Genomic DNA, 126,561 nt, shown 5'->3' with positions numbered 1-126,561 from the left:
TCCCAGTATCAAAATAAGCACTCAGTGTCCCCATAGAGAAGAGACATTTTTCACATGAATATCAGACTGTATGTCAGACTTATCCCGCCAGCAAGGATGATCTAGAAATGAAACGCCAGGAAAATCTCCTTAGCACTAGAAGCACTCCTACAGATCTTTGTTTCAGCCTCTTATGTGTCTCATCAGCAAATTACAGATGTCACTCTCGGTAGTCCATACCTCCCAACATTTCAAATGGACAAAGAGGGACACTTAAATTTCATGGCCTGGGGCAGCCTGTTATGAAAAAATGTTGGTGACTTATGCAACTAAAATGTAAATTAGACGAAGAACAAAGCATTTTATTTACGCAGACTGATTTCTAAACACATTTTTTTTACACAATAATACTGTGGAGCTGTGGTATAAAATCAGAAACATCAAGACTATTGTGCTCCTGCATAATTGGGGCACTGGGATATAAATCAATGAACAGGTATTTGGGCCCAAAATAGGGAATTTGCCTCCTAAATAGGGAGACTTGGGAGGCATATAGTAGTGATCGACCGCTTATCAACTTGGCCGATTACTAGAGATGTTATTCTGCATTTTTCACTAAGGCTGCTAAATAACTTTCTGAAGTGCTTTATGTGTGAAGAGTGTGTTGTCTTTATTTATTATACAAAAAGTGCAGATTTCAATACAAATTGATACTTTCATAAATTAACCTTCACACACACACCCTTGCTTTCAATCAGATAACAAGTCCTGTTACTTTCTAGTGTGTATAGTTCAGGGAAGCTAATCTCAAGAGGCAGTAATTGCTCAGAGCATCTGCCATGCAAAGGCTTCTCATTGAGCTTCATTGGGAAGGCTGTGATTGGACCGTCACAGAAAGTGGGTGGGGCTAGAAGAGGAGGGCTTGCAAACGATGCAGTTATGAGAGCTGCAGATTTTGCAGGCTGCTTAAGTTCCCAAATGAAATGTATTTAAATACATGCATGTTTTTATTGGGGGTATATCTACTTAACAGTTATTTGTATTAATTTTTTTACTTGGGCAGTAGAGTGTCCCTTTAAATATGAACAGACACATCTTCAAAGGTTGCTGTATAGAAAGGTATCACTCAGTAGCAACTGATTTTTGTCACATTTCATCTGTTCAGACATGGAATTCACTAACCAGGGTGCACAGCGGGAATCTGCAATAGATATCCTAACCTCCAGAAAAAGTTGTCAATCTCTAACACACTATAAGTGTGGAAATGCCAAATGCAATGGCAGATTGTATCAAAATATAGAATTACTTTGTAAGATTATTTGTTTCTGCATACAAAATATATTTAACGATGAGATACACAAACATCTAGGTAGTTTTTTTTTTTTTTAAATAACAGCTACGGAATGTTTGGCAGGAATAATATATATCATGGAGAGAATTTTTCAGGAAAAACATTACATTCCAGAAAATACAGAAAAATGCGTTGTTGACCACTTAAAATATAAACACAGTAACATCGACTGTGATGGCAGATAAGAACTAGTTCACCCATGTAATTGGTCTGTTAGTAAATCTCTGATTTTGTTTATTTTTTCATCAGTTTAATGCACATCCCATGCATACATTAATTATTTTTAGGCTCAGCCTTTACTAATGTTATGAGAGTTCATTGAAAATGAATTTCAAATGTATGGTCTCAAAAGCCAAACTGGAAGCATAGTTAATTTAGAAAGTCTTTCAATTTTGACTACTTTTCCCTTAAATTTGAAATTCAGTTTGAATTCTCACTTTAGTGAAACACCTCTTTAGTATCAACTACCCCTTCATTCCATTCACAATCACCCTCCATCCTCATATAAACTTTATAAAACAGCAAGATAATAAAACAGTGAGATACCTCAGTGGCCCTTGGGGGTCGGACGTTCATATCCTGGCAGGGTTGATTCAGCCTTTCATCTTTCCGAGGTAGATACAATGAGTACCATTAAATTGGGTAATAGTAACAAGCCCATTAATGTTGGGCTAAGATAACATACTTAAAAACCAGAGTAATCTTAATGTACCTTTCCTGGTTAAATATTTTGTTATTATTATATTTGCCTCTCCGTGAATGTCCTTAACCTCCATGAAATCAGCAGGCGGTGTTTTCATACATAGCCCTAATGTGTTATCGATATATAAATAAGTAATAATATATATTTAGATTTGTGAATTTCGTGTTGTGTACCATTAAGGTTGCCTACAAAGCTTCTGCAGATTCTATCTATCTACAAAACTAATTGATGCCCTATGGCAACCATGGATAACACACATTGGGACGAAAGATACGTAGGTCGAGACCAACCCCATCAGATAGATATTAGATTTGAAATATACATCTTACCTGTTTATCTTACTTTTTAATATTTTATTTATCAACTCCTTAACCTAGTCAAAGTTAATATTCAACATGGAAGATGTTAAAGATCACTCACTTACAGTTCCACCCTTACCATAAAGTTATCCTTGAAACGTATCTTTAAAAGAGGGGTGAATGGACAACCAACATAGATGCCAAACATATCTCTCCCATAGAGGGGCTTATACACACACTCAAGCCATCTACTCACAACCGACTGACACCATAGCCTGACAATACTACGTACATTGGCACCCTGATCTCCTACACAATTCAGGAAACCTCATTCTTAGCCTAACTTCATATCACACCCCTGTCTTGCTGGAACACCTAGACTAGCCAGATACCATCCAGCCTGGAGTATCCCGGAACATAGCGAACAGGGTTAATACCCTTTCACGCAGCCCAACCCTAACTCATCCTGGGTCTGTAACCACACTTGTACTCTATAAAGTAGAAATGTGCTTTACTGTTACTTGCTTGGACCTACAATACTATTTCCTATGTATGAACAAACTTGAAGCATTGTCTAAGTTTCTGTTATGCCTGATGCTTTTTCCACTCACTACAAGCACGAAAAAAAAAGAATTAAAAAAAAAAAAGAGGGGTGAATGAAAAAAAGCAGAATAAAGGGAACACAGAGGAGCAATTTAAAATAGAAAAATATATTACAACGTGAATATACATACATCAAATACATAAATATTGGATTACTTAAGTAAACTTGTTTAACAGGATTTCACCTACCTATATAACATAGGCTCTTACCTAAAATTACTTTAAAGTTTATTTTAATGTACTTACTATACCTTATTTTTTATTTAATGAATTTTATACTTAGATAATTAATTGGCATACCATTCTCACTTTAAAAAGAAGCATTATACATAGTAAACCTACTATTGCTATGACTATATATATTTATAAATTGTAACCAATGTTTCTTTGCAAAGAACACTATTATAATATAATGCATCCTTAATGTGTCATATTAATGAAAATTATCTTGTATCACCTTTCTTATCAATAAAAACAAAATAATATATATTTAAAAAACTACCACCATAGCCAGCAGAACCCAAAGGCTTAATATTTCTAAAAAGGTGAAATTTGTAAAAATGTCATGCAAAACATCAATGGGTAGGGTGAGTGAAACGTTACAGATAAAAACAGCTTTGTTAGTACGTTTAACCAAAATATTTCGGTCATCCAGAGATTCCGGACCCCTAGTGTGTATGCAGACATGGGGGAAAGATAACTTTCCTGATTTAGAATTCCGAATGGTGATCTACAAATTCAATAGTAAAAACAATGAAGTGTTTCCCCAAAGTGGTTAAAGGAACACTTCAAAGATCATAATCACTAGACCTGGCCACCAGCACTAATCTGGTGATATATCCCTAGTAGAGCCTCAAACCACAGCAAGTCCCCACTCAAGATAAGGACCAAAATTAATATTCCTAAATCTTACACTGGCATGCTTCTTTTTCTTGGCTAGAATTTTTAGTATGTAAGAATGAGAATGTTTCGGGGAGCCCAGTCCAAAACTCATTGTTGCCCGGCTTAAAGGAGGCGACACAGGAACCTCGAGGACAGACATGGTTTGGAACACTTTGGGGTTAAATTGTTTGAGATTGCATTTTTATTGTACCCAGAGTGTCCCTTTAAAAAACAATGATTTTTAATACTTTCATCTCTATCTGGACCCAGCACCATGTGGCACAATGGGATATGTTGCTTAACATTACCAGCTATATACAGATCTGCTACCTTTAAAAGATGGGAGGAGGCGTCCTAATTTAATAACAGATCTTACAAGGACAGAATTATATTGTCAGAATTATATTGTCATTGGTCCATAAGGGATTAAAATAAAACGTGAGTGTATAGTCCCAGTCTAACTGGTCGTATTCTATTTAGGACAAACCCAACACCCCACCCGTTGCTCCTTTTATCATATTTACAAAATTTTCAATTCCGTACCATAAATACTTCCTTTCCTGCCTGAAAAAAGTCCCAACCTTACTGCTAGTTATTTATTATTCATGTTTAAACCCTTGCTAAAAAAATAGAACGAATTGCACGGTTAATTTCTTATAAATAGACCAGGCTTTTTTGCAAGAAAAAACGTTACACTTTAGTTGGCAGTAGAATGATTACACATGTTTACCATTATTTTTAGTCTGGTGCATTCGGTTTCAAACTAATTGTGATTTGTCTAAATTTTGAAAATCTGCTATTCCTCCGAAATCCCTAACTCTGAAATGCTATATGTGCGAATCATGAATCAAATGAAAAAGACAATGAACAAAACCATTACTTTATTTTATGAATTTTAGTTCTGTCTGTGGCATAAAAAAAAAGAAAAAAAAGATGATTGATGGAAAATGGATTTTCTTCACAGATCAAGTGAGAAGTCACCAACAGAGGGGGAAAAATGAGGATCAGTGACAAAAATTGCCCTTAGGCCCCCCTCTCATACATCTACTCCTTACCCCATATGTCCCCGCCCCCCATTCATCTACCCCCCACACGTCCTTGCCCCCCCACACATGCAGATAAACAGATACACATGCAGACACACACACATATACACACATACAAACACACACATACATACAGACACAGATACGCACAGATACATACATACAAACACACACACACATACACACAGAGACCCATACATACAGACACACACACACACACACAGAGACACATACATACAGACACACACATACACACAGAGACATAGACAGACACACATACACACAGAGACACACATACAGACACACACACACAGACAGACATACAGACACACAAAGATATACTGATACATACATACTCTAACACACACACACACACAAACTGTCAAAAATGTAGTGACTTACCTGGGGTCCAGTGGCTGCCTCATGCTGATGGGAGTCAGAGCTCCCACTCTGACTCCCTCCTCTCCTCCTGCGCGGCGCTCTGTTGGCTGGGAGGAAGTGACGGCTTCCTACCAGCTCTGACATCATCACTGGGCCCTGGCCACGCTCTTAAAGCGCCGCAGCGCTAACTGGGCCCCAGGAAATCCATTGCCATTGGGTGGCCCCAAGAGCATGGGCCACCCGATGGGTTCCTTCAATGTGGCCCTGACGGTTTTTCCACTCGGTCGGGGCCGCAACAAAATCCTGGCGGGCACCCCGGTCGCAGGGTCAACAGGGCCCCCTGGAATGATGTGCTCGGTCGCCGCTGCGACCTCTGCGACTGCAGTAGTTCCGCCAGTGGTCAGTGAAATATATTATATATTTAAGAAGTATAAGGAGGATCAATGAATATATATACACCCTGTTCCAAATTATTATGCAAATTCTATTTAAGTGTCACAAAGATTAAATATTTAGTTTTTCAGTTTAACTCATGGATGGCATTGTGTCTCAGGGCTCTTTTGATCACTGAAAACAATCTTGGACACAGGGCCGGTGCAAGGATTTTTGGGTACAGAGGCTAAGATGCATTTTTCCACCCCCCCACCCTCTAAAATGAACATCTTCAGTTCACCTATGTGCCTCCTAACCAGCCCCTCCCTCTTCCACGTCCCTTAGTGTTCTTCTCCCCTCCCCCTCCTTTCCCTGTCCCTTGGTTTTTCTCTCCCCTCCCCTCTCTGTCCCTTTGTGCACACCCCACCCACTTAGCGGTCACACTCCCCTTCCTGGCGTGCCTCCTACCTGTCTTGTAGCGTTGCGGAGCAGACCCTCTACAGGAGCTTCAGTTTTCTGTACCTGGCTGGATTGACAGGAAGTGCTCTCTCAGTGAGCACCTCCTCTCAGTCTGGCCAGGTACAGGAAACAGAAGCTCCTGTACTGCGCTCCGCTCCGCCATGCTACACTCAGTGTTGTATACACACTAACAGCCACACACACTCAATGACAAACACACAGACGTCACTGACAGACACAGACTCACTGATCTGACACACACTCATTCATTGACAGACACACACTCAATCACAAACATACTCTCACTGATTTGACAGGCACTCACAAACACACACTCATACACTGACAGACACACACATTCATACCATCATTCACAGACACACACAGACACATACACACAGACACACACACACACACACACACACACATACACAGACACACACATACACAAACACACACTCACAGACAAACACACACACAGACAAACACATACACAGACACACACACAGAAACACTCACAGACAAACACATACACAGACACACACTCACAGACAAACACATACACACACTCACACATACACAGACACATACACACACACACTCACAGACAAACACATACACACACACTGACAAACACATACACACACACTGACAGACACATACACACACACACTCACAGACACATACACACACACACACATACACAGACACACACACTCACAGACAAACACATACACAGAAACACTCACAGACAAAAACATACACACACACTCACAGACAAACACATACACACAGACACATACACACACTCACACATACACAGACACACACACACACACACACAGACAAACACATACAGCCACACACACAAAGACAAACACACACACACAAAGACAAACACATACACACACAAAGACAAACACACACACACACACTCACAGACACATACACACACACACAGACAAACACACACTCACACATACACTTTCAGACACACACTCACAGACACACACACTTTCAGACACACACACACTCACACATACACTTTCAGACACACACACACTCACACATACACTTTCAGACACACACAAATTAATAATAAATATCCACCCAGCCTCCCTACCTGGAGAGCTGGTGTGGATCTGTCCCTGGGATCCAGTGGGGCTTCAGTGCGGCGGGCGGCAGCGTTCTAATGAGAGGCGGCGAGGGAGCTCTAACCTGTCTGCTCTGCTCCCTCGCGGGCTGTCTGCTGTTGCCGGGAGCCGGAATATGACGTCATATTCCGGCTCCCGCAGAATCAGCACACGGCGCGCGAGGGAGCTCTAACCTGTCTGCTCTGCTCCCTCGCGGGCTGTCTGCTGTTGCCGGGAGCCGGAATATGACGTCATATTCCGGCTCCCGCAGAATCAGCACACGGCGCGCGAGGGAGCAGAGCAGACAGGTTAGAGCTCCCTCGCCGCCTCTCATTAGAACGCTGCCGCCCGCCGGGGTCCAGAAGGTGACCTGGCAGGAGGGAGCGCTTCCCTCCTGCCGGTCACCGAAATCTTGCGCCCCCAGAGCCGGTGCGCGCTAAGGCGGCCGCCTGTGCCGCCTTATGGATGCGCCGGCCCTGCTTGGACACCTGTGATAATTAGATTGCCAGGTGAGCCCAATTTAAGGAAAAACTACTAAAGGAGGGTGTTCCATATTATTAAGCAGAGCAGCATTTTCATGCAATATGGGGAAGAAAAAGGATCTCTCTGCTGCTGTAAAGAGTGAAATAGTTCAATGCCTTGGACGAGGTATGAAAACATTAGATATTTCACAAAAACTTAAATGTGATCATCACACTATTAAGAGATTTGTGGCTGATTCAGAGCACAGACGGGTTCGTGCAGATAAAGGCACATTGAGGAAGATTTCTGCCAGAAATTTGCATAATAATTTGGAACAGGGTGTATATTATATATTTAATAAGTATAAGGAGGATCAGTGAACATACATATATTATATATGTAATAAATATATAATATTTGTATATAAATCAATTTTTTACTGCTTCTCTTTTTTCCCCTGTTTGTGTCACTTGCTCTCACTAGGTCTGTGAATCTGATGGCGAGAAAATGCAGTACACCGAATGGGCAATTTTAGCACAATTTTACTATGTCCAAATCAGGGTTGGATGAACCAAATATTTTCATTGTATGTTACCCAAATAACTGAAGTTTTATTGCCGAATGCCTTAATTTTTTTTTTTTGTCAATCTTTGTTTATTAGAATATTTTTCAAAGTAATAGATGGTACAGAAAGTAGAAATGGAATAGCATTTAAACATCACATTAAGGTAAGTACATACATCCTTCAGGCTGCTACCCCCCACGGAGCGTACACATCAGGGGTTATGTGGCTGGGTATTTACGTGCGTTGGTGGTTGGACTTCAGTATGCGTGACCTCTAGTTGTCTAATTCGCTAAGGTTTACTGCGCCTCCTTTGGAGGGTCTAGGGGGGTATAGAGGTATTACAGTTCTATATTTCACCTACTGTGTCTCTGTCCTACATCCCAGGGCTCCCCCTGCCTTTTCCCTGTGTCTGTTTGTAGCGTGCGTCAGGTGTCCCGGTGTAGTCCGGGTCATGTGGGTGGCCCATCCTCTTCTGTATTAACTCGTCTGTTCTCTCTACCTATTGTCTGTCCCATGTCACATGCCCCTAGGGGGTGTTATGAGACTTTCCAACCCGTTCGTGCCTGGTATGTTTGCCTCCAGTTTACGCACCTTGAGATAGAGTCCCCACTATGTGTCCGAGGCGTACCTTGCCCCCTGTGCTTTAGGCGCCTGAAGGAGGAGTGAGATGCTGTGCTGGTACCGTTGGTCGGATTATCACTATCAGAGTGTCAGCCATGAATTGAGTTATCGAAATGACAGATGTACCCTAATAGGTAGGGTCGATAGGTAAGTTCCGCTGTACGTACGTGAAGGAAGAGATAGAGGGTAGAGGGAGAGGCACAGTGAAATTAGTAATAGAGGGAAAGGAAGGGGGTGAGGAACAGGTTGGGATGGAACGCCCGGTCCCACGGGCCGCCCCCGCCCATCACGCCGCGAGCAAGCCCAGGTCCTCCACTCCTGCTCTTACCCGCGGGTTGGTTTCCAGACTCATCCCGGTTGCACAGGTAGTACGACCACGTCCTCCAGATCTCTTCGTGTTTCTCTAGTCTTCCACTTACCGCCGCTATTTCGACTTCCACTTGTCTGATCTCTTCCACTCTCTGGAGCCAGGCTTGGAATGTCGGTGGCTGTTTCTGTCGCCACAATGCTGGGATCAGCGATTTTGCTGCCGTTAGGAGGTGTCGGGACACCGTTTTCTTATACCTCGATATGGGTAGGTCTGTTCTGTTGAGTAGGATATCTGCCGGGTCAAAGGCAACTCCCTCCTCCGCCACCTTCTGCATTGCCTCGTGAATTTGTTCCCAGTACGGTTTTATGAGTGGGCATGCCCAGAAAATGTGAAGGAGAGTGCCCACCTCCGTCTCGCATCTCCAGCAGTGTTCAGGGGTCTCCGGTTGATTGTTATGGATCTTCTGTGGTGTGTCGTACCACTGAGTAAGCATTTTGTAGTTGATTTCCTGGTATTTGGCGCATCGTGAGCTGAGGGCCGTGCACAAGGCCATCTTGTCCCATTCGGGTGGAGTATATGGGGTGTGTAGTGCCTCCTCCCACTGAGCCTGGTACTTCATAGGAGGGGCCGCATCCACCTGCTGCAGGAGTGTGTAGAGGACTGATATACTGCGAGCAAATGTCCTCGAAAGAGAGCAGAGGTCTTGTAAGCTGTAGTTGGTGGGCAACCGACTCTCGAAAGTGGTTCAGCTGGTGGTACCGGAATTGCTCTATCATAGTTGGTTCGCGGTCTTGTAAGAACTCCCGCAGGGTATCAGAGTTTGGCGAATGCCTTAATTTTTATGCCTTTTCCGAATGCCTTCATTTTTATGCCTTTTAGCCAAAATGTGCACATAATTATTGAAAGTATGTTCTCTATGATTATAGCTCGGCTTTAGTGCTTAAATATGGTATACATTTATTTTTTAAAGATATGTTTTAAGAGTTTGCAGTTGTCTTTTTCATTCAAGGCAGACATATATTTTAATCAGATAGTGACAGGTGCTAATTTTTTACCATTTATCATGGAAATCAGGCGCTTTTAAGAACTCTTATTTATCTCTATGAATGATGTATAACCATTCACCAGCTGCATAGCCATTTGCTAAATGTTAAATTGTGTAACATTGAAACTGCTCTCAATCACGAATGATAGCGCCTAACATTTTTTGTAATTTACCAATTTGTTGCTAAAATTATTATGACAAACATGAAAATGTGCTCCATTGTTTTGCACGCCATATTAGCTAACAATAGGATACATTTTAAGCCATATTTAAAGGGTTACTCCATGCACCATGACCACATTAGTAATTTGAAGTAGCCATGGTGAGTGGAGTCTGTATGTGCAGTGTTTTGCTATGACATATACAGAGTTTAACCCCTCTGCTGTTGGAGTTGTAACTTTACCAATGGCAGAGTCATTGGGGTGTCGTTAGCCAGCCTGGAAAAGCATCATGGTGTTTGATATCCTGTCCCTTTGTGCAGCCCATGCACACCCCTCAGCACTTCTCCCGCTACAGCCATCCCTCAAAGTGATATCTGCAAAAGATGATGGAACTTAGAGGAGGACATGGCCTTACTACAGGAAAAGAGGTACGTTTGAGCTGTATTTTTTTTTTCTTAAACTGGGGGCAGCACGGGGGCAGGGCCTGATACTGAACGCACGTTTCTATAACACCGGCTCTACCACCTGAAACTGTGACTAAATCACCCAAAAGCAACACAGAAATCATCTTGGTTCCGCTGCAGACCGACACCCTAGCTACTTGAAACGTTCTATGCCCGGAGTGTAAAGCTCTGACAAGCACTTACCTTCTTTGCGATCTGCGGCCTAGTGTGCCCAGTAATTGGGGGAAGTGGCCGATCGCCCGACCCGAGGATCACCTGGCTAAAGCCTTTCTGCAGCCCCATAATCCCCCATCTGGACCGGTGAGGGTTATCCCAGTCCTCACTGGAGTGCGGACTCTCTCCCGACTGTTGCTGCACCTAAACTCAATTGCACCGAGTTGCACACGGTCAAGATGGCGGACGACTCCATTCCTCGTGACACGCAAAGCACTCACACTGAGTAGACACAGCACGAGTATGCTGCACTACCCATGTGGTGACTGAATTAAATATTCACCCGCTCTTGGGCCTCTCTGGAGGCAAAGCAAGAGGCCTCACTGCCTCCAGCTAGAAGGGAGGATCACGGGTGCGAAATGGGCTCCCTCTGGGCACTTAACTACTTCCAGTGCATGAACCCAATGCTACAAGCCCACCTGGGCTGAGGACCAATAGGGTTAAGATCCCACAGCATCGTCCACATGGACAGGAGACCAGCCACTACCAGCGACAAGATACCATCAGGGCCTCCTGCCTCTCCAAATTGGAGATGGACTTCCAGATGCAGGCTTCTACACCGACCTGGGGCTGGAGGGAGATCCCCCTCTGCACTCATCTTACTGCAATCTCTCAACCCAGCAGCAGATATTCCCCCAGCCTTCCGAGCTCAGGCATCGGCTGACAAGATGCAGCACACCAGCCGATTCTGGTACTTTCTAACGACCAGCCAAAGCCATTATGGTACCTACAGTAACTTCAGCCGACCCAAGTTTGATCTATATGCTCTTTACGTTTTGAATAATATATTGTTTATACATTACAGTCATTAATTCTTGAGTCACATACTTTACCTGAAGGAGCAGTGTTGGTTGATGTGCTTCCAGTAGTCCTTTCCTCACTTAATTTCTTGCTTATTTTTTTTATCTTGTTATTTTCTTATTTCCTTACGCTCTTAATAACATACTACTAGTCATGGGCAAAGTGACCCTACTCTCACTCTGTTTATACAACCAGTGCCTACGTCTCAACTCTAGCCTGTTAACCGTCTATGAGCCAGCACTAGCACTGGGTTTCTCTAGCTTGAATAATTAATATAAAATGTGCAGAACAAGCTCTACTGTTTTGGGTTCACGCTATATGTTTACAAATGTTTATGTTGCTTAACAGTATGAAATGCTGTCATGTCCCATCCATGCACAACCAAAAAAAAACTGGGGTCAGCACAATCACAGCAAGGGTTACTCTAACCAAAACCAGTGTTTTCTTAAAAAAAATGTTTTTTGGTTTGAATTACCCTTTAACTATTGTCTGTTTACTGCATAATGAACAATTGTCTTATATGTCATACTGCTGTCTTATATGTCATACAATTGTTTTATATGTCATACTGCTATGTGCATTCTGATATTGAATTCAATTGAAAAAGTAAAGATGAATGATTGAGTGGATTATTTTACAATCTAAGCTACACATTTAAATGTTCAGACTTTAAAAAAACAAACAAACAAAAAAAATGTTCTGTTTAATTTAAAATGCCCTATTGGCACAGTTTTTAGCCACACCCCTCCTCCCCCAAATTTAGCAATAAAATCGGAAATGGAATCAAGCCCTGGGTGGAGCTCCCAAACCTTTCACGCCTCTTCCAATGTTACCAAGGAATTTGCATGGTCCAATCAAAGGCTTCTCATAGAGATTGATCGGACCTTTTTGCGGGCTCAGAGCACACACGTGCAATCGGATCTGGCGAGGGGAGGGAAGAAAGGAGTGGAGAGGAGATTAAGCAAAAAAGAATGATATCTGTTATGGAGGAAGGGGTGAAGCCTACTAGGCAGACGCTGATAACATCTTTTGTCAGCATGCTGTGTTTGCTGATGACAGGTGTATTTTATGCACAGAATTGATTTTTGGCAACCTAGAACAGAGTTCCAAGCTGCCTACTTCATGCGTGCCTCAGAGGTATAACTAGTCCCCGGCACAAAAGTGATCAAGCCTTTGGATGTGCAACGTTTCAAACAGAAATAATGCAAATACAGACTCTTGCCACCATGACCACTTCAAATCACTGAAGGGACCATGGTGGTTGGAGTAACCCTTTAAATGATTTTGCATGCAACATTGTTAGCATTAAAACAAAAAACTCTGCAAAGTAAAGTAAGCAGAGACAAAGATAAACACTACATGCAGAGTGTTTAAAAAGTCTCATTACATGCCTCAATGTGCTAAACAGGTGACAGAACTGTAGGCACTGACTGTGCAATGTTGCTGAGGCATGCAAATTCTCACAATTCTAAACTTGGAAAAGTAAAAACACAGGCGAGACAGAATATGCAATACAAAAGAAAAGAGAAACATGCAGAACAATAATGTAAATATGCATGACAGTAACACACTCACAAGGAATGGCGAATAAGCAAGTTCATAGCTTATGGCAATTCGCGGTAAGATTAGAAGGCATACATTTTCTGATCCTCATTCCTGGAACATGCTGGCATGATCTGAAAGAGAGAGGCACCACAACTGTGTGTAATAATGTTTATGAATGAGTAAGCAAGTAAAATAAACTATATGGGTTTAGTTTGAACAACTGCATAAATACTTGTGCGGGTTTCAACCTGCCAAGAGTATCCATGGCAACAACGTAACACATTATACATTTAATTACTTGCTTGTTATATTATGATATTTGCAATTACCTTGTTAATTTTCTCACAGTTTAGTAAATGAGCTCAAATTTTCCTTAAATTTTATTAGCTCTTATAAACTGACCAGAGTTCCCACACCCTCTAAAATAAAGAGAATTGAAAGAAATGCTACTGACAAAATTTGTTTGTATCAAAGACAAAGATAACCTTTATTGTTCTGTCTTGTATTATTGAATTGAATTACACCATTATTTCACAGGGATAAGCATTAGATTATGATAATGGTGTAATTCAATTCAATAATACAAGACAGAACAATAAAGGTTATTTACAAAAAAATATGTTTGGAATTCACAAAGAAATTGCAAATAATTTTAGGCCTGAATTTTGGGAGGAAAAAAATCACCATGTCAGCCATGTTGACAGAACAACTATTTCGGCGGCAAAGTGAAATTCCCTGGATGAGTTAGGATTAAGTGCTCCAAAGTCTTAGTTTTGAAAAACTGTTCCTGGTAGAATTTGTGATTGTGGTTGCTACTATTGTTGTCTTTTTGTATTTATTTTTTACTTTATACACATGCATATTATTTATATGATATGAGAAATATTATATAGACATTTAGAGAGATAATACATAACAATTAAACATGTTTTATGAGAAAATAATGCCACGGAGGGTTTCTGAAGACACAATGAACAATGACTGAAATCTTCTCCCACCACTCTTCATCATATGCCTTACCAATAACTTACAGGGACACTATAGTCACCAGAACAACTACAGCTTTTCATAGAAAAGGCAGTGTTTACATTGCCCTCTAGGGACACCTCTAGTGGCCACTCCTCAGATGGACACTCAATGTGCTTCCATGGGCAGTGCCATTCAGTGTCTCCACCCTCTGCATGGAGACACTGAACTTTCCTAATAGAAATGCATTGAATCAATGCATCTCTATAAGGAGATGCTGATTGGTCATGCTGGAATTTGCCCCCGCCCTCGTCCCACCTCCTTGCCGATTTCAGCCAATCCAATGCTTACACCATGGGAAAGCATTGGATCGTCTAAAATCATAAATTCGGATTATGTCAGCCGGGACCGCTGACCCGCACAAAATAAGGTCTGTTTTATTACCTTTTAAGGGCGGAAAGGGGGGGCAGACAGACAGACCCACACAGATACACACTCACACAAAAAATCATATACATACTGCCACACAAACACTCTACAAGAAACACACACACACACTGAGCTACAGATATACACATTTACACATATTTATATAGTGACAATATATTCCACGGTGCTGTACAATAGGTCAACAAGACAAGCCCCTGATTCTCTTCTTGCTGACATCATCAGAAATTATGATTTTTAGCAATTCAATGCTTTCCCATACTGATATATTGTTTTCTCACTACTCAATATAACCCTACAGGACCAGTCATGAAGGGAGTCACTCTTTCCATAGTGTGGTGTGCTCTTCTAGACACGTTGCTTGGTATTAAAATGGAACTGTTGCTTCCAGAGAAGTGACAGCGCCTGGTTTCTTCACCTCAGTAAACATTATTACAGCATTTACTAGGGAGAATAAAGCAGCGGAGGGAAGAAATAAATTTAGTCACCTGTGCTGCACTTCGCTGTCCCATGATGCTATAGATGTGCTCTTGCACACGCAGTCATCAATGTGGATAATCCGTAAAAGGCTGGCACACATGCAGTTTTCTCCAACAGTGAAATAGTGCATGTGACGAACTGGACCTCGTCACGGGTTCTTGGAAGGGCATACTTGCCAGCCTCTTGCCCTGTGACTATGACCCCTGGATTAAACCATGATTGAAAACACCAATCGTGCCTTTTTGTACTTGTATGGCCACAATTCGAACTTTCGAGGCAGCACTTCGAACTCCCGAACCCATTTGAAGTGCCATTCGACCACAAGGTGGCGCCCATCTTGTTCGCATGGACCATAAACCGCAAATAGACTTCAGGGTGACTTAGCCGCTAATGCCCTGGATTTAGCCACGATTCTATGGAACTATTTTCGGCTATGGGACCATGCCTGCGGTCGGTAAAAAACATGACTTCCATAAAATTTCTAAACCCCTGAACTGATCTGGGTGATTTTTGGATATGTTGGTCACCCAGATCAGGGCTATCAGAGGATGTAGGGGATATTGTGTTTTTTGGGGTACGTTTGGGGTTTTGTAAAACATATGATCTTTAATTGTATGTTAATACAGTAATTAACTCAATTATCTCACAAGCAGAGGGGAGGGATTGTAAGCCATGTGTGGGAGTGCCTTAGATTGTAACTCTATTGTTATTGGTTTGTGTCACTGTCCCCAACAAGGTCCATGTGGGCGTACACCTTGCATGGGGATTGTCATAAAAGGCCAGTGAGGCACCATTAAAATTGAGTTCCTGCTTAACCCTCAACACGCAGCCTGGTCTGATGATTGTAGGGAATCTCCCTACCACTAGCTCTTATAAGAGCTTCACAGCTATACTCTCTTGGAGGAGAGGCCTTCCCACTGAGTCCCTGGATCCAGGAGTTTGGTCCAGGGCGTGAAGGGACGGCGAGACCCCAACCAAGCTGCGGCGGTTCGTGGGTCTACGGTGCTTATGGTCCTCAGCGTCAGCTAGGAAGCATTGATTAGCAGAGGTACCCAGTCGGGGTGCCAGATGATCCGTCACGGTGCGTATGTGCATGAGTTAAGTAATTTGCATGCTTTGCCTGTAAATTACTTAAACCCTGGTGGTGCCTTACAAAGCACATCAATTAAAGTAAAAACATCTGTAAAGAATAATAAAAAAAGGACAAAAATAGCAATGGATGCAGTGTGTGTTTAGTGAATGCAGTGTATGTGTAATGGATGAAGTGTATGTAATGGATGCAGAGTGTGTGTTCGTGTAGTGTGTAGTGAATACAGAGTATGTTTTTGTGTAGTGGGTGTAGTGTGTAGTGAATACAGAGTGTGTTTTTGTGTAGTGGAGGCAATGTGTGTATAGTCAATGCAGAGAGTGTTTGTGTAATGGTGGATACAGCTGTAGTTTGTGTAAATTTGTTGGGTAGGGTAGGGGCTGCATTCTGTAAGGAAAAAAGCTTATTTAAAAAAATATATATATATTTTAATAAATCACATTTTATTCCCTCCTCCCTGCCTCTTACCTGTGGCCAGGGAGAGGGGGGATTATACTCCCTGGTGGTCTGGTGGCATTGTGCAGGCTGCCAGGCACAGTCTAGTGAGGAGGGGGCCCAGAAAATGCCATCTATAGTTTACAGCAGCTCCTCTCTCCAACTCTGGCGAGCCTGGCATGGGTGCCACGCGGAGCATTAAACATGGTAACCCGCGGCAACTCAATGGTAATCGTCATCACGCCCTGATGGCGGCCTATAATCCATCTCTGATCCTACGCATAATCCAACCCGGATCCTCTCCATAACCCTACTCACAATCCTACATATAATCCAACCCGAATCCTCTCCATAACCCTACGCACAATCCTACATATAATCCAACCCGAATCCTCTCCATAACCCTACGCACAATCCTACATATAATCCAACCCGAATCCTCTCCATAACCCTACGCACAATCCTACATATAATCCAACCCGAATCCTCTCCATAACCCTACGCACAATCCTACATATAATCCAACCCGAATCCTCTCCATAACCCTACGCACAATCCTACATATAATCCAACCCGAATCCTCTCCATAACCCTACTCACAATCCTACATACAGGGAGTGCAGAATTATTAGGCAAATGAGTATTTTGGCCACATCATCCTCTTTATGCATGTTGTCTTACTCCAAGCTGTATAGGCTCGAAAGCCTACTACCAATTAAGCATATTAGGTGATGTGCATCTCTGTAATGAGAAGGGGTGTGGTCTAATGACATCAACACCCTATATCAGGTGTGCATAATTATTAGGCAACTTCCTTTCCTTTGGCAAAATGGGTCAAAAGAAGGACTTGACAGGCTCAGAAAAGTCAAAAATAGTGAGATATCTTGCAGAGGGATGCAGCACTCTTAAAATTGCAAAGCTTCTGAAGCGTGATCATCGAACAATCAAGCGTTTCATTCAAAATAGTCAACAGGGTCGCAAGAAGCGTGTGGAGAAACCAAGGCGCAAAATAACTGCCCATGAACTGAGAAAAGTCAAGCGTGCAGCTGCCAAGATGCCACTTGCCACCAGTTTGGCCATATTTCAGAGCTGCAACATCACTGGAGTGCCCAAAAGCACAAGGTGTGCAATACTCAGAGACATGGCCAAGGTAAGAAAGGCTGAAAGACGACCACCACTGAACAAGACACACAAGCTGAAACGTCAAGACTGGGCCAAGAAATATCTCAAGACTGATTTTTCTAAGGTTTTATGGACTGATGAAATGAGAGTGAGTCTTGATGGGCCAGATGGATGGATTGGTAAAGGGCAGAGAGCTCCAGTCCGACTCAGACGCCAGCAAGGTGGAGGTGGAGTACTGGTATCATCAAAGATGAGCTTGTGGGGCCTTTTCGGGTTGAGGATGGAGTCAAGCTCAACTCCCAGTCCAACTGCCAGTTTCTGGAAGACACCTTCTTCAAGCAGTGGTACAGGAAGAAGTCTGCATCCTTCAAGAAAAACATGATTTTCATGCAGGACAATGCTCCATCACATGCGTCCAAGTACTCCACAGCGTGGCTGGAAAGAAAGGGTATAGGGGTCTTGTTCACCTGATCTGAACCCCATTGAGAACCTGTGGTCCATCATCAAATGTGAGATTTACAAGGAGGGAAAACAGTACACCTCTCTGAACAGTGTCTGGGAGGCTGTGGTTGCTGCTGCACGCAATGTTGATGGTGAACAGATCAAAACACTGACAGAATCCATGGATGGCAGGCTTTTGAGTGTCCTTGCAAAGAAAGGTGGCTATATTGGTCACTGATTTATTTTTGTTATGTTTTTGAATGTCAGAAATGTATATTTGTGAATGTTGAGATGTTATATTGGATTCACTGGTAAAAATAAATAATTGAAATGGGTATATATTTGTTTTTTGTTAAGTTGCCTAATAATTATGCACAGTAATAGTCACCTGCACACACAGATATCCCCCTAAAATAGCTATAACTAAAAACAAACTAAAAACTACTTCCAAAAATATTCAGCTTTGATATTAATTAGTTTTTTGGGTTCATTGAGAACATGGTTGTTGTTCAATAATAAAATTAATCATCAAAAATACAACTTGCCTAATAATTCTGCACTCCCTGTATAATCCAACCCGAATCCTCTCCATAACCCTACTCACAATCCTACATATAATCCAACCCGAATCCTCTCCATAACCCTACTCACAATCCTACATATAATCCAACCCGAATCCTCTCCATAACCCTACTCACAATCCTACATATAATCCAACCCGAATCCTCTCCATAACCCTACGCACAATCCTACATATAATCCAACCCGAATCCTCTCCATAACCCTACTCACAATCCTACATATAATCCAACCCGAATCCTCTCCATAACCCTACTCACAATCCTACGCATAATCCAACCCGAATCCTCTCCATAACCCTACTCACAATCCTACATATAATCCAACCAGAATCCTCTCCATAACCCTACGCACAATCCTACATATAATCCAACCCGAATTCTCTCCATAACCCTACTCACAATCCTACATATAATCCAACCCGAATCCTCTCCATAACCCTACTCACAATCCTACGCATAATCCAACCCTAATCCTCTCCATAACCCTACTCACAATCCTACGCATAATCCAACCCGAATCCTCTCCATAACCCTACTCACAATCCTACGCATAATCCAACCCGAATCCTCTCCATAGCCCTACTCACAATCCTACATATAATCCAACCCGAATCCTCTCCATAACCCTACTCACAATCCTACGCATAATCCAACCCGAATCCTCTCCATAACCCTACTCACAATCCTACGCATAATCCAACCCGAATCCTCTCCATAGCCCTACTCACAATCCTACATATAATCCAACCCGAATCCTCTCCATAACCCTACTCACAATCCTACGCATAATCCAACCCAAATCCTCTCCATAACCCTACTCACAATCCTACATATAATCCAACCCGAATCCTCTACATAACCCTACGCACAATCCTACATATAATCCAACCCGAATCCTCTCCATAACCCTACGCACAATCCTACATATAATCCAACCCGAATCCTCTCCATAACCCTACGCACAATCCTACATATAATCCAACCCGAATCCTCTCCATAACCCTACGCACAATCCTACATATAATCCAACCCGAATCCTCTCCATAACCCTACGCACAATCCTACATATAATCCAACCCGAATCCTCTCCATAACCCTACTCACAATCCTACATATAATGCAACCAGAATCCTCTCCATAACCCTACTCACAATCCTACATATAATCCAACCCGAATCCTCTCCATAACCCTACGCACAATCCTACATATAATCCAACCCGAATCCTCTCCATAACCCTACTCACAATCCTACATATAATCCAACCCGAATCCTCTCCATAACCCTACTCACAATCCTACGCATAATCCAACCCGAATCCTCTCCATAACCCTACTCACAATCCAACCCAAATCCTCTCCATAACCCTACTCACAATCCTACGCATAATCCAACCCGAATCCTCTCCATAACCCTACTCACAATCCTACATATAATCCAACCCGAATCCTCTCCATAACCCTACTCACAATCCTACATATAATCCAACCCGAATCCTCTCCATAACCCTAGCACAATCCTACATATAATCCAACCCGAATCCTCTCCATAACCCTAGCACAATCCTACATATAATCCAACCCGAATCCTCTCCATAACCCTACTCACAATCCTACATATAATCCAACCCGAATCCTCTCCATAACCCTACTCACAATCCTACATATAATCCAACCCGAATCCTCTCCATAACCCTACTCACAATCCTACGCATAATCCAACCCAAATCCTCTCCATAACCCTACTCACAATCCTACGCATAATCCAACCCGAATCCTCTCCATAACCCTACTCACAATCCTACATATAATCCAACCCGAATCCTCTCCATAACCCTACTCACAATCCTACATATAATCCAACCCGAATCCTCTCCATAACCCTACTCACAATCCTACATATAATCCAACCCGAATCCTCTCCATAACCCTGCTCACAATCCTACATATTATCCAACCCGAATCCTCTCCATAACCCTACGCACAATCCTACATATAATCCAACCCGAATCCTCTCCATAACCCTACGCACAATCCTACATATAATCCAACCCGAATCCTCTCCATAACCCTACTCACAATCCTACGCATAATCCAACCCGAATCCTCTCCATAACCCTACTCACAATCCTACGCATAATCCAACCCGAATCCTCTCCATAACCCTACGCACAATCCTACATATAATCCAACCAGAATCCTCTCCATAACCCTACTCACAATCCTACATATAATCCAACCCGAATCCTCTCCATAACCCTACTCACAATCCTACGCATAATCCAACCCGAATCCTCTCCATAACCCTACTCACAATCCTACGCATAATCCAACCCGAATCCTCTCCATAACCCTACTCACAATCCTACGCATAATCCAACCCGAATCCTCTCCATAACCCTACTCACAATCCTACGCATAATCCAACCCGAATCCTCTCCATAACCCTACTCACAATCCTACGCATAATCCAACCCGAATCCTCTCCATAGCCGTACTCACAATCCTACATATAATCCAACCCGAATCCTCTCCATAACCCTACTCACAATCCTACGCATAATCCAACCCGAATCCTCTCCATAACCCTACTCACAATCCTACGCATAATCCAACCCGAATCCTCTCCATAACCCTACGCACAATCCTACATATAATCCAACCCGAATCCTCTCCATAACCCTACGTACAATCCTACATATAATCCAACCCGAATCCTCTCCATAACCCTACGCACAATCCTACATATAATCCAACCCGAATCCTCTCCATAACCCTACGCACAATCCTACATATAATCCAACCCGAATCCTCTCCATAACCCTACGCACAATCCTACATATAATCCAACCCGAATCCTCTCCATAACCCTACTCACAATCCTACATATAATGCAACCAGAATCCTCTCCATAACCCTACTCACAATCCTACATATAATCCAACCCGAATCCTCTCCATAACCCTACGCACAATCCTACATATAATCTAACCCGAATCCTCTCCATAACCCTACTCACAATCCTACATATAATCCAACCCGAATCCTCTCCATAACCCTACTCACAATCCTACGCATAATCCAACCCGAATCCTCTCCATAACCCTACACACAATCCTACGCATAATCCAACCCGAATCCTCTCCATAACCCTACTCACAATCCTACGCATAATCCAACCCGAATCCTCTCCATAACCCTACTCACAATCCTACGCATAGTCCAACCCGAATCCTCTCCATAACCCTACTCACAATCCTACATATAATCCAACCCGAATCCTCTCCATAACCCTACTCACAATCCTACATATAATCCAACCCGAATCCTCTCCATAACCCTACGCACAATCCTACATCTAATCCAACCCGAATCCTCTCCATAACCCTACGCACAATCCTACATATAATCCAACCCGAATCCTCTCCATAACCCTACTCACAATCCTACATATAATCCAACCCGAATCCTCTCCATAACCCTACTCACAATCCTACATATAATCCAACCCGAATCCTCTCCATAACCCTACTCACAATCCTACATATAATCCAACCCGAATCCTCTCCATAACCCTACTCACAATCCTACATATAATCCAACCCGAATCCTCTCCATAACCCTACGCACAATCCTACATATAATCCAACCCGAATCCTCTCCATAACCCTACGCACAATCCTACATATAATCCAACCCGAATCCTCTCCATAACCCTACGCACAATCCTACATATAATCCAACCCGAATCCTCTCCATAACCCTACTCACAATCCTACGCATAATCCAACCCGAATCCTCTCCATAACCCTACTCACAATCCTACGCATAATCCAACCCGAATCCTCTCCATAACCCTACTCACAATCCTACATATAATCCAACCCAAATCCTCTCCATAACCCTACTCACAATCCTACATATAATCCAACCCGAATCCTCTCCATAACCCTACGCACAATCCTACATATAATCCAACCCGAATCCTCTCCATAACCCTACGCACAATCCTACATATAATCCAACCCGAATCCTCTCCATAACCCTACGCACAATCCTACATATAATCCAACCCGAATCCTCTCCATAACCCTACGCACAATCCTACATATAATCCAACCCGAATCCTCTCCATAACCCTACTCACAATCCTACGCATAATCCAACCCGAATCCTCTCCATAACCCTACTCACAATCCTACGCATAATCCAACCCGAATCCTCTCCATAACCCTACTCACAATCCTACATATAATCCAACCCGAATCCTCTCCATAACCCTACTCACAATCCTACATATAATCCAACCCGAATCCTCTCCATAACCCTACTCACAATCCTACATATAATCCAACCAGAATCCTCTCCATAACCCTACTCACAATCCTACATATAATCTAACCAGAATCCTCTCCATAACCCTACTCACAATCCTACATATAATCCAACCCGAATCCTCTCCATAACCCTACGCACAATCCTACATATAATCCAACCCGAATCCTCTCCATAACCCTACGCACAATCCTACATATAATCCAACCCGAATCCTCTCCATAACCCTACTCACAATCCTACGCATAATCCAACCCGAATCCTCTCCATAACCCTACTCACAATCCTACGCATAATCCAACCCGAATCCTCTCCATAACCCTACTCACAATCCTACATATAATCCAACCCGAATCCTCTCCATAACCCTACTCACAATCCTACATATAATCCAACCAGAATCCTCTCCATAACCCTACTCACAATCCTACATATAATCCAACCAGAATCCTCTCCATAACCCTACTCACAATCCTACATATAATCCAACCCGAATCCTCTCCATAACCCTACGCACAATCCTACATATAATCCAACCCGAATCCTCTCCATAACCCTACTCACAATCCTACGCATAATCCAACCCGAATCCTCTCCATAACCCTACTCACAATCCTACATATAATCCAAGTCTTAAACCCACCTCTCAAGGGATTCCCTTTGCTGATGTCAGTACTAGGGAGACCTCCCCAGGATCAGAAAACACCCTGGGGTTCTCCCTTACACAGGGTGGGCAATGCCAGGCTGGATGGGGGACATTATATTTATTAAACGCATTGATGGTAAATCCATTTTAATCCCAGAGGTCCTTGGTATCAGCTGGGACTTAACCCCTGCTGGTACCATTACTGCATGACGGTCTATGCCGTCAGTGGCCATGGAAACCCTGCACTGCATGACGGCACAGACCGGCATGTGGTCCTTGCGTGGCAGCAGTGACAATCAGCTGAGCACAGCAGTCAGTGTCCCAGTCACAGTATCCCCGCCCTGTGTGTGCATACGGTACTCAGTGCTCTGCCCGGAACCTTGCTGCTCCTGTCTATGTTTCCGATAGGACTGTTTTGAATCGTGCACAGCGGCGGGCGGAGCGCTTTCCCGGTGACCCTGCTGCGGCTGTCAAGGGCCGAGCTCCGGTTCATCATCATGGCGGCGGCGGAGGAGAGCGGATGGACGTACTGATGACCGTCCGGAAGATCGCCTCGATCTGTACGATGGTGAGAGGACATGATCAGGGTGCACCAGGGGGAGGGGGGTGGATGGAGATAGGATATCAGGGGGGCTGAAAGCATCCCATACAGAAAATACAGGGGGGGATTCGGTTTAATAGGAGAGAAGGAGGATACTATGTGTTACCTTTCAAAAATAAACCCAAGGCTTGTGTATAGGGTTTGGGGAGGCAGAGGAAAGGGTGTGGACCAAAATAACTGCCAAAGGATTATGGGAGTTGTAGTTCTACATTAATTGGGACTCTACCATAGGCTTGCAGAGCAGGATGGGGTTTGTCGTTCTACCTTTTGGCCATCCCTGACTGGTGACTATTATAGAACAGTGGGTCAGGTGGTAATGTCTTACTATACATTATTACCCTGTTGTGGCTTATAGTGATAGGAGTGTCTTACTATACATTATTACCCTGTTCTGGCTTAGTGTCTTACTATACCTTATTAGCCTGTTCTGGTTTAGTGTCTTACTATACCTTATTACCCTCTCGTGGCTTGTAGTGATAGAAGTTTTTTACCCCACATTAGTTATAGATCTACAGGCACCCCATCAATCTATAACTAATTTATATTTGTCACTCCATCTTTCTACTAGTTTCCTCAAAAATAGGACTTACCCAGCTCCTAAACCGTGGCTTTTCTGTTGCATCACTGCTAACGCAGAAGTGAATACCTGCATCAACTGTCCAACACTGGATGGCAACAATAGGCTAAGAGTGCTGGGGCCATTATTCAGATGTCAGGAGAGCCACGCGTTTTGTCAAACTGCTCAAAATTGTCACAAACCTCGGCGACAGCACCCAAAGACTCTACATCATAACCACTTCAATCAGCTATAGCTTTGGGTGTTCTGAGTGGAGTTTTAAAGGAGCATTATAGGCACCCAGGCCACTTCATCTCATTGAAATGGTCTGGGTGCACAGACCCCATCCCATTAACTCTGCAATCTCTAATATTGCAGTTTCAGAGAATGTTTATATTGCAGTGTTAAAGGGACACTCTAGGCACCCAGACCACTTCTGCTCATTGGAGTGGTCTGGGTGCCAACTCCCACTACCCTTAACCCTGCAGCTGTAATTATTGCAGTTTTTTTATAAACTGCAATAATTACATTGCAGGGTTAACTCCACCTCTAGTGGCTGTCTACTAGACAGCCACTAGAGGTCACTTCCTAGTTTCTAGCACAGGTTTCTGTGTGAGGACCTCCAGCGTCGCTCAAAACCCCATAGGAAAGCATTGAAATTATTTTTCAATGCTTTCCTATGGGGAGACGTAATGCGCATGCGCGGCATTTCCGCGCATGCGCATTACGTCTCCTCGGCCGGTGGGCGAGATCAGTCTCGCCCACCGGCCGACGCAATCACTGGGAGGAGGGTCGCGGAGGCGGAGACAGCGGCGAGGGACATCGCCGCTGTCCCAGGTAAGTGACTGAAGGGGTTTTCACCCCTTCAGTAACCGGGGATTGGGGGGTGGGAGGGAGAGGGACCCTCCAGTGCCAGAAAAACGGATCGTTTTTCTGGCACTGGAGTTTCCCTTTAAGACTGCCTCTCATAGCTGTCTACTAGACATGTACACTGAGCTTAACTCCATGAAACTACGCTGGATGTCCTAACGCTGTGCTTGTGGACATCCAGTTTTTTCAAATTCCCCATAGGATGTTGGAGATGGAGCAAGTGTCGAAGGTCCTCGGCACTGGAATAAGGTAGGTGTTTAAAGGGTTTTGAACCCTTTAACTGCCTTGGTATGTTGAGGGGAGTCAGAGGGACTCTATAGTGTTGTAGTGTTTTTAAAGAATCAAGATCAACCTTGAAACCCATTCTTTTATGCTGTTGATCCAAAAGAATTATCATACTTTGCAAAACTCTGTCACGATGCCAATGCACCCCATTTTTGGCAGGTCCTATACTAGCAACCTAATGCCTGCTTTAGAGATTAATGGGATACTATAGTGCTAGGAATACAAAGTTGTATTCTTAGCACTATTACTCCTGCTCCCCCCCCCCCCCCTTGTATTTATTCAATTCCAGCATCAAGGATTGGTGCTCTGTCCTCTCTGACATCAGCTGATGGGGGAGGGGCATTAATGTGCCTTTGTGACAAACACCGCAAGTGCATTAGGCCCTCCCCTTAGGAAAGCATTGAACCACTGCTTTCCTATGGGGAATTGACTGACGCTGAATGTCCTCATGCAGGTCGTGAGGACGTGCAGTGTCAGTTAGGTGACCAAAAGTGGCCTAACCACCAGGAAGTGCCTCTATTGTCTGTCTGGGTGCCTATAGAGTGATTCCCTTTTACTCACTTACGTGGGAAATCCTTTCTCCTTGGGCTCTCTGCAGTGCAAGGTTAAAGGGACACTACAGGCACCATTGGCGTGGTCTGGGTGCCAACTCCCACTACCCTTAGCCCTGCAACTGTAAATATTGCAGTTTCCTAAACTGCAATATTTACCTTGCAGGGTTAACTTCTCCTCTAGTGGCTGTCTACTAGACAGCCACTAGAGGGCACTTCCTGGTCTATAGCACAGGTTGTGCTATAGCGTCGCTGGACGTCCTCACGCTATGTGAGTACCTCCAGCATCGCTAAAATCCCCATAGGAAAGCATTGAAAGCATTTTCAATGCTTTCCATGGGGAGGTGTAATGCCGCGCATGCGCATTAGGTCTCATCCCACTGGCAGCCACGCATGCGCAATCGTGCTTCCCCACGGCTGACGTCGGCAGGGGAGGAGCGGGGGCAGACCCTAAACCTCCGCCGAGGGACATCGGCAGTGGTCTCAGGTAAGTCACTGAAGGAGTTTTCACCCAGTCAGCAACATGGGATGGGGGGTGGGAGGGAGAGGGGATCTGCATTGCCAGGAAAACTATTTGTTTTCCTGGCACTGGAGTGTCCCTTTAAATAGAGCCCTGGAATGAGGCACCTGTGACAGGAAGCAGTGCAAAAACAGGGGAGTTGGCCTTGACTTCCAAATATATTTACATATGAAACAATGATAAATAGGGATATTCTCTTGAAATATGTGCTTTTATAAAATAAGGGAGATGGGACATGCAGTTAATATCTTCTGGGGACTGGAGTGTCCCTTTATTTTGGAATGTTTTTTTTTTTTTTAAATTCTTTATTTTATTGTGCATTTATTAGACAAGGAACATTGTATACCAGCAATGCCACGACAGCAAATGCCAGAGTTTTCATAAGCATAGATATACAATCACATGGCATGGATAGACTGTGCACATTTTTATATTATAGAAGGGTAGACAACAGTATGATGCTGAACTTAACGTGTATATGAAAGATTAGGAAGGCTTATCTACACGTTGTGCTATATAAGAGTGTCGTAGATGCTTGTCTAAGAGTGTTAAGGTAGATGCTTGTTTCCGAGGGGACCAATATTTTGCACAGTGTAGTTATTAGGTAGCTTAATAAGAAGACAGTATACATAGTGCGATTTCACCGTGCTCTGTGGCGATTAAGGACAGGTAAACATTGCCTGACTAGTGAAGATTTGTATAACAGACATGTTAGCATGATTGTACACATTTTGCTATGTCGTCAAGAGTGGCGCTTTCAAGGCGGGTAATAAAATGCCGCTTGGTCATGTTACCCTGAAATCGCTTCATAACACTGAACTGCCCAATTTCCTAGCATTTAAACAGAAAGGCTAGGAGATATGTGGGTGTGTCCTCAAGATTGTCTATGTGTAGCAGTATTAAGTATACAAGATAATGCAGACATTTGTGATTCATAATATGCAAGATGTGTGGTTGTAGTTAGCCTGATCCAACAGTTACATACAAACAGCCCTTGCTGACTCTAAACAGTAGAAAAAGCAAACTTAATTAAACTGATAACAGGTGGAACATATATGCAATATGTGTGAATAAGAGTCGCTCTGGGGGTAGCTAGTAACGTACAGAGTCACTGGTAACGTGCTGTCTCAACAGCAGTACCTAGAGAAAAATGTTGTGGTCCCTTGATACGATTAGACCGCATAGCGATGGCTGTAAGTGTGGTTCTTGTCTTCAAGGGCGCCCCTGGGCTGGGACTCCTTTCCAGCAGCATGCAGTGGATTGTGTAGCCGTGCGTCTCCCCGGTTTGCGGTTGTAGTTTGGGGGGACAGGGTCAAGCTTCGTCGAGCGCCGGCTCTCGGGTCGCGGGAGTAGCTGGTGTGGGAGGTTGGTTTTGCAATCTTTGTTGCCTTGATGTGGGGGCCTGCTTGGTCGCTCGTGTAACATGGTGTGGCTTCCTGCCCGTGAGGGCGGTGGTGTGTGCGTAGCCTGGCCTTCCCGGATGCCTGCGGTGGGTGCCTGTAATGGCGCCGGCGGGTCACTGGACGAATCCATGTAGCCACTAGTTTTGCCGCCTGGCGGTAAGGCAGTCCTCGTTCACGCAGTATGTTCCAGAGGCTCTGGCAAAGCCGGTCAAATTCCCCCAGAGAGTGTGTGTATGGTTGGGCGTGTGCGCTCCGCTTTTGTGGTTCTCGCTGGGCGGCCATCTTAGCTGCGGTCCAGTTGCCTGGTGTTTGCTGGAGCTGTGCCAGCCGTGTGGAACGGTCCCCGCTTTAGTTTAGCCGTTGCAGGCTTAGAGTACCGGGATATCCCTCACCGGTGGGGGGGGGGGGGGGAGGAAGTGTACCTGGGAGACCTCCGAGCGATTAGCTACGGACGACGTGGATGTCGGACGCCTCTCTTGCTTCGTCTGAGTAGGCCTCAGGTCTATCCCCGGTCAGATGCCACCGATTTCGGTCAGGAAAGTTGCCGTTTGGCTTCTGCATGTAAGTGCTTACTTCTCCAGGTCGTCTAATCGTCGATTCGGTAGGTTTTTGCCCACTTGTGGGCCAAATACAAGCGTTTTGGCACGGAGCTTGTCTCATGTGCGACCTCTCTGTATGGCAGCTTGGCTCCGCCCCCCCTTTTTTAGAATGTTTATCCCCAATTGTTTATTGTTGTCAGGCAGATACAGCAACCTCTTGAAATCTATAACTCTATCTATATATATTAGTTATTTTCTATAACATTGCAAGACATAGAAGATATGGAAGGCAGAACAAATATATTATCAAAATCCTTTTAAAACCTAAGATACTGAATGACTCATGGCAAATTTACATGACACACCACCAATTTTCTGCTTACAATCTCTTGAAATCACATATTGGGCATTTGAACATGCTGGCGTAACTTGTAAGCGTCTCAGGGATACATATGTTGTCTTGTTGGGTTTTGGTTAGAACTCTCACTGGCTCACCAGGTATCTTAGTAAGCATGATACCAGCTATTGTTTTGATAACCGAGCAGCCGTTGATGCCACTGATGTGACTCTTGTCAGATGCAGCTCTCTGCTGAAGGGTCTGCCAATCTCTGAGGTCCCATTGACTTCCAGATACTGCCTAGAGGGAACGTTCCACTGAACTTGCAATTCCCGTCACTGACACTGCTGTCACACTAGCATTGGATACCAGTGGGGGGGAAAAATAATTATATGTGCAGTATTTTGAAGTGGTTATGGCACCGTATCAGTCTATCCTATCTGTTCTATCCATCAAACATAGAAACATAGTTTACAAGTATTGTATGCCAGAAGTTCCCTGTCCCTATGTGGATGTAATTGGCATTGAAATGACAGCAAGTTAGAAAGCTTTGCTTCTGTGATCTGTATCTGCTTGTTCTCTATTCTTGTTTTGCTGATCATGCTTTGTTTGGCACTAAACAAAACTACAGCAGTGAAATTAAACAGATCAATAATGCTAAGGCTGGTACAGTGTTAATATGCAGCATAGTGCCAGGGCAGTCGGTCAGCATAAAGAGCAATGGATAATTGGAGTTTTAAATGCTGCATATCTATTATTGTAAACTATGTTAAGTGAAAATATTTGCAATATGTAAAGGATATTTTATTTACCTCTTGTAAAGATGTGGTGTGTTGGTCACAATACTTTTTACCTGTGCAATTGCCATCTTCTAAAATATTTCAATAAAAGGTAATCAGCCTGGCAGGAGCAAGCTTATATTTTTACACATTTATCACATGATCAGAAGTGGTTTTAGTGCCTGCAGTTTTGTTTTGAATTACTGCACACAGCGTTTAACTCATTTACTGCTGGAGCAGCCTCATTAGCTGTATGGCTATTGTCAGTTCTGTGTATAATTCTATTCACTGAATGTCATTCATTTGCTAATGGCGGTCACCTGATGCTCTTAGACAATTAATGGACGGCACCAGCCATAGAGGAATCTCAGGTCCCAAGTAGGTGGGGAAACCTTTGCAAAATGGTACCGGGAAACGGGCCAGGGGTGATAGTGTTTGTAATGCTTGGAGTAACACTTCAAGTTTACCTATTGATCATTATTCTTAAAGGGACACTATAGTCACCAGAACAACTGCAGCTTAATGCAGTTGTTCTGGTGTTTATGGTATGTCCCTGCAGGCTTTTTAATGCAAACACAAAAAAGGGTGTTTGCTTTGCTCCCTAGGGGCACCTCCAGTGGCAGTCACTCAGATGGCCACATGAGTTGCTTCCTGGGTGCAGCACTGACACTCTGCATGTAGACGCTGAAAATTCTTCATAGACATGCATTGATTCAATTTATAGCTGTGAGGAGATGCTGATTGGCCAGCGTGGTGTCTGGCCTCCGCCTCCTTGGCTGAGGTCATCAGAATTGACGTCAGCCAATCTAATGCTTTCCCATAGATGGGGGGCAGCCACCTAAATAATGTTTTTAATACTATAAGGTCAGGAATATATGTGTGTATTCCTGACCCTATAGTGTTCTTTCAAATTTGTGATTTGCAATTTTAAATATACTTGGCTTGCATTCGCTACACTCTAAAGGCAATTCTTGGTGTAAAACAGAATATAAATATAAGATATTTCAATAGGGTACATCTCATTACCAACATTATTTGATAATTACCGCTATTTTTTGTATTTGAATTGGTACTTTCCCACTCCAGAGTAAAAAAAAAAAAAAAAAGAAGCACTTTAACTTTAAAAACTATTTTAAATTATTTTATTTTAGATTTAACCTCACACTTTCTTTCTTTTGTTTTTTAAATTTTAAAAACCCTGTGCTCTACAGCCTGGAGCGACTACAGTTTCTCTCCAATCCAGGGATTCTTATAGAGAGGCATTGCGGACGTAGTGTATGCATGCTAATTACAACGATCACCAGTACAATGCTTCTCATAGAAAATAGGCCAAAATAACCCATGTTAGGCAATTTAATGAACACTCCAAGCACCATAACCACTACTTGTGCTGTAGTGTTAATGGTTCCAGGAGTACACTGACACCTTTTCACCATTTGCTAGCAGTTTGACAACTTACCTGGGGTTTGCCTGCTGCCTGTCACCTCCTCCATTAAATGACCACTATAGGCACCCAGACCACTTCAGCTTAATGAAGTGGTCTGGGTGCCAGGTCCATGTAAGATTAACCCTTTCTGCTGTAAACATAGCAGTTTCAGAGAAACTGCTATGTTTACAAATGGGTTAATCCAGCCTTTAGTGGCTGTCTCATTGACAGCCACTAGAGGCGCTTCTCACTGGGATTTTTCACAGTGAGAAGACGCCAGCGTCCATGGGAAAGCATTGAGAATGCTGGCTTGTGCCGCGCATGCGCATTCAGCCGATAACTCAGGAAAGCTAATTGAAACGCTGCGTCGAAGATTCCAGCTTTCAATGGAGGAGATGACTGTTGCTTGGCAGAGCCCCAGATAAGTTGTCAAATCTTTCAGTTTGTCTTTTTACAATTGTTTGGCACCAGTACACTTCTGGCACCATAACAACTACAGCACATGTTAGTGGTTATGATGTTTGGGGAGTTTCTATAACTCCTAAATCACTTGTTGAAGTGATTTAGGGGACTGAAGAGTTACTTTAAAAGCACCCCATGTGGAACCTGTGCCACAGCTTCATCAACTGTGTTTTAAACCATCTGATACAGCTTTTGTCTGAATGCTCACTGTCCACATTTTTCTTTTTCTGTTATCATTTGTAAAATGTAAAAAGAAAATAGAAAGAAAATCTTCATTGTTTGCTTATTTAATGTAGATCAGCCAGTCTTTACCTGACTTGAACTATCGGTGGCATTTGCTTTTGTTTAGAGACATTATAGTTGCCTTCAACTCATACTTTGGCAGTAAAACTTTTCCTTCCCATGCAGAAAAGAAGGGACATCTGTTCCAAATTGCTGAAATACCAAAATGTAATACTTTTATCATGTTTATTTCACTTGATAGCACAACATGAGGTGTTGTGAAATGTTCATATTAATGAGGCCAAAACCTAACAAATGTATTAACGTTGTATTGGAAGCACTTGCCAAATGCACCCCCTTAATTTTTATAAATTATATGTAGCTTGGAAAACATGGTGGATATGACATCTGTACGAAAATAAACCGGTGAGGACATCTACATTTAAAAGGACATTATAGTCACCAGAACCACTTAATGTAGTGGTTCTGGTGTCTAAAACATGTTCCTGCAGTGTTGGCACTGTAAACACAGCACTTTCAGAGAAAATGAAGTGTTTTACATTGCTGCCTAGTAACACCTCTAGTGGCAGTCACTGAGGCAATCACTCAGTCCACCTTCAGCGTTTCTACACTATGCATGGAGCCGCTGAATATTTCCCATAGAGATGCGTTTTTGCCATGTATGCGCTATAGCTTCCCAATGCTTTCCTGTAGGAAAACATTGGATTAGCTGAGCTCAGCAAGATTAATGATTTCAGCAATGGAGGCGGGCCAGGCGTCGTAAGACCGTCGTGGTCTGGGAGAAAAGGCGAGTAAAATCACTTTTAATCTCAACGAGATGATAGCCAGGGACCTAAGATTTATCCCAGCACTATAGTTTCAGAAATACATGTTTATATTCCTTGGCACTATAGTGTCCCTTTAAATAAAGTATAATTATGACCAATACTTTAGTTGAGTATTTTGTTCACCTAAAACTCAAAACCCAAGTTAGAATTGCATGTCCTCCCCCCCCCCCCCCCTTTTGCCAAACAACAAGCACGTGTACTACTATAAAAATTCAAGGGATAACATTTCAAGTCCGATGTCACTTGTCAGAGTTTAAAAGTTGCTAGCCACTGCAAGCCTGGAGGATCCATGGCACACTCACCAGGGCCATATTTTTGCTTGCTAGTGGCGAATAATAATTTTGAGCTCTGCTGTTCTATATTCTTTTCCTCCGAGTGTGTAAAATGCTACCTTGGTTTCCCTACTAACTGCACAGATAGCCATTTATAATTCATTATTGAAAGCTCACAAGCCGTCTAGCTGATAACTTTGTGTAAAAGGGCTGTAAATTCTAGATCTCAGCTCACGGGCCGGGTCCTCTATCAATTTTGTTTTGGTTTGTTTATACTGTACTGTCTATTTTCCCTTTGTGCAGTATTGTATATGTTTGCTCTTCATAAATACCAGTAATACTAATTATACTGACGCAAGCTGCCATAATGTAAAGCAGATGCAACTACAGAGATCTATGCTTCCACCCAAAGCTTTTCCTAGTCTATATACGATTAGGCTATATATTAAAATACCTCAATGCAGTAAAGAAACCAGTGGGGAGTATATGAATTAAATCTAAAGAAACAGGATCCATTTTTAGACAGTTTCCTGGGCACTGCTGGAATGTGCCGGTTAATTTAATTGCAGATGTAACTGCTTGCGTAAGAGACTGTTTTACCAGACACCACTGCAAGGAAACATACCATACTATCTAACAGAAATAAAAATGTCTATAAGCTGTAATAAATAAAGCTAAAGGTTGAAACGGCCTTTCTTAATATGCTTGGACTGTTTAACTCAAATTTGCACAAACCAGCAGGTCATAAAAGAGAGATCCTGGACTGACGTTAACCTCTTTTCTATGCAGATACGGTAATAATAAAAATGTTTGCTACTGAAATGTCAAAATTTTGTACAACGCCCTAGTGTTTGCAGCTTCCCCAGCCAATCCTAGTACTTCCTTTATCGCTGGCTCAACAGACACTGCAGAGCTTGTGAGGTTCCTCTGTCAACAGAAGGGGAAGCTCATAGCTGATGGTCTGTTTTGAAATTTATTTGGGAAAGACAAACATTGATGTACATTCAGATATGAGCAGGGTTTTTCACTAACATAATTTAAATCTAATTTCACATTTAAACGGACACTATAGGATCACAGACCACTTCATCTCATTGAAGTAGTCTGGGTGCACTGTCTTTGTCCCTGTCCCCCATACTCATGCATTGTAAAACATGGCAGTTTTAGAGAAACTGCAATGTTTACATTTCAGTACTAAGACTGCCTCTATTGGCTGTCTACCAGACAGCCACTAGAGGCGCTTCATGGAGTTTGATTCTGTGATACGACGCAGGATGCTATGCATGAGGACATCCACTGACGAGGAAACCCCTATAGCAAAGCGTTGAGGCAATGCTTTTTCCTATGGGGAAGGTCTACTGTTTGCGCAGTGCTTGCTGCACATGCAGATTATGCCAGCCCATTGGCTGATGTTGTTATGGTACTTTTTAGCAGTAAACCAAAATGTTTTAAATGTCTGTTCCTGTCCAAATTAGTAAAATTGAATTGCGTATATACGCTGAAGTAATTAAGTCTGACACACGGAGTTCAGGTTAAAATAACTTCGAGAAAATTTATTGGCAAGTGAATAAAAAGCGGGCGCGCAGGCCCTTTTAAGAGACATTTTGCGTCATCATTGATTATTAGAATATCAGCAAATAAACATCATCAATTGGATTAATTGTTAAGTGTCGGGATTAGTGTCCTCCTATCAATATTACTTATTGGTTCAAAAATGAAGTGGTTAGTCCCGTGCCCACCCACCAGAGGTGGGATTGTTCTGGACACGGGTGGGGATAAGGGGGTCTTGAGCGTCATTTTACACGGTCAGTGATATCAGGCCTCGTGGCCAGGTGCAAGGTCTCTTATGAATAGAACATTTCATTACTACTGTGTTCTCATGGCCTTCAAATTATACTATCTTGCAAGTTTAAGGAGAAGTCAGCAACTCCTGTGTTAATCATGTCTTTGCAGGAAATACAGTCTTTGTCTATTGTATTAAATGTGCTGGGAAATTCTGTCACGTAAGGTGGTTTTAAAATGGACAAGTTAGGTTATGAGGACAAAATGGAGGATTGAAGAAGTCAGGTTAGGAGGACAAAATGGAGGATTGTCACAGTATAAAGTTAAAATGGAGTTAGTACAATAATTCAATACAAGTACAATAAAGATTTTTAATAATCCCACATCAGTCCCCCCTATGAAATGTTAGATTCTAAGAGATAAAACTTTATTTGTTAGTATCAGAAGACGTGTTAACCCAAAGGCACAGAAACCCCGTGGCCCCTAGCTAGGTGTTAATGCAAAGTGCAAGACTGTCCCTAGATCTGACCCTGATAGGCTAACTCATCCGTCAGTATGGCTCTCGAACACTTCACACCCATGGGTGTCCCATGGCAGCTAACCCACCACTTCTCCACACGGGGCCTTTACCATTCACTGACAGATGCTGTCCCTAAGCTAGTCCCTTCCTAGAATTCCTGCACTTTATCAACAAAAGGGATTGTTTGCAGCGGCAGACAGGGTGAGTTGATGTCTTGGAAATCTTGGTCATCAACTTCGAGATGGGTGAAAGTGGGTGCCGCTTGGTCAACAGTCTTCACGAGGGATTTTCTCAGACATGGGAGGATACAACAAAAGAGAAGAGCAAAAATAAAAAGGAAAATTAGTATAGCCATACCAATATGCATTAAAGCCTTTTGCCATCCTGTCATCCAACCAAACCATCTTTCCCAGGGATCTTTTATCCCAGAATTCCTTTTTAACTCTTCAGACAGGTCATTTAATTTCTCTATGGCTAATGTAACTTTACCATTAGGGCCTGTGTTTTCTGGGATATAGGTACAACATGTCATGGTGTCGGGCAAAATTTTACAAACCCCTCCTTTTTCGGCTAAGATCATATCTAGGGCCATTCTATTCTGAAAAGCCATTTGGGATGTGGCCTGCAGCTGTTCGGCCAACCCCTGGAGGGCATCTCTGGTATAATTAACAAAACGCTGTTGATTATAATAAATGTAATTTATCCAATTTAAATTCTTGTTTGTGGTAACTATGGCAAAAAGTGATTCAAATCCTGCGGCAACTTCATCTCTTGCTTTAAACTCATTGGGCACCCCCCTAGGCACTCCAATGGCATCAATATACACATGAGGATCAAAACTTCCTTTTACTGGGGCGTCACGCTTAACCTTAGTGTGCCTGGACCCATGGGTGATGAGGTGTGTGTCAGAGATGATATGTATAGGCATAATGGCTTTAGCCAGAGTACACTCCCCCCACCACTCTTTGTCCATTCTGGATCTTAGCTGTAAATCCCCACACAACCAGTAAATATCCCCTAATGACCTGGTGTGAAACTGCAACAAGTCCATAGAGACATTTCTGTAGGTAGCACAATAACCTTTGGAGAAGTTACCTAAGAATCTGCCAATTCCATCATAATTAGCATAACAAGTGTAATTACCTTTATAGACTGTAATACCATCTGGGGGTTTGACATCCTGGGTTAGGAGAGGATACTCTTTTGTCCATGCAATACATGTGGACCTGTTAAAATTATAGTGATAGGCAAAAAGGCTTAAAACACATTCTTCTATATCTACTGGCAGGGTTAAAGGCACAGTACCCAGGTGAGGCCGGGCACCGCCACATACATAGCATGCGGTCTTATTATGCTTATTAGCATTATATTTCATCCATTCTAACCATAGATTTACATCATTAAAACCTGTTTCAGCGGCCATGGTATCTTCGAAGGTGGGGTTAGCAATGGCCATCATGTCTTGAAAGGTCTGGATATGAGGTTTTAATGGGTTAGGGACCATATGAGTGGCCCCTTGCCACTCAGAGGAGTTACACATATCTTTGAGGTAGAAATGCCCTAATTTACGGTAGGTACCCTTTTTCCAATACATTCCCATCACATACTGGTCTGCATCTGTTGGGCTTGGATGCTCAATGTTAAGGATTAATTTCATTGGTGTACCCCCCCCCAGGCTTTCTCAAAGTCATTCTCTGGAGAAGGGATCTACCATGATCATCTACTTTAGATAAGGCACTTTTTGGTTTGTAACCCCAGGCAGGCCCGGCATTCCATCCCGCCGCCCCCCAATGGTTACAATTGTGCCCCCGTTGCTTGTCAACTACACAAACATATGGGTCTTTTGAATGAGGGATATCTCTATAGATGCTCTGGATTTGTGGTGTGGGAAATGGGCATTCTACAATATCACAGTAGTCAAAGGTATAAGTAGCCACATGGGTGCACGATGAATTATACCAGAAGGTGTACCCACTAACATCTTTGGTAATGGCTACTTGCTGGGCCTTTATGAGGCTAATTAAGGAGAAGGTGTACCAGAGGTACATGCTTGTGCGGTATCCGCTTCCTCTGGGGCAGGAGATTTCTTGCAGTGGGAAGCGTGGATCCAATTTGGCCTACCGGCCAGTTTGACGGAGGTTGCGGTAATCAGGAGAACTTGGAATGGACCGTCAAATCTTGGTTCCAGAGTATTTTTCCGCACAAACTTATTGACCAGGACCCAATCTCCGGGAAGCAGGTTATGGGTACCTGTATCCAATTCGGGATCTGGAATTGAAGAGAAAACTTGGGCATGTATTTTGTTTAAGGCACTTGAAAGTTCAGTTACATAGTCTACTAAAACATCTGATTGGAGCTGTAACTGCTGCGGATAATAACAACCTAGTCTAGGTGCTGTCCCAAATAGAATCTCATATGGGGACAGTGAATGTTTCCCTCTAGGTGTGTGCCTAACACTAAATAAAGCTATTGACAGGCTTTCTGGCCAGGGCATTTTTGTTTCCTGTGACATTTTTAACATTCTGGCTTTTAAAGTGCCATTCATGCGCTCTACTTTACCACTACTTTGTGGGTGGTAAGGGGTGTGGAAGGCTAGAGTCACCCCTAGAGCAGTCCAAATTTCTTTAGTCACTGTTGCTGTGAAAGCTGGGCCTTGATCACTTTCAATGACTTCTGGGAGTCCGAACCTACATACTATCTCTGTAAGTAGGCGTCTTGCGGTTGTTTTTGCAGTGATATTGGCCACTGGGTAGGCCTCTGGCCATCCTGAGAACATGTCCACTATGACTAGTGCATATTCATGGGGCCCACTCTTGGGCATTTGGATGTGGTCAATTTGAATTCGCTGGAAGGGGTACATGGGCTTTGCCAGGTGTTTCGCAGGCATCCTTTTCCTGGATTGCATTTTGCACAAATGACACAGGCTTTGCAGAAGCTATTGATCAATGTTGTTACTCCAGGTGCTTCATAATACTTCTGTATGAGGGCGGCCATCAATTCTTTTGACAGGTGTGCAGGCCCATGTGCCCATTGGACAACTGCTGGATACAAATTTCTGGGAAGACCAAATTTGAAGTTGTTGTAATATATTCCGTCCTTTTGGACAGCTCCTTTCTTTTTCCATTTCTGGATTTCTTCAGGAGTGACTGCAGCTTGCTGTTCTCGTAAAATTCGTAAATCAGTAGGAAGAGTTTGCAGAGCAAAAATAGGGACTTCTTCTTCTTCTTGTCCGGACACTTCTTCATCCACTTCCTGCAGATCCCTGGCTGCTAGCTTAGCAGCCTGATCAGCCAAATGGTTGCCCTTTGCTTCATCTGTATCCAATTTCCCATGGGCCTTTACCTTCAAAACGGCCACTTCTTTAGGGAGTAGGAGGGCATCCATTAGCTCCTTGATTGCAGTACTATGCTTGACTGGTGTACCGGCGGTGGTGAGAAATCCTCTTGTCTTCCAAATTAGGCCGAAGTCATGTGCCACGCCCAGAGCATATCTTGAATCTGTATAGATGTTGGCACGTTTTCCTTCGGAAATTTTACATGCTGAAGTCAGAGCCTGTAATTCAGCTTCTTGCGCAGACATTGCTGGCGGTAAGGATGATGATTTGATGACTTCATCTGTTGTGGTTACGGCATATCCTGTATGATATCTTCCTTCTTCATCAGCATATCTTGAACTGTCCACAAACAGGGTGAAATCTGGATCTGGTAATGGATTTTCGTGCACAGTTGGTAGGTGCACTGTCTCCATTTTCATCTGTTCAAAACAGTCATGAGGTGTTTCAGGGTCATAATCATTCACTATGACCAGATCTTGAAATTCTTTTTCTAGGAAGTGGCGTGGCCATGCTTCCAGAAGGTCGGTTGTTGGGTATTTGACAATACCATTTTCCTGTAGCTGTTCTTCATCCATGGTGGCCCATAGCTTTGCCATGGGCCCAAGATCATTCCATGACCTTGTCTTCAACTTGGTAACAGGAATATGTGGGATAGCAGTATCCCAATGGCGGTAGAGGTAGTTGAGTTGTTGAGGTAGTTGGACCAAGACCATGCTATTGTCTTCAGAGTCACAATAGAAATCTTGTGCAGTGAGCTTTACATCAGTCCAGTGGTAAAGCTCATCTTCATAGCAAGGTTCAGGAGTAATGTTCGGCTTGTACCACATGGTACAGAAGGCGTAATCCGGGCCTTCACAAAGAGGTGTCTCATCTTCATAAAATGACAAATGTGGATGCATGACTTTCTTGATACATCCACAGAGCAGGTAAATGTAGGTTTCATCCGTGATAAATCCATAATAGATACCCCCCTCAGGGAGTGGGAGAAGAGTGGACGGGTTAAGAACTTGACATCTTTGGATGGAAATGTTGTCAGGCAGAAGAAGATGGCACTGTAGGCGTAGGTGTCTGGCTGGAGACACGTGCTTGAGCTGGACTTGGTTGATGATGGCAGAAATGTCATGAGGGGCCAAAACAACCAGAGGGTGGCCAAGGACCAGGTCTGAGGTTCTTTCTATGAGCTGTCTTGCAGCAAAAACAGCCCTGAGACAGGAAGGAGTCCCTCTGGCCACAACGTCCAGTTGACATGAGAAATATCCAATAGGCCTCTGGCGGCCTCTTAAGTCATTAGTTTGGGTGAGAACTCCTGTTGCATGGCCTTGTCTTTCGGAGACAAATAATTTGAAAGGTTTGGTGTAATCAGGTAGGCCCAGGGCAGGAGCAGAAGCAATGGCACGTTTTAGAGCATTGAAATTGACCAGAGCTTCATTGGTCAAACAGAACGGGTCAGACTTAAGAGCATTATAGAGAGGTTGCATAAGCAGAGAGGCTTCTGGGATCCATGCTCTGCAGTAGGAAATGAGGCCTAGGAAGGCATGAAGAGACTTTGAAGTCCTGGGAGGTGGAATGTCCAGTACGGCTCTTACCCGGTCCCGAGTAAGATGTCTGGTGCCTTGAGATAGGCAATGTCCAAGGAAAATCACTGAGGGTTGGCAGAATTGCAGCTTGATGAGTGAAGCTTTGCATCCCTGTTCTGCCAAATAGGAAAGAAGGCTAATTGAACACTTTTCAGTAGTGGGTATATCATCTCCACAGAGCAGTAAATCATCCACATACTGGAGCAAAACAACTTCTGGGTGCTCAACTTGCCATGGGTCAAGGATGGTACCCATGGCCTTTGCAAATTGACTTGGAGAATTTTGTGCCCCTTGGGGCATGACAGTCCAGGTATACTGTTGCATCTCATGAGTGAAAGCAAACAGGTATTGACAGGAAGGGTCCAGTGGGACACTGAAAAAGGCATTGGCCAGGTCAATGACTGTGAAGAATTTTGCAGATGGTGGGACTCCAGAGAGCAGAGTATGGGGATTTGGTACAAGAGGGGTGTCCAGGACGGTAGCTTCATTGACGGCACGGAGATCCTGAACCATCCTGTACTTTTCAGGCTCACCTTTTGGAGTTTTCTTTTTCACAGGAAATAATGGGGTGTTGCATTCAGATTTACATTTTACCAGGGCACCCTTCTCCAGGAGTGCCTTGATGTGGATAGAAATGGCAGCAGCCTGCGCTGGTTTTAATGGATATTGTGGCTTTCTTGGTAACTTAGCTCCTAAAATAAGCTTTACCACCACAGGGGGAACATTTAGGTGACCTATGTCCTCTGGGCCTGAGGACCATAGCTTGGCGGGCACCTGTGTTTTTAATACCTCTGGGAAATTGGACCTTAATTCTGCTGCTTCCTCACGGGGCTTTTCCAAATGCAGCATCAGAGGCAAGGAGCACAGGGCTGAAGTGTCTGATTCAGATAGAGGTGTAGACATTTCTATCTGCCCATCTGGGGTGAAGGTGATGGATGCTTGCAGGCGTGAGAGAACATCAGCACCTAACAGGTTAATTGGGCAAGTGGAGGATACCACAAAGCGAGCAAGCAGGCTAGAGCCAACTCGTAGTGGAGTTGTTAAAGGGCTGTATCTTGGCTGGCTATCCACTCCAACACAAGAGACATCAATATTGGACAGGAAAGATGGGTCTGGCAGGTCTTGTTCTCTCAGAACACTACGGGCTGCACCTGTGTCAACAAGAAATGTGGTTGGTTGGCCCTCAATGGGTAAAGTCACTGTAGCAAGTGGCCCCCCCTTATCCCCTGTAGACACTGCCATAACAGGGGTTAATGACACAGGCTTGCCAATTTCCTAATCATCTGGTTCCTCAATTATCGGAACCTCCTTCTCGGCCTTGGGGGCCGGGGCAGGCCTGGATGGCTTTCTTGGATCTCTCTTGGGTTCCGGGCAATCACTTTTGAAATGCCCTTTGGCCTTGCAATTAAAACAAACACCATCCTCTGGTTTGGTACCCTTGGGAATAGGGGTAGTGCGTGCCACCATAAGAGGAGCAGAGCTTGGCCTTCTGGGGGTCTGGGCAGACTCTAGGCCCCTAGCAACTAGGAGTAAAGTATCCAGGGGAACAACCTTATATTCAGGTCGGGCAGCAATAATTCCCTTGCGTATTGAGTCTTTAACACCTTGGACAAAAGCACCGGACAGCATTTGTGAATGAATCTTGTCAGTAAGATCGAACCCCAAATCTGTGAACATTTGGTACAGTCTTGCATGAAACCTTTCCACTGATTCTCCTTTATCTTGTATAACATCAGTAAGGCCAGCAGCCTGATCTGCAAGTTTATCCTTAGCCCATTCTCTTAATTGGTTGCAAAAAGTTACTCCGGAGGGGTAATCAACGTCACTGCTGAGTAGGTCTGTACTGAGGTGTCGGGCCATGCTTGGCCAGTATGCATCCCCTGCTTTAATGGCACAAATACTCAGTAAATCACGCCATGCGGCGGAATAAGTCTTTTGAATTTGAACTACCCCTCGATAAAAGGGCATAGGTTGTTTTTCTGGGTCAGGGAGTGATTTCATTAAAGCACTAGCTTGAGTGGGGTTAAAAGCAACATACTTAGGAGGGGCCCGTTCTCCCCGACCCTTGTGTCCGAAGGGATCATCGATAGAACGATGAGTTGGGGCTCCCGCAGCAACCTCCGAGGAGACATGGGATACCCTGTCCTCCTCATCTTCATCGAAGTCTATGATGTTGGCTCTCTTACGGGGTGCAGGGCCCGCGTCCGGTGAAAGGATCGGGGGATGGGAAGGAGCCCCAGATGCAGGGGTGGCTAGCGAGTCATAACCTGGGGATAGGTAGTCACCGGGGATTACCGGCATCAGGGCTGAACTGGGGGCCGCCATATTGGAGGCGGGAAAAGGAGTTGCATTAGGATCAAGGGAAGAAGTGGCGGCCATGTTTGATATGGGTACAGCTGGGGCAGACTGAGCCGGACTGGGCATGACCGGAACCTGGGGAGTGGCTTGGGTAAAGGGAGGGTAACCGGGATAGGGCAGGGCCATGGGATATGGGAAGGGGTAGGGCCAGGCAGGGGAGGGCAGAAGAGTAGGGTGGGTAGTTACATTTAAGGAGGTAGGGTATTGGACTGGGGTGGAGCCGGTTATGGGAGGAGACAGGACGGGATTGGTAGGGATGGGTGCAGAAGGAGGAGTCGGCGCAAGGGAGGGAGGGAGGGGTGGTTAGTTGGGCGGATGCTGATGGGAGGGGATTAGCTACGGAGAGGGATTGCAGGGAGGAAATGGCAGATGAAATGTTAGGATTAGGCATGGAAGGAAGCGTGGGGATGGATGAGGATGATGGGACAGTTAGAGACGGGGAAGGGGTAAAGAAAGATCCATCAGAATTCAGGACCGGGCAGACAGGGGAGGTGATGGGATGGGATTCGGGAGGATTGGGAGTGGGGAACATAGTCAGCTGGCTATCACCTACTGCTGACTGAACCTTGGGGATAGACATCCCCTGGGCGCCATTTTGGGGCGCTGGCTGAGGGTAAACCCCAGCAACACAATTCTTATGATACACAAACAATCTCACACCTTTGTGATTTATCTCTTCCTCAACCCAACCTTCTAACTGAATAGCCTTCGCTACTCTGTACCATGCTTCAGCAGTCTTTAATAAATCTTTATCTGTAAGCTTGCCTTTCATTTCTGTCAGTAACTTGCGCCAACTTTCTGGTTGTAATCTTCCACATGTCGGTACATCAATTTTACATACTTTTGCAATCCTTTCAACACCTTTAACCATCTCCTCACCCTCTCTGTTCCCTACTAGATCACATGCTAACCAGCCCTTACTGGGCTTACCTAAATCCTGTCCCATAGTCCCTCTACCCCTATACCAGCGTCCTAGATATAGAGAGAGAGAAGGAAAATTGAACAAGAACGTCTACAATGCTCGACTGCCACCCGAGGACCGTGAAACTTTCTCAGGTGCGTCTTCCCAAAACGTAGACTAGTCACTGAATCCGCCTACCCGGGGTGGTAGACACGGATTGGAGCGAGGTGAGAAGTGTGTGACCAATCACTTCTCTTTTAAGAGGAATGGGAGTGGATAGTATAACAATATAGGAAGTACAGAAAAGATGAAAGGCAAGGAAAATCCTTAGAGACAGACACAGGAGTTCATGAGACTCCTCATTAAACAAACAAGACAACAATACAGTTGAAATACAGTGCATGCATCACAGTTCAAATGAAATCAACAGTAATTCCTTTCCTCTACTCGTGTGCTTACTCCAAAGTCACCTCTCTCAACCCCGTAGTGTCTCCGCTCGGAGAACAACTTTCATAAGTCTCACTACCACGTGATGCGGAAAACAAGCAATGCCCACTTGAATTCCCCCAGGAAACAGAGTCCCCTGTCAAAAGACTAAGCTCCCTTCACAAATAAACAGAAAACCGGAATCCCCCCAGCCGAAGCTGTGGGTTACCAAAACCGGACTCCCCCCAGCCGGAGCTGTGGGTTACCAAAACCGGACTCCCCCCAGCCGGAGCTGTGGGTTACCAAAACCGGACTCCCCCCAGCCGGAGCTGTGGGTTACCAAAAAGCTAGCTAGGCTGTGCAACAGAAGACCCAGGCAAATCCCCTCAGGTCCACCCTCCCCTATATCCCAAAAAGGGGTAAAATACAAACAGATAGACTAACAAACTGAAGACCCAGGCAAATCCCCTCAGGTCCACCCCCCTTTATCCCAAAAAGGGGAAAACAAGCAAGACAGAGAACCCCAGGCAAATCCCCCGCAGGTCCACCCCCCTTTATCTCAAAATGGGGAAACAGGCAAACAATTCAAACACACCCAGGCAACAGATAGACTAAAATGCAGGTAAACAAGTGAGTAACGAGACACCGGGCAAGATATTACCTGTCTTTGATGTCCTCCCGGGAAGCAGTCACAGACACGTGGACGGGTCAATCAAAGGGGCCGGAACATACCGGTGGCTCTGCAGAAGTCTCTACCGTGTACCTGGAGGTGATCAATCTCCTTTCCTTCCCCCCCGATTCCTCCGTCCACCCTTGTCTTCCTTAGGACGGCTCACCGGCCGGACATAGCCCGATGCCCCACGTTGGGCGCCAAGTTGTTATGGTACTTTTTAGCAGTAAACCAAAATGTTTTAAATGTCTATCTGTTCCTGTCCAAATTAGTAAAATTGAATTGCGTATATACGCTGAAGTAATTAAGTCTGACACACGGAGTTCAGGTTAAAATAACTTTGAGAAAATTTATTGGCAAGTGAATAAAAAGCGGGCGCGCGCAGGCCCTTTTAAGAGACATTTTGCGTCATCATTGGTTCAAAAATGAAGTGGTTAGTCCCGTGCCCACCCACCAGAGGTGGGATTGTTCTGGACACGGGTGGGGATAAGGGGGTCTTGAGCGTCATTTTACACGGTCAGTGATATCAGGCCTCGTGGCCAGGTGCAAGGTCTCTTATGAATAGAAGTTTCCCTGATCCATTTCTGTTCCCTACATTTCTCCCCATTTTGTCCTTTCTTCCTTAAGTCTTCCCAGGCTCAGATACATTTTTTAAAAAAAAATTTGATTTGTCTCACTTAAAGCGGCTCAGTCACAGATAGATGTATGTGACTACCTTCTCTTGCCCACATGCGACGGTTGGGGGGGGGAGGGGGTGGCACTATGGAGATGGATGTGCATGCCCAGTAAGCTGGGAGTAATGAAAATTTAGCTGGTCTCTCAAAAATCTTGTGAGACAGTGGGCAGGATAGAGAAGTGAATATTCTTGGATAGTTATCCTAGCGAAGGAAGAGGAGCTGCACTTAAGCTCCACCATTATGTTACAATTGTCACGCATAGGAAACATACATTAGACAGTCTTCTACTTACCACCTACTTTATCTAATGCTTTAAAGAGAAATCGATAAGAAAATAAGAACAGACTCTGAAAAAGGAAGAGAAGAAGAAACAATAGGAGAAAGGTAAGTTTGATGTGACCGAGCAGCTTTAAACAATACCAGGCAAATAGACACGTTGTGAGTCCATTCATTAAAGAGTGATTTGCAAAAACATTGGAAACTTGAGTCAAAGTAGTTGATTTGAGATGGAGACTTTATCCAACTCAGCTGTTTGGGCATGGATGTTGCAAGTCATTTTTAAACTCACTGTTAGAATAGACTGGGAAGACTGAGGAAAAGGGTGCTTTATTCACTAAAGTGAATTTCAAATTTAAGTTCAAACTTAGCATCGCTAATCCAAGAAAAAGAAAGGACCACACTCATTTAAGGAACCACAGGGTGCTTAGCTGTGCCAGGACCAGCATATCAATACGTATAGTACATCCAAGAATTAATTTCAGGCACTAACTGGGTTTAAAAGTAAAGCCGTTTTCCAAGTCAGGGGTGTGACTATGAACCAGTATAGCAGATCTTATTACACTCTAAGGAACACCCCAGCGGCATATGCCCAGACTTCAAGGAGACAGTTCAAGTTTGCTGGTATCTTACACCAACTTTCTCACTCTCTTTTCCTCTCTCTCTCTCCTTTCTCTTTCCTTGCCCTTAGTATTCAGTACAAATAAAAAGATTTTAAAAGTGCAATGGTGGCATAAACAAGACTAAGCAAACATGCTAACTCATGCTCAGATACCAATGTCCTAACGAGGACAAATCATTAATCACCAATTTTGTACTATCACACCATATGTAACTATATTGTAATGATGGCACTATCCAATAGGGTATTATGTATCACAAGGCATTGCGGACGCTGTGTCGGCCACTTAATTACTTGACTGTTACTCGTGAAAAAAAGTTAAAGCTGTGTTATTGCACCATCACATACACAGCAACACTTCGAGCTCCACAGAGGTCTTTGTCAAGCTTTGACAAAGACCTAAGCGGAAACAGAAATGTTGCTGTGTACATGATGGTGCAATAAAACTTTTTTTTTTTTTTTTTTAATAGAACCATGTACCTTGCTCCATATTTACTAAAATATGTGATTATTGATGTTAAATGTTCGCAATTTAATTTGTGAAATCACAAGCTGAATACTTCCATTGGTGCCGCAAAACCCTATACTAGTTATGTTACCACCCCATAACTAGACCTTTAATAATGCATATTTTGGTAGCAGTTGAAAACAATTTAGCAAAACACTGGAGGATACAATCCATTGTTGAAGTTTTACAACCCATGCGCATGGAGATATCCCATAAGATCGTGGATTTCACTCCAAAATTTGAGTGTATGACATAGTTGGGCTCATTAGTACCTGAATCAACATCCCGCTCCCCCGTGAGCTGTTTATATTGATTTACTAGTTTCATTCTTGTATCTGCAATTTGTTTGTCATTGAATGCTAATTGATGTCACAGCCATCCTATGTGTGGTGGATTTCCATATATTGTCCATGTATTGTTTAACCTCATATTGGATGATGTAATGTGTGCAACTGGCGATACCTTTTTGTTTTTTGGACTGTCTGTCTACAGCACCTGTGTCATGTATGTACATTAAATACCTTTTAAAAGTCTGAAGAATTTACACAACAAAAACATATGTTAAAGTGCAAATGTTATTAAGTACCAAACCAACAGTTTTTAGCAATGAGGAAGCAAGAGCAAGATATATTAAACAATACTAATCTAATTTACACATTATTATCAAGGACATATACATATTTGCTTACCCTTTTGAATACCAATGTCTCTGTATTATTACAATATTGACTTATTACAGTATAAACATTACTAGCTTAACAGGGAGCTGATAAAGTCAGCAGAATTGCACATACCATGCCTTAGTTCCCAAGCGTTTTAATAGTATACTTACCTACATTTAACAAATAGATATTTGTAAAGTCTTAAACAATCTATGCACTATAATCATTTCATCTAATTGAAATGTTTTTTTGTGCATGGAGTACTCTGGCGTTTACCCTCTGAAAACATTGTTAACCCCTTAAGACCGCAGGACGTACTATGCCGTCCTTATTTTGGTGGCTCTAAAAGCCGCAGGACGGCATAGTACGTCCTGCGATCTTATGTACTTACCCGGTCGTCGGCGATCCCACGCCGGCGATCGCGGTATGGGGGACTTACCTGGGAGCCCAGGGAGTCCCCCTGCGTCCTCTTCAGCCGCCCAGGGCCATGTGATCGCGAGGTCCTTGCGAGGACCCCGCGATCACATGGACGGCATAGCCGTCCAAGGCATTGCCAGCAGGGGGAGTGCCTGTAATGACCGGTACTCCCCCTGCTGTCTGAAAAAAATAAATAAATGTTAAAACAGTGTAAAAATAAATTATATATACTTAGATCATATATATATTTATTATATATATGATCTAAGTATATATATACACACATATACACACATACACATAAATATGCATACACTGTCTACGTGTATTTTAATATTAATATATACATAATTATATATATATATTAATATCAAAATACATGTACAATGATATTGATTAAATATATATATAATTTTCATTATATATATATATTTATATATAATAAAAATAAATAAATATATAAATACGTTAAAAAAATAAATAAAAAAATAATAAAAAAAAATAGATAAAAAATATATAAACATGCGTAATTTCGTTCTAACTGTATTTTAAAATTAATATATATATATATTGATATCAAAATACATGTAGAACGAAATAATATATATATCTATATACATAAGTATATACGTATATATCACTATGTATATACCTATATATAAATAAAAATAATTAAAAAAAATTATATACATATATATACACACATATATATATACACACATATATATATAATAATTCTACGCATCTATTTATGTAATAATTTTACATAATTAGGTCATTTTATTAATTACAATTTGCAGGACCTGCCTGCCAACCCAGGCCAAAAGTTCAGGGAATTACATTGTCTAGCACTATATTTAACTCTGTAACTTTCCAAGACACCATGAAACCTGTACATGGGGGGTACTGTTTTACTCGGAAGACTTCGCTGAACACAAATATTAGTGTTTCAAAACAGTAAAATATATTACAACGACGATATCGTCAGTGACAGTGACATTTTTTGCATTTTTCACACACAAATGGCACTTACACTGACGATATAATTGTTGTGATACGTTTTACTGTTTTGAAACACTAATATTTGTGTTCAGCGAAGTCTCCTGAGTATAACAGTACCCCTCATGTACAGGTTTTATGGTGTTTTCAAAAGTTACAGAGTCAAATATAAGGTTTGCGTTTCAGTTTTTTCACATTAAAATTCGCCAGGTTGCCTTTGAGACCGTATGGTAGCCCAGGAATGAAAATTATCCCCATGATGGCATACCATTTGCAATAGTAGACAACCCAGGGTATTGCAAATAGGGTATGTTCAGTTTTTTTAGTAGCCACTTAGTCACAAACACTGGCCAAAATTTGCGTTCAAATTAGTTTTTTGCATTTTCAAATATTAACACTAACTTTGGCCAGTGTTTGTGACCAAGTGGCTACTAAAAAAGACTGGACATACTCAATTTGCAATACCTTAGGTTGTCTACTTTTGCAAATGGTATGCCATCATGGGGGTAATTCTTATTTCTGGGCTACCATATGGTCTCAAAGGCAACGTAACCAATCTGGCGAATTTCAATGTAAAAAAACTGAAATATGTAACACGCTATATTTGACCCTGTAACTTCCCAAAACACCATAAAACCTGTACATAGGGGGTACTGTTTTACACGCGAGACATCGCTGAATACAAATATGTGTATTGTATTGCAGTAAAAGCAAACAGTATTATGACATTCACAGTTAGAATGTCACGTAGAACTAAAAAAATGTAAAAAATTCTTATTTTCTCCCATTTTTTAAATATTTTTTTCATATTAAATTATGTTCCATACCTAAATATTTGATGTTAAACGAAAGCCCCGTTTCCCCTGAATAAAATGATATATAATAATGGGGGGTGCATTTAATATGAAAGAGGTGAATTATGGTTGGACAGACATAAAGCGCAAATGCCAGGTTTTGTTTACGTTTTTTTGGATCACAACTTGTACATTTGGCTGCGGTCTTAAGGGGTTAAACTGTTTTCGAACGGTTTTACACTGTACAAGGGTACAAAACCCATATAAGTAGCATTGAGGATCAAAAATAACACATTTACCTATAATCCACGTATATTTAAACATTTCACACTTATGTGCATCAAAGAAGCATAGGACCTAGCGTTAAAATGTGGAGCAAGGCCCTATACATCTTATATTTACAGTTGGCCCCCATTTAAAAAAAAAACAAAAACACTCCAGACCACAATTCCTTAATGTCCACCCTTGGTCTCCGTGCTGTAGTGAGGTTAACTCATGTCGTTCTTACATAAGATTTTACATTCTAATCCTAACATCATGTTGGCTTTACTGTCTTAAACAATAACTCAATATCACAAAGTTTTGAGATGATGTGAACACTAGGTTATATGTCTCTAGTTGAGCAAGTGATGCAGATTGAATTGACATTGAGTTAAAAACATCACTGTACCTTTTATTTTATCCCGTCACTGTCACTGCAGCCAGGAAAACATCAACACACAATTTTGGCAGGGTTTGTGGTGCAAAGGCTACACTTTATGATTCTGGACATAAACAATCTCCAGAATAAGTCAAGTACTCAATTCTTTGAGAGAAACCAGAAAACTGAGCTCAGGCACAAAACAGGAAAAAACAAACTTCACAAATTCAGAAAACAGATTTTAAGCATCTAAGAAAACAGAAATAAAATCAAGCACCAATCAAGTACTTACAATGGAACCACTGAATGAGATTTATAAAGTGTATAAAATTATTACCCACTGGAAAAAAATATTTCTACAGATGGTCATGTGCATAGATACTTACGAAGAAACAATAAATTCCGACATTTATCCATTGTTGCATAAATCAAAAACGTTTGATTCTTGTCCATGGATTATAAAGTACTCTAGCATTGTATTGCTAGGCACATACAGTGACAGGTAGTCACATGACATTATAGCTGATCCCTTAGAAAATATATATGCATTGGGGATACTCTTTTAAAATATTATCCGTTCAGTGGAAATAGGAGAATTATATTAAAAAAAAACAAAAAAAAAACTGTGGATCTGTGCTCAAAACAGTGTACAGAGAAGCAAAAAAAGTTTTACTTAGGAATCCTAGTGTTGAAACTTTTTTTTTACACTGCCTGTTCAATAAAAATGTCTGCCAAAAAATTGAATTTGACTGACATTAAATGGTTACTCCTTTAAGGTGCCATATTGTAATGTGCCATATTGGGCACTATGGAAAATGTCAACTTGCTGTAAACCAGTAAAAAGAAAAATACAAAGTTTACTCAGCTGGAAAAATGTCTTCCACACCCTCTCTGATGTCACAGGGGCCTCAAGCGGTCCACTCACAGGCTCCTCTATTAGGGATGCACCGAAATGAAAATTTTGGGCTGAAACCGAAAATTCAGGATGCCCTTGGCCGAAAACCGAAAATGACTTTTTTTTCCCCAAATGATTTTAATTTTTTTTTTTCATTATATTAGGCTTTTTAATGAATTTAATGAATCTAATATGAAAAACTTCCCTTCTCTTTTAGAGGTTCCCCCTACCCCAGTGTTCCTTTTCCTGTACCTTAGTCCCCACCTTAATGTTCCTCTCCCTTCCAGTCCCATAGTGTTCTTTCCATCCTTCTCCACAGTCCCATAGTGTTATCCTCCCCTCCCCAGTCCCATAGTGTTATCCCTGCCCCACCTGTTCCATAGTGTTCTTCCTCCCCCTCACCCCCCTGTCCCAAGTGCAGTATTATTGACTTTACATGTTATCATTTCTATCTTTCAAAAAACAAACAAAAAAAAAAAAAAACTATTTCGTACGAAATGAGAGAAGCCCATTTTCGGACGAAAACTTCAGCTGCCGAAATTTTGTTGCATCCCTATCCTCTGAGATGTCTGTGACTGGACCATTTTGTCGGCTCTGAGCGCAAGTGTGCTCTCTCTGGGCCAGCAAGGGTAGGGAGTTGGTGTGGGCAGAACGATGGAGCATTTTTGCTATTACGTCAACAGAGGGAGGTTGGTTAGCATGATTTCACCACTGTCGGCATGATGCAATGCGCGCTGATGATAGATGTTTATCACAACATTGATATTTGGCAGCCCGGATTCTGGGTTGCAATAGTCACATGTCCTGGGGGTGAAACTTGTCCCCAGCTCACAAGAGCAGTGTTTCAATTAGAAACTTGGCATATATATACTCCTACCACCTTAACCACTTCAAATTTCTGAAGTTGACACCGTAGTTGGAGTAACCATTAAGAAAGTTGGCATCAATAAATTGTAATGCATTAATACATTTTAAAAAGTTAAACTCGCTAGTATTTTAGCGCCAAGACAGTCTTCATGTGGCAGATTATCATCCTTGATGATTTCTATTCCAGTCTGATAATTCTAATAGAGAAGCATTGTGACTATCGCTGCACATTGCGATCCAGTGCTTCTCACAGAGAAGACATGAGCTGCGTTTAGTGTCCTCATGTTGCGCGTGCCAAAAGTGAACACCGATTTTTTTAAAGGTTTTAAAGATTAAGTGCCTCTAGTGGCTGTCAGTCTCAGAGGATGGAATTTAAGTCCAACATGGTAGTAGGCACAAAAATGTAGCTTTCCATTGTGTTAACCGTATCATCAAGATACAAAGTAATACAACATTTATAGAAACATTAGTATTTTTAGCTGATTCTTCTGTCTCCCATAGTGTTAATATTCATCTAGCAACGCCCCATACATTCACTGTTTTTATACCGCTTGATATAATTTTCTTACTACCACTTTTTGCCTTTCAGTGAGCTGAATGGCTCTTACAGCTTACAATTAATAACGTTCCTTCTTTCCCATGCTGATATGTTTTCTACTTTGATTACACTAAATGATAAGCTTTCTCAAATATTTCAACAATTTTTCCATTGAAAATACTTTTTGCTAACCCCAGGGAACATTTAACATTTGAAACTGTTAATTTGTGCATTGATGATGTCTGTCTGCAATTTGTCAAAGACAAGCAGATACATTCCTGCCCTGATTACGAGCTATTGGTTTCTGACGTTCGGTACTGCTCCTACACTTATAAACAACAAGCTGCAGGCAATGGAATAATGCACATCATTGCATATTTGGGAACATATCCTCCCATAAGCCTACTTGGAAAAGCACAGTTACCAAAAGAAAACAGAACGTGCAAAAATCAGCACCATTCACCTCGCTTGAAACCTCCTGTAACTGGACTTAAAATCTGTGTTTTTTTGTTTTGTTTTGTTTTTTTAAATATACTAGTAATTGCAAAATGTCTGTTGGTGCAAGACTCACTACCCTGTGACAAATGGAAGTTCATGGGCCTGCCCACTGCCTATGACGTCTGTGTATCCTGTACATGCTTTCATTATGCTGTGCATAAGCGTAAGAATTACTGTATATACTAGAGTATAAGTCGAGTTTTTCAGCACATTTTTTATGCTGAAAAACCCCAACTTGACTTATACTCGAGTCAATGTCTGTATTATGGCAATTTACATTGCCATAATACAGACAGGGGGCTGTGTAGGAGGGGGACTGGCAGGGAGCTGTTACTTACCTCTCCTGCAGCTCCCTCCTCCTCCTCCGCGCCGTCCCTGTCAGCTCCCAGTGTAAGTCTCGCGAGAGCTGCGGGGTCATAGTGCGGCCGCGAGACTTACACTGGGAGCTGACAGAGGAGCTGACCGGTCCAGCGCGGAGGAGAAGGGAGCTGACAGGAGCTGCAGGAGAGGTAAGCGCTCTCTGCCAGCCCCCCTCCACTGAACTGCCAATGCCACTGGACCACCAGGGAGTGAGAGCCTTCCTCCCTGCCATGTATCAAGCAGGGAGGGGGGACGAAAAAAATTATAATAAAATACAAATAATAATACAACAAAAAAAATATTAAAATAATTTAAAAAATAATAATAATAAAAATGCCCACCCCACACCAAGGCTCTGCAACACACACACACTGCACTCATACACACACACTGCATTCATTATATACACACACTGTAAATAAATATTCAATTAATATAATTTTTTTAGGATCTAATTTTTATTTAGCAATTTACCAGTAGCTGCTGCATTTCCCACCCTGGTCTTATACTCGAGTCAATAAGTGTTCCCAGTTTTTTGGGGTAAAATTAGGGGCCTCTGCTTATATTCGGGTCGGCTTATACTCTAGTATATACGGTACCTTCATTCCACTTGAAGAAGACCGCTGCTTCAGATGTGAATTGTAGACAAAACTAACGAAGAAACCTCTTTCAAGCTGTTGGTTTGTCAGGCTTTGCTGTTGGATCACTTGGCCACGAAACAGAATGCCTTGAGTGAGAAATCAATGAAAGATGTATATTTGACCAGAAAATCTACAATCCTATGAGTCAAGGATGCAGATCTGTGATACTACATGTATAGTACACCCTGTTAATCGTTGGCCCTTGGACCCCAAACCAGTCCCCACTTTCCTTTCACATATCGTGAGGTATAAGGAGGAAACCAATCCAAAATCCATCTTGGATATTAGTGGGTCCTGAAACCCTATCAAAGACATACTGTCTGGCTATTTATTGCATAAATATAGTCCTAATTCAAGTATAATTTGAAACTTGTTCAGTTTTGTATGATATTTAATTCCAAGTATTTATATGTTCAGTTCTAAGCAGGGCCCCATCAGTCCTTCATCCTACTTCCTTTTTTTGTTTGTTTTGTTTTTTGTTTTACAGGGCACCACATTTAACCCTTTAAGACCGGAGGGCGTACAATTACGTCCTTTTTTTAAGCGGCTCTAAACGCCGCCGGGCGTAATTGTATGCTCTCCGTTTTTTTTTTTTTTTTTTTAAACTTACCCGGTCGCCGGCGATTGCTGTTGGGGGGACTCCCAGGGAGCCCCCCGCGGCACGTCCGCCCTCCAGCAGCCCCCCCGGCCATGTGAGAGTGAGCTCCTTGCGAGGACCTCACAGTCACATGGCTGGGATAGCTGGCTCAGGCATTGCCAGCAGGGGGACTAACTCTAATGACAGTTAATCCCCCTGCTGTCTGAAATCAAATATAAAAAAAAAAAGTTAAATCAGTGCAAAAAAAACCAATTATATACTTAGATCACATATATATACACACACATACACTGTCTAGGTGTATTTTACTATTAATATATAATAATATCAAATTACACGTAGACTGATACTGATTAAATATATATATAATTATTGTTATATATATATATTTATATATAATATAAAAAAAATATGTAAATACGTAAACAAATAAAATTAAAAAAATAAGTAAAAATAAATAAAAAAATATATAGATGTGTTATTTCGTTCTAACTGTATTGTGATATTAATATATATTTATATCAAAATACACGTAGAACAAAATAATATATATCTATATACATAAATATATACGTGTGTGTGTATGTGTATATATATATATATATATATATATATATATATAAATATATATATACACATGTATTAATTCTACACATATATTTATGTAATATTTTTACATAATTAGGTATCCTAATTAATGACAATTAGCGTGACCTGCCTGACAACCCATGCCGAAAGTATAGGGAATTTAATTTGCTAGCACTGTATTTAACCGTATAACTTTCCAAGACACCATAAAACCTATACATGGGGGGGTACTGTTTTACTCGGGAGACTTCGCTGAACACAAATATTAGTGTTTCAAAACAGTAAAATGTATTACAACGATGATATCGCCAGTAGTTTTCACGCACAAACAGCACTTACACGGACGATATTATTGCTGCAATACTTTTTACTGTTTTGAAACACAGATATTTGTGTTCAGCGAAGTCTCCCAAGTACAACAGTACCCCTCATGTACATGTTTTATGGTGTTTTCAAAAGTTACAGCGTCAAATATAAGGCTTGTGTTTCATTTTTTTCACATTAAAATTCGCCAGATTGCTTACGTTGCCTTTGTGACCCTATGGTAGCCCAAGAATGAAAATTACCTTTATGATGGCATACCATTTGCAATAGTAGACAACCCAAGGTAATGCAAATGGGGTATGTCCAGTATTTTTTAGAGGTGTCTTTCTACGGCACTCAAGGCTGCTAGAGCCAAACAGGCTTTGGCCTCTCAGGAGTCTCAGTGAAACTTCAGATATCTGCTAATACGAAGAGGTACTGAAGGACAATCCTCAATTTTTGCATTGCAGAACGTAGAGGAAGTGATCTCAGATCAGTTCCTCCCAGCACTTGTGAATGGGAATCCACACTGTAGTAGAGCAGCCTGCAGCTCCTGTCCTTGACCTGTACCTGGCCAGCCTGGTCCCCACTGGAACCCAGGGAAGCCACCCACACTGCTAGACATACACAGACCTGCAGAATAAGCCTCCCCTCATACAAATAATATGAACAGCCCACACACAAACATACACACGCAACACCACTAACAATCCACATACATGCACACAATCCCACATGCAACCTCTCAAATGCAATACCCCAAACAGTCTCCACACACTACCAAACACGCAGTGACATATCCACCCACACACAATTCCACAAGCAGCCCTCATACACAGCCCACATTCATATGTATCATACACGATACCATAAACTACTAATGCACATATACAATATAATAGCTCATATAAGCACAAATACAATGATACAAAGCAATTGCAGTATAAATAACACAAGCAAAATACAGCAGCATACACACCTCAATTTAAAAAAAATAGGATCGGCACACTACGGGACATCACAATCCTATATTGGCACAGTGCTGCTAAAAGGTTGCCTACCCCTGTTCTAGGGTATACAAAGTCCAGGACACATTCAGCTCAGTTTTCCTTCTTTTATTTGATAAGAAAAACAGGTGCTTTAAATAATAATAAACAAACAAAAATTCCTTGCTCTTACTTGAGCTCTTACTAGACAGAAATCACTATCTGTAATTGGGTGGTTTTCCCAATTTTCAAAAAAAAATGTATTGGCTTTTTCTCCCTCACTCTGCTTTTTCTCCCTCACTCTGCAGCAGGCTAATCTCTTCTTTTTTTATATTTTTTATTTTTTTAAATTCTTGATTTTTCTTGTGCATATTAAAGAACATACAGTTAGCCTTGCAGCGCCACAACAGCATCTGCAGGCTTGTCATGAACATCAACTTATTATGGCATGTGGTTGGCTAGCACATTTTTAAAATGTTTTATCACGAGAAACAAACGGTTATAAACTGTTCTATAACGTATAGGTTATGCATTAGCGTATTTCGTATACGAACTGTAAGATAAAGACCATTAGTTACATGCTTAATTTAATCACACCGTAGAGTAAAGTGTTAGACAGTTGCTATTAGGGATTCGACTAATTCTCACCGAGCAAGTTCAGCTAAGAGTTTTGCTAGGTTGGCTATTCTTGTGTAGTGGTAATACAGTACGTCATATATCTATGGCTAGCCTCCGTGTAATGCATAGGTGAGTCACGCTTAACAACCCTAGGCTATAGGGAGTTAATGAGTCCCTTTAAATACTTTACTTTCAGTGCCGGTGTAATGATACAGACTTTGTATGGTTATGCCTTATCAGCAATTGCATAAAATAAATCCGTGATCGAAGCCTCCTGCCTTTGGAGCTAAGATTATCAGTGCACATTTTTCTTGTATAGGACTAGGCAGTCATAACGATGTGATCGCCCGTGCCAGTGGTGGCTGTAGGTGCCATAGCTAGTGTGGATTCAGAGGGTTGCACTGGTGGTGATATGGTGCTGGTTCCTTTTGGCCGTGCGATTTGTATAAAGTTGGATACATGAGTAAGGGCTAGGAGTTTGAGAGTCATCTATGTGTGAATTGCGTATATTTCAGAGTATGAGTGTCTGTGCCGTGTTAGGGCTGGGTTCTTTAAGACTGTGGAGGAGGTCTATGTGAATTAAAAAGGTTGGGCCATATTGACTAGAGTGTGTTCCATCGGTTGCTATGCCTCTTAACCCTGAGGCATTAGGGGGGAGGGGGCGCGGGCAGTGTGCAGCTGTACTGCCTTAAAGGCACAGGGTAATGCACAACCTGTCGGTGCAAGAGATGAGAGCCTTAATAAAGACAGGTTATACATAACTTGGTATAGTGAGTAGAACATGAAGCATTAAAAATTAATATTACAATTTAACAAGAACTGGAGGTCTTTTGTTTGGTCAGTCCAGGTTTCATGTCACGGGTCCTGGGTGTCCACCCCTATGGCATTGTTAGAGAGTCCCAGTGTGGTCAGCAAGGCCTGTCCTTCTTCCACGTTGGTGATTTTATAGTGTTGTTCGCCTTTGGTCACCCACAGCGTTCTGGGGGTCGCCCATCTGTAAACTAGACCCGCTGCCTGCAGGGTAGCGGTCACGGGCTGCATGCTCTTGCGCCATGATAATGTGTCTCTGCTTAAGTCCTGGAAGAATGTAATTTGATGTGTTTCAAAGTCATAGGGCGCTTTCCCTTTCATGGCCGTTATTAGGGCTATTTTGTCTGTCAAGGTTTGGCATCGTAGGATTATGTCGCGTGGGGCTGACTTAGGTGCCCTTAGGGGTTTTGCTATGCGATATACGCCATCAAACGTAAAGTGTTTTGCCAGCCTGTTGGGAATGAGTGAGGCCACTAAGTGGGGTAGTTCCTCCAGTGGCACCGTTTCTGATACCCCCCTGATCTTGACATTCTTCCTTCTACCCCTGTCGTCTAAGATGTTTACTTGCCTGGAGACATTATCCTGTACTGTCTGCATCTGGGCAACTGTGTCTTTTAGTGAGTTTAGGGCTTGGCTCAGGTCTTTCACCTCTTGTGCCGTGGCCTGTGTTCAGGCCGATACTGCCTGTACCTCTGCTGCTTGCCACATTAGTTGTAGGTTACCTTGGAGTCCCGCTAGCATGGTCTGGATGTCCTGTTTTGTCGCTGGGGCTAACCCATCAGTAGCCTGTGCTTTTATGTTGCCTGTGTTGGCCTCTGCTGTGCTGTGTTCTGAGTCTTCTTCTTCAGATCTTATAGGTGAGGCTGCCGTGTTAGCGCGTGCCTGTGCGGGTGGAGGATGCTGCAGCATGCTGCCAATGTCCCGGTTAGGCGTGGAGGTACTTGCTGCAGGTTTGTTGGACCTCCGTCCCATATCTTCCGTTGTGTGAAAGTCTGCCTCTATGAGTTGTGGGCTCTGCCCGAGCTACGCTGTCAGCCCCCTGTTGAGGTACTGGTCACGTGTGCGATAGGCCCCCTGACCCTTGACGCGGCGTTTCGTGCCCGACTGTTGTAAAAAAGGCATCTGCGTGTTCAGCAGGGTGTCTGGAAGCTGTGCTTGTCGTTAGTTTTAGTCGATGGGCTGCGGGTGTGCCTTTTTTTTCCGTTATTTTGCGCCGGCCGTGCAGAGCTTTTGCAAATAGCGACTGCCTCGTTGTGCCGTTAGCTCCGCCCCCCTCGCTAATCTCTTCTTTTAAAGGCCTGTCTGCTAATTGACCAGCTACAGGTGAGTGCCAATTAGTTAATTCTGAAGCTAAATTGCATGATTTTGCTATTACATGACGCAAAGTCATGATTTTATTAAAGACACGGAGGCGAGTATTGCATATCCCTTTCTTTACTGTCCACCAATAACAACAAAGAATACAAACAGAATGAAAAAATAATGAACATACATTAACAGAGGCCCCTCCCCGCTCAAGTCCCAATATAATAGGCAGCACTTCCCTTCCATTTCCCTCTTTCTGAAGATGCGACCGTAGTAACAGTGTCCAACTAAGAATGGTAATAAGTCCAAAAGTAGACAACTATAACTGAATAGGATAATCCAACAACAGCAGGGAAGCATGACCGGATGAACCGTAGGACCAGAGAGTATCAGCGGGGGGAGTCCTCTCAAGCTGGATGACGGCATGCCGTCTTATCAGATCAGGCTGTGAAAACATAAAGGAACAGGGGCCGACAGGTTAAAATCGATAATTGCAACTAGTGTCAAGTTTCAAACTGAGGAAAAATCCCACATATATACAGTCCCACACTACAGGGTGATTAGCAAAAACCAACATGAACTTACCAGTACGACACGGCCCCACTTACCGTACCAAAATATTCAATGTGAATTCGTGGTAACCTTCGACAACCGGGTGGGAAACACATCACCTTAGTAATAGAACATGGGTAGGACAATACTCGCCTCCGTGTCTTTAAAGGACCACTCTAGTGCCAGGAAAGCATACTCGTTTTCCTGGCACTAGAGTGCCCTGAGGGTGCCCCCACCCTCAGGGACCCCCTCCCGCCCGGCTCTGGAAAAGGGAAAGGGGTTAAATCTTACCTTTTTCCAGCGCTGGGCGGAGAGATCTCCTCCTGCTCTCCTCCTCTGATCCTCCTCTTCTCCTCCCCGTCGGCTGAATGCGCACGCGCGGCAAGAGCTGCGCGCGCATTCAGCCGGTCACATAGGAAAGCATTCATAATGCTTTCCTATGGACGCTGGCGTGCTCTCACTGTGAAAATCACAGTGAGAAGCACGCAAGCGCCTCTAGCGGCTGTCAATGAGACAGCCACTAGAGGACATAGGGGGAAGGCTTAACCCATTCATAAACATAGCAGTTTCTCTGAAACTGCTATGTTTATGAAAAAATGGGTTAACCCTAGAAGGACCTGGCACCCAGACCACCTCATTAAGCTGAAGTGGTCTGGGTGCCTAGAGTGGTCCTTTAATAAAATCATGACTTTTCGTGATGTAATAGCAAAATCATGCAATTTTATAACAAGACACGGAGGCTCATATTGCAAGTTTAAAGCTGTTCAACTACTGCAGTGAATGTATGTGGGGCCGGGCGAAAGTAAAATTCCCTGAAAGTAGATTCCCTAGACCAATCGGCTGTTTTCATAAGGTCCTCCAGACGTGCGCCTGCAGTCATCATCGAGGAAGCCGAGGCCCCCCGGACCGAATGGGCTCCAAAGACCGCGGTATCAATGCCCGCTTGGGCCAGTAGCCATTTCACCCAGCGTGATAGTGTAGTGCTAGAGACCGGGCGGAAAGGAGGACGAAAGGATAAGAATAGCTGTGGGGATACAGCTGAGCGGTGAAGTTTGGTTTGATTTTCGCGTAGGCAAGCCACTAGGCACAATGTTGGAGAGGTAGGGAAACTCGGATAGGACACAGATTTGATTGAGGTCTTCGTCCGTCGACTGATGTTGAACGTTACCCCGTCCGGGGTGTATGACCTGGCGTCAAAGTCCAGGGCTCTGACATCTGAAACCCTCTTGCATGAAACAAGGCGGAGCAGGCAGACCAACTTGGCAGATAGTTGTTTCAAGGAGAGTGCTGGGTTAGCGGGCCAGGATGAGATGAAGGATAACACGACGGAGACATCCCAGGTCGTGGAATAACGCGGCCTGGGTGGTCGGGAGAATCGGGAGCCCTTGAGGAGTCGGCATACTAAGGGGTGTTGTCCTGCAGGGCATCCGTCAAAGCCTTGATGAATCGCAGAGATGGCCGACCGATAGAGGTTGATAGTCCTGTAAGCCTTCCCCGCCTCAAAGAGGGAAGTCAGGAATTGCACGACCATGGTTACAGGGGCCAAATGTGATCCGCGTCCCTATCCAGTCACCAGCCAGCCCAAGCTCGCCAAGCTGACCCATATGCCCATCTACTTCCGGGAACCCATGCTTCTGCCAACAGGCGTCTAGTTGTGTCCGAAACTCCTTGGATCTCCCAAGGTCCCCGGAGATTCGCCACGCCAGAAGTGGAAGGGAGCCCTTCAGTCGAAGTGGGTGATCTCGTGCCATCGGGTCAAGTAGTAAGTTGTGGAACGACGGCAGCAGTCGGGGATAGTCCACCGCCATTTTGAGTATTTGAGGGAACCATGACTGCGTTTCCCAGAAGGGGGTCACCATCACCAACTCTTCCCGGTGTCTGCGGGTCTGCAGGAGGGAGCGCGGGATCATGGAAAACGGGGTAAAAGCATATAGGGGGCTCCCGTTCCATTCTTGCAGGAAGGCGTCTACCGCTTCTGCCATCGGGTCCGGCCTCCAGCTGAAGAAGCGAGACAGTTGGGTGTTGAGTCGGGAAGCGAAGAGGTCGATAGTGAAGGGACCCCAAAGAGATGATAAACTGGAGAACACCTCCGTGTCCAACTTCCAGTCGCTGGTGTCTGAAAGATGGCATGACCCCCAGTCCACTTGAACGTTGTGCAGACCAGGTAGGTATTCCGCGTGGACCATCAGGTTCCGTTCTAGGCAGAATTCCCAAAAGTCTTTCGCCAAGGTGGCCAACACTGCCGACTGCGTACCACCCAGGTGGTTGACATACCTGACCGCTGAGACGTTGTCCATGCGGAGACGGATGCAAGCCAAGGCACGGTCCTTCGCGAAGCTGTGGATGGCAAAGGAACCCGCTAGGAGTGTAGCCGGGATTCGGCTGCCGACCAACGTCCGCCCGTTGAAATTCCTTCGCAATGGGCCCCCCAGCCTTGGAGGCTGGCATCTGAGTCGATCGTGAACTCTGGTAGTGAGCTGAAGATTGTTTTGCCGTTCCATGCGGACAGGTTGATAATCCACCATCGCAGTTCGTCCTTTGTTTCGCTGTCCAGCGACACCAGGTCTGCGTAGGATGCACCGGCTCTCAGGTGTGCGATCTTCAGGCGTAGTGCTCGGTAGTGGAGCGGGCCCGGGAATACCGCCTGAATCGATGAGGCCAGGAGGCCGATAAGCTGTCGCAAGGTGAGCTGGGGCCGATTGAGGCCTCTGCGTAGCTCCTTGCGGATGGAACGGATCTTGGATTGTGGCAGGCTCATTCGCCTCTCACGAGTCCATGAGGAATCCTAGGAATTCCATACGAGTGGCGGGGTTTAGGCACGGCTTTTCCCAGTTGATAACGAAACCCAGGCGGGAAAGGAGGCTTATGGCCAGTCGGAGGTGGGTAAGGAGAGTGGAGCGATCTTGGGCCATGAGGAGGATGTCTTCTAGGTATACGATTAGACGAACTCCCCGACTGTGTAACCAGGCCATCACTGGACGTAGTAGCTTTGTGAAGCACCACGGAGCCGAGGAGAGGCCGAAAGGTAGCAGGTAAACCTCCAAGTCTCTTGTTGCCAATGAAAGCGTAGGAGATCTCGGGAATTTAACGCAATCGGTACCGTCAGGTATGTGTCCTTGAGATCTAGCTTCACTAGCCAGTCTCCATGAAGGAGAAGATCCCGTAACAGGTGGATACCTTCCATCTTGAAATGATGGTATCGGACTATGGCATTGAAGGGGCGCAGATTTATGACGGGTCTCAATTGACCGCCTTTCTTTTCCACCAGGAAAATGTTGCTTATGACCCCTGCGTGGTTGAGGGGTGCCCGTTCTATAGCCCCTTTGGTAAGAAGGGTGGAGAGTTCCTCGTCGATCCGTCTGCGATCCTGAAGTGAAAAGCAGATCGGTCGAGGGGGGGGGAATGTGTATAAGGTGTTCTATAAGTTCTATGTGAAAACCCTGAATAGTGGCCAGCACCCATGGGTCTGATGTGATTTGTGACCAGGCTGGGAAAAAATGTTGGAGTCTGACCCTACACAAACAGGAGAAGAAACATGTGATATGAGGTAACTCACCGTAGGGTCGTCTGGAACTGGAGTTGCCTCGGAAGCCTATGTATAGCCACGGGCGTCCGCAAGATGGGAAGAAGGAAGGACGTGTGTTAGCCTCCTGGTACTGTGTTCGCTGTTGAAAAGAGCCTCGTCCCGTGCCACGGGATTGGAAATAATTACGGCCGGACAGACGGCTCCTGGATCTGCCGGCCCTGGTGGAGACCCGTCCCTGGAAAACTTGCCTCATGGAGGCTTGTGCCTTATCCAGGGCAGTAAATGCCCCAACAAAACGCCCCAAATCTTTAATAAAGGAGTCGCCGAAGAGGAGACCTTGGGCGTCCTTACCGGCTTCTGTGAGGGCGAGATTGCCCAGTTTTGGTTCTATATTAAATAAGATGGCTTTACGCCGTTCAGTCGAGAGGGAGGTGTTAACGCTCCCAGCAATACAGATTGCTCTCTGGACCCAACCACGCAGGTCTTCAGGGTCAACCATGCGGTTCTCCGCTTTGGCGTCTTCAGCCAAATCAAATAATTTTGCCAGTGGGCCGAATATATCCAGGTGTTTATCCTGGCATGATTTTAAGGCCGATTCAAGCCCTTTATGGGGGTTCCAGCCTAGTTTGTAAGAAACTGAGTCATCTTGGGGTCTACCTCGGGAGTGTCGCAAACTTTATTAGGCACCACAGGCCTTGGACACTCCGCCCTCAATTTGTTGCGGGCCGCTTTGCTAAGTGGGTGTCGCACCCAATTCTCAAGATACGTGGCAATGTGGTCGGCCGGGAGCCACTCTGCCGATCTCGGATGGTGTAAGTCATCCGGGTCGAAGAGTGGAACGCCTGATGGATCCACGAGGGTGTATCCCGCAGTTGCGGAGTATCCAGTCCCTGGCTCGCCTCCGGTCTTCTCTGCCGGAGCAGAGGAAAGGAGGTCAAAGCCTGTATTAGCGGCATCCACCTCAGTCGCTGTGCTCTGGCACATTTCCATAGCCGCGCCCGTTCTGCCTGGCGCGGAAAGGCTCTTTTGCGTGGGTGTGACACGCTTTCTGGGGCGACCTAAGGTACGCCAGTCATGGTGTTTCTGGAGGCAGAGGGATGTTTAACTTTATGGGTAGCCTTCTTGGGTATTTCTCCCTGTGGGTCCACAGGATGATGCGAACGAGGCGTTGTGGAGCCCGAGTAGTGCTTGTCCAAAGGACATGGCAGGAGGACCTGAGAAATGGTGTGGGAGAGGGTAGATGACATGGACCCCATGGCTGCCATAATGGCGTCTGTCACCGAGCGCTGTAGCGCTAAGAACTGTGCTCCATCAGAGTGGGTAGTTCTATATGAGTGAGCGGGTGAATTACACGAGGTGACAGGGGCTTAACCCCTACAAAGTGGGGTATCAGACTCCCCAGAGGGAGGGGAACCAGAAGATAGTCTGGGTTTGGGCATGATATAATAAAATAGGAATAACAGTAAGTTAATCCCAGTAAGCTGTCAAGGAATAGTATGGGTTAGTCACCCAAACCGATAGCAATAAGCAAAAAACAATCTCACCAGGGCCCAGACCAGTGGCACACTGACAGCGGAGTGGGAAGAAGTCAGGAAGTCAGAAAATGGCCGCCAGTAATCTCGCGAGATTCGCGGCAAAAAATGTGAAGTGATAGAAGAAACCGAACGTCCGGCAGGTAAAAGAGACAAATTCGTTGATATAATAGGTAAGTATAGGGAAAAAAATGCAAAAAAATGGCGAATGGGCCGTTCGCGAAAATTAAGCGAACGCGGCAAACAGCCGAATAGCCCTATCTGCCGATTGATGAGCTGTATGTGTGCGCTACGAATTAGCCGAACGGGCTTAATTCGTATGCGCACACAGCCGAAAACCGGGAAAAAACGTGCGCAAAATGGCGCTGAGGTAATTCAAGGAAAGGAGAAACAGAAGAAACAAGAGTTAAACGGAGGAAAACAGCCACTAAACATGACAGGGGAGGTCTGGACCCGGGACACAATAAGCAATAAAAAGTATGCAATAAAGGATTCTAATTAAGATAGAATAAGCTAAGAGATAATGAGATATAAATATATATACCAGAAAGTAATAAGAATAAATTAAAGAAAAAAAAGCTATATAGTACAATAGCAACTAGAATAATAATTATTAATATTAATAAAATCTATAAGGAATGATGGTATTAAACAAATGTCAATAGGAAATAATATGACAAAAGTGACATGTACTTATCTTTGTGTCGGAGCAGCAAAGAAGAGGGAAATGGAAGGGAAGTGCTGCCTATTATACTGGGACCTGAGCGGGCAGGGGCCTCTGTTAATGTATGTTCATTATTTTTTCATTCTGTTTGTATTCTTTGCTGCTATTGGTGGACAGTAAAGAAAGGGATATGCAATATGAGCCTCCGTGTCATGTTATAAAATCAAGATTCTGGTCAGTACACAGCAACTAGTGCTGTTGGAGCATTGGCCCACCCTGCTCTCCAAATGCTTCGCCCCAGGGACCCATACCATGTTTTGTAGAGCATCAGCAATGTATATTGCAAACTTTAACCTCTCTCCCTGGGGCATTTAACTAAAGATTATCTGGCTGCTGTTTAACAAATCAGGCCTGATATATCTGCCATCAAGCACTATTCCACTTTTTCGCTCACAAGTTTAAAAGAACACTCCAGACACATAACAGAATTGAGCTTGCTGGAGTGCTTTATGTGTCGGGGGTTGTGACCGTTTATAAAAATGCTGAATTCAGTAGAAATTGTCACCTTTATAATTGGGTACTGAAACAGTTTCCTGGGCTTCAGACAGGTATGTTTTTTTTTTTTTATTATTAAATTTTTTATTATTTCCCCTTGCTCCTGTTAGCCGTACAGAGCTAATGGAAGCAGCAGGCACGCTAGGCTAGCTCATGCCACCCTTGCCTCCTACTACAGTTCATTGACAAGCATTGGAAAGTTGTGATCGCAGTTGCGCACACGAATATGGCTCCAGTACAGAGTCTTCTCAGTGAGAAGTCTCTGATGGGTGTATTCTCTGTGCCCGGGAAAATGGAGAGGCCTGCAAAGGCTGCAAAAAGCAGATTGCAAGTTGTTTTAAGAAAGCATACAGAACAAAAATACAAACTTGTTTTCTTTGGAGGTATATCTTATAAATTGTTGGTAAAAAAAAACATTTGGAGTGTTCTTTTAAGTCTTTTAAGTCATGTCCAATATGTAAAGCAGTTACTGTATTATCAGGGAGCATTTGGTCTGCACCTCTGGTGAGTGCAGACCACAGTACTCGTTGCCTCTCAGAACCGGCGCACAGTGAGTAGGTGTATGCTAAGATCACTGGTTGCTGAGCTAGCAGGAGGCACAGACCACACACTTCCCGCTTTGTACCTTTTCCCCCAGAACGCTCTGAAGCAGCCCGGACCCTTGATCATGGCAAGGCTAAATGTTCAACAAATATGCCTGCCCGGCGCCTAGAACAGCTTGTCCCAGGGCATAGGTCGATAAGAATTCCATATATATATATTTTGCTGAGGTAGTTTGATAGTCATTTTATATCCCTGGCATGTTACCTCATTAATATCTCTAAATGTGAAGGTTATTTTGAGTACAGTGAAATATTATTTATGTATTGAGGTAAGCATAGTAAATGCTTTATGTCTTTGTGACAAACTGCACAGATGAGAAGCCCCATGATTGGATTAACATTGTCTGCAACTGTGTTTAATGTATCCACTGTATCTAATTGTATTAATATACCTTTAGCTGTTTATGCTTTATATCATTTAGTTTCTTCCTAGTTTATTTCCATAAACTCTTTCACCACTTTCATGACGGCCTACGTGTGCATCTTTAAAAGTGGCCAACATCCTGCTAATCAGAGATGTTAGCAAAAACCTTCCATTTATTCCAATTGCTTTCTGAGTTATAAGTATTAATGTGGAAAAATCCCTATATAAAGCAGCCAGTGTGTGTGTGTGTGATGAGTTTGTTGAATTATATGCTGGATATCAAAGATCTCTTGCATGATATACACCACTGACAGACTTTAAAGAATCCTATGAAAGGTTTTGTATTATTTGGGCCAAGAGGCTGTGTTGTGTGTTTGAAAATGCAGAGCAAAGAGGCTCTGAGGTTGTGGATGTAGAGCAAGCATGTCAAACTTGCGGCCCACAATGGATAGATTTGCGTCCCACTTGCCCTGGGGGCTACTTTGTGTTGTGGCTGCGACCAGCCGCAAGACAGGAAAGATATTTCAGACCAGGCCGATCATGTTCTCCCGCAGGCCAACCACACCCCCTTCCCTCTTGCTCGCAGTGCCAGTGGAGCGTCTAGCCTGCTTGAGCAGAGAAGAGCAGGGCTGGAACTGGAGGACGGATGGCTCAACCTAAGGTAGAGGGGCTTGAAAGAAAGTTACATTTGGGGGAGGGCATTGTATTAAATTGGGGGAGGGAGGTGGACAGTGTATTAAATTAGAGTGCTGTGAGGAGGGGCAGTGTATTCGATTAAGGGACAGTGTATTAGATTGGGTGGAGGGGGGGCAGCGTATTAAATTTGGTGGCAATGTATTGGATTTGTGGGCAGTGTATTAGAATGGAGGGAGGGGGCAGTGTATTAGAATGGAGGGAGGGGGCAGTGTATTAGAATGGAGGGAGGGGGCAGTGTATTAGAATGGAGGGAGGGGGCAGTGTATTAGATTGGGTGGAGGGGAGGCAGCGTATTAGATTGGGTCTGCTAGCATGGAGGAATAGTGAGCAATAGTACAAAGACTGCAGCATAGACAGGGGAAATCGAAATGGGACAGGCAGCATAGAAAAGTACTTAAAGCTCCACAAATAAAATAGATAATGTATGATGAACAGTACTTGAGAAAACTATATGTCACCTATGGTCTCTACATCAGTCATGCCATTAAGTTGCTGTGCCCGCTGCTAGCTATTACCACTTAAAAAAACACTATAGCCATTAGGGATTGACCAATTTTTTTATTATTATTATTCTTTTGTAAATATCAGTATTGGCCGATAATCACCAGTAATACCGATAATGAGGTGGGCCGGTGCGTCCATAAAGTGGTACAAGCGTCTGCCTTGGGGCGCATCGGCCCTGGGGGGTGCTAGATTGGAGTGACCGGCAGGAGGTTGTCGCACAGCGCTCCCTCCTGCCAGGCACTCTGTGTAGCATGGCCGAGCGGAGCAGTGTGCACCGCGGTACAGGAACTTTGTTTCCTGTACCCGGCTGGACTGAAAGGAAGTGCTGACTGAGATGGCACTTCCTGTCAGTGCGGCCGGGTACAGGAAACTGAATCTCCTGTACCATGGGAGACAAGACAGGGCGAAGTTACACTTTTGGGAAAGGGGAGGGGGGGAGGCAAAAACACTATGGGACAGGGGAGTAGAGGAAAGAACACTATGGGGAGGGGGAGGAAAAAACACTATCGGACAAGGGAGGAGGGGGAGGAAAAAGCGCTATGGAACAGAGGCGGGGGGGAGGAAAGAACGCTATGGGACGGGGGGGAAGGAAAGGGGACGGGGAAGGGGAGAACACTGTGGGGGGTGGGAAGACAATATGGGACAGGGGAGAAGGGGAAAGAACACTGGGGGGGAGAGAGAGGAACATTAAGGGATGTCACTAAGGTACAGGGGTTGGGGGGCCACTTAAAGCTAAGGAAGAGGAACATTAAGAGGAATGGGGGGGGAGGGAGGGAGTTCCTACCCCACATATATACACACCAACACACTGCATCCACTACCCAAGCACACACACACTGCATTTACTAATTAAATACTCTCACTGCATCCACTACATACACACATATAAATATTCTGGAAAACATATAAATACAATCTGACTGGCATGTATATTTTGTTCATTTACCACTTAAAGGACCACTATAGTGCCAGGAAAACACACTCGTCAGGGTCCCCCTCCCGCCGGGCTCTGGAGAGAGGAAGGGGTTAAAATCTTACCTTTCTCCAGCGCCGGGCGGGGAGCTTTCCTCCTCCTCTCCTCCTTCCTAGCGGCAGGAGCCGCGCGCGCATTCAGCCAGTTCATAGGAAAGCATTTACAATGCTTTCCTATGGACGCTGGCGTCTTCTCACTGTGATTTTCACAGTGAGAAGCACGCAAGCGCCTCTAGCGGCTGTCAATGAGACAGCCTCTAGAGGCTGGATTAACCCTCATTGTAAACATAGCAGTTTCTCTTTTAGTTCTTTTATTCCCCCCTCACTATTTTTGGGGCGAGTGGGGATAGGTAGAGGTTTCTTAATGTTTTATGTGGGTGGGGGGTGACTTGGGCTTGGGGACCCCTAGTCACCTTGGGGGAGGACATTTTAATTTAGGGCCCTCACCTGCCGCTCAGGGGTGGGGGCTGGGGGAGGGTGGACAATAGGTGTCCCCCCCCCCCCCTCATTCTCCTTTAGGGCCCCCACCCGCCGCTCAGGGGTGGGGGCCGAGGGAGAGGACAATAAGTCCTCACTGTTTAGTAGACATGCGTGAGTAGGGGCATTTGAGAGATTTCAATCTCCCTAATGCTAATATGGGGGTCATATTGACCCCCATAGAGTGAGGGAGAACATGGGGGGGCTTAGGAAGTGGTGGGGAGCACTGCTCCCTGCCGCTTCTATTTTTAAGTCTTGCAAGGATGGAGCTGCGCGCCGGTAGCTACCTCCTTGAAATAAACTGAACGAACACCGATAGTTGGGGGGGATTAGGGGCATTTGTGGGTGACTAGGGGGTCAATTAGATGTAGTGGAGTCGGGAGGGAGGGGGGTTAAAGAAAAACGGGATTTGGCCTTGACAGTGCCACTTTAAGGCTGCCTCTAGTGGCTGTTTACCTGCAGTTTCGCAAAGTTTGCCTTTTGAGTTTGAAATACATGAGGAAGTCTAGCATGTTGAAAAATCTCACAGAAAATCATTGTGTCACTGCTTTCCTATAGGGAAGGCCTAATGTATGTACATTAGATCTTCCCCATTTGCGGGGGGTGTACTTAGGCCCTTGAATTATGTAAGTGTAGAATGGGTTATTTAACCCTTTATTTGCCACTGGGTGTTGGGGGCACGATTTATGCACACTCTCTGCGTCCACTATACACTCACTGCATCATTGTGGGCAGATTCGGGTTGGGCCCTGTTAGCAGACTAGGGGGCCGGGTCCCAGACCTTAAGCTGCATAAGGAGAAAAAACTGATTCTGAAAGATAAAGAGAAGATGAGGAAACCATAAAGGCAGGTTTGAGATGACAGAGACAGTTTAAAGGGACACTCCAGGCACCCAGACCACTTCTGCTCATTGGAGTGGTCTGGGTGCCAACTCCCACTACCCTTAACCCTGCAAGTGTAATTATTGCAGTTTTTCATAAACTGCAATAATTACATTGCAGGGTTAACTCCACCTCTAGTGGCTGTCTACTAGACAGCCACTAGAAGTCACTTCCTAGTTTCTAGCACAGGTTTCCTGTGCTAGAGCGTCGCTGGACGTCCTCACGCTGTGTGAGGACCTCCAGCGTCGCTCAAAACCCCATAGGAAAGCATTGAAATGATTTTTCAATGCTTTCCTATGGGGAGACATTTCCGCGCATGCGCAATTAGGTCTCCTCGGCCGGTGGGCGAGATTAGTCTCGCCCACCTGCTGACTTAATCACAGGGAGGAGCGTCGCGGAGACATCGGCGAGGGACATCGCCGCTGTCCCAGGTAAGTCACTGAAGGGGTTTTCACCCCTTCAGTAACCGGGGATTGGGGGGTGGGAGGGAGAGGGACCCTCCAGTGGTCGTTTTTCTGGCACTGGAGTTTCCCTTTAAGGTGGGGATTGTGACTAGGACTGGTGGTACAGACGCCATTTGTAAAATGGTGAATATATTCCTGTTAGTATGATTCTGGATGCTAAATTTAATGTAAGGATATAAGCTGTCCATAAGTCTCAAGCTGTTCAGTCTAGCCCCCCCCCCATAGAGATCTTACTTGTGCAGTAGATCATTTTATTAGACATATCAGCCATTTTGTTTCTACATGCCAGCTATTTGCCTTTGCACTTCATGGAAATAAAGCAAAGGTCACTGTAGCTGTGCTGGTGGTGAATCCTCTTCCTGTCCAATCACACAAATAGATCTATCTGACATATTAGTGCATCCATTAAAAGGTCAAAAACAGCGTAATAAGCACAAATCATCTCTGTGTCAGCGAGTCCTGGACAGTGTGTAATATAAACGTATGTTAAGTTTTATGACTATGTACTAACATAAAATTTCAGTCTTGGGTAAAAAAAGCTTGACCTACAAATGTTACCCTCTTCATGCTTAATAAATGACAATACATCAGGCCTGCACTGCTCATGTTGTACTCCGTAAAGCTGCACACAATGTTCTGTATATCCTCTTATTACCTAGCGGTGTTAACCTCCTGAATTCCATGTGCTTGTTGCATAAATAACACATTACACCTAGGGAACATGTCCGGCTATACATTGAAGTGTTAATTGTCAAATAAGCCATTTTTGAAAAAAATACTCCAAGTCAGTTATTTTTCAGTTCTTCCAATTTGGCTAAATTTACTTTGAATAACACTTTAGTGAAAAACCCGGTATTGGGATTCCCACAATATACACCGTCTTCAGTCTGCTTAAAGGAACACTATAATGTAAGGAATACAAACCTGTATTGCTGGCACTATAGTGCATGTGCATAGTGCACGAAAGGTGAATTTATTTGCCTTTTCGGCCCAGCGCCTGGCTCGACTTCTGTGGTTGAGATCATCAATATGAAACTGTAAATTCACCTTTTAGTGAATAACCCTGTTAAATATACTCAATATCCAAAGTCTAAATAAAATCATTCACATTTAGTATGGAGATGCCCAGTACCTCGTTTGAAATTTCCTTTCATTCCTAAACCCTGTAATTGAAGAGAAATAAGAATCCATCATTTTCTGATGCTAAAAATACAAATGCACTTGCTGAACTCGCACAGTAACAGATAAAATATATTCTACTGATTACTGGCAAGTCCCTGACTCGGTCTCAAGAGCATACTGATACATAAAACAGACGTAAAATACTTTTCATAATGGAAAAACTGTATTGCTGCACGTAGGCATTCTGCCTGAAAGAGGGAGAATTTCAACCAAAAAAATAGTACAGCTCTTTGTATATTGACTGATAGATTTTTTTTATATTTTAAATAGTACCAACATATTCCTCAGCGCTTTACAGTTCTAAAAACGGACCCCAGTGGTGTAGATGCTATATATAAATAATTGTAATTGTGTAAATGCTTTTGATGGCATATAAAACCGTTTTCCAAGAACCATTATTCTTTAATTTATTGTAAAGCGCTGCCGAATAATCTGGCGCCATATAAATTTCAATAATAATAACCGTTATAGATTTAAATTATGATTCTTCTTTCCTTTTATATCTTTGTTAAGCACATGTTGAGAGGTGATCATCCTGTGTGCATTTTTTTTCCTCACAAGAAATGACTTTGTTAGAATTAATGTGTTTTATTTTTTTCTTTCCACAGGGCACCAATGCCTCAACATTGGAAAAAGATATCGGCCCAGAGCAATTTCCGGTCAATGAGCATTACTTTGGTTTAGTGAATGTAAGTATCATCTTTCTTTGAGCTCATTATTCTGTGTTATCAATAAACAGGTTATCTTGAACACTCCTCTTGTGGGGGGCTAACTAAGCACACCAGATCACCTCCTGCAGCACTGCCAATATATATTGAATTATGAGCTGAATTTCTTCTCACAGATCTAGGTTGACCTCGGGACCCAAGTGTGGCCTGAAGACAGAGATTTGCTTGGCTGCAGATGTTTCCTCTGAGACCATGGTTACAGATCTTATATTTTTTTATTTTAATTGATCAATGTTTTGTAATTACCCCATGCAAAACACTTAAGGTTTTCTATGAGCATAGCTTATTGAAGGCTTGGGAAGGGCTATAAAGTCAATAACCCTTTGACCTTTCTGTACAGTACAGTCATATTCAGCCCTGTGTGTATGTGTGAATAGGAGCTTGCAGTAAAGTTAGTAAAATAGAATGTATGCAAGTATTTTACAAAGCTTACCACTAGGTAACAAAAAAATTAATCAGAAAATCTTTCCTCCCAAGACTAGGTTCAATACCTACAGTCCTACACCTTGTTTCATGAGGTGCCTAATGCTTCCACATTCTAGTAAACATGGAAACATCCAGACCTAAAGCAAAATTGCATTCTAATTCACAATTCCATTATCATATCTCATTATGTAAAAGGTTACGTTTGGATTATGTGGTTTTATGCTGACAATTATTCCATAATTGCTTTGTTTGAAGAAGGATTTTGACTTTATATTCTCTAGAAGGAAGTGACAGGTTGTAGTACAGGGCACATGCTTTTATAATGATGTGACTTGATAAATATGTGCATACTGCCGTAGCCTATCTAACACGGGCATTGCTAGGTGTGAAAAATACCTGGGACTTACCTGGGACCAGAACAAAACATTTTATTTGGGCTCCTCCCAGAAACACCACCCCTAGGCCTCCCCAAACTATGAACCTGCAAGATACGTTTCCTGATACACCTGATCAGATATACACAGTCACATATACAGACAAATACGGATACGTGTGCAAAGACACGCATTTGACACATTTAAATTTGTACATACATGCTCAGACAAACACAAAAATATACTTACATTGATAGACTTGCTTACATAGACTTAAAGGATTATTCACTAAACACCAGATTTTGTCTGTTATTGTCCTTCCCACAAGGTGGCTACAGATCCACAATCCTCTCGTAATAGTGTGGAGGGCCATTAAATTATTTCCGGTCTATTGGAAATATGCTTACCAACAGAAGTCATCATTTCTGTAAATCTTCTTTTCTTCAGCCCCCACAAAGGCTACATTAAAATCCATAATGGTGCGGCTATTGAAAATAAAAAGACAGACAAACCCCTGATTCAGAAAAAAATGCAAAAAATAAATGTAAAAATGAAATGCAAGCAAAAATATACATTTTTGCCCCGGGCGGGCTCCTTACAGAATGCGCTTCGAAGCAGAAAATGCCTTCTGTAAAGGCTTTGCCAAACTTTGAATTCTCATTAGAATCATCTGGTTGGTTGGTTGGCTGGTAAGTTAACCAATCAGAACGCTCTGACAGGCAAATCTCAGTTCTCTCAAAACCTGCCATAGAAACATACCAAGAGAAAGGAGACTTGCCTCTCAGAGCATAAAACCTAATGTCCCTCACCACGGTTGGGGAGGAACATTAGGATTTATGGCCGCGGTTAGCGCTAAAGTATCCCACCCAATGCCCAGGGGGGGTGACTATATTACCCTCTGTTATTTTTGCAGTGGGAAACCAGTTGCTAGTTTAGTAGATATGTGGCATGCAGCAGGTGAAGGCATTAGGGAGGTTTTAGTAATATGGGGGTCATATTGACCTCCATAGGCATTTTTTTTTTTTAAATCTATTTTATTTGACGGCTGGTTACTAGTTGCTGGTCAGAAGCCATATAGTAAACCATCGCTTTGCCAAGGGTCTTTTAACTGTTTACTGCTGGCTGCTCACGCTGCCAGTTATGACATTTGCATTGTTATAATCTGGGCCCGGATTTGAACTCTCTGGGTCTAGATTTTAACAACCAGAGTTTGGATTTTTCTGTGACATTCAGTCCAGCTGAAGTTTCAGGCTGATTTAGGGCCTGCAACTCAAAATCCGGACATTGTTAAATACTGTGAATAACTTCCAGATTTTAAAGCTCCATATGCAACCAGATGGCTTTCTCCCATTCAGTACAGGGCCATTCGGTCTTTAGTGAATAACCCTGTTAGATCACAGCTGTAGTTAGATACACACACACACACGCACGCACACACGCACACACGCACTCATATGTACAAGCATATATATATATATATATAGTATACAGTGAATGCCAACCTTTGTCTACACTTTAACTTTGCTACACAATGAAAAAGAAAACAGGAAGACTTTCTGGTGGTGACATAACTCTCCTTTAAACATTCCCCCTCCTCAGCTCCTGTGAGCATCACCCTTCACAAACACCCAATTTCTTCCCTTACTTGCTCCACATGCACCAGTTCCACATCTGCTGCAGGCCACTGAATCTGAGAAAGGCGAGGCTCACTCACAGCTCATGTGCTGCTGGCAGTGCGATTGCAGTCATCACTGAAGTTCTAGAGTGTGATTGCATAGTGCCTGAACTTAAGCAATGACATACTTTGCTTGAGCAGCACTGAGTGCAAGCACTATTGATGCACTCCCAGCAAGGTTCCCCTGCCCCCTGGTACTATACAGCCTTCAGTGTGTAGTATATAAAATCTCTAAAGATCTGGTACTCCACAGCTTTGTGCAAACTAAGTGATTTAATGAATGTGTATCTCATCCTCCTCCTTGTTATGTGTCAGGCACAGGGCTTTGAGGTAATATGTGTCAACTAAAGTTAAGAGCCGGGCTGCTTTTTTTTATTTTTAAAAACAGCCCCCTTGTGGCATCATCCCAATATTACAGACGCCCCTGCTATCTGATGTATATTTGTGTCACAGCAGATACATTCTTAGAATTCTGCACTGAACACTCAATGTACTAGCACTATCCTTTTAAGTGCTACGCTCTGTTATTGGCCCATTGACGCAAGTCTTGACTATCATGTCTCATAACAAAAGAAACGTTTATCACTGTAAAGGCCAGGCTTAAAGAGACACTTAAACCAAAACAACCTTATTTAAGTGGTTTTGGTGTATAGATCATATCCCTGCAGTCTCACTGTGCAATTCGCTGCCATTTGGAAGTTAAATCACGTTTGTGTCTGTTTATGCAGCCGTAGTTGCATATCTCCTGGCTGAGACTCATACAGCCTCTCTACACACTTCTGAAAAAGAGTCTATTTTTTATACTTCCCTTATTGCACAGTGTGTTCAATTTATGATGTATAATCTCCTGCTCTGTTACAGTATGTGTGATTAAAGTTGAATTAACAGATCAATAGATACAAGTCTCTAAAGTAAACACACTGTGCTGTTTCCTCCAATATTAAATTAAAAAAAAATTTTCATGTAGTCTGAATAATTCACAGCCAGGAAAGGTGTGGCTAGGACTGTATAGACAGAAACAAAAAGTGATTTAACTCCAAAATGGCAGTGAATTGAGCAGTGAGACTGTCTGTGCATAATCTATAAGCCAAAACCACTTACTGGGGCTTAGAATGTCCCTTGAGGAAAATAGAACACCTTTCTCTGTGTATAGGCTAGCGCCCTTAGTTGAAGATGAGGCAAACACCACAGTAAAGGACAATTATCACCTCTAAATATTTTTTTAATATAATAATCCTGTCATCAGGTATTGAAAGGAAATTGTATATGTGTGTGTGTGTGTGTGTGTATATATATATATATATATATATATATATATATATATATATAAAATATACACTTTTTTTTACATTTTATTTATGAACATACATATAAAAAATGAGAAACGTGTCCCTATAGTTTTAGTGTATAACAATATCTTTAAGCCATATACATGCACCCTTGGTGTTTCGGCCTCACTTCCTGTGCAGTGCAGTGCAGTGACGTCATCAGTTTGACTGTTTGACAAAGATGACCTTCACAGAGGTCAGTAAAAAGAGGTGTGGGATATTCATAGGATTTGCTCTTTATGCGTTTGATGTGACTGCACTGTTCAGGGAGTGAAGCAGGGAAGACCATAGAGACTAACTCTCGTATTCAAACACTGTCTGACTCAAGGTGCATGTATATGGCTGAAAGATTCTGTCATATTCTAAAGGTAGGGATTCATTTTTTCTCAAAATTCCCATAGGAAAGCACTGATTCAATGCTTTCCTATGGAGAAGCTCTAATGTGTGCATGCTCGGCGCTCATTGTGCATGTGCATTAGGTTCAAACATTGACGTGATGTCATGGGAGGGGGAGACCGAGCCAGCACTAAGGGACCTCAGCACTGGAAAGAGGCAACTGTTGATATGGTTTTAACCCTTTCATCACCAAGTTGGGTGCGGCGGCCTTCAGAAATAGGCAGAGGGGCACTATAGGGCTAGGAATACAGTATTGTATACCTAATGCTGTAGTGCTTGTTAAGGTGTTCTATCATATAAACATTTTAATTCTTTTTAAAAGGGCTCTCTGCAGTTTAGTAACTTCCAAGTCAATGATCAGCCACCAGCGCATAACTGTTTGGGTAATGATTGAAACACAGTTTGTTCCACTGGATTAGAAAGCTAATAGATACAGTTTAACTATAAAAGTAATAGATACGAGATAAAAAAAATCACTTTTTCTAAAATCTGTAGTTATGAGACTATAAATTCTTAAATTACCCACTCTTTGTTCACTGAGCATGCTGGTCAATCATTAAGCCACAACCTTTCATCTATTCATGTTATCTATTTAGCCTTATTTATAATTTTTAGGTTATTATTTCTACCCCTTCCCTAAAGGCCTTTTCTCATCCACTCCAAATTCAATTTTAAGTGGACATTACTTATCTTTGTTGGCAGACACATTGCTGGGACAAATGGGAAATGACTGTTCTTGATGTGATATAAATAGTATCTGCTAAAAATAAAATCAGTGTATTTCTTGTGTGTCCTTGTTGTTGCTGTGGCTCTTGGGAATATCACATTTGTTTTGTACAAAATGAATGGATTATTTCGTAATTCTATTTTTTCCCAAATTTTATCGGAGTGTTCTCGGAAGAGTACTTAATTATATAAACATTCTGTGCCCTTATAGTATACAAATATACTAGCGTCTTTTTCAATAAACTGAAAAATTAATTCTCGTCAAAAGTCATCCAGATATTAAAGCAGCAAAGCAGCCCCCAACATCACACGCCATCTTTGTTCTTCTGTTAAAAGTCAACATTTGTTTGAGGCCAGAGAGTTCTACTTATCAGTTAATAGAATATTATTCCACTATAAGTCTACCTGACTGAAATCTAGATAGGGACTGATTTTTTTCATAAAGTAGATCACAAATTAATAGATTTTCTGCAGTTATCAGTAGTATGCACAAGCATTTTTACAGTGAGTCATAGTAAATCTACTGAATGGCTACTTAGCAAAAGAAAGCAAGTGATTTAAAATAAAATAAAAGCACATTATAGAGGTTTGGGTGGTAGGAATACCTTAACGTCATCCTAATGTTTAAGCGGCCCTGAAGAATAAACAGTTGCCTGGGCATTCAAGGTGAAACCAAGATAAGCAGATTTATTGGAGCAGAAATCAGCAATGTTTTAACCTAATTATGGTCTTTTTCAAGTTCGAAATAGCTTGAAAAAGACCCTGATTGGGTGGAAACATTGCTGATTTCTGCTCCACAAAATCTGCTCATCTTGGTTTCACCTTGATTGTCTGGACCATTGTTTATTCTTCATATCTGTAAAAATGAGTTTTGGCCGACCTCGGGCCCGGTTGCACCCTGGGAACCAGGAGAGTGAGGTTTCCTTTACCTTATTGATGTTAAAGCGACATTGTCACTTATTGATCCCTCGGCTTCAAACCATTGGATCTCTTTGTCTTGTCCCCCCCCATAATTTTTTTTGGCCCTGGTAATGTTTAATTCACCTGTTTTGGGAGTTTTCCCAGTCCCTCTTCTTTCTTGGCACTCCAATTTTAAAGTTTCTAAGGTGGCAGCAACCATTTATCTGAACTTTTGCCCTTATGTGGGCATGCACAAGCCCAGTACAACAATAGGTTCCTCTGACTTACGTGTTGACTCTTGCGACCTTGTACACATCAACACTGGTGACCATAAATGTGTCGCCTTCTGACATGGAGCTGTAGGGAGATGAGTATACACACAATGGCAAAGCCAACAAAGGCTGTGGAGCTTGACTAAAGTTCCACCCTTTGACAACTTTTGTCAACCTGCTGATTCTACATTCATAACTTTGCAAAAATATTTAAGGAAGCCTGCTGTAGTGGATATGGTGACCTGGCGTAGTAGCATGGTTTGACACTTACCTGGATTCCTCAAGACTCCCATGCTTCTGGTCTTCTCAAGGACAAGAAGCCAAATTCCAGAAACCAGATGTAGATGCTGCACGGGTAACTAGTGGGATCCAGGAAATTGTCAAACGTGCTAAACCTTATTGACAGACTACCCTGGGATATTGCCAGGCACCAAGGCCCATGTGGCAAAATAACTACTAAAGTAAACTGTTGTGGTTATGGTTCTCTAAGTGTACCTTTGAAAAAAAAAAATCAAAAATTCAATTGGAAAAAAAACACAAGACTCTGGGACATTGTGACTGCCAAAGTTAATGTTGGGTCCAAGACGCTTCCTTAAGCATACTTCCAGTGTGGTCACATGTACAAAGGAAAGTGCCCATAGTTTTAGACTTGAGAGGAAAGAGTAGGGGGTTAATACGTTTCCCTTCCTTGCTATGAGGTGTACTCAGAGCAAATTTTTTTAATAGTAGTCATGCAAACAGCTTGAGATTTGGCAATTTACAATAAAGAATCTCTTAAATAAAGAAAAAATTAGTTACTTGTTAAACTTTTTTTTTATCTGTGAAATCAAAGATTTGGCAGAACATATGTGAGGTTTTAGGAATGGCAGAAGTGATGTTTTTATGTTCAACCCTAGATCATACCGTAAATTTACTGTAAAATGTCAGTGTGTATCCTAGAGAAAGTTCTTAGCACCAAGTTCAAGTGTAGTATTCAGCAGAGTTCCCCCATATGTAGCAAAATATTCCATCGGTTATACCTGAGTTTTGTTACCCACCTTATTTCAATAAGTATCGCTATCACTGGTTTTCCTTAGTAGTGTGCATGGTGTTGACTACAACAAGGGTTGAAACGTAATGCATTTTTTTTTTCTTTATAAATGTTTACATTTTAGTTCTTTTTTTCATCCCTCTCATTTTGTTTACTTGAATTTCTTCATTAACGTATATCAGTTTTTTTATAACTGTTTGTGAAACCTTTTTTTTTTTCTTCCTGAATTTTTGCATCTTTGTATTATTATATGTTTGTTTTTTGTTTTTGTTGTGTTTTTAATTTCCACTTATTTTTCTCTCTCTCCAGTTTGGCAACACCTGCTACTGTAACTCTGTCCTGCAAGCACTTTATTTTTGCCGTCCTTTTCGGGAGAAAGTTCTAGCCTACAAGGTCCAGCCTCGGAAGAAGGAAAGCTTACTAACATGTTTGGCAGATCTTTTCAACAGCATTGCCACACAAAAAAAGAAGGTGGGGGTTATACCTCCCAAGAAGTTCATCTCTAGGCTGCGGAAAGAAAACGGTGATTACTACTTGTGCCGTAATGTATTTCCATTCTCATATTTCAACAGATTGTCTCTGAGTTCCTCTAGCTAACTTCTAATATTAGCTGCATAACTATGGGCTATTTTTCCGGCTTGATAAGATGACCTTTTCATTTAGTTAGTCTTCTTCTGACTTTGTCCATTTTCTTATGTCTCAAGCTATGACATATCAAATTATCAAAAAACATGTAGTACATAATGTGTTCAAACCTTTAGTTATTTTATCCCTCACTTCATTATTTATCATTAGAAATTCTTAGTCCTTCGTAGTTGGACTACTACACAAATGCAGAGACAGATTAAAAATAAAATCTAAAAATAAATTAGTGTTTGGGAACAGTGGGAGGAAAGACTTCATTGAGTATGTGTTTTGACACATTTAGGCTTTATTTTTCTGTGGATGATCAACAAGTGCATCCCACCCCAATGTGGTCACTCTTTAAGCATTGTGGCCAGTTTTGGCATATGTTGTTACTTTTGGAATAAATCAGATGCCTGGTTTCTTTATGGGGAACTGCATTTATACCAAAGTTAGCTGTCTCTTTTAAAGCCTTAATGCAGCGTTTCCCAATTGGTGTTCCGCGAGAACAAAATTGGGGTTCCGCGGCATTTTGCCACATCCTGCTGTTCCCGGAAGGTCAGAAACAGCAGAGATTGCGGGAGCGTGATCTTAAGCCAGCCCTGCCACCAGATCCTGTCCTGCCATCAGCCAGCTACTTAGACTTAACACGTCCGTCAGCCAACCAGCCCTGCCGTCAGCCGTAGAGGCTGGTAGAGGAGTGACCGAGAGTGGAGCTGATAGTTAAAGCTCTGTTATTGTCATATATAGAAATCTCTGTTAGGTAGGGACATGGACCGCTCTGTTAGGTAGGGACATGGACCGCTCTGTTAGGTAGGGACATGGACCGCTCTGTTAGGTAGGGACATGGACCGCTCTGTTAGGTAGGGACATGGACCGCTCTGTTAGGTAGGGACATGGACCGCTCTGTTAGGTAGGGACATGGACCGCTCTGTTAGGTAGGGACATGGACCGCTCTGTTAGGTAGGGACATGGACCGCTCTGTTAGGTAGGGACATGGACCTCTCTGTTAGGTAGGGACATGGACCTCTCTGTTAGGTAGGGACATGGACCCCTCTGTTAGGTAGGGACATGGACCGCTCTGTTAGGTAGGGACATGGACCGCTCTGTTAGGTAGGGACATGGACCGCTCTGTTAGGTAGGGACATGGACCGCTCTGTTAGGTAGGGACATGGACCGCTCTGTTAGGTAGGGACATGGACCGCTCTGTTAGGTAGGGACATGGACCGCTCTGTTAGGTAGGGACATGGACCGCTCTGTTAGGTAGGGACAATAAAAGGCTCTGTGAGGGGCAAAAGAACTGTTAACTGTATTTTTCAAAGTGTTTAAATCTTTTTACTCCAAGTACTCCTGCTTAAGTTCAGTTCTTTCTAAGAGCATTATTAAAATCCGCATCCTTTTCAGTCAGGTTGTGAGATATGTATTTTTCAAAGTGGTGTTTTTTTACACCAATAAACAACCATGAATTTGGAAAGCTGGTTAAAGCAGGGAACTCTTCAGAGAAAAAGTATTACTACTTCTACCTGTTCGGCACTTATAGAAACAGAGAAATAAGATACAACAAAAAATCCAGAAAACATGCCCAAAATAGTTGTATCTACTGTTCCTCAAAAAGCAAAGATAAGTAACAAGTAAAAAAGAAAACCACACAATGCAAGCCGATCTTCTTCTTAAACAAAGAAATTGATTCACAAGTGCCAGAAATGAAGATTGTCCTGAAGCACAAAGCGTACTTTGCAATAAAATATTGCCAAACAGTTCATTAGCACCTGCTAAATTACGTCATCATTTTGAGCAAAACCAAGCAGAGTACAAAGATAAAGACGTTGACTTTTTTTTTTAAGCGAAAGCTAAAGGAGTATCAGAAGAGTAAACAATTTATGAGCAAAAAATTTCAAAATGCTAATGAAAAAGCCACTTAGGCTTCTTACAGATTGAGCTACCTGCATAGCACTTGCCGGAGAAGCACACACCATTAGGGAATCCCTAATAAACCATGTGCAAAATAAATAGTGTCATGTATTTTAAGTGAGAAGTTGAGTAAAAAAAATTGAAGCTGTTCCACTTTCCAACAAAGTGTTTTGCGCCGTATTCGTGATCTTGCTGATGACATCCGTACTGAACTAATTTCTCGACTGCATCAATGTGATGGGTACTCACTGCAATTAGACGAGTCCACAGATGTTGCAGGACTTTCAATGTTGTTGGTTTTTGTTAGATCTAATTTTGACAAACAGATTAACCCCTTAAGGACCAAACTTCTGGAGTAAAAGGGAATCATGACATGTCATGTGTCCTTAAGGGGTTAAAGAAGACTTGCTTCTGTGTGAAACTTTTAAAAACTCATACCACTGGTGAGAACATCTTTAACTATGTCCAGAAGTTCATGAACACACACAGTATAAATTGGGACAAATGTGTGTATTGTAGGACAAATGTGTGCAGTAATGGTGCCAAAGCAATGGTTGGGAAAATGGCATGTGCTGTGACACGAATAACAAATGTAGCAAAAAAACAGCAACGGTTCTCACTGTGTTCTTCAGACATGCACTGGTATCTAAAAATATTTGAATCTCACCTAAAACTGTGCTAGACGAATCTGTCAAGATTATTCATTTTATAAAAAATCGACCATTACAGTCACGACTATTTAAAATTATATGTGAAGATATGGGTAGTCACCACTCTGCTCTGCTTTTGCATTCAGAAGTCCGTTGGCTATCACGAGGTAAAGTCCTTGTTAGAATGTTTGAAATGCATCAAGAGTTGTTTGCATATTTCCAGGATCATAAATTTTGATTATTTTATAGATTAACAAACATTTTGTGGTTATCCAAAGTAGCATATCTTGCAGACATATTCACAAAATTAAATGACGTATGTTTATCACTCCAAGGAAAAAACACTAATATTTTTAATGCATGAGATAAAATATTTTCACTGTCTCGTAAGCTGCAATTTTGGACCTCATCTGTTAAGAAAAATAATTTGAACTCTTTGCCAACACTTAAGGATTTTCTTGAAGAATCAGAAATTTAACTTGAAGAGGAAATTAGCAATGAAATTGTAGATCATCTTCGCCATTTAATCACATCTATTAGCCAGTATTTTCCATTCTTGAATTAAAACCATAATGACTGGGTTTCGAAATCCATTCATAAAAGACAAGCCAGCCAATTTTTCTGATGTAGATTTTGAGAATCTGATCAGTAGAACTTTTGACAGTCAACTAAGCCAAACATTATTTAAAGAAGTTTCTCTTATTGCTTTTTGGGGTGATTTACTCGAATACCCAGAATTGTCCAACTCTGCTCATTGAAAGGTTTGGCGCTGCGCTACTTTACGGCACACATTTTTTGTTGGGGTTCCAAAGTTTTGCTACACCATGTCAAAGGGTTCAAAGGGAAAAATTAATTGGGAAACCCTGCCTTAAAGAAACACTCTAAGCACCAAAACCACACAGCTTTCTGTATGTTATGATTAGAGTGCCCTACTTCCCCTTCCACCAGGGGCCTACACTTGCAACCCCTGATTCCATATTCGCCTTGCAGGTAAATCCGGTGAGCTCCACTGAGCTAAGCAGGGCCACTCTCATTGGCTGAGAGCAGCAATGAGCATGGTCCCTGTCTGTCAAGTCCTAAATCCACAAAGTCAGCTGGCTTCTCCTGCAAGAGAAGACCAAACACAGCACAGACGCTTGTTGAATCTAGGTACGTTGTCAAACTTATTTAAAACAGTTTTACAAGTTACAAAGGAAGGATGCTAATGCAGACCTGGCACCATAACCACTAATAGTATGTGGAGTGTTCCTTTAACAATGCAGATTAGTTTCCAGTTTCATTTAGTTTTTTTCAAATTCAGTTCTTCTTTTCTGCATCATGTTCCCGACGCATCATCCATCCCTAGACTCAAAACTATGTTAGTCACTGTCTTAGTAATGTGATTTTTTGAAATAGCTGCTTTATAGATCTTAAATGATTGATGTTCCCAGAGCTAGCATTAGGCCATCTCCACCATCTGCTGCCAGCCTTCTGCTCTATTTGCATAACCACTATCTGGAAATAGACCAGTAGAAATGTAGAATTTAAAAAAAAAAGATCTCCATCCCCAACTCACAGTTTTGACGTAATATACATAATATAAAACATGTAAATTGAGGGGAACCACCAATCACAAGAATAATAACACATAAATTGGACTGCTGTCATTTCATTTTTATACTTTTCTCATGCGCTCCATATTTTCTAAGTGTACACTGTGTTTGTGTCAGTGGCAGTTAGCTGACCTTCAACTGGTTATCCTACACCTTGGCGATCAGCTCCCGGGTATTGTGTCCTTAAAGGAAAACTATAGTGTTAGGAATAAAAATTCCCCCCAGCCGAAAAGGGTTTAAAATCTATCCTCCAGGGAGCCAAGGGGAAAAAAATGTCTTCCAATATGCCTCCACTTTTGAGCCTATCACATGACATATCACTGGAAAGCCCAGGATGTCCTCTTTTCAATACAGTAGGGATTGGTAGAGTAGATCAAAAGAATAAAAAGATACATGTGACCGAAATGTCCAGTACAGAGGACACAATTTAATGGTCTGGGTCTCAGGAGGATAAAACAACTCTTTATTCACTTACTCGATTTCGGCACTGATGTCCATCGACACTGGGATGCGACCTGCCTCCCCTGACGTCCTCCGATGAGGGGGACCTAATGTACATGTGCAGTGCGTGCATAAGGCTTTCCCTATAGGAAAGCATTGCCTCACTGCTTTCCTGTGGAGTTTTCTCTATCCCATCAACTGCCCCACTAGTTTCTCAATGTAAATATTGCAGTTTATTGGAGCACCGAGTGAAACACTGAAGGAAGGATCAGAAAGGGTGGACTTGGGCAGCAGAACTATTATATATATTAAAAAAATATATATATATATTACATCCACTTCAAAGTGTGCAGTTTTTTTTTTTATGTTTTTTTAACATTCTGTTTTTATTGGTATCTTTCATTTGATAGGGGGTACAGAAGAGAAAGGGTAGGGTGTGGCACCAGCATAAAGCATCAGACCTTCTGCAATGTCGGTTATGACGTTCTGTGGTTGGGTACAATCTTAAATGATTATGACCGTGAACGTGTTTGGCCCTTTGTTAGGAGGTGCATCTTCGTTGCACAGTAAACACAGTAAAGGAGTTTAAGCATGCGTGGGATAGGCATAAGGCTATCCTAACTATAAGATAAGGCCAGGGACTAATGAGAGTATTTAGAAAATTGGGCAGACTAGATGGGCCGATTGGTTCTTATCTGCCGTCACATTCTATGTTTCTATGTTGGGGTCAGACCTTGCACAACGTTGTGAGTGTTCCTAATAGTGGTGCGAGGTCTAGCTATTGAGGCGACTGCTTTGCAGAGTTCTTGTCATCCGTTGGGTAGATGCCCGTTGTTGGTGCCATGGAGTTATGAATATACAGAAACTGGGATAAAGTGTGCAGTTTTGGCCAGTGCTGCTTGTATCACAGCTGGTCAGCGTGCATTTTCTTTTCCAGTTCTTGTGCAGTTATCTCACCTAGGGGATATAGAAAAAGTACATAATGAATTCTTTAATTGTGTGTTGAAAGGAGCACAATGGGAGTGTATTACTAACTGAATTCTCTGTTTGCATTTTGCGACAAGATATCCACAACAACTTTAAATGTTCTGCAGCTTTCTCTACTTTGCAAAGGCTCCTGAAAAGACCCCTATTGTGTGCATTAAAAACAAATAACAAAGGTTTAACATTTTGTAAAATCTAGTGTTTATCTGTTTGTATTGATCGTTGTGGGAATTTAATGGAAAACAACACAACCAATATGCGTATTTTCCTCTTAAGAATGTAGTGAAGCCACAGTTAGGCTGAATTATATAAATCGTGAATCTCTTAAAGGTTTGTTTTATTATGCCTTGAGCCCGTGGAGCAGCTATCACAGTTTTCTCTCTGTGTAGCCCAACATTAATTTATATATAAAGCCTCTATTTTGTAGGCTCCATTTACAACTATACCCCCTGGTCATAGCATGCCTCCCACTCAGACTGTAAGATCTCATACACATGGCTATCTACTATTTTCTCTTGGCAATTATATCTGTGTGTCGTTCACTATTCAGGCATACAGCTGTGCAAAATATGATGGTTCTATAAATAGATGATGACTATAATACATTACCAGATCATTGAGTAACATGTTTTTCTGAGGCATCACTGCCCCCATGTGGAAACAGATTGAATTACATAGTGAATACTCATATTCTCTAAACTGCAATGTTGTATAATGTTGTTGTTTTTTTTTTCTCTGCATCAACTATTTAAGCTTTTCATCATGTGGGTTTATGAACTGTTTTTTTCTGTTATTTATGGCTAATACCTTTTTCAAGTTTTTCTGAATAGAACTTATTTAAGAAAGGGGGGAAAAGGCTGTCTTTTTTTATTCCTCTGGTATTTAAAGGGTACTAGTCATGACAGATACAACTTGATCCTAAATTTATAGAGAATCAAATTTCATCTATATATTGTGCTAGCATTCTGCGAGCATACGTCTAGATTTCTCCAAAATCAATGGTAAAATAACAGCCCTCCCCCCCTTATGTCAGTTCAGTCTTTGCGAACCTTTGCTGATCAGTACAGAGATAAGAAAAGGCTAAATATAAGTTTATCCATGAAGTTAAATGGAAAGCTTATCTAACAATATTACACCTATGCCATAATTGTTTAACATGAGTCAAGTCAGATGGTTAGAAAACAGCTAGCCAGTTTCTATCATTACAGGTTTACTTGAATCAGGTATATTATTTTGAGGTTGTTTCGCTTCCCAATGGTTAAATAAATTGTTCCAGTTTTGCCTAAATATATTCCATCCATCACAAGTAGAGAAATTCTAACCGGTTAAAAGGAAAGCAAGATATGAATACTGTGTTGATCTCAGCCTAGGTAGGCAATATGAGAAGTACTTGTTAGCATATGTGCTTATGTATTTTGTCATTTATTCATTTTGTTTCTTCACCCCCCCCCCCCCCCCCTTCTCCTCCAGAACTTTTTGATAACTACATGCAGCAGGACGCCCATGAATTTCTAAACTACCTTCTGAACACTATAGCTGACTTGCTGCAGGAGGAAAAGAAACAGGAGAAACAGAATGGAAAACTGCAGAATGGGAGCCTAGAGGCTCCAGAACCTGATAAGCCGGATCTTACCTGGGTTCATGAGATCTTCCAAGGGACGCTAACAAATGAAACCAGATGTCTTAACTGTGAAGCAGTGAGTCGCACCACCGTTGTTTACATGCGCGTAAAAAGTATGAGCAGCGTGACTGTCTTGCAAAAGGAGATTAGCTGATATGTTGCCATGCACGGTGGCACTCTATGGCGCAGTGACAGAGACTTTGCTTGCTGGTCAAGGTCATGTGTAACTCTAGGCTCCAGGGCTTGTAAACAACAAACTGCATAAAACATCTCACTAGATCCAAAATGGTTTCTGACCATCTTTGGGTGGAATTCAGTAGCTGAGTGTGTCAGTTGACTGTCAGCCACTAAATCTGGTCCAGTTAGGGACAAAACTGATATCTCTATTGTGGAAGGGGAACTTCTGCTCTAGGAATATAATAAGAGGTGGGCAGACTGCAGGCGCCTTGGTTATTCAGAGTAGGGTCTCTTTGACCTTGCATTGGTAATGGTGCCTAGACGACTTCAATACAGAATGGAGGTTGCTTTTTTTGGGGGGGGGGGGTAAGGGGTCTTTATAGCCTCAGAATTTTCCTGTCCAAAGGCTTGTGACCATGCCATTTAATTAATTGTGGTTTCAATTCCTAGATTTTATTTCTCAGACTAATTGATTATTATTATTTTTTTTATAAATGTGTTGTTAATGTGTAAATAGTCATTATAATGTATTACATTTATCATTGCAAAGTTAGATGATATATCATGTAAACGCGCTCCAAAAAAAAAAGAGAACTGAATATTTGCAAAATGGTAGAGAATACAGGACGATGAAATTATTTGTAAAGTAATCAATCCATACATACTTTGTTTAGTAAGCAGTGGGATAATTTGTCTACGTTTTAACCGTGCAATTCATAGATCAGGATATATTTTGGTCACAAGTGCAATGGAGGAAAGATGAAAAAAAATAGGGTTATTCATCAAAGTGGCTATTGTCTGGAATTGCTAATTAATTTAGAATTTTAGACCAATATATTCACACTAGAAGCAAACTTGAAGATTTATTAGGTAAACCAGGAATATGTGGAGCTTGTGTGTTGCAAGTTTTAGACCAAAATATCTAGTTTCCCCCAAGATTTATAATTCTCTTTAACATTTCCACAACTGATGATTTAGTAGATAACTCTAATTGAAGATTTCATACACAAAAAAATGTCAACCCCATGGCTTGTTCCCAATAGACGACAACATTGGTTTTTGTTTTAGTTCAGTAACTGTAGGAACGAAAGGCAGATGGTTTATTGAAGATTGGATGATATTCGACACAGTGTATCAAAAGCCAGAGAAAGTTAAATGATTCAATTGGAGATTACAAACGGTGCCTATTTGGGGACATTTTATTTAGTCTATAGTGGTTACTCATGGGATCTTTAGTTGTAAGAAAATAGTTTGGCAGTTTGAGATCAGTGGTAAAATATGACCTTGTGGAGTCTAGAATATTTTTTTTTTCCTGATTTTTGTCAGAATTGGAAATCAAAAGCAGGAACAAGACTGTTTGAAAGATTGAATATGATGAATGGAGTCTTATTTCAACTTGCATAACTCTATAACAATTTTATCTATGTATTATCCTTCATTTAATGCAAACTTGATCTTCCTTGGGATCAGTTCACTTGTCAGTTAGGACCTATTTACTCTTGGTTTTATGTCATGTAATTAATCATTCTTTACTAAAGTGAATTTCAATTTAAAGGGACACTATAAGCACCAAAACAACCTTAGCTTAACAGAGTGGTTTTGGCGTATAAATCATGCCCCTGCAGTCCAACTGCTCAATTCTCTGCCATTTAGGGGTTAGATAACCTAGTTTATTCTGCCCTAGTCATACCTTTCCTTTCATTTGACTTACACAGTCTCTCTATACATATCCTGTAGAGAGAGATCTAATGTTTAAACGTCCTTCATTGCACATTCTGTTTTAATTTAGAATGTATTTAGAATCGCCTCCTCTTTGAATAGCCTGCTAGAGCTTACAGGAGCCTCTTATGTGCAATTGACAAAGCATGAGATGAAAAATTCTAAATTAAGCACATGTGCTGTCACATCTGATTTAAAATGAAACCATTTTTTTTCATGGAGACTATGTGAGTCACATGCACGGGAGGTGTGATTAGGGCTGCATAAACAGAAAAAAATGTGATTTATCTCCTGAATGGCAGAGCATTTTGCAGTGAGCCGACATGGACCTATGCACTAAAACTGCTTCATTAAGCTTAAGGTGTATTGGTGCTTGGGGTATCCATTTGACCAGAGTGGCTGAACTGAAAGCATATACCGATAATGTTTCCAGTGTGACGGTTTTGACCTTAAGTTTGAAATTCACATTGAATTCTCTCTCTCATTATTAACCCGGTGAGTCTTTAATTTACATTTACTTTCGTGTACAATACCACTGCCATTCATTTATATGAACTGTAGTGTAATATCGTTTATTCCCCCTTTCAAGGTCAGTAGTAAAGATGAAGACTTCCTTGATCTTTCTGTAGACGTAGAACAAAATACTTCTATTACACATTGCTTAAGGTGAGTCAGATTTGCTTAATGGACTTTCCGTGGACATTTCTCAGTGGAATCTTTGGCTATTGAACAACCTGACTTATACTATGACCAGAAGTTTACATTGCAATCTGAAAATTACTGTTCCTTTGTTTTAGAACAAATAGGGGATTCTTCAATGTTGGACAGATTTTGTTGACTGGGGCATGGTTTTATTTGTGTATGATACAAATATGTCATGAAATCTAAATAATATCAAATCTGATGGTGCAATAAACATATTACTATGGGAGTGCTGAATTTTTATTTATTTATTTTTTTTTTTTAAACGTTTGTTGCTAAAACAGAAATCCACCTTAAAGTTAGAGGATTTGCCTATCATGCACCAAGTGATGAGTAGTGATGCATTTTAAAGAAATGTTTAAAGCGTACCCATTTTAAATAATAATTTATTTCTGTCTGTTTGTGGCTTTGTGTCTCTTTATATGAACATGGATGAAATCCAGTGACACATCACATACAACAGTATTTTGTAGCAAAAAAAAGGGAAACTCTGTAGGCTGGGAGGAAGGTACTTCAACGGTAGTCTTTAGAAGCGGCACTAGCTCTAACCTATCCTACACATTCCAGCCAAGGCGTGCAGGTGCCTGCAATGCCACTTTAAACTGAATATTGTTATAGATTAGATAATTCTTTGCAAGAAATGGGTTTGGGTGTAATATTGGGGAGAGACATTTCATGCTGGTTAGCCATGAATAGTCAACACAAAGCCAATGTACACTTCACATTTGTGAAGAAGTTATTGAAAACTGTAGGGTTGGTTAAAAGAAGACTATAGGCACCCATACCATATGTGGCCTTGGTGCCTAGTACCCTCTTTTGTTTTTCATCCTAAAAACATTTCATTGCAGGGTGTAAGTGCCTCTAGTGGTTGTAACTCAGACGGCCACAATAGGTGCTTTCGAGGAAATAGCAGAGTAAAATCAGAGACCATCTGATTGGTGCAGCGCAAGACGTTTTGCCTTGCATGCACATTTGCCTCCCCGTGCTTTCGTATGAGGGAACAAATGGCTGGAGACCAGATTATCCCAGCCAAGGAGGGGGAGCCAGTCGAGGAAACGGGCACTATGAGAGAGAAAAGGTAAGTAAAAAATACAGGTGGGGTCTGGTAACCTAAACAGCCACCAGAGAACTGTAGAGTACACATTTCATTCCTAATGCTATAATGTTCCTTTAAGTTTCAAAAACAAAGAAAATCTTCTCATTTCTCTGTGTTTTCCGCTGTGAAATGGTAAATTAAAGAGATTTCTAGATCTAATCTAGATTTTTAACTTTTTGTCCTCATTGTCACTCATTTTAATTTATCTTTTATGTTTCTGCAGAGGGTTCAGTAATACAGAAACACTATGCAGCGAATATAAATATTACTGTGAGCAATGCCGTAGTAAACAGGAAGCACAGAAAAGGTAGGAACCTTGCCAATTGTCTGTACATTTGATTATTTACCTAAAAAGCATCAGCATGTTTGTTTTCCTCATGTGGTTTGCTTTTTATTTTACTAGAACACATATTTTGTATGTTCCAAATTCAATACCAGCAACCTGCTTCTAGTCTGAGTTTTCAAGAGATCTGTATACGGTTAGACCGATTATCGATTTGGCCGATATTTTGGCAAATATCGGTATGGGCCACTATTGATATTATCGATAATGGGAGAGGCAGCAGTGGCCCATCACACACAGGGCCGGCACGTCCATTATGCGAAAAACGAGGCCGCATTAGTTAGTACCGGCTCTGGGTGCGCAAGAATAGAGTGACTGTCAGGAAGGAAGTGCACAGTGCTCCCCCTACCAGTCACTCTGTGTAGCGTGGTTGAGTGGAGGAGAGCGGACTGCGGTACAGGAGCTTCAGTACCCAGCTGGACTGACCGGGCGGGCTCACTGAGAGAGCTCTTCCTGTCAACCCAGCCGGGTACAGGAAACTGAAGCTCCTGTACCGTGGTCCACCCCACTCTGCCACACTACAAGAGAGGTAATGAGCTGCACCAGGGAGGGGAGAGAAACACTAAGGGACAGGGAGGGGAAAGGTACACTAAGGGAAGGGGATGGAAAGGAAGAGGAACAATATTCTTTAAAACATAAAAAAAAAAAAAATCGTGTGTGCGTGCGTGCGTGCGCCTCCCTCCCTCCCTCTTCTCCCGCCCCCCCCCCCCCCCCCCCCCCCCCCCCCCGATGTAAGTCCACATGATGGACTGAAACGTCGATCTGTCTTAACCTACTGGAATAAAAGTTATATTTTAAACGGAATCCGTGAGTGCCACCTACCATTTTTTCTATTTTATATATATATAACAAAAATAAATAATTATCAACATGTTCAGTTAACAGTAGATTTGTGTAGAAATTGTTTCTTCTTTTAAAACGGTAAATATACAGAATATCGGCAAGTTATTGGCCATCTGCCTGAAATTTCACAGATTGTCGGTATTGGCTCTAAAATCAAAATCGTACTGAAAGTAATACTTGTAATTATGATATTGTATGTCAGATATAGGCATAATATTCTGCACTTTTTCTTTTTCTCTTAATGTGATCGTAGGCTTTTCTTTTCTTTTTTTTCTTCTTTTGTTACTTCTGCCAAAAGTTCATTCATTTTTTTCCCCCCCTTTTATGGATCTTTAATAGAATGAGAGTGAAGAAATTACCTATGATCCTAGCCCTGCACTTGAAAAGGTTTAAGTACATGGACCAGCTGCACAGATATACCAAACTCTCCTACCGTGTGGTGTTTCCTTTGGAGCTGCGGCTCTTCAACACTTCCGGAGATGCAACTAACCCTGAAAGAATGTACGATCTGGTAGCTGTGGTGGTTCACTGCGGAAGGTATGTGTGATATTTTTTTAATTCTGCTTCATACGTACACCAGCCGCCATAGTATACAAAAGGAGTAGAAAGACTCACCATAGGACAAGAGCACCTTAATGATAAATATAGACGTGCTTGTGGTCCCTGAAATGTCAGGTAGAAACTTGTTCTCCATCATTATCCCAACTTATTATCAGGGCTGCCTTCGTGGCACAGTGTTTCTATGTTCCTTGACCCCTGCTGTGTCCCTAATGGTTTTCCAGCTATTCTCTCTGAAGAACCCTGCAACATATTCATGCAACTAACTCCCTCACTCCTACACATTTATCATGAAAGTAGTGGCATATTTGCAGGTATTCCGTTTCTTGAAGGTGGTAATCTGTACGAGATCCTGGAAAAAGCAAAGTTGGTTTTGGGCCACATCATTGCTAGATTACCTTATAGCCTAATCAAACTAATTCTGTAGTTGAATATAGAGTATTCAATGTATGATACAGGGAGTCGGGGTGTACCTAGTAAGTTGCAGGTGAGTAAATCCCATAGTAATAGTGAATAACATAAGGTAGGCAATAATGCTAAAAGAACACTGCAATGGAAATTGTTCTAGGCAATTTTGTTGATATACCCCCAATGCACGCATCTAAGTATGCATTTTAAAATTTAGCTTCATCTAAAAACACCTTGCAAAAACAGAGTAACTCTTATGCTTAGAATGTTGTTTCACAAATGTTTATAAGCCTAGTCCAAGTTTTGCAAGTCTTTTCTAGACATTCTCCCGTTCACACTGAATACATTTCTTTGAGCTAACATCTGACATTATATTTTTATTCTGACAGTGGACCAAACCGGGGACACTATATTACCATCGTGAAGAGCCATGGATTCTGGCTGCTTTTTGATGATGACATTGTAGAGGTAAATTTATTGTATAAGTCATGCTACATTTTTATCACAAACAAATGAAATCCATATGACAAAATACATGCATGTTAAATAGTCCTAAAAAAATCTGAAGATTTCGACAACCTGGGTGTATTAAGCACTTGTTGTCACAGAAGTCAGTCAAACCAGCACTAAGACTGGCATAGGACTAAACCCTCGATTGTTTTATTATGCTAGAAAGGGGAGAAGGCTTTCCAACCTAGTTTTGTTATCATATAACAAATGATTTGCCAAAATATGGTTTCAAATCCTAATGAAGAATATACAATGTAACCATCACACACTGAACACACCAGTTTTTGGGACACTGTAGGCTCCCCTTCAGCTCATTAAGTGGTCTGGGTGCATAGTCCCAGGTCCATTAAAGGGACACTCCAGGCACCCTGACCACTTCTGCTCATTGGAGTGGTCTGGGTGCCAACTCCCACTACCCTTAACCCTGCAGCTGTAATTATTGCAGTTTTCATAAAGTGCAATAATTACATTGCAAGGTTAACTCCACCTCTAGTGGCTGTCTACTAGACAGCCACTAGAGGGCACTTTCTGATCTATAGCACAGGTTTTCTGTGCTATAGCTTCGCTCGACATCCTCACGCTATGTGAGGACCTCCAGCGTCGCTAAAATCCCCATAGGAAAGCATTGAAAGCATTTTCAATGCTTTCCTATGGGGAAGTCTAATGCGCGTCTGCGGCATTGTCGCGCATGCGCATTAGGTCTCATCCTGCTAGCGGCTGCGCATGCGCAATCGGTCTCCCCCGCCGGCTGACGTCGGCAGGGGAGGAGCGTGGGCGGACCCTTAACCACCGCCGAGGGACATCGGGGTTTTCACCCCTTCAGCAACATGGTATGGGGGGTGAGAGGGAGAGGGGACCTGCAGTGCCAGGAAAACTATTTGTTTTCCTGACACCGAAGTGTTCCTTTAACCCTGAGCAGATAATTATTGCAGTGTAACTTCTCAATTCTCTTACAAGACTTTGTTTTTGCAGCCCTAGTCACACCTCCCTATAGATATATATGTACGGACTGCATTATTTACTATGCTTTGCTATACATCTATTGCATGTAATTAAAGATATTACCATTATTTTTCCATTCACGCATTCTGTTTTTGTTTTTTGTTTTTTTATATTTTTATAAGGTCTGCAGGTTTATTTTTTTTTTTGACATTTTTGTTCTACTATCTTAATTAATATAGTTTTCTACTATTTCCAGAAAATTGATGCCCAAGCCATTGAAGAATTCTACGGTTTAACATCAGACATTTCCAAAAATTCAGAGTCCGGGTATATACTGTTCTACCAATCTAGAGACTGAAATTCCTTCTAGGAATTAATTTCAATAAAATATGCTGTTATCTGCTGAGTTGCTGAAGAGATGGTTACCTTCTAGACATCAAACAGCCATAAGAAATGGATATTCTCTTCTAGTCCAAAATCACTTTTAATCATCATTTGTTTTTGTTTTTTTGGTTTTTTTTTCCTGTTGCTGAAAGGCTTAGAAACATAACTTCCAAAATTATGGTTATCCGTAGAGTCCCTTGAAGTACTGATCCAGATAATGCTATGAAAATTCACAGACCCAGGCAAGACAGCACTTTGCAATGCAGGAAATGACTGAAGTTTGGTGCTCAGAGTTACAATCAAAGATTTTAACCATTCAGTGTGAGTTATTCACATCAAGCATATCTTCATATCACTCATACGCCATCTCCACTGATCCCTGCCTTCCATTTGTTTGTTTTTAATGAGCCATGTAGGAAGATTTAAAAGCAGCTGCTGTTTCTGGGCACTAAATATCAGGATCACCAATTCATTAGCATTCTTTTTTTCTTTTTTTTTTTTCCTTTGGAATTATAGCACCTTTTTAAATGTGGCTGCAGTTTTGGCGTGTATTACTGCAGACAGGAAATGTTGGACCTATAAAGATAAGTCTGCACTATAATATGCAGAGACCTTACTGGCTTTATCTAGCATGTTATGGGATCCTAAACTCAGGTTCAGACAGCAAAGCACTGAGGAGTTTAATAGCTTGAAAGTATCCAAGCCTACTAAATAAAGCAATTGATCCAATTTTCTGCTTGCGGATTCATGACGTATACTGCCGAAATCATGTTCTCAATTTCCAAATGCCTGGCGCAGCTGTTATTTGCCTCTTTATTTATTTCAAAGCTTTACAATAGACTATGTGTATTGAAAGGTGTAGGAGTATTCTATCCCAAAAATATGTGTTCTTGCAGCAGGGCAATGTTAAAGTTGAAATCTGTTTCATGGAAAAATAGCATTGTATATTCTGGGATTTCCATACTCTGTCCAATCCTATCTGCGTGAAACTGTACTGTCACCTGTTACTCCAACACCCGCCCCCAATTTTCACATTTAACTGCTGCAACTCTTATTTTGGGGAGTGCACTGTGCCTTGTCCTCAAGTATTTAGATTACATTCTCCGTCCAGCATGCCACTCTTGCTTTCATTGTCTTTCTGTGCTCTCCTTACAACCGTTTAGTAAGAAACTATTAATTTTCGTTATGGTGCTGGTGTTCACCTATAATTTTAAAATTGACTAGGTTCATTAATTCATTGTAAGCTTTGACACATATGCTGTTCCTTATATTTACACTAGGTGTAATGGAGCAACTCGAGAAAAAGGGTTAAATACTATTAAACACAACACATGTAACAAAAAAGAACAAAATCACTGCTGATTGATTTGGTCGTCAAAATATCCACCTCATCTGCTGTCCATTACAGGTTTAATCTACCATTGTCCATGTATCATATCCCATGTTTTCCAGAAAACTATCATTTCGAAATTGTAAAGAATTCTGGGTTGGTTATCTCCAGTTTTATTAACCTCATAGAAGTGGTTAAGAGAGAGTTTTTTTCCCCCATACTGTTTACAGAGTCCTGTGGATCTCAATGTTCTATTATTCTATTTTTTTTTTTTTAGTGAAGCAGCACTAAAACTAACTAACTAAATAAAATAAACCACTTTTTAAAAGGCTTTTTTTTATATTCTCTACTTAGATTTAGGGACCACTTCATGTTTTGCATTAGAGACCTGCCTGAGAGGTTGCATTCCAGTTTCATGTATTCTTCTTCCAACTCAGCGGGAGTCTCCCCACACAACAGCACTGCCTCCTTAGCCATCATTTACAGAGCCGAAAACAGGGACCATTTTAAAGTAGTAAGGCTATTTGCAAGCAGGGTTTTTGTAAAATGAATCTGGATGACCTATTCATTATTTAAAACTGTTTTATTGTGATGCTGGGTATCCGACCTACTCCAAATGCTGCTTTCAATGTCCAAAACCTCTCATTGTTCCGTGGAAACTCTCCCACCGAACAGAATGTTAGCTCTTGCATCGAGTATCCATTCATGTTTGGGATTTCTCTTTTTCACTGTACTCAATCAAGAAGTATATAATTATGTACTCATGAATCAGCCCTGTGAAATTATTTGGAATCAAGAGCTAAGTTCTCCCATGAAATGCAGTGACCCATTTTTTTTAATATGTTCTTACTGTTTAATTAAAGATCAAGTGGACATGTTGCTATTAATAAGCGTATTCTCACCTGGACTGTGCTTGGAAAGGCCCCACAAATAGTAACATTGTCTTTCAGCATATTTGATCTTGCTTGGACAAGTTTGATTGTAGTCATAGTCCGCAAAGGCCATTGTACCACCTGCTATTGTAGTCCAAGTCCCATGTATGCTGGGTGAAGCAGCTTTAAGGTATCAGACTTTCATAAAAATGTTCTGTCCACAAGCAAACAAATCTCTATTATTTTTTTATTTTTTTTAAAGACACTAATATCTTTTCACAAAGTGATATGTGAAACAGGTAAACCAAATGTGCCGTTGACCACAAAAGTGCAAGTAGCTGCAAGGTTTTGGAACATTTAGAACTTTAGACTGTACATGTCCCTTCTTGAGGCCTGGTGACATCCAAGGCCATTAAACCATGTATACCTTTAATACGTCCAAGAGTAAGGCTATGTTAGTCTTGTAAAAGCTGAATTGAGAGGAAAAAAAACACAACAACCTGTGCATTACATGTATATATTGAATATATGATTTGAGGCTAATTAGGAACAGGAATTTATTAAAACATGCAATTCTTTTTTCGTCCTACGCATTTTGGTGTTGTCTTAGTATGAGTCTGTATGTATGTATGTATGTATGTATGCACACTTACAATGATGGGGATGATTAAATTTAGTGGCCCGATGACAAGAAATACATTGCATATTGTTTGACAACATTTTTTATAGACTGTTACTTTAAACACCGTAACTGCAGTAATGCATATGATGCATCACATGAAAAAAATAATCCAAACTTTGTTGATTGTAATGCATGGATGGATGCTGGTTTTGGTGCATTGATGATTTGTTTTTTGTCTTTTTTTTTTTTTTTTTTTTTTTTGCATAAAATTCGTTTTATTCCACCTTTCAAGAGAAAGAGGACGCGCAAAAACAAAACCACTGTTCACTGATATCTAGTACAAATTAATAATGGGCCATGTGCTTATTCATAATAATAATCACTTAATGCACTGAAGGTACAAATAAAATATGCCAGGCTACTAGACGCCTCCTACGCTTCCTCCCCATCGTACACCTGCACAGGATCACTATTGCACAGCCTCTGTCAGTTGCTCGTAGCCACAGATAACATGGGGAAATTGTGAAAATCACATTGCATTTTACACGGGTCACATTTTTCATTTACCATCTGTAAAGTGCCTTTAAACCGGTTATTAAATTCTCTTGGGAATTTTAGTTTCAAACACCTCCTTCTGGATTAGCTATACATAGAATATGTATTCTAACTCATATGTTGTGAGTATCTTGGGGTGGGATGTGCTTTGATTGTAAATATGAATGCATACGCCAGTGCCTGCCCACGGCGTCCAGTGCATTTCACTTGATGTACTGCTCATAGATGTGTGCTGAGCAGGATTTTCTTCTGATACCCTGCACCTACTGGGCACACTCATTGAATCATGGGGAGAAGAATAATTTGCATCAGTGTGTGAGGGTGAAAAAGTGCAAAGTATGTTGTTGTTTTTTTAACATAGGTATCCCAGCTCTCATAATGGATGCAAGGCATATACTGGCAATCTGCTGGCATCATGCATATCTTCCTGCGTCCTTATCAGAGAGTAATAGGGTGGATTATACTCATAGCTACATCACATTATGTCTACAAGGTTCAAGGTCAAAAGGCTGGCATGTTAAATCTGTCATCATACATCTATTACTTAATTGAGGCTGAATAAAGAGACTATGGAATTAAGAAGTTGTTTTATTTGGGGGGCTTGGAAGTTGGGAGGCTGTGGGTAAGGATGCAAAATATATATATTTTTGAATTATTGGTTTATATGATTAGTTGAAATCCAGAAGATAAATGGAGATCTGCATTTGCAGAAGGTAAGTGCAACATGATTGTAGTAAAGAATGTTGTTTGTATGTTGTGACTGCACAGGTTTGTGCCCTGCCAAGGATAACGTATAGTCGAATTTCTTAGCATAATGCCACAGATCCCATGAAACATCAGCGCTGTGGGTAAATCTATGGCTATGGTGGTTAATGGGTTATCTGCTTTCTGAGTAGTGTAATACAAGAAAAAGTGAGACTTGCAATGCAGAGAGAAAATTAAAGCATTCCATAACTTGGAGGTTTATTCACTAATTAATAAATTGTGTTGCATTGAAAACCATAATTGAAAAAAAATAGGCCAAAATGACATAAATTGGAAAAGAAAAAGTTAATACATTGGAAACATTTTGCAGTTCAGTTTTTTTCCAAATATTTTTAATCTAGATTTTTATAGTCTGGTTTTGAATTCACCTTAAGGGGTTTCTTTAACCCTCGTTTTCTTGTTTGTTTCTTTTTTTATTTTGCTCTATTGGCATTATTCATCAGAGTCCCCTTCAACCACTTAAAAAGCATTCTAAATTAAGGTTTTACTTGCATTCCTCTGAGGATACGGGAGTTGCGGACAGGGAAGCCTTTGATTGGACCATTTAATTGACTTGTGCAGCGTGAGCTGGCAAGGGGAGGGAGTGCAGGAGAAACATAAAATAACTGGAGGTGGGAGAGGGAAGCGTTAGTGCCTGCAATGGTAAGATTGTGGAGTCTGTCAGCAGCATGTACTGAAGGCTTATAACGTTTTTATGCATAGAATTGACGTTAAAGGGACACTATAGTCACCAGAACAACTGCAGCTTAATAATGTTCTGGTGAGTATAATCATTACATGCAAACGCTGCCTTTTCATAATGCCCCCTAGGGATACCTCCAAGTGGCCACTCCTCAAAAGACCACTGGAGGTGCTTCCTGGGGCAGTGCTGCACAGTAGATGCTGAATTTTCCTTTCAATTCAATTCCTTTTCCTTTTGATTCAATGCATCTCTATGAAGAGGTGCTGATTGGCCAAAACAGTGTTTGGCTCTGCCCCATCCCGCCTTCTTGACTATTTCTTTTTGTCACCAAGGAGGCAGATCGGGGGCGGGGTCAGTGCCTGGTGGCGCTGGAAATAAGGTAAGTTTTCATTCCTTTTAAGAGGGCCTGGCGGGGGCAAGCCACCTAATTGGTGAGTTTAACATTAGAGGGTCAGGAATACATGTTTGTGACCCTATAGGTTTCCTTTAACCTCTTAACCCCTTCAGGACCGTCAGCGGTAAAACGTGCGTTTGGACCGCTGACGGTCCTGAACCGTCATAACGGTCTGGGGCTACTTACCTGATCGCCGTCGGTCCCACGGTGGCGATCAGCTCTCCTCCCGGTCCAGGGGGGTTGCCTGTCTGCCCGGGCAGTCCCCCCTCGGCAGATCAGGACCCCACGGCCATGTGATCACTCGATCACATGACCGCAATAGGTGTCTGTGTATCTGCCTGCAGGGGGACTGTCTGTGCTGACAGGCAGTCTCCCTGCAAGTGAAAAATCTAAAATAAAGTTACAAAAAAAAAACAATCAGTGTAAAAAAATATATAATATGTGTATATATATATATGATATATATACATGTATTATATCAATATATACCTATATATAATATATGTATATATATCATATATATAATGTCATACTTAGTGTATTTTTATATTTATATATACGTATATTAATATAAAAATACACATATTTAAATTACACACGAATATATATAATAACTATATATATGGTATATATATTATTATAAAATACAAATAATATGTTAATAAAAATAAATAACAAAAAATAAAAATAATTTTTAATAATTAAAAAAAATTATATATATATATGCAATTTTATTCTAACAGTATTTTGATATTGATATATATATTTATATCAAAATACACTTAGAATGTAATGATATATATATCTATGTATAAATAAATAAAAATAATACGAAATATACATATGTCCACATACATAATTACATAAATAATTTCGTAAATTTACACATATACGTCAAATATATAAATATGTATATATATTAAAATTATACGTGCATATTTATGTAATATTTTTACCTAATTAAGTAATTTTAATGATTGCAATTTGAGGGACCTGCCTGCCAACCCAGGCCGAAAGTCCAGATAATTTATTTTGCTAGCACTGTGTTTAACCCTGTAACTTTCTATGACACCCTAAATCCTGTACATGGGGGTACGGTTTTACTCGGGAGACTTCGCTGAACACAAATATTAGTGTTTCAAAACAGTAAAACATATCACAGTCACAGCGATGATATTGTCAGTGAAAGTGAAGTTTTTTGCATTTTTCACACACAAACAGATCTTTCACTGAGGATATTATTGCTGTGATATATTTTACTGTTCTTATACACTAATATTTGTGTTCAGCGAAGTCTCCTGAGTATAACAGTACCCCACATGTAGAGGTTTTATAGTGTTTGTGAAAGTTACAGGGTCAAATATAAGGCTTGATTTTACTTTTTTTTTTTTTTTTTTATTGAAATTTGTCAGATTGGTTAGGTTGCCTTTGAGAGCGTATGGTAGCCAAGGAATGAGAATTAGCCCCATGATGACATACCATTTGCAAAAGAAGACAACCCAAGGTATTGCAAATGGGGTATGTCCAGTCTTTTTTAGTAGCCACCTAGTCACAAACACTGGCCAAAGTTAGCGTTTTTTTGCATTTTTAACACACAAACAAATATAAATGCTAACTTTGGCCAGTGTTTGTGACTAGGTGGCTACTAAAAAAGACTGGACATACCCCATTTTGAATACCCTGGGTTGTCTACTTTAAAAAAATATGTACATGTTAGGTGTGTTTCGGGGATTTATGACAGATAACGGTGTTACAATGTCACTATTGATACATTTAAAATATATATATATTGAAACAGCAATTTCCTACTTGTATTTATAGGCCTATAACTTGCAAAAAAAAAAGCAATAAAGCATGTAAACACTGGGTGTTTTTAAACTCGGGACAAAATTTTGAATCTATTTAGCAGTTTTTTTCATTAGCTTTTGTAGATAAGTAAAAGATTTTTCAAGTAAAAGTCCAAAAACATGTTTTTTTTTTTTAATTTTTCACCATATTTTTTTTTTTTTTAAAATACAATATATGACATAATACAAATAATGGTATGTAAAGAAAGCCCTTCTCGTCGTGAAAAAAACAATATATAACTTGTATGGGAACCGTAAATGAGAGAGCAGAAAATTACAGCTAAACACAAACACCACAAAAGTGTTAAAACTGCTCTGGTCCTTAACGTACAAACATCGCAAAAACAGGCCGGGCCTTAAGGGGTAAACCCCTTCAGGACGGGTGACGGACGAGGTCCGTCATCCAGGGAATACCCTTAACGACGGGTGACGGACCTTGTCTGTCAAGCGGTAAAATTAACCCCAGATTGCCGCGATCGTGGGGTTAATGGTGCTCCCGGTCTGCCTCTGTATTAGAGGCAGACCGGGAGCACCGGATCGGGCTGCCCCAGCACATGTACCCGCTCTGACAGCATGTCAGAGCGAGCACATGTGCTGTGTATACTTACCTTCCACCTCCCTGCACTTCCGGGTTCACTGTGAAGTGCAGGGAGACGGATCAGTGCTGATCCTGCCCCCTAGTGTAAAATTAAAAAAAAGTAAATTTAAAATCCCACCCCCCTTTACCCATTTTAATAAAAAATTAACCCCTTCCCTGCCAATTGATCACTGACTACAGTGATCAATTGGCAGGGATTACATTTTAATATGATCTGATTTTTTTTTTTTTTTAACCCCTGAGGGTTAACTTTTTTTTTTTTTTTAACCCTCAGGGGTTAAATTTATTTTATTAATTAATTTAAATATTTTAAAATGACAAATTTAGCTAGCTGGGGAGGGTGGAAGTTAGTGGGGAATTGGGGGATTTAGTGTTAGGCTAACTAGGGGTTAACGTTAAAAGTTTTAAAATAAGCTTTAAAAAGTTAAAAAAAAGTTTTAATAACGTTTAAGTAAAAAAATAAAAAAAATAAACCCTTTACCCAGTCCAAATAAAATATTAACCCCTTCCCTGCCAGTCGGTCACTGCCTACAGTGATCAAAATACAGATCACAGTATTATACTGTGATCTAATTTTTTTTAACCCCTGACGATTAACTTTTAGTTATTTTTTAACCCTCAGGGGTTAAATTTATTTAATTAACTAATTTAAATATTGTATAATTAAATATTTTGCTAGCTGGGGTGGGTGGGAGTTATGGGAAAATGGGGAATTTACTGTTAGTGCTGCTTACTGCTAGTTAGGGGTTAACGGTAAAAAAAAAAGCTTAGAAAAATGTTAAATCTGTAAAAAAAGTTTTACGAAAGTTTAAGAAACTTTAAAAAAATTAATAAGCATAACAAAAGTTTCAAAAAAAGTTTTAAAAAGTTAAAAAAATACATTTAATAACGCTCATTACCACTACACCTGGTACAAGCTAGCGGAAAAATGATCCCACTCTAAGGTTCAAAATATGCCTTTTGAAATACCCTGGGATGTCTTCTTTAAGAAATGGTATGGCTCTATGGAGTATTTGGATTATATAGCCTGGTAAAATACTCTAAAATGGGACATGGGCACAGCTTAAAAATTTAAAGTTTGAAAAAAACTGGAATGACTATGTCCCAAATGTGCCCCTCTGATGTCCACATATACCTGGCAGAGGTACATACGGGGGTATTTTTGTACTCAGCTGACATAGCTGAGAAACATATGAAGTATTATACAGTCGTAGCACACATAAGGTTTGCAAAATATACTGTGCAAACTCACTTTGTGTGTCAAAAAGGCAGAAAAAAACGCTTATTACCACTACACCTGGTACAAGCTAGCGGAAAAATTATCCCACGCTAAGGTTCAAAATATGCCTTTTGAAATACCCTGGGGTGTCTACTTTAAGAAATGGTAGGCCTTTGTGGGGTAGTTTGAATTTAAAACCTGCGAAGATGCTTGGAAATTGCACATAGGCCCAGCGTCAAAATCCAAAGTTCTGTAAAAACCGATATGGCTTGGTCTCCAATATGGCTTCACAAAATAGTGCCAAAGACATACAATGGGGGTACCGTTGTACTCAGCAGAAGTAACTGAACACATAATAAAACTTTGTACAGGAATAGCACACACCAACTTTACAAAATACACATGAGAAGTTCTTTGTTATAAGTTTGTGTGCGAAAACCCCCAAAAAACACAATTTTACTCCAATATTTAGCAGAGGTTGGCGGTAAAATGGCTACGTAGAAAGTGTCAAAACAACCTTAGGTAAATAGCCTGTGATGTCTACTTTATATAAATATATACTTTTGTGTGGCAATTTTGTTTTCTTTTATGGCTATTAAGCTTACAAGACAAACATACCAAATTCTAAAATCGCTCCACATTAAAAGTTTATTTTACTCCTTGTGCTTTGTGACCTGTAACTACCAAAAAAAACTTAAAATCCCAGACACATTATATATTCTGTAAATCAGAACAACTAAATGAATTTATTTTTAATTACTTTCCTTAACCTGCACTAATTGTGCGCACATTATTATTGCAAAAACTGTTAAAAAAAATCAAGATTTTTCATTTTTTTGCATTTTTCTGTATTTTTTAATAATAAATAAGCATTTATGTAAATATATGTTACATCAAATTAACCCCTAAAGGACACATGACATGTGTGACATGTCATGATTCCCTTTTATTCCAGAAGTTTGGTCCTTAAGGGGTTAAAGCCCTTTCTGTCCTTTAAAAAACGATATATAATATGCGTCGATGCAATAAATTAGTAAAATGCAAATTGCAGTTGAACGCAAACAGCAAAAAAAATGCAAAAAATGCTTGTGTCATTAAGTGAAAGACAAGCTTCTGAAGCTCTGTCCTTAAGGGGTTAAGGACTGAGCCAAATATACACGTTGTGATCAAAACGTAAACAAAACTTGGAATTTGACTATATGTCTATTCAACCGTTATTCACCTCTTTTATATTAAGTGCACCCACACTTATATATAATTTTATTCAGGGGAAACAGGGCTTTCATTTAACATCAAATATTTAGCTATGAAACGTAATTTAATATGAATAAAATATAAAAATGGGAGAAAATAAATGTTTATTTTTTTAGTTCTGCATGACATTTTAACTGTGAATGTCATAATACTGTTTGCTTTTACTGCAATAAAATACACATATTTGTATTCAGCGATGTCTCATGTGTAAAACAGTACCCCCTATGTACAGGTTTTATGGTGGTTTGGCAAGTTACATTTTTCAGTTTCACATTGAAATTCGCCAGATTGGTTAGGTTGCCTTTGAGACCAAATGGTAGCCCACAGGGCCGGACTGGGAAAAAAATTCGGCCCGGGCATTTTTCAATCACAGCAGCCCCCTGAGAAAGGGGTGGGGCTAGAGAGGGTGTGTTTTGTCATCACTAATGACAAGCACGCCCCCTCTCAAAGTGAGCATATTGGTTTAATGCGCAGAGCCCTGCTGAAGAGCTCTAGCATGGGAAAAAGGCCCTGTATTTGTTCTGCGCAGCGTAAGCAAATGTAATAACATGCTTGCGCTGTGTTTGGTTTTAACTTGTCTCTGGTGTCTCCATAAGGGGGATACCAGAGGAAAAAAGGGCCAGAAAAGCATATGGTGCATGTGTTTGGAGCCTGCTTGTGGGATTGCGTGTGTGTTGAGTAAGCTGATTGTGGTGTGGCATTGTGTAAATAGGTCAATTTAATTTGTGTTTGTGGTGTAATATATGTGGCTACGGGCTGTAGCAAGTGTTTATAGGGGGCATAGTGTGTATAGGGGATGTAGTGAGTGTGTACATACGGGCTTTAGTGTGTGTAGGGGTTGTTGTAGAGAGTGTGTGTTTAGAGAATGTAGTATGTGTTTGGTTGCAAGGAATGTAGTGTGTGCATAGGGGATCCAGAGTCTGTATGTCAGGAATGTAGTGTGTGTATGTGGTGCAGTGTGTGTAGGGGATCTTGTGTGTAAAGGACCCAGAGTGTGTATAGGAGATTGTGTGTGTGTGTGTGTGTATAGAGGATTCAGAGTGTATATAGGGTAAGGGATCTAGAGTGTATCTGGAGCGTAATATGTGTAGTGGTGCTGTAGTATATAATATTGTAAAGCGCTACGGAATCTGTCGGCGCTATATAAATGGCAATAATAATAATAATATTATGCATGCTGCACCCTTCACACATACACACAGCACACCCAACACACTGCACCCTTCACACATACAATACCTCCAAACACATATGTGTTTGGACGTATTGTATGTGTGAAGGGCGCAGTGTGTTGGGTGTGCTGTGTGTATGTGTGAAGGGTGCAGCATGTGTGTGTAAGAGGGGTGCTGTGTGTGTGAGGGTGTTCTTATCTACTGTCACATTCTATGTTTCTAATGTATTTGTCTGTTAACTTACTGAGGGTTATTTTATATATTATACATACGTGTGTTGTATATGTGTGAGAGTGTGCTGTGTGTGTTGTGTGACTGAAGGTGCTGTGTGTGTGTGTGTGTGTGTCTGAGGGTGCTGTGTGTTTGTGTGTGTGTGTGTGTCTGAGGGTGCTGTGTGAGTGAAGGTGCTGTGTGTGTGTGTGTGTGTGTCTGAGGGTGCTGTTTGTGTGTGTCTGAGGGTGCTGTGTGTGAGTGTGTTGTGTGACTGAAGGTGATGTGTCTGTCTGAGGGTGCTGTGTGTGTGTGTGTGTGTGTCTGAGGGTGCTGTGTGTGTGTGTGTGTGTGTGTGTGTCTGAGGGTGCTGTGTGTGTGTGTCTGAGGGTGCTGAGTGTGTCTGCGGGTGCTGTGTGTGTGTGTGTGTCTGAGGGTGCTGTGTGTGTGTGTGTCTGAGGGTGCTCTGTGTGTGTGTGTGTGTGTGTGTCTGAGGGTGCTGTGTGAGTGAAGATGCTGTGTGTGTGTGTGTGTCTGAGGGTGCTGTGTGTGTGTGTGTGTCTGGGGGTGCTGAGTGTGTCTGAGGGTGCTGTGTGAGTGAAGATGCTGTGTGTGTGTGTGTGTGTCTGAGGGTGCTGTGTGAGTGTGTGTGTGTCTGAGGGTGATGTTAGTATGAGTGTGATGTGTGTGAGTGCTTTTAGTGTGAGTGTTTATAGCACAGTGTTTGTATAAATGTAATATATAAATATAATTATTATTTTTTTTTATAAAAACTAAAAACTATGTATCCCACCCCCTCCCTTCTTACCTTTAGCCTGGGAGGGGGTTGGAAGCCCGGTTTCCATGGAGGGGGGTGCCGTTCTGCCTGATCCCTGGTGGTCCAATGGTGAGAGTCTCGCGAGATCTGATCGTTGCCGCGGTAACCGCGGCAACGCTCAGACCTCGCGAGAGGATCCGGCGGAGCTGCTGGCTAGAGCTCCGCCGGTCCTCTCCTCCTCCTGCCTCCCTCCCTCACTCCCCAGGAGGCCGCATCTCAGTGTCTCTGGGCCGGTGAGGGAGATCTTTGATCTCCCCACTGGCCCATGGAGGCACAGAGCAGGGCCGGCGCTCGGGTAGCGCTGGCCCTGCAGGGGCTGGTAGGGGAGATCCTGTGATCTCCCCTGCCGGCCTCGGACCCACGGCCATCGATGGCCAGTCCGGGCCTGGTAGCCCAGGAATGAAAATTACCCCCATGATGGCATACCATTTGCAAAAGCAGACAACCCAAGGTATTACAAACACTGGCCAAATTTACCGTTTATATTTGTGTGAAAAATGCAAAAAACTAAATTAGATGCCAATTTTGGCCAGTGTTTGTGACCAAGTGGCTACTAAAAAAGACTGGACATACCCCATTTGCAATACCATGGGTTGTCTACTTTTGAAAATGGTATGCCATCATGGGGGTAATTCTCATTCCTGGACTACCATGCTGCCTCAAAAGCAACATAACCAATAAGGCAAATTTCAGTGTGAAAAAAAGGAAACTCAAGCCTTATATTTGACTCAGTAACTTTTAAACCCCATAAAACCTGTATATGTGAGGTACTGTTCTACTCTGGAGACTTCACCGAACACAAATATTAGTGTTTCAAAATGGTAAAATGTATCCCAACAATTATATCGTCCGTAGAAGTAGCGTTTGTGTGTAAAAAATGCAAAAAAAAATAAATTTTTACTGACTATATCATTGTTGTGATAGGTTTTACTGTTTTTAAACACTAATATTTGTGTTCAGCGAAGTCTCTAGAGTAAAACAGTATCCCCCATGTACAGGTTTTATGGTGTCTTAGAAAGTTACAGGGTTAAATATAGGGCTTGCAAACCAAATTATGTGGACTTTCAGCCTGGGTAGTCAGGCAGGTCCCTCAAATTGTAATTAATAAAATGACTTATGTAAAAATATAGTTAAATTCTACAAATATATTTATATAATATTTTTATTATTTTATATATAAAGAGATAGATATATGAATACATATATCTAATTATAGTGTCATTCTAAATGTATTTTTAATTTAAAATATCTATATTAATATCAAAATACAGTTAGAACACATTAAAACTAGTATAATTTTTTCATTTTTTTTTCATTTTTTAACATTGATTATTTAATTTTTTTATTTATATAATTAACGTAATTCTACATGTACTTTAATATTAATGTATTAATATTAAAATACATTTTTATTTATGATTTATGCATTTTATGTGCATATAAAAGTACTTGGATTTTATATATATACATTTTTATTTATGATTTATGCATTTTATGTGCATATAAAAGTACTTGGATTTTATATATATATATATATATATATATATATATATATATATTAATAATTTTTTTTGAATGCTGCTTTTTTGGCCTAATATGTTAGATTCACATTGAGTTCACCACACTGCTTTCTTCAGTGAATAACACGGTTTGTTAAACAAACCCCAGAGCATGCAGTTTGGAGACTTGCTATGCGGTGCTGACAAAACCTGGCAGTGCAAATGTGCTTTTCATCCATAATGCTTTGCCAGACTGCAGGTAGTAGACCCCAAACATCCGTAATGCCAAGCATCGCTGTCTCTGAGGTATAGTGATGTGATGGGAGTTGCATATTATATATTGCTGTCACAGAAGATGCAAACTCTGCAAAGCTAGCACCCTCGGGGTTACACCGGGCGTCTGCAGATGAAATGGCCATAGTAGACAATGCTAAATGTCAACTGACACAGCGCATTGATTAGTGCGTAGGTGAACATTTTATCACTCTATGACTGATCAAAGGGGGGGACTCTTCAGTAGCATTACCTCTTGTTTACTGAAGTCTCATCCCACGCAATGTGTTCATTTGTCTTCTGTAGATGTCTGCCAATAACCTGATCCACTTTAACCCCTTAAGGACAGAAGTAATTGTACAAGTTCTAATTAAAACAAAACCTAGAACTTGCGCTATACATATGTTCAATATGTCTACCTGGGTTTTTCGGCATTCCGATCGATGCGGATCACGGCCGAAGGTGAGTCTGCAGGTGCTGGGGAGATGGAAAAAGTAAGTGTGGCATGTTATGCTCTAACTATGTTAAGGGGTTAAACAATATAATCACCATTTAATGGTTGTATAAACAGAAATGATCAAAGAATTTCAATATATATGTCCTAAACACTTTCCAGTTAAAGGATTACCAGTATGCAGCCACATCTCTTCCAATTTTCAAATGATTAATAACATTGTTATTACATAATTAATTTCATTTCATCTGGCCTGCTCCAGAGGCGTATGAGTTCTCCCAGTAGATATCAAAATCGACACTTAAACCTCAGATCTCTGGTCCCAAACTGTGCAAATATTAGGCCAAGCCACAATAATATTTGATTCAAGTAACTGTACATTGATTTTGGGCACATTTTACCACTAGCAGATTCTCCCAGCCCCTCCACTCCAGGAAAATATACATTCAAGGAGAGTCTCTGGAAACTAGATACGTAGCAAATATTGCAGTAAGCCTATCTACCTCCCATGTTAGCTTGCGAAAAGATTTATGTGTTTAGAATGTGTCCTATTTTTGTTTCTTTTTGCAGATTTTGATAGAAATTGACATGTTTATAAATTAATCTTGTCTGCTTAAAAGCCATGGGATGTAACAACAAATTCTGTTACTTTCTTGTTTGGTTAGCTCAGTGGAGCTAAACTCAAGAGGCAGCAATTGACCAGAGCGCCTGTCTTGCAAGGACTTCTCATCGAGCTGCATTTGAAAGTCTGTGATTGGCCAGTTTTTGTCAAACCATTTGACAAAAAAAGGGAGATGTGGCAGCCACCCAGGTAGGAACATGGGTTTTGCCGCCAGAGATGTCCTTTTCCTTCAGTAGCGAGCTATGCTGTAGCAACTCTGGTCTCTGTAGCAATCACAAGTAGACTTTCCCAATAGCGATAATCCAAAGCCTTTATAGTAGTGATATAGCAGGTATAGCTTTCCCCCACAGACATTAGTCGAGACTCAATGCTGGGGGTGAACTTGTTTATTGGAGGCAACCACAGCCTTTTATGCAACAGCCCCTGCAAGGGGTTATCGACTCAACATTACAGGGTAATTCCCCTCCTCCCCCCTCCCCCCATGGTTCATCTGTACCTGAGAGAGAACTATTTGAAAGTAAACATCTAAATTAAATTATCTCTCAGGTACAGAACATGTACAATTGTTATACACTGCAAAATACACACAACACAATCAGGTACAACCTCAAGTCCTATAGCCCCGAATGGCCTGCATCTGAGCACCCAACATATCCAAAAAGCACTCTGATCCCACGAACGCAGCCGAAACGCCACTGGAGTAAAGTTCTGTAAAGTAAAACACAAAAAATACCGAACTTAGATATTCGTCTGTATGCTGATTACGTGCCCCTCGTTCGGGAGTATGCTCCCACCGAACAGTGTTCCTTTCAGGTGAATATAAACAAACGCAGACGGGAATGGAAGTTCAGCGGTGTTCAGGCGGTTAAGTGTCCGATTTTAGTTCCATGCACTCGATGACCAAACACCGCTGCCTCTGTTCGTGGCACAAGATGGCCGCCACATGTGTTCATACATACGAACGATGACCACCCACCCGACTGTTTAGAACGCTGCGGTTACAAGTGTTAATGAGGTGTTGACATAGAGACATAGAAACATAGAATGTGACGGCAGATAAGAACCATTTGGCCCATCTAGTCTGCCCAAAACAGGGGTGATGGAGGTTAACAAACAGCATACGGGTGGTCTGGTAGTTTGTGGTTTTGTTCGGGATTTGAACAAAACAAGAATCGAATTTTAGGCAATTCACAAACTTATACTTATTCCAATATTGTTTCTGATATCCCAAAACATTATACGATTACTAAAAAAAAAAAACCCTCATTATCATTTAAGGCCCCCACCCACCGCTCAGGGGTGGTGACTGAGGAGGGGGGGGAGGACTATAGGTCCCCCCCCCTCATTGTTATTTATGGCCCCCACCCCTGAGCAGAGGGAGGACAATGGGGGGGGGTACAAGGTATTTTTTTTACCGGTGAGCAGCCTCAGTCTTTTGGTAGATAGCTCCGTCATACCGTGGGAATTAGGGAGCTATCTACTAAGCGGCTGCAAGATGCAGCCGCGGCACAAATCACATTGGAGTTTCATTAATTCAAATAAAATTCTGATCCGAACAAAGTCCTGAATTGCGTCCTAACATGAATGGAGAAACTGTTCTCATTCTGTCAGGAGGCAATTCGGTCGTTTTGCCGGCATCCTGTCTAAGTGACAGGACGTTCGGGAATACTGACAAGAAGCATCGCGGGAACAGGGAGGAAAGCTAAGAATTGTGGGAACATTTATCTGACTACCGGAAATGATACACACTTTGCTCCTCCGCTGGTCAGAGATGGTCAGGCGTAGGAAACCTCCATAAGACAGTCCCTACTTTGTCTTATGTTTTAAAGAAAATTAGAGCAGACAGGAAGAAATGAAGAACAGATCGTGACAGAGGGAGAGAAGAGGAATCGATTGGGGAAAGGGAAGTTCGTCATGACAGTACCGCTTTAACTCATTCTATGTTTTGTATGTCTATATTTATATTTTTATTTAATACAATATCCAAAAGACAAAACTTTATTGCTTCCTAGACAAACCCCATTTTAAATTGTATTCTCAATTATTTATATATTTTAAATAGAGAAACTGTTACTAAGTGTATATTTTAGCTAAGATATCTGTACGGTTAGCCCTGCTAAATTCTATGCTTTAAGATGTTATAGTGGTAAATAAGGGAACCATTAGCGGTTACAAAAATATGAGCAGTGTTGCACTTTATATCTTAGAGGAGCTCACTATCTGTATACTTATGTCAAAACCATTAAGGTAACAATATATTTCTAGAGCCGGCCTGCATTTTGGATCTGACCCGCTATTTTGGGAGCAATCAGTCTGATATGCAAATGGATTAGGTTCTCTCTGTCATGGCACAACATGTAAAAACAACTGACACCGAACGGCAACCTCAGTATTCTCGTGCACCCTGTTTTTTTATTTTCTCTTCACAATACATTTTTAAATACTGTGTTTCTTGAAATAAAGTTTTCTTTGTGGTTGTGTGAATGAATGTAGCTTCTAGCAATAAGCCAGTATTCAAACTATCAAACTATCAATAACCTAGCAACATAGAAACACAGAATGTGACAGCAGATAAGAAGCGTTAGACCCATCTAGTCTGCACAACCTTCTAAATACTTTCATTAGTCCCTGGCCTTATCTTATAGCTAGGATAGCCTTATGCCTATCCCATGCATGTTTAAACTCCTTCACTGTGTTAACCTCTACCACTTCAGCTGGAAGGCTATTCCATGCATCCACTACGCTCTCAGTAAAGTAATACTTCCTGATATTGTTTTTAACCCTTTGCCCCCTGCAGCAAAAACATTCCTAAATCACAATGGATATGGATTGACACCTGACATATGACATATTGACACTTTGACAAATGGATTGACACCTGTCCTCAGAGACCCTGATACACACTGACACAGAGCAGAATAGGGACTGTTCCCCCTACATAGGGTCACTTGGCATATATGGATTGACACCTGTCCTCAGGGACCCTGATACACACTGACACAGAGCAGAACAGGGACTGTTCCCCCTACAAAGGGTCATTTGGCAGATATGGATTGACACCTATCCTAATGATCCCTGATACACACTGACACAGAGCAGAATAGGGACTGTTCCCCCTACATAGGGTCACTTGGCAGATATGGATTGACACCTGTCCTCAGGGACCCTGATACACACTGACACAGAGCAGAATAGGGACTGTTCCTCCTACATAGGGTCACTTGGCAGATATGGATTGACACCTGTCCTCAGAGACCCTGATACACACTGACACAGAGCAGAATAGGGACTGTTCCCCCTACATAGGGTCACTTGGCAGATATGGATTGACACCTGTCCTCAGAGACCCTGATACACACTGACACAGAGCAGAATAGGGACTGTTCCCCCTACATAGGGTCACTTGGCAGATATGGATTGACACCTGTCCTCAGGGACCCTGATACACGCTGACACAGAGCAGAATAGGGACTGTTCCCCCTACATAGGGTCACTTGGCAGATATGGATTGACACCTGTCCTCAGAGACCCTGATACACACTGACACAGAGCAGAATAGGCACTGTTCCCTCTACATAGGGTCACTTGTCAGATATGGATTGACACATGTCCTCAGGGACCCTGATACACACTGACACAGAGCAGAATATGGACTGTTCCTCCTACATAGGGTCACCATTTTTAGCCCAAGGCAGCTCATCTCATCAGGCCTTTTTTAGTCGAATGTATCGCCCGCTGTCAGTCCCTTCGGGATCCATCCCTCATTCATCTTAATAAAGGTGAGGTAATCTAGACTTTTTTGACCTATGCGACTTCTCTTTTCAGTGACAATACCTCCTAATGCACTGAAGGTCCTTTCTGACAGGACACTTGAAGCGGGGCAGGCCAGAAGTTCTATCGCAAATTGGGATAGCTCAGGCCACAGGTCAAGGGGTTCATCGCTCCTCAGAGTGTCGATATCTGCAGTTAAGGCGAGGTAGTCTGCTACCTGTCGATCGAGTCGTTCTCTGAGGGTGGATCCCGAAGGGCTGTGGCGATGCGTAGGACTTAAAAAGCTCCGTCTGTCCTCCATCAACAACACGTCTTTAAAGCGTCCTGTCCTTGCCGTCGTGGGAGGAGGAGGATTACTTTCACCTCTTCCCCTGTTAGATTCCCGTTGTGCTGTGTAAAGCATACTTTTTAATTTATTTTGCAAATGCTGCATCCTTTCCGACTTGTAATTTGGTAACATTTCAGCCACTTTCTGCTTATACCGGGGGTCTAGTAGCGTGGACACCCAGTACAGGTCGTTCTCCTTCAGCCTTTTTATACGAGGGTCCCTCAACAGGCACAACAGCATGAAAGACCCCATTTGCACAAGGTTGGATGCCGAGCTACTCATTTCCCGTTCCTCCTCCTCAGTGATCTCAATGAAGGTATGTTCTTCCCCCCAGCCACGTACAACACCACGGGTAACAGATAGGTGACAACGAGCACCCTGGGATGCCTGTTGTGGTTGGTCTTCCTCCTCCTCCTCAAAGCCACATTCCTCCTCTGACTCCTCTTCCTCACAATCCTCTTCCAGCGTTGCCGCAGGTCCAGCAAGCGATGCTGATAAGGCTGTTTCTGGTGGTGATGGTGACCACAACTCTTCCTCTTCCTCTTCACGCTCATCTATGGCCTGATCCAGCACTCTTCGCAAGGCACGCTCCAGGAAGAAAACAAATGGTATGATGTCGCTGATGGTGCCTTCGGTGCGACTGACTAGGTTTGTCACCTCCTCAAAAGGACGCATGAGCCTACAGGCATTGCGCATGAGCGTCCAGTAACGTAGCAAAAAAATTCCCAGCTCCCCAGAGGCTGTCCTAGCACCCCGGTCATACAAATATTCATTAACAGCTTTTTCTTGTTGGAGCAGGCGGTCGAACATTAGGAGTGTTGAATTCCAACGTGTCGGGCTGTTGCAAATCAAGCGCCTCACCAGGCATGTTGTTTCGCCGCTGGATATCTGCAAAGTGTTCCATGGCCATGTAGGAAGCCTGAAATGGCCACACACCTTCCTGACCTGCTTCAGGACGTCCTGTAAGCCTGTGTACTTATGCACAAAGCGTTGTACGATCAGATTACACACATGTGCCATGCACGGCACATGTGTCAACTTGACCAACTTCAATGCCGCCAACAAATTTGTTCCATTGTCAGAAAACCACTTTGCCGATATCCAGTTGCTACGGAGTCAGCCACTTTTCCACCTGTGCGTTCAGGGCAGACAGGAGTGCTTGTCCGGTGTGACTCTCTGCTTTCAAGCAAGTCAAACCCAAGACGGCGTGACACTGCCGTATCCGGGATGTGGAATAGTACCTGGGGAGCTAGGAGGGTGCCGTTGATGTAGAGCAAGACACAGCAGCAGAAGAGGACTCAGCCGAGGAGGTTATGGAAGAGGATGGAGTAGGAGGAGTAGAGAAGGGGGCAGCAGGCCTGCCTGCAAGTCGTGGCGGTGTCACCAACTCCTCTGCAGAGCCACGCATTCCATGCTTGGCAGCCGTCAGGAGGTTTACCCAATGCGCAGTGTAGGTGATATACCTGCCCTGACCATGCTTTGCAGACCAGGTATCAGTGGTCAGATGGACCCTTGCCCCAACACTGTGTGCCAGACATGCCATTACTTCCTTTTGCACAATCGAGTACAGGTTGGGGATTGCCTTTTGTGCAAAGAAATTTCGTCCGGGTACCTTCCACTGCGGTATCCCAATAGCCACACATTTTTTGAACGCCTCAGACTCCACCAGCTTGTATGGTAAAAGCTGGCGGGCTAATAGTTCAGACAAGCCAGCTGTCAGACGCTGGGCAAGGGGGTGACTTTCTGACATTGGCTTCTTAAGCTCAAACATGTCCTTGACAGACACCTGACTGTGGGCAGATGAGCGGGAACTGCTCATGGCGAGAGACGGAGTGGCGGATGGTTGAGAGGGGGAAAGGAGGACAGCAGTGGTTGACGTGGCTGAAGATGCTGGACCAGGAGGAGGATGGCGTCTTTGAGTTTGTGTGCTGCTTGAACTCATGTGTTGATCCCAAAGGCGTTTGTGATGTGCGATCATGTGCCTACACAAAGCAGTTGTACCTAGGTGGGTGTTGGACTTCCCACGACTCAGTTTATTTTGGCACAGGTTGCAAATGGCATCGCTGTTGTCAGAGGCAGACACACAAAAAAAATGCCACACTGCTGAGCTCTGCAATGACGGCATTCTGGTGGTGGACACAGCATGCGTTGATTGGCGTGCTGTCGGGCTGACCCCGGGTGCCGATGCATGCTGTCTGACTGTGCCACTAGCTCCTTGCGACGACCTCCCCCTGCTTCCAACTTGTCTCCTCCTCCTCTCTGTCTCCCCATCTGAACTTTCGCCCTGTTCTTCTTCTTGCCGAACGGGCACCCACGTGACATCCATGGACGCATCGTCATCATCAACCGCTTCACTTGTATCTGACAACTCAGCAAAGGAAGCAGCAGCGGGTACAACATCATCATCATCACACCGTACGTCCATGTGTGTAATGCTGCCTGACTGAGACATATCCCTGTTATCTACATCCTCTGGCAATAATGGTTGCGCATCACTCATTTCTTCAAACGGATGTGTAAATAACTCCTTTGACAGATAAAGTGAAGCGGCTGTGGTGCTAGTGTTGGTGGTGGCGGCGGCAGGCGGGTGAGTGGTATCTTGAGAGGTGTCCAAAGCTAAGCTGGAGGAGGATGGTGCGTCAAGGTTCCGAGCGGAAGCTGTAGAAGATTGGGTGTCCTGTGTTAGCCAGTCAACTATGTCCTCAGAACTTTTCAAGTTCAGGGTACGTGGCCTCTGAAAATTGGGCATTATTCTAGGTCAAAAGGGAATCACAGCACCACAACCACGACAGCCCCTGCAGGGTGGCCTGCCTCTGCCTGTCATTTTTTGGGGGATTAGTGGTACTATGCGTGCAAGCTACTGTGAGACCAGATATGAGTGGCAATGTGCACTGGCAGAGGTTGGCAGAGTAAACGCTGTAGGCCTGACACACCCGCTTGAAGACAACTAACTGCTATTCAATCTATAACAGTGGAAAAAGTTTTTTGGTTTTTAAATGCACGCTATTGTGACACCAGATATGAGTGGCAATGTGCACCAGATATGAGTGGCACTGGCAGAGTACACGCTGTTGGCCTGACACACACCCGCTTGAAGACAACTAACTGCTATTCAATCTATAATAGTGAAAAAAGTTTTTGGGTTTTTAAATGCATGCTATTGTGACACCAGATATGAGTGGCAATGTGCACTGGCAGAGTACACGCTGTTGGCCTGACACACAGACGCTTGCAGACAACTAACTGCTAATTAATCTATTACAGTGAAAAAAAGTTTTTGTTTTTAAATGCAAGCTATTGTGACACCAGATATGAGTGGTGGCACTGGGCAAGTGGGCACAGTATCCACTGTGAGCCTGCACAGAAGCTGGCAGGCAGGCAGGCAACTGCAATTAGATTAGACACAAAAAAAAATGTTCTAGCCCTAAAAAGGGCTTTATGGGGTGCTGTCCTTACAGCAGAGATCAGATGAGTCCTTCAGGACTGTAGTGGAAACTGAATACACTAGCCTAGCTATACATTTCCCTATCAAATGAGCAGCAGCTACACTTTCCCTCCTCTATCTAAGAATGCAGCTTCAGAATGAATCTAAAATGGATGCTGTACAGGAGGTGGGAGGGTCTGGAAGGGAGGGTCTGCTGCTGATTGGCTGGAATGTGTCTGCTGACTGTGAGGCACAGGGTCAAAGTTTAGTCAATGATGACGAATAGGGGGCGGATCGAACCGCGCATGTGTTCGCCTGCCGTGGCGAACGCGAATATGCTATGTTCGCCAGGAACTATTCGCCAGCGAACAGTTCGGTACATCACTACTCTCTATGAGAAGCATTGATTGAACACCTGAGTCTTACTTGGAGCACCTGTAGTGGCTGGAAGACGGACGGTGTGTTTAACCCTTTAAAAAACATTGCTGTACCATCAAAACGGCAATGTTTTACTTTGCAGGACTAAAACTATAGAACCATTGCACCCAAATCATTTCATTGAGATGAATTGGTCAGGGTGTCTATTGTGGTCCTTTAACCAAGAAATATATTCACATCAACTGAATTTGGGAAGTAGCAGCACCACTTTCAGAAAAGCTGATTCCATACATGGGAAGATATTTTTTAAAGAAAGTTGAGGATTCAGTATAAAACAACAAAGGATGTAGGGCACTGCTTTATTAAGTAATACCTGCCAACTGTTGTATTCCTACACTATGCAGGCAGGGTTGTATTTACCACAAGGCAAACAAGGCATTTGCCTTGTGCAGCACTTTCGGAAGGGCTGGGCGCCAAGAAATGCCACCCCAAGCTCCCAAACAAATGCCTTGTTTGCCTCGTGTTCTGGGGCTTTCCACCTTACTGTGATTGAGTGAGTGTAGCTGTCAGTGTGTGTCTGTGAGTGAGAATGGGTGTGCCTGTGCGCAGGGGCGTATTAGCCGCGAGGCAAACAAGGCATTTGCCTTGGGCGGCATTTTCCAGGGGGCGGCAAAAAAAGCCAAATGCCCAAGGCAAATGTCTTGTTAGCCTTGCGGCTAACAGGCATGCCGGCGGGCTGCTAGACTGGGCGGGCGGCTGGCGAGGGAGCACTTCCTCTGAGCTGTCTGCTCAGCTCCCTCGCGCGCCGCAGAGTGAGGCTGGGAACCGGAATATGACGTCATATTCCGGTTCCCAGCCTCACTCTGCGATGCGCGAGGGAGCTGAGCAGACAGCTCAGGGGAAGTGCTCCCTCGCCAGCCGCCCGCCTGCCAATGCCTCCCGCCCAGCAGCCACTGGACCACCAGGGAGGAAGAGAACCCCCCCCTCCCAGCATTTCCAAAGGTAAGGAGGCTGGGGGGGTTACATTTAAAAAACAAATATGTGTTAAATATGTGAGTGTGTGTGTGTGTGTGTGTCTGTTAGTATGTGTGTCTGTTAGTGTGTGTGTATGTCTGTTAGTGTGTGTCTGTTAGTGTGTGTGTGTATGTCTGTTAGTGTGTGTATGTTTGTTAGTGTGTGTGTGTCTGCTAGTGTGTATGTATGTCTGTTAGTGTGTGTGTGTATATATGTCTGTTAGTGTGTGTGTGTCTGTTAGTGTGTGTGTGTGTGTGTGTCTCTGTTAGTGTATGTGTGTGTGTCTGTTAGTGTGTGTGTGTCTGTTAGTGTGTGTGTCTGTTAGTGTGTGTGTCTGTTAGTGTGTGTGTCTGTTAGTGTGTATGTATGTCTGTTAGTGTGTGTGTGTGCGTGTGTCTGTTAGCGTGTGTGTGTTTCTGTTAGCTAGTGTATGCATATCTGTCAGCGAGTGTGTGTGTGTGTATTTAGAAGGCGGGGGAAGGGTTGGGTGGGGGTGGTGCGGGCGGGAGGGGGGCGCCTGAGTTTTGTCCTGCCTAGGGCAGCACAAAACCAGGATACACCACTGCCTGTGCGTGTGTTTCAGTGTGTGTATGTCATTTTATGTGTATCTGAGAGTGTGTGCCTGTCAGTGAGTGGGTATGTCAGTGTGTGTCTGTCAGTGAAAGTGTGTGTTTGTTAAACAGTGTGTGCCAATGACTGTATGTGTGTGCCAAAGACTGTGTAACTGTCAGTGAGTCTATATCAGTGCATGTATCAATGAGGGCATGTGTCTGTCAGTCAAAAAAAATGTCCTTCATACGAATTGGGGAGGGGCAAATTTAGATTTTGGGGGTAGGGCAGCACAAATCTAAAAGACACCACTGGATGCAGGTAGTTATTCCATACATCAGTCCATGAATTCATACTTTGCACAATTATTCTATCATCCCATGGACTTATGTGACCACTCAAAGCAGGTTTTTTTCCCATCTTCTTCTGTGCAAACCCCAGGTAAATCTCTGCCTGAGGCAACAAATAAAACAGAGAAAAAAAAAACACCACAATAGACAATGTGGGTTTATATATCATCAGAGGTGGGTAGGCCGGTAAAATTCACAGCTAAGATGGGACCCATTTAGCTGCCCTTCTACTAATCCATAATTTTTACCTATATTTATTTATATTTCTTAACTAACCCCCATTCACTGTCTATTTGCTAAAACTTACAAATCTCTAAAATTCACACTCCTAAATGCTAGCTTTAAGGTACCTCTTTCCTGATTGGAACATTTTTTTTTATTTAAAAAAAAGAAAAATAAATATTTTGAGTGCAATACTATGTAATGTCCTACTCTTGTGCCATCGTATTTAAAGGATCCAAGCACAACAAAGGATCCAAGCACAACAAGTGCACGCCTTAGGTATAAGAGCATAATTTGTGTGCACAGGAAACCACACACAATACGTTGTGTATTTTATTTCTATTTGCAGAGCAAAATTCTGATATATGAGATAGTTTTGTCTCTTGTTATTGAATAGCAATTTGTCTATTGACTTCCATTGGGAAACTATATCCCACTGGTTACCGGCTATCAGACAGAGCCGTGCGGGAGTAGGAGAGGAGGGAGTCAGAGTGGGAACCCTGACTCCCATCAGGCTGAACCACCTCTGGATCCCAGGGAAGTCACCTTCCTGCATCTAAAAGGTAGGAAACAGGAGGGTGACTAAAACATCTTGTATATGTGTGTGCTTGTTTGTATGTATGTTTGTGTGCCTGTATGAATGTTTCACTGTCTGTGTGTGTACGTCTGTGCATGTGTGTGTGCCTGTATGAATGTTTCTCTGTCTGTGTGTGTGTACATCTGTGCATGTTTGTGTTTGTATATGTGTATGTGTGTGTTTGTATGTCTGTATGTGTGTGTGTATGTATGTATGTATGTGTCTGTATGTATGTGTGCTTGTGTGTATGTGTGTATATATGTGTCTCTGTGTATGTGTCTATGTATGAGTGCTTGTATCTATGTGTGCTTGTTTGTATGTATGTGTGTGTCTGTATATATGTGTCTCTGTGTGTGTTTGTTTGTATGTGTGTGTTTGTACAGTGGCGTACATACAAGGGTCGCAGATGCGACCCGGCCTGTCACTCAAGGGGACCCATCCGCCCTGGGACCAGGTGCCCACCGCCATGTGTTGCAGCCCGGCCCGCGCGGTGTAACCATGGTGGAGGGGCCCCATGGATCATGTGTACGACACTGGATGCAGCCACTTCCCTGGCTGTTAGAATGACAGCTAGTGGTATTTTTCACTAATAATTAAAGTGCAGATATTCTCATAGAAATCAGCACTTTGTAATGAGCCTTTCTAATTTTATACTCCTCACCCATCTATACCTTCTACAGTAACAATATGTCTCCCAACAACCTTTTATTTTTATTTTTTTAATTTTTTTTATGTATCCACTTACTTCCATCGTCTTTGTGTCATTCTTGATCTGCCTCGTTTTTTTCTGATGGACCTGCCTAGTCCTATTCGCTGTAATTCTAAACAGGTGATCTGACGCACATAGACATTAGTCAGGGTGACAGATGTCCCGAGTTTCACCGACTTGTCCCAGCGCCCCGAGAAACTTTCTCGGGACGCATAAATGTCCTAGTTTTTGTAGAACTGCCTTTCCCCATGGGCCGAGGCCAACAGGGGAGATCCTTTCATCTCCCCTGCCAACCCTATGCATAGAAGGCCCTGATCACTGATCTCCCTCCCCGGCCAAAAGACAGTTTGCTGCTACAGAGGGAGGGTGCTAGGACCTGGGAGACAGAACACTCCTCCCACGTGCAGGCAGCTCAGAGCGTTGCCGCGCGTTACCATGCCAATGCCCCGAAACAGCACTGTACTCATAGGAGGAGAGAGTAGTCAGTCTGCAGCCAGAGGAGCTATAGGCTGAACTGCACGCACCACCACTGGACAACCAGTGCTTGAACAGTCCCCCCCTCTCTGTACAAAGGTAAGAAGAAGGGGGGGGAAGGGTTAATACAAAGCTTCTTTTGAAAAAAATATTTACATTTGCCCCCCTTTCCCCTCCATACACACACGCACTACACTCCCCCACACACACAGCATCCCCTCCATACACACACATCACCCCTCACACACTGAACTCCTACACACACAGCACCTCCTCCACACACACACTGAACCGCTACACACACACACTGCACCTCCTCCCCCCCACCCCCACACACACTGAACCCCTACACACACTGGATCCCTCCACACACTAACCCCTACACACACAGCATCCCCAACGCACACTGAACTCCTACACTCACTGCACTCGTTTACACACACACTGCACCTCAGCTGTCTATGTGTGTGTATTCAGCAGTCTGTGTGTGTATGTATTTTACAGTCTCTGTGTGTGTGTTCAGCAGCCTGTGTGTGTCAGGATCCTATCTTGACAAACAAGACTTTTTGTTCTGTTTATTCTGTTCCTTTAAAACCAAGTTCCTGCGCTGATTATGTTTGACCACTAGTGGCCTCCCTTGCCTCTAGTTTTGAAAACTTACCTTATAATCCTCACCTGACTGGACTAATTGAGCAACCTACAAAAGCTACACCAAACTCACCACATGGCCTTTAGATTGAAGTTGATGCTCATCCTGAAACACTTCAGATCCTGGCTCCTGTGAACCATCCTGTGGACTTACCTTCTTTGCTTCAAGCTTGCTTACTTCCAACCCTGCACAATACCAGCCTGAACTACTCTTCAATCCTGCACAATATCAGCCTGAACTACGCTTTATCTTACCCACCTGATTTCTACCAGCCTGATCCATACAACTTGTCTGCTCCATACCTACCTGCATAACACCAATCTAGTCTTAATCTGTCTCAAAGTAATATTATATGGCGTTATTTTCCTGCATGATTAATACTCCTAATTGGGGGCTGATAAACGACATTTCTCCTTTTCCTGTAATCCTGCAACCTATTTGTTCTGTTCTGTTCTGTTTTATTTGTTCTTCTATTTTAACCCATATTTTTATCTATAGGTTTTCTTATTATTGACTTTCATTCCTGTTTTAATCTATTTAGGGCATCTTGCCTAAGCCCCTTTATTTCTGTTTTCTCTATCTTTTCTATAATTTCTATTATAGGATATCCTGATCATACTATGTCTAAGAGCACAAATAAAGTACCTGAAGTCAACCCCGGTGTTCTATCAGATTACTATACCTTGTTAGAATGCTATACCCATGTCACTTCGTGTGACGCGGCCGCACCGGAAATTAAGTTTCACAGCTGGAGGAGGAGCGCATCGCCGCGCAGGCGCAGAAGGACAAGTAGGGGAAATTTTCAGCCACAGTACGGGAAGAAGAGGCCACATAATGTGCATGCGCGAACCCCATCAGCTGTCCACCGGGACACACTGCGTCTGCGCCTGGAGTCACAAGACGGGGTGTGAGGTAGGGGATGTAACGGGCCAGTGCGCACGCGCGGGCAGGGAGATCTCTTAAGCTGAACATTCATCCGATCTCCCTGCCCCACACTGCGCACGCACCTACCCAGCCAGGACAGCCTCGCGCATGGACACCGCACGTGAACAGTATGGGGGTAGGGAGATCTGATGGTCCCTTTCACTGTCAAATCTCTATACCCCACACTGCGCACGCGTGCACGCAATCAGCTGTGGCTGGCTGCGGACACCGCGCGTGTGCACTCAGGGGTATAGAGATCTGATGGCCATTTGTTCTTCGGAGAAATCTCCTACCCCTGAGTGCGCATGCGCGGTGTCCGATCATCAAGTGCATCCTGACATCTATTAGGTCAGTCTCGCTCCCAACGCTCTCAGCCATCTGGGGGAGGGGGGTTGTGCAGTATGGGAGGGGTCTGTGCAGTATGGGAGGGGTCTGTGCACAGATCCCCCCCATACTGCACAGCCCCCCCCCCCATACTGCACAGTCCCTCCCATACAGCCCCCCCAATACTGCACAGACCCCCCCAATACTGCAGACCCCTCCATACTGCACAGACCACCCCCCCTTAATACAGCACAGACCCCCCCCCCCAGATGGCTGAGAGTGTTGGGAGCGAGACTGACCTGATAGATGTCAGGATGCACTTGATGATCGAACACCGCGCATGCGGACTCAGGGGTAGGAGATTTCTGCGCACGTGCGCAGTGTGGGGTATAGAGATTTGACAGTGAAAAGGACCATCAGATCTCCCTACCCCCATACTGCGCACGCGCGGTGTCCATACGCGAGGCTGTCCTAGCTGGGTAGGCGCATGCGCAGTGTGGGGCAGGGAGATCGGATGAATGTTTACCTTAAGAGAACTCCCTGCCCGCGCGGTGTATTCCGCTGTCTGTGCCCGACGGGAGTACTTAGCCGCGCGTACGCACTGGCCCGTTACATCCCCTATCTCACAACCCCTCTTGTGGCTCCAGGCGCAGGCGCAGTGTGTCCCGGTGTACAGCTGATGGGGTTCACGCATGCGCATTAGGTGGCCTCTTCTTCCGGTACTGTGGCTGAAAATTTTACCTACTTGTCCTTCTGCACTTGCGCGACGATGCGCTCCTCCTCCTCCAGCTGTGAAACGTCATTTCCGGTGTGGCCGCGCCACACGAAGTGACGCGGGTATAGCATTCTGACAAGGTATAGTAATTTGATAGAACACTGGCATAAGTCTCCTCTCTGACCTGCTCAGGATCATGACAGTGTGTATGTATTCAGCAGTGTGTGTGTATGTGTGTGTATTCAGCAGTCTGTCTGTGCATGTACTCAGCAGTCTGTCTGTGTATTCAGCAGTTTGTTTGTGTATGTATTTAGCAGTCTGTGTGTGTGTATTCAGTAGCCTGTGTGTATGAATTCAGCAGTCTGTGTGTATGTGTTTTGCAGTCGGTGTGTGTATTCAGCAGTTTGTGTGTGTATTCAGCAGTCTGTGAATTCAGCAGTCTGTGTGTGTGTGTGTGTGTGTGTGTGTATGTTTATGTATTTAGTTGTCAGTGTATGTGTATTTAGCAGTCTGTGTGTGTGTATGTGTATTCAGCAGTCTGTCTGTGTATATTCAGCAGTCTGTGTGTATGTATTGTATTTGTTGGAGGTACCAATAAATATAAGCTTCATTTTATAAACAATTTATATTTTTATTCCTGTGAGTGGTTGCGTAGGCAGGACATCAGTGCGTTGCTTTGCCCAGGGGCCTATTATGCTGTTACGATGGCCCTGGTCTAGGGTATGTGTGTGCTCTGATCATGCTCCTACAAAATGTAAATGAAAAGACAATCATTTGAGTACCAGGAAGGGGATGAGCTGTAACAGCCACTTCTGGCCAGGCATAGGTAAAAGACTTCTAGTTTGTATATATCGCTCTGATTT

At 42.5% G+C, this 126,561-nt stretch overlaps 1 protein-coding gene across 1 annotated transcript; it reads left to right on the top strand.

The window, feature by feature from the left end:
• Positions 1 to 24,276: 24,276 nt before the first annotated feature.
• Positions 24,277 to 96,460, top strand: LOC134572835 (ubiquitin carboxyl-terminal hydrolase 12-like). Its single transcript, XM_063432077.1, has 9 exons — positions 24,277 to 24,501; positions 73,354 to 73,434; positions 80,910 to 81,123; positions 88,273 to 88,499; positions 90,909 to 90,985; positions 92,341 to 92,424; positions 93,643 to 93,840; positions 94,659 to 94,737; positions 95,978 to 96,460. The coding sequence occupies exons 1-9, from the start codon at positions 24,454 to 24,456 to the stop codon at positions 96,077 to 96,079; spliced, it is 1,110 nt and encodes a 369-aa protein (XP_063288147.1). The 5' UTR covers positions 24,277 to 24,453; the 3' UTR covers positions 96,080 to 96,460.
• Positions 96,461 to 126,561: the final 30,101 nt, after the last annotated feature.

The sequence above is a fragment of the Pelobates fuscus genome, chromosome 9 (genome assembly GCF_036172605.1).
Source record: "Pelobates fuscus isolate aPelFus1 chromosome 9, aPelFus1.pri, whole genome shotgun sequence".
Lineage (NCBI taxonomy): Eukaryota > Metazoa > Chordata > Amphibia > Anura > Pelobatidae > Pelobates > Pelobates fuscus.
This window is presented reverse-complemented; position numbering and strand designations above follow the sequence as displayed.

What these genes read in the sequence shown, in the direction of transcription:
- LOC134572835 (XM_063432077.1), top strand. Translation starts at nt 24,454, where the DNA reads ATGGACGTACTGATGACCGTCCGGAAGATCGCCTCGATCTGTACGATG. An exon ending in ATTACTTTGGTTTAGTGAAT is followed by an intron (nt 73,435 to 80,909) that starts GTAAGTATCATC and finishes CTCTCTCTCCAG; the next exon opens with TTTGGCAACACCTGCTACTG. An exon ending in AAACAGGAAGCACAGAAAAG is followed by an intron (nt 92,425 to 93,642) that starts GTAGGAACCTTG and finishes GATCTTTAATAG; the next exon opens with AATGAGAGTGAAGAAATTAC.